The sequence below is a fragment of the Thermobia domestica genome, chromosome 11 (genome assembly GCF_964235325.1).
Source record: "Thermobia domestica chromosome 11, izTheDome1.hap1.1, whole genome shotgun sequence".
Taxonomy (NCBI): Eukaryota; Metazoa; Arthropoda; class Insecta; order Zygentoma; family Lepismatidae; genus Thermobia; species Thermobia domestica.
The window spans coordinates 76,322,318-76,443,202 of record NC_137464.1 but is presented as its reverse complement, the minus strand read 5'-3'; the positions used below and the strand labels follow the sequence as shown (position 1 = coordinate 76,443,202).

Sequence of the window (120,885 nt, the reverse complement as noted above, 5' to 3'; positions counted from 1 at the left end):
GCAGTATTCCTTCATATCCACCATACAATTAACATAATTTAACCTTAAGAAAACTAAATTTTGGTGAGATGGTTTCCGGTTCTGTCAAATATGATAAACATAGAGGACAGATAAGGCATATACTTCAACATAAAATCTCAGGGTTAAATGGTTAGTGAATGCACCTTAGTTCGGAGACTCAGCTTCGATTCCGAATGGAAGCTCATGTGATTCAGATCCCACGTAAAGTTATAGGTTCACGTCTCATATAGCCTCGGTACTAAAAAGGAACCTCAAACTTCAAACCAATCAATTAATCCAATATAAAATTTAAACTAATCTTACAAATAATCTAGATTAGACTTTGAATTCAAATTTTCGAGTATTAGGAATTACACACTGGAAGAGTCTCCACGTTCCGGTAACCTTACTGCAAACCTCTAATTAACGTATAGCAATGCTTTACATCGCATCTAAAATCTTATAAATTTTGCATTTAGAACATATGCAGGGGTAAAAGTGAGGGGGGACGCAGGCGGACGTTGTTGCCCCACTTCCAAAAACTATCTATAGTGTACCCCTACTTACTACAAATATAACAATGGACAAGGGTAGGTACGGACGACGCTGTGAAGTCAAGCGTCCCCCTTACCTTTTCAGATCCACATTTACCCCTGAATATATGTATAACATACTAATCACATGCCAGAGATATAAAAAAAGCTAGATTAACTCCGAAATCAGTGTACGGAATTATCAAATTTGGCTGCATTTTTAGGAAGGACACGAGCTTAAACCTATTGTTGTCCTCTCTTGCGTTCCCAGTAGTTGTTCATTTATAGAACGTGTTTAACTCAGCATACCGTGAGCTAGCGCCGAGAATAGAGACTCTACTAAGCGAAAACATTGAGTTCTAATTATTTTAACACAATTTCTAAATGTATTATATTGAAAATACACATTGAAATTGAAAAATCACGTTATGAAGAAATTGAAAACACTTTGCGCCGATTGCAATATTACTTCGTAGAGTTTCCCTTTGATTTTTCAATTTCGGAAGACCTCCTGCTATCCACAGTCACTGGTAAGCAGGTATTGCCACATCTTATGTCCAGCTACTCTTATCCGAATTTTCTCGAATTCTCTGCTATTTGCTACCTCAACTCTGCCTTATTAGCAGATTATTCCCGAGTTTTATACATGAAGCTGTGTATATTTATGGAATGTTAGTATTAACTTTCGTAGTTATCGTATGCTATAAAAGGAGACCAGAAATTTGATTTGACTGAGTTTAGCGTCCTCTTCAGCAGCGAGGCTATACGAGACGAGGACCTACTGATTAACGTGGAATCCAAACCACATGAGCTCCGGCCGGGAACCGAACTCTGGTCTCCCACGCCGAAAGTGCGTACGCTAACCACGGAGGAACTCAGGGAGACCAGAAAGTTCTTACCCTTGCCATGATAGAGATCTAATAGTGATATGAAAATTTGGACAATTATAAACTGTTGTCTCATTTACACATGTACTAATTTAATTTATATCTTAATAAGGGGCTGTGTTTGATAAGTATTGTTCACTTATGACATAGTAAAATGCTGGAAAAAGGAGTTCAAATGTGGCCGCATAGATCTACAAAGTGATCCCTCAACGACTTCAGACTCAAGCGTGGTAGCAAAGGTTGAGCAACCGGTGTTTGGAGAGAAACACATGGTTATTAATTTTTAGCTAGGAAGGTGAACATTAGTAAGAGGTCCGTTCACATTATGCGTATTTCATACAGTCTGCAGATAAGCAAAATAGCAGGAAAGTAGGTTACCCAATCGTTAATACCTTTTCAAAAATAGCGACGTATGCAGTGCACAAAGCATTTTGAGTCTATGTCACAAGAAGAATGCTTCTGGAAGCAGATCAGTGTTCATGAATGCATTCTGGGTGTATCTATTTCACTTCAAGCCGAAGAAATGAGTAAAACACGGAAACATAATTTGTCTCTTACCTCCAAAACACTAAAGTACATAATTGATCCGGTAAGATAATGTTTACCGTATTTTGGGATTATAAAGATGTTCTCTTGCCAGTTATTTAGAACAAAAGGTTACAATCACAAGAACATATTACAAGAATCTGTTGAATAAGTTACAGAATGCTATCAAATCAAAGAGAAAAGGTTTGCTCTCAAAAAATGTGTTGGTGCCAGCGAACTATGCACCAAACACATCAAGTAGCAGAAACACTCATTTTTGTGCACCAATGTCGTGGCTACGAACCTTGGTGCAATTCACCATATTCACCCAGTCTGGTTTAGTCTGATTACTTCCTCTTCCTAAATATAAAGGTACATGGGGTAGGCATCTTGTGGATGATGATTAGGTCATTAATGAGATGGAAAGCTGGTTTGTCTCCATTTCGCAGACTTTTTTTTATGCAGCTGGTATTAACGGACTGTTCCATGGATATGAGAAATGTAAAGCAATATCAGGTGAATATGTAGAAAAGGACATGTTAGTGGCCAGAATTTCAGAGCCCTAGCTTATCCCTATCATAGAGAGGATAAGAACTTTCTGGCTTCCCATCGTATTTTACTCAATTCTCTTTTCAAAATTCAATAAAACGAGGAAATTAACTTTACTCCATTTCTTTCAACACAAATTTCCCTTTCCTTCCACATAACTGTACATAATTCGCCATTTGAAAGGTCGACAGAAGAGCTATACTAGTTTCAGAACATTTTTTATTTGTACGTTTCTACTGTATCTTCAAAGTAGATTGCCTCTTGACCGATTTTAGTTAAGTCCCCTAATAATATGGTAATGAAATATTGTCGCACTAATGTAAAAAACCACTGGCGTGTAAAATTTTAATTTTCAGATCAAAGCAATTTCATATTCAAAATTTTTGGGGGGATCAGGTTTTACATTTAGGTAAATGTTATCAGTTAAATGTATATCAATTTATGCTGCTTATTATGTCAAAAAGTATCTTTATTTAAAGATTTTTAAAGGGATACAGAACAGACATTAATTTTATACTGAATTATAATGTGATTTTGTCAGAACTTGTCATAGTTATAGTACCATGTAATATGTGAGTATCAATTCTTACCTTCTATTCTAGGTATACTACACATATTGCATACTCTAAAAAGGCATGAATTCTTCTAGAAAATAGTTTCTATCTTAAATGTATTTTTTTTAAGAACTACAGGACTGGTATTGCCTATAAAATACTTTTACCTCTTTTGTTTGTTCTATGAGGATCTTTGAAGAATTAAAGAGATAGTATTCAAGATTTCATTGTGAAGTTGTTATAACACATTTTCACAGAACATTATGTCCAACTCTTCCTCTTCCGCAACATGTTTGGAACAGGAATATGCCACCTAAAATATTCAGAAAGTGCACTTACAATGTGTAAAAGTTAATTTGCACATTCGTGATTTTGGCATTGGTCCGACGATATATCTCCTTTTTACGGTAATCAAACGTAATTTCCTAAATAAATATGTAATATTTTCTCACTCGCCATTTGTAGAACTAAGCGGAAACTAATGGATTTATTAAAAGTTTGTTACACCTAACTCCATCTCTTGTCGTCCATATATTATAGGAAATGTTCTTAAATTGTCACTGTAATCCATAGTCTGACATTACACGGAGTGTTATAAAAAGTAAAACGGAAGAGCAGACGAATGGGGTGTTAGAACATGTGTTCCATATATCTGCAATCATTGTCAATCTACCATCTCAAACATTTTGCCATGCTGCTTTGATTTCTTTAACAAACGAGGATCAAGAATAACCGTTGCGGTGATTATCTGCTCCTGAGAATGATCCACATTCTGGATCTTCATAATGCCTATTCCAGATTCTCTTCTACCAATTCAGTACCTTGGAAATGGTGGTGTGTGACTGTATAATATAACTCTTGCTCCTTAGAAGATAAAGTAGGTGTTTGGTTATCTGATTATGGCGAATTGATCCAGTTTCGCGATATTTTCTAATAATTTTCATGCTTTTTGTATGTTTCTTAATTTACCAAGTACTTTGCTCTGTTTCTATACCTCTTCTAAAAAGAATTGTGTCCATTGAGGTCTTTCGTTAGCGGCATAACCCAGTCATCTTGCTTCAATGTTATAGCTCACGTTCAAAAGGAGAAACATTGCTGTTGTTTCTAAACCTTACAAGGGAGGGTCACGCAGTGGCTCCGCTGAGATCCGAACGAGACAATTGTGTTTCCATTTGATATGTTATAACTAGACGAATCCCACAGTTATACGTGCCACCGGGCAGAATATCGTGAGTTACAACATATTTTGTAATGTAAAAGCTACAAAAGCTGGCAGAATAGTTTGAACCGAGTCATTTGTTCGGAAACGGTTGGGTAAATGGAAAACTCGGCCAACATGTATCCTATCACTTTCAAGGACACACTTTTTCGGATAAAAAGTTTACCTCAGGTGTCCCCCACAGGGTCCGAGAGGGGGTCCAACTCAAAATTTTTAAATGACGATGGGGGTAAGTAGCTCGTCGTTTGAAAGTTATTGTAAAATGAAAGAAAATGGAACAAGTCTCGACTCTCTACGACAACCCTGTGCAAAATGGCGGCGATCAAAATATAAACAAAATCTTAATTGAAAAGTCCTTGGTCACCCCTATAAATCGGAAACAGTGAGACAAATGTGAAAATAGGAAAGGAAGTGTGGCATTATTTTTAAAGTACAACAATTTAAATTAAAACGTCTTGTCCCAGGGCCCCCACAGAGTCCCGGGTGGGGTCGAACTAAAAAGTTTCAAATGTCAAGAGGGGTTAAGTAGCACATCGTTTGAATGCTCTTGTTAAATGTAGATTATGCAAGTCTCGACTTTCTACGACAACCTTGTGCTAAATTGCGGCGGGTCTAAATGTAAACAAAAGCTTAATTGAAAATCTATGGCCACCTTGAATCGAAGATGGCCGCTTAAAACCTATGTCATTCATAACAGTACAAATCTAAATCTTTATTTTTCTGTATTACATATTTAGAAAAGAATAGGAAGACTAAAGAACAATTGAAATTCTATTCACTTCAATTATTATTTCATTCGGCAACAACACATATATGTTTTGTTCCTAATGCACATTCGTCATGGTTTTCTCGATATTATTTACGTGAATATAACGAATATGCGACGAACACACAACTCTGACCTTCTATTCATAAACAAAAATTGAATACCTTCGGGTATTTTTCTAATTTTGTCATACGTAGTTCATACATAAAGGACTTGCTGCACCAGTCAGGTTGGGGGGGGGGGCTCTATTGTAATGTATTCGTGATGGTTACATTTGTATGCTATTCGTTGGTTTGATAGCAATATTTCAAGCAATACAAAATATATTAAAACCATTCATTTACAAGATTGGCGAGCAGTACCAAACCACGTGTATGTCATTTTAGTACATCGAGCTGCGTCAAACTTTGTTGGTTTGGTCACAATATTGCGAGAAATAGCATATTTATATACAAAATCATTTTACACGCTGGCAGCTATATTGGATTACACATGATACTCTTTGATATTTAGTGGATAGCTACTATTAACCATAAACGTAAATACCACCTTTCGCTTCTCCTATAACATGCGGCATTTTGAACACAAGATACCACGTTTTTTAACATTTCACATATTTTCGACAACTACTAATCAACATTAATGTCAAATTTGGTTTTCCCAACTTCAGCAGTTTGGTATGCCTATCCTTTTGATATAGGTTTTAAGTGGCCATCTTTCATTCAAGGTAGCCGTAGGTTTTCAATTAAGCTTTTGTTTACATTTTGATTCGCCGCAATTTTGCACAGGGTTATCGTAGAAAGTCGATACGTGCTCCATCTTCTTTCATTTAACAAGAGCTTTCAAACGATGTGCTACTTAACCCCTCTTGACATTTGAAACTTTTTAGTTCGACCCCACCTGGGACAAGACTTTTCAACTTAAAGCATTGTGCTTTGAAAACAATGCCACACTTCCTTTCCTATTTTCACATTTGTCTCACCGTTTCCTATTTATAGAGGTGGCCATGGATCTTTCAAATAAGTTTTTGTTTACATTTTGACCTGCCGCCATTTTGCACAGGGTTATCGTAGAGAGTCTAGACTTGTTCCATTTTCTTTCATTTTACAATAGCTTTCAAACGATGTGCCACTTAACCCCATTGTCATTTGAAAATTTTGAGTTGGACCCCGTCTCGGACCTGCGGGGGTTCCTGGGGCAAAGTTTATAACTCCAAAAAATTTGTCCTTAAAAATGATGGGATAAGTGTTGGCCGAGTTTTCCATTTACCCAACCGTTTCCGAACAAATGACTCGGTTCAAACTATTCTTCCAGGTAATTTTTTGTAGCTTTTTACATTACCAAATATATTGTGTCACGATATTCTGCCCGGTGGTACGTATAACTTTGGGATTGATCTAGTTATAACATGTCAAATGCAAACACAATTGTCTCGTTCGGATCTCAGCGGAGCCACCCTTCCTTGTTAAACCAACATGTATATCATATAAACAAGCATAACAATGGAAATAGAACCAAAGATTTTGGTATCCTTTGCTATGTGATTAAACCAAACGAGTACTTTAGATTTATCTTATTTTAAAATGTGATAAATATTTTAGTACAGAGAAAACAGATGTGTTTCAGTGTAAATAATTTTATTAAAACATAAAATCAAATTCAGTTTAAGTAGATGGCACACAAAAGAATAAATTACATACATGCATTAAAAGATTTAAAAACACTGTTTGTTCCAATCTTGAACATCAAGTGCTCTTGATGGAGATTTGAAATTAAAAATATCTTAAATAGTATGTATTAGAATTGAGCTCAGAGAACGTATTAAATTAATATTAAAGTTGGAATTCAAATTATATTTTTAATAAAACTAATTGGACGATAACTTTCTTAAAATGAATTATTTGAATACAATATTAATCTATCATGAGGTTTCCGGTTGCAAGTACATATTAAGGTAGGTTGCAAGTACATAAATTCACAGAAGTCATTCCATTATATTCCCGTGTCCATGTGTAAGCTGTATGGACAGAGAATAAATTTCAATATTTTTCCACGCTTCCGTTAGGTCTATCAGAATGAAGTGACAAAGATATGTGCATATGTTCGAATTATTGCCTTATCTAAAGAACTGCGGTGTTGCTTACGGGACAAAGTTGATGCAAGTGGAGAACTTAAAGAACAGTTTCTGACTAGAAAAGAGATTATAGCTCGTTCATACCCGTACATGCGTGTATTTCTATGCTGTCTACATTCAACTTATCTCTTTTACGAAAATAGTTCCGGGCCTACTTTGCAATCTTCTGCATCTGGATATAGAGATGTGTACAAGATAAGAATTATGAGACTAAGTTCAATTTGGTATTCATTTTTAAGGTAAACTACAAAAGTTTGACACACTTTGAAGAAAAGTTTGTATATTGGCGTCGAAAGGAAATATGAATGGTTTTACAGTAACATAACCATTTCCTAGGTGTTAATTCTTGGATTCAGACAACTATGTGATCAGAAGAGCATATCTTGACATAACCATCTCTGTTTACAACTTTCTCTCAAGCAATAAATCTTTATACAGTCAACGCATCATCACAGAAACATGTACTGTTGAAATTTTAACTTACCACATGTGATCACAGATTGATATGGTGATTGGCAACACAATCGAGCACATGCATTTAATTGTCAGACTAAATATGAAGTAGCTACAATGTGTATAAGGAGATATTATTTTGTTTTCAATTTATAAAGTTTATTCCAATTGAATTACTTGTTTCTTTTAGACAATCCTGTCACACTCAATTTGAAGCTGGTTATAATTTTGACTAATTCTGAATCATATAATTAAGAGATAATCTACTATGGTTTGATTGTAATATCTAGGGGCCTATGTGGGTTATTACGGACGAGTTTTCTACATAATGCTTATCAAACAAAATTTCAGCATTTTTTGTAACATTTTGGAAATGCCTTGGTTATAATTTCTAAGAAATAAATAATACATTGAATATGTTTGTGAGCTGCTTTATGATTCTTTGTAACTATTATTGTGCTAAACACACATTAAAAAAAAAACTTTAAATTTGATTTCGTTATTTTGAAAGATTCAAGCTAGTATTGGTGCCAAAAATCTAGTGTTTGTTATGTATTGAATTCTCATTGTTAGCTCCAGATAACCTATAAACTTAATTAAGTGCTTAAGAATTCTCAAAAACATTCAGATCAATTGATGTACTTTTTTATGCACTACGTAAATTAGACAATGTATCGTAAAAATTTCATTTCTCCTATTGATGTCCAGTCGCATAGAATATTTCACTGTTCTTTCTAGTGAAGAAGTAAGGTTCATTTTTAGAAGGACATTTAAAATCGTTTAATTTGGATGACTTGAAGATCATCGATTTGTTGCCCACAGGTTCCAGCATATTATCCCACAAGTGTTTTGTAACTGCAAATAAAAAAGTGTATTACTATCAGTTCAAGTAACTTCAAACTGACAAGTTACTATAATTAATAAATGAACTATAGCTATATATCGGGTGTTCTAATGGCACCCATAGACTATAGAGCACTATTCTACAAGTCAAAATAACGCGAAAAATATACCTAATTATATACCTTTCGGGTCTTCGTCTGGAGACGCGAATTGCACTATGTGACAAAGTCGCAGATAAAGAATCACTGAAATCTCCCAATCCATCAAATAGTTACATAAATGCTTTCTATATGGATGTTAAAGTCAATATTCCTTGACACTAGCGCCCCCTTTCAACATAACAATAGATGCAACTGGTTTATGGATTTGTAGATGCTAATGGTCCGAAGTTAATATGAGAAGTTGCCAAATAATGAAACTTTGATTCCCTATAGTGGCTGTAGGAGGCCCTTAAGAGTTTACCATTATCTAGGATTTTCGCTTTATTTCGAAACGAAGAATAGGGTTCTGTTATCTGTGGGGACTATTTTTAGAATACCCGATATACATCAGGTAGTCTAAAAACTATTGAGCATTTGCGTACAACATGACATTCAACAGCTGGTCAGGTCTAACGCCTTATTACGACTAACAGTTGAAGCTAATAGTTAATCAAAACGTTTTGGAATCCTTATAATCGAATATAAAACATTGTGCCGTGAAGGTGTGTGATCTCTCCGCAAAAGTGCGTTCCATTTTACAAGTTCATTTCGTTAAAGACTAAAATGTTGCACATGCCAGTGAATAAATTTGTACGTGTGCGAGAAAGATGCGTTATCAAAAAGTAAGTCGAAAATGGTTCAGTCGCTTTCGTTCTGGAGATTTCGATACCTAAAATGCTCCTCGCAATGGGCGATCAATGACAGAAGTTGATGATATTCTGGCAAAAGTCGAGCAAGACTATCATGTAAGGAATCGTAAAATCGCCAGTGATATAAACATTCATCACTAAACACTGTTAACTACTTGGAGAAGACAGTCTACAAAAAGAAGCTCGACATTTGAGTGCAACATGGTCTCACTCAAAAATATTTACTTGATCAAATTTTTATCTATGAATCTACTGAAACGTAAGGAACTCGAACTATTTCTGAAGCGATTGATCACAAGTGATAAAAAGCGGGTAAATTACGATTATGTGTAAGGTCGTGGTCGAGGCGAGAAGAAGCAAGGTCCATCCTGACGTCAAGAAAGATTATACTGTGTGTTTGGTGGGATTGGTAGGGTATTTTGTGTCGCGAGCTGCTGCTGCCAGGCAGAACGATAGACTCAGACCTGTGCTGACAACAATTAAGGCAAGTTCACGTATCAATTTAAAAGAAATGACCAAACTGTTCAACTGAAAGGATGTCGTATACCACGCTGACAACACCAGATCGCTTACATATTTAACGACCTGTCCGAAATTATGAAAACTTGATTGCGAAGTTTTAACACATTCACCATATAACCCGGACCTCGCACCGTCTCTGCAGATAACATTGAATGGTGTAAAGGTAGTTTCAAAAGACACCTGTGAAAACCCCCCTTTTTTTTAACCAGAAACGAAAGAAGTTCTCATTCGACAGGATTATCATATTGCCATAAAAATGACAGAAAGTCATAGAAGTAATTATACTGTATATATATATATATAGATAGATAGATTGATAGATAGATAGATAGATAGATAGATAGATAGATAGATAGATAGATAGATAGATAGATAGATAGATAGATGATTTCATAATATTATTTTCAAATTACAATAAATGTATTCTATTTGTGATCTTCAAAGACACTATACTTTTTAGACAACCTGTATATTTATCCCTTATTTTTTAAATGGTTAATTTTAAATTTATTTTTAACGTAAATAAAACAGATCTCAAACATAAATCTAAATATCTTATTTGATGTTTATTTACTAATATTTCATACAAAGCAGCTTCTTTCATACTAATAAACTGAAATGAACTCTGTTAATCAATATCATAAGTTGAACGTTTTTGTGACAGAAATCTAAGTTTGTAAAATCCTACAAAGTTATACAAGCATACATTCCAATAATAAGAAAGTAACGTTTAAGAATGAAAATCTAGTCATTTACTATATCACTTTCATATGCTGTGATTATTTACTCATCCTTTTATTGTTACATCGCATCTTAATCAATCATGGTTATCTTCTATTTTACTTTTACCTTGTATCTATATAACTTATAGCATGTAAAAGTTGAGCACCGTGTCATTAACATACGTGGTCTTGACCCTCCCAAACAACATCTGTACCACCATCTCTTGTCGAGCTCACTCAAAATTGGAAGTCTGGTAAACCAATTTCCAAAATTATTCTCTAAAATGTTTCTGTGCTATAAAATTATTTAATAATGTGCAGATAAACTCGTATTTAATTTATTTACACTAAAATTTTCTAACTTTTAAACATTATGCTTCGTGGAATTTAGTGCACACAGCGCTATAACTTTGCACTTGGGTGACGTAATGTGCTTCACGATTTGGTTGCCATATGACTGAAATTTGATAGGCAAGGAAGTGAACTCCTCAGCGTTACCACTAGGAACTACATGATTCCTAAAAATATACAATGTATTCTGTTGACCAAGAGATGTATGGGAGGATTCCTCTTTCCTTCGTTAAAAAAAGAAGTCAAAAATTAAATGAACTAAAGAATGTTTCTCATTCAGTATTATTTAACGTTGTGTTTGTTGATTGTGGATATAAAACTGAATCTTTGTGTTTTGTAAAACTGATTTAAAATTTCGTGTATATCTATTCGTATATATGTAAATGTATGGGATTGTGTGGAGATATTTGTATGAATAGTTCCTTAATTGTTTATGCCGGCATGTTCAGATATGTGATGCATCCACTTTTATTTTATTTTAATAATTGACTTACTTTGGTTAATTAAAACTATGACTACGAAAGATAAAATGTTTTGATTATAATAAAATGATAATGATAATGTTACATAATAATTGTAAAAAAAAATAGCTTCATTCATATTATTTGCGATATCATATTTATAGTTATGGAGTACTTTTCCATAAGACAAACTTCGAAAGGGGAACTGAACACACGATATTTACTACTGACAAGTTTGAATAATTGCGGTTGGCAACACATCTTGTTCATGCGTAGTATTCAACGATCTCCTCTCTTTTTCGTCAGAATCAAGCGGAAAGTAACGGTTTCAAAGTGCAAAGTTAGTTTGCGCTATGTCTACGTACTCGTCCAAGTTCAGAGACATGTTTATCCATAGGCTCTCTGCAAGTCAGCGATGAAAAGTTTAGTGTGTTTATGTCATGTTCTTTTCTTCCTTAGACTAGGTTAGATTAAGTTAGATTAGGTTAGGGTTAGGTTAACGTTTCATTTCAAGTGCAATTTTGTAATATGTGTGTAATATGTGTGCTTAGTGTATAATTCCAGCTAATTGATAATATAGAGACCGTTTTGGTTTTCCAATTGCACAATTAATAAACGAGCACATTTGGGTGCATTTGAAGAATGCTTAAATGGTAGTAGCGCTGACAATACTGGAGAGAGGGTAAAGTCAGTACGATTGTCCATAGATGTTTTATGACCTAGTAAAATTGAACAAAATGGGTACAAAAGTGTATATCTCCATATTTTACCTAGGTATTATGAAATGTTAAAACAGAAATTTTGCCATGTTGATTAAAATTTATCTAAGTTGAAATCTAATGTTAAAATTTTGTTTAATAGACTTTAAAATTTATGAAAGTCAAGAATGAAACACAATTTATGCTAGAAACTCAGGTATCTTGTAAGCTGGAATGTAGTACAGCTTTTAGTAAATCAAATAAAACAGGTAGACTTTCAGAATCTATTATATTTTGATAAACAGAGCTTTTAACGTTTTAGATGCATAATATTATAATATAAGAAATTGGACACATAATTTTATTCTTCGTTGCTGAATTTTTATTGGGGACTTAAACCAAAAACTTGCTTTCCTAGAATTTTGCTTGCTCCAAATACCAGTTTATATTTGGATGTGGAATTCTCACCAATGCTGTCATAATCTCGCTAGTCACGTACGGATCACGTCAATGTACTCTCTTCGTTTGATGTAACGTAGGATGAACGTATAATTACAGGAAATGTAGTGTTTGTGGGAACATAGTGTTCATAAAGGTGCATTTATGATATTAAAACAAATGAAATCATCACAGTGAAAACTGAAACAAAATTAATAATATGTTGTGGAACTATATTTCCGATCACCCCACCTTTGTTCCGCAGCAGGAGTAAGTGGACAAGCAGTCGCCCTTTTAGCCGGAAGTCAACGAAACGAAAATAGCCCTTGTTTTGGATAAAGCAATGAAAAAGTTCCAAAGCAAAACCATGTATGTTAGTGAACGGAACTCTCAAGACTAAAGTTACGTCAATAAAATAAGTTCAATATTTTAGAACATCATTTCGTGTATGCCGCATCGTGCTTCAGAAACTTCTCGGCGTCATATAACGTGCACGTTTGTACTTTCTTTATGGAGATTTCTTCTATTTTAAAATATGGATCATGATAAAATCCGTAGAATAAAATGAACGTATAATTTTTAGTGAAAAAATTATAGTAAATATCAATTTAATATCTTCAATGATAATGCGTATGAGTATTTGTGAGTGTTTGTAAAAGTGTGTTCAATATAAACCATATTAGCGTACGTAAGCGCCAAGAATTTTGTATGAAGTTCTTTGCTCATTTTTAAATTTAACTTCAAAATCATACTTTTATCGCCACGTCTATGCCCTAATTGCGTACTTTTCCGTGTTATAGTATCCCAAGGCTACATGAAGACATGGCCTAGAATCGAACCGGATAATTATTAGTATTAGTTTATATACGGTTCCCCCTTCCTTCTTTTTGCTGTAGGTTATAAGTAACTTGTAACATAAACTAATTCGTAATTAACAACGGTCAAATTTTATTGTCCTCTACTGAATTCCGGATGATAATATAAATAATGCTTCTGTATTCGGGTTCGAAGAAAATGAAATCTTTAAGTTTTACGTCCCACGGTTATGCCGGTTAGGCTAAACGAGACGTTGATGATGAAAAATGAGTGAAATGGTGGAATGAAGAAAGTGGGAGAAGAGAACTCCGAGGAAACCCACGCACACGGTGTTTGTCCAGTGTATTCGGGTTCGACTCTCAGGATATATAGTGATTGAATCTATACCATCATAAATTGGTGCCTGAACGGGGATATATGGGATTCAGTACAGATTCTTATAAACTGGCACTCGAACAGGAACATATGTAAATCTAAGCAAATATGTTATATAATTGTCTATACCCGATGTGGGATGCGCAGAATTGAATTTGTACTCTTATGAATTGGCGGTTCCCTCACAGGACGTATGGGATTCAATCCAGACACCTATAACATTTTATGTGGTTTCGTATAATGTTTGGATACTTTGTAAATATAGTGCAGCAGAATGTTCTTTTTACAAATCCGTATAATCATATTTAGGTACAACCTAGTTTTCGAACTAAAGCTTAGTGCAACCAAGAACAAAAATAAACCGAATTACATCAAAATTCATTGCAGATGGGAGTTCTTCTTTTGCTTATTTTTGTTTTCATTGCATAATCATAGTCTACATTTCACTTCTCCGAAATTTATAGTTTTTTATTTATATTATATATTTATATTAGTAATATAATGTACAGAGTGAGCACAAAGTTGCGTTTCCCAAAGCAAATATTTCTTCAAGTATTAGAGAAATAAACTCTTCTGTATATAGTTGCTTTCAATTGAAATAAATCTATAAATTAAATTATTGAATTATTCAAGAACAGCAACCTAGGTGCATGATAACTCAGTGCTTACTTATTGCATGTCCTTTCTGACTGAAATGAATGCAATCGTGGGTTATAAAAGAAACATCTAGTTGCTTTAAAATTCTATCTTCACCAAGAACTTTCAAGAACGGCTGGATGACCACAGTGAAATCATCTCTTTTATCATACCTTCCGCTATTGATCTGAAAAGAAAAAAGTTAATAACAGAATGTCAAAAATCAGAAAGGTGGCTTTAAATCTAGTCCTAACCTATGAGAAAAAATGTCCATTCACTAGCCTTCTATATAAGGTTATACGAATGCCGTATATACTGTTCTTCGTAATTAGTAGTCAGTCTCTTTATTGGTGCTCACAATTGTTGAATACTAATACGTTTATTTATATATTTATATAAAAATGTATGTGTACTTATCTCTATTAGTAGTTGGCATTTATAAAACTTAATTATTTGCTTTGTTCTCACTTCAGAAAGTCCATAAGAAGTACGAATTTAAAATTTCTATACTATATCAACAGCCAAATACGAAATATATAGATCTTATGAAATTGTACAAGTCTTCGTTTCGTTTTGTATAACATCCATAATTATTTTCCACACTTTTATGTTTCGCTCAATACAACTCTGGAAAATTCATGTCATGCTTGCTCTTTACAGCTTAGTTTTTATACTTACACTAACCTTATAATAAGAACTAACGTTTCCTCAGATTGAGTTTTAACAGATAGGTGTATTCAGTGACGATTTCAGGAGATGGGTGGCGGGAAACCCCTTCCCCCGGACCTTATATTCTGTCGTGTTCAATGTAGATTTTCCAGTACTTTTGTAATACTACCCCAGTGTATTGAAATTCCCCCTTGAGGAAATCACGGGTGTATTATCATGGGAAATGTTCAAAATCAGAACGTTCACTCTGATACCTTCGTTCCACAGCAAAATATTGCTCCACAATCTCGAAAGTAACTACTTTCGATGACTCGCTTGAACTCTCTTGAGCCGTTACTAATACCATTATCGTTAATTGTCTGGGGTTGTTGTCATGAGTTTTCCTTAGTAAAAACAACCAACAATAGTAACTGTTAATCAAATGCAATTTGCGTGTATGTTTGGTCTTTCTCTGAAACTTACCTCGTGCACGGGGAACGGCAGAGTCAAAATATGCGTAGAAGACGACGTAGAACATAATATACTGAATTGTTATAAAATAAGAACTTCAGTGTTTGGTATACTTTGGCCATAATTTGATTCATTTACGATAGTTCATGATTGGGTTGTGTGAAATATTACGAAAATTAGTTGTGTTCCTAAGACAGCACGTAAACTAGAAGTAACTAATAGCATATTAGGTAAGTTCGTTCTTAAACTAAAGCGAAATGTAGTAAGTGAAACCTCTGAATAACATATATCGATGGAAAATGATAATTTGATCGTAAATGAGAAGTGTCCCTTAAAGAGAGGTTACTTAAACTAGATAATTTTCAGCTCATATGGTAATTGCATGCAGTATGCAATAAATACATTAATTATAAAATTGATTATGGAGTACTTTCTGAAGACTGTACTCAATGTTCGAATTACTGGGGTGCGAAAAATTCTCCTCTGTAAGGAAACAAAAATAACCGTGGGAAGAAATTTCTAAAACGTTGGGAAGGGAAGAAGACTATCCATGTCCATATCTGAGGGTATACGTAAAAGGGAAATTTCTCTCCCATAATAATGCATATATTTTTCCGGGACAAAACGTTTGCCCCTATTATCGAAGTGTCCACTATTGGCAGATATTATTTAAGAGAAATGCCACTGTATTGAACTTCGGTGTTTCTGTACATTATCATGTCATACTCACATGAAGGTCAACAATGTTACATTAAAAAGAAATATTTCTGTTACTATTAACCCACTAAGACAGGCAATGATAAACGTAGCTTTCATTATCTCTTATATCCAGCGTAAAATTTATCTATGAGAAGGAGAGATTTTTTAAAAGCAAGACTTGGAAGACTCTTGCAAGCAAGACCAAGAAAAACATTCGGTGTACAAGATCAAGATAAAGACTGTGTGTGCAAAGTCAAGACCAAGAGTCCCAGTGTAAAATCTAGACCAAGACTGTATTATTGTATTCTAGATCATGACGTATCTGTGAAATATCTTTCTCCTCCTGCCCTGAAATCTGGAAGAGCCCTACGTTAATCTAACAACTTCCGGATCAAGCGAATGGCAGTAGAATACACCATACAGCGAACATATAGTGTCAGCTGGAGAACACATACGTACCCACGCCTGTAGGGAATAGATTGCCTTCTGGAGAGTGTAGAGTTACGGACAGCTGTACGTAAAGCAGGTCACTATAGGTACAACAAAAATGTTGAAGAGACTCGAAGTGCTAGAGGTTCGCGCTCTACCACGGAACTATCGCGGCTCACAAGAAAAGTAAAGAAGCAAGTAGCTATAGATTATCATGTTATATGTCTAGAGATAGGTTAAAATTGTCTAAAGGAACGTTGTACTGGAAAATGTATGTCATGTTTATGTTATTTGTCACAGAACAGTGTACGAGAAACACATACTCAAAACCCGGTAAACACCAAATTGCAATCTTGGTCAAGAGCAACCTCACAATCACAGCTTGGAGTGGCGTATATTGCGTTTTGGTAACAGCTGAAAGGAGTGGAGGCGGAGGCAACTGTTTACAGATTACTGCCAAGGATACTGGATCTTGAAGTTACATAATATACGGCTGTTCTCTACGTTTTTCCTGCCCAATCACGCTTGGCGTTCCCTGTCAATCTGTCCAGATATTGCACTTTTTATGTTACAATGCTATGAATGTATTCTCTGTTTAGATACTCTTTTCATACATCCACTAGTTCCAATCAGAACTAAGCTTTCTTTTTAGTGTGCAATTTTCAAATGTGTTTCTCGATGTAAAAGCATCAGAACTATGCCTTATCAACAATCATGCAGTGACTACTCTAACCACACTGTTTTCGAGGCATGTATCTGTTATCATCACAATAATTCTACCGAGCTTCGAGATCTTTTTTAATTTACAAGCTTAATATTTCTTAATAAGAATTCCACTTACGGTGTTACATATACCAGTCGATTTTTCTCCACTCATACTACAACCACTCACTCACGAAAGGAAGGTCCGATGGTACTTTCTTTACATCTAGAATTCTAGGAAATTTAGCTTCGATGCTTTCAAACATAGAATGAAACAAAATTATTAGAAAGGACGTCTCAATTCCGTGTGTATTCTACCCATCTCATCAGCGAGTATTCTATGTTACTCAAGTTAGTTAATTAGATTTGAGTTTAGAGTTCCATTCAGTAGCAAGGCTTTATTAGACGAAGACCTTAAGCTTAACATGGAATACAAACCACATGAGTCCCGCCAGAAGTCGAACCCAAGTCTCCCACTCCAAAGGCTCATACGCTGTACACCTAGCCATCAAGGATGTCCTGTTTCACTTAAGACAAAGTTTAACTATGACTACTGTCTATGTTCATGGATTTTAAAACACATGACACTTTTTTATAGATAGAAGTTATTTTATCAACTTTTATAAACTCTCACCAATTCTTCTTCCATTTCTTGATATGCTTTAGTCACTCGCCGAACATCTTCCAAAGACACACCCAGACATTTACATACGATTGGAGTTACAATGGAACAAGTGAGGGATGATTTTGAAAAGTACACCCCAATCCCAATATCTGGAAAGAAAATATTTGCTTATTATTATTTATACGTTAATACTGTTAATATCAAATTTCCTGCATTTTGTTTGCTATTGACGTATATGTTGTTAATATCAAACAAAAGACAGGAAAGACGATTTATGCAAAGAATAAGATATTAAGTTATACAAAGTTAAAATTAGTTAATTGAAACTAGGAATATTAATGTCTGAGCCAAAATAACGGAGTTTAAATGCGTTAGGAGATCTGCAGTTAATAATCGCAAAAAAAAAAAAAACATTTGAATATCATTTCTGATCCAAGACGACAAAAGTCAATAACCTCATATATAAGAATGTATGGCAAAGACAATGGTAAAAATTCACTCTGTACTTTGGTTACTTACTGGATGTTAGACGATCGTCGATAAGGGGTTCACAAAGTGTGTCCTGAGTTCATGTTCAGTTAACACCACAAAAGCACAAAATTAGTGATACCGTATTGAGACATTTCTCTGCAAGTTCTTAGAGAAAAAAGTCGAAGAACTTTGGACATTTTTGATCAGCTGATTAGTTAAATAAACTTGTGTATGGAAACATTGACTCTGTAGGTCAATGTCAGGGTTCTGATATTCGTTTGTTCGAAGTGATTGAAACGCCATCTGTCTTGTGTAATCTACCCGTAGCTATTACGTTTCAATTAGAATGAAACGTGAGGTAAGCCGGAGTAGGAGCATATAATTATGTTCGTCAAATTGAAAATTCGTACAATGTAATTTCGGTATGGTTTTTGGCTTAAAGTGCTCCTAGACGTAAGGTAGACGGAAGTATAGTGTAAGATTTTGTAAAGTGAAGGGGATATATTACTCGGCGAGAATTTGTAAGTACTAAATTTTAATCTATTATTTTTCTCTCTTTTTGGCCAACTACTGCAAGTTTTTGGTGAGTGTTATGTCTTTGGTCACTAGATTAATCATATGTTGTTAAATATTTGGGGAATTATATTCACTTTAAGAGTAAATTTGATATGAGAAATCTTCAAAAAAGAATAATCTGTAAGTTCCATTTAGAATATTGAAAAGTAGAATGCTAATATTGAATAACTTCCGGACTGCCAGTCAAAAATGAGAAAGGGTTAAATTTAGTTTGAATAATGTTGTTTGTGTCAGCACCTTTATTTTGTTACTGTTAAATTTATATTCATGTTGAATTATTTATATTATAACTTGTTCATGTTGAAGGAGATTTATAATTTATATGGAAAACGATTACTTGCCCAAATTGTTCCGCATTAAGGGAAAGATAACTGACCCTTTCATAGGTAGTGGTTTACTTGGTTTCAAAGTTGCCGCTACAGTATTCACTATAGTCTTGAGTGCAGTCTTAACAAAAGGGAAAGAGGCTGACGTTCTAAAGCAGGTTCTTCCCTGGGAACGGATAAGTTAGCGAGACAAGGCTTCGAATCCCTCTACATCTCGAACAGGTTGTCGTATCTTTTGTTAGTTCGTAGCTTAAAGACCTGTCTTTGAACTAGCGTGGAGAAGACTGACAGCTGAACATCCCACCTTCATAGCAAAGTTCTTGAGAGGCCTGAGGTATGGCAGTTAAAGAAAATGGTGATAGCTTGCATATCTTGCTTCGTGACACACAACGGTAAGATTACTTCCGAAAATTGCAGGGTATCATACTAGGATTTAAACATGCCTTGTATATTCAGCTTTCTAAAAGTACTGGAGACTTGAGGAATTCTTTCGAACTTCATTCTAAAAGAAGGGAACATCTCAACCTACACTTCCTCACGGGAGAAAACTGGTAATATCTTAAGTAGCCAACGTAGGTGGGAAGCGACTAACTCTCGGGATAAGGAATCAACCTCTAAAAGCTGCCAAAGGCCTCCTCAGAGGCGGATGAGCGGATATAAGTCAGGGCATCTTCTTGTCCTCAGGATGGAAAGCTGTTCAAAAGGCTGAGAACCACAAAGTGGCCAACGGGATCAAGATGTGGAAAGGAAACGGGAATAATACCACATTATTTTTCCCAGGAGGGAAATAAATACAATGATGGTTCTTCCTGAGGTAAAACATTCCGGAGGTAAAATAGTTTCCAGTTCGGGTCTTTGAGTGCAGATTACTCCGGAAAGAATCATCAAAGGGGGAAATAATAATAAATTTAATTTCAGTATAGCAATCTGGAAGCATAGCAATCTGTACGAATTTGACAACACGCAGACAAACTTGAAAATTTAAAAGTGGAAATGGATGAATGTAAAGTGAATATAGTGGTTTTGAGTAAAATGTGATAGTCAGAAAAAGGCGAGAAAGTGTCAGGAAATCACACTTTATTTAGGTGCAGCAGCGTAATTTTAGATTTTACTTCGGAGGGCAAAATCCTAGATTCAGTAAATTTTCAAGTTTTCCATTGGTATATTATTATCTTATGGACTAAGATCTATACAAATGCCAAACTCAGAGGGACAACAGCCTCCTCTGAAGCCCAGAATGACGCCCCTGTTTGGTGGCATTAAGGCCAAAAATGGTGTTGCAATTGTAATGAGGAACGAGATAGCAAAAAAGCGTCACCAAAGTGTAATGCTGCAGTGACCGTTTGATGTTTGTAAAGCTAAGTGCAAAAGCAGTGGATATTGTGACAATAGGTCTACAAGTGTATATGCCAACAACCGATCATGATGACAGTGAGGTATTAGTAATAGTCTATATGACGAGATTATTGACAAGGGGGTAGAAGTAAGGTCAATGCCACAGTAATAGGGACTTCAACAGCGTAGTGGGAGAATGAGTTGTGAGTAAGGTAGTGTTACCATTTAGACGAGGCCAGATGTTTATCTACTTTTGTAGCAACATGATATGGTTATGACAAATACGTGGTTTAAAAAAACGAAAAACAATTTGTACACCTCGAAATGTCCAGGAAATAAACAACGTTATCAAATTGATTACATTTATGGAAAGCAACGTTTGAGGAATAGTGTAAGAGACGTGAAGATACTAACAGAAGCGGACATTGATTCGGAAATGAAATGAAATCTTTAACGTCCCACGGTTATGCCGGTTAGGCTAAAGGAGACGGTGATAATGAGAAATGAGTGAAATGAAGAAAGTGGGAGGAAACGGGAGAACCCCGAGAAAACCCAAGAGCACGGTGTTTGTCCACCACAAAGTCCACACGGCGCGAGCTGGTATCGAACCAGGGATCCCAAGCACCGGAAGTGAAAGCTCTAACACTGAGCCACCGCGCCCTCCAGGACATTAATTCGGATCAAAATTTCTTAGTGGTGGAAGTGCAACTCTGGTTAAAGTCAATCAAGAAAAATGGGAGGAGAAACCGAAAATGGAACTTAGAGCGACTAAGAAGTATGGATAGTGATATGAAAGAAGAGATTGAAGGAAAATTTTGTGCAATACGCGATATGAAAGATAGTGTAGAAAATTGGTGGGGAAAAGTTAAACAAATTCTACTAGACACATTCCACAATATCGGCAGGATAGAAAGAGCACCGAGAAATCCTTGAGAAACTGAAGCGATACTTAAGAAGATGGGAAAACGCCCAAAAGCGAAGATCACAGACATCAAACCGAAGCGAAGACCGAATACAGAAGGCTGAATAATGAATTGAGAAGAGAGAATGACAAGGCCACGGAACAGGTATGAGAAAAAATAATGAAACTTCAATGACACGACAGATATGATGTAATGCGTCAGAAAACACAAGAATTAGGAGGAAAAACAAACTAAAATGCAGGTTTGGAATCGAAGATCAACAAAGTCATGCAGTTAGTGACCATCAAATAATCCTTAGAATATGGGAGGAATACATAAAGAAGCTGTATGACGAGAACAACCGCCCAAAAGAAACTTCATTGATCTCAAGTATAACCTTTTCATGTTATTGGTCTTAGAAAGAAATACTACACCATTTGTTAAACACGTTTTGGGTAGAGCAATTTCAGGTGTATCGATATCATGCTGGACTTCCAACTAGAAAATCTCGGTTCAATTCCACACCAGGTAACATATTTTTGCGCATAAAATAATGGCTACACGGAAGGTGAATGATCAATGCTCTTTGTTCAAAGTTCTCCATCTAGAGATAAGATGCAAGAATCGCGAGAAAGAGAGAGTGGAAATAGGTCTTATTGAAATATTATCAGGAACGTTCATCCATATCCATATCAGGAACATTGATCCATATAAGATCATGTGAATAAGTCCCGAACATTTTGGAATCAGGTAATTTGGTCTGATTAGACGAAAATCAGTCTGGTTCGGATGGAGCGCATCGAGTGTGGTGAAAGTCTAGTACCGCCAATGAAAATTGTAATACACTTTCTACTGTGAAACATGGAGGTGGGTCCGTTACAATAGGAGCTTGTGCATCCACCAATGGAACTGGAAACCTACAATTCATTGATAGCAGAATGGACAAATAGGTATATAAGGACATATTGAAACAAAATGTGAAGCAAAGTGTTGTGAAAATGGAATTGGGGAACAAATTCATATTCCAGCTAGGTAAATGATGATAGCTTAGTAAGCACACGGCTAAAATTAACAAAGAATATCTCATTTGCAATATACCAAAGCAAATCAAAACTCCTCCTCAATCAGCGGACCTGAACCCTGAACTACAGACCTTTTGAGTGCAATTTAAAAGAAAAAGAAAAAAGAATGAAGATCCATACATACAAGGTGACTTCAAAACAGTATCTGAACTGGGTTATTCAAGCTGAATGGTGGAGATCAGCCCACAATTACGTCAAAACCTTGTAAATTCCATGTAACAACAGCGTAAAGCTGTCATAAAGGCTAAGAGCTAGTCAACTAAATACTAAATCCAGTGGACATGTTTTCCAAAAAGAAAGAAAAAAGTATTTTGTTCTATATATACTAGTGTATGAACAGGATTGTTGCATGGGAAAATGCATTTTTTTAAATATATTAAAAAAGGAATTTCTGTATATTTTTCACTGTGCTGGGTTTAAGATACTTTACCACTTGGCGCTCCGTGTCTTGTTTAGGTTCGAATAAATATCTATTTCTGAAAAAACATCAAAGTGTATGAACAAGTCTGTTATATCCTGTATGAATAAAACTAGTTGTAGGAAGAAATAACTTAATAGGAATCTGTTAGAGTGTATTTATGTAGCTTAATATTGTGGTCTCAATATGGTCCTTGTGATTGTTTTCACAGGACATTTTTGAGAAGAGAGAGAAATTGTGTGAATCACATTGTTTTGGTATTCGGGATATGAATGGTATGTGGCTCGGATCTTGGAAACTTAAGAGAACGGATAGTTTAGTATAATACTTGTAATAATCAGTTTGATGTTTTATAGCTGTTTGTAGGCCTATTAGGCATTCTTAATATGTAAGCGTCTATTTGTCATCTTGTCAATTCCAAGGGATGCATCTCACTCTCAGTTCCGGGAGCACTTCTCTCTCTCTCTCTTTCTCTCTTTCTCTCTCTCTGTGCATATATATGCAGAGAACAGAAGAGAGAGAAACTTTCAAACTAAGGGTGGTTTTCGTCTCAGAGGGTGATGATCAGCGAAAGTGCATAAAAAAATTGCGGCATGATTGTCTCTGTAATAGGCACATTTGTAAAGAAATTTACCTGTTGTAGAGACTCACATGTGCGAAATTCGGGAAAATTTCGTTTTTCCGATAACCGCCTTCTGATACATTCCCCTGATTAGATATACCTTCTTCCACGTTTTCTTTGTTTCATTTCTCTAATAAATGCCAGTAGAATTTTTACCCCGTTTTCACTTAACATATTAAACGGGTAATAACGGGTAATACGCTCTCTTTTACCACCTCTCATGTGCTCTATGCATTATTAACAAAAATAAGAAAAATAATCTTTGCGGCGGATTCGAACTGACGTTGTTTGGATTTGTAATCTAACGTCTTAACCACTACACTAAGATCGTTGTTTAGTAAGCATTTAGTTGTTGGTGTATTTGTTTTACTTTTTTTTCCTTTTTTCCTCCGTTTACCAACTGTTTCTGGCTTTCTCTTTCGGTGCCTCCTTTATTTACACCATGCACTATTCATATTCACAGCTTGTGCCCCTCTTCAATGTGTTATTCAGATTAGGCTTTTCTCCTTACCCTTCACTGCACTTTTGATTGATTTAATTATCATATTCTCCACGGTTAGAGCGCAGGAATGCCAGACTCAAAAGAAGATTTGCATTTACTTCCTTGACAGACTGTACCTTGTGCACAATACCAGACACGTAATCATTTTTGAAAGTGATTGTGCTCTTAGTAATGGCCGTTTTTCAAAACACCTATTTTGCGCGATATTTCGTACCGGGGGGTAAGGATTATCGCGCACAAGGATAGATGAGATCGAACGCTACAGTGATACTACAGAACTAACCTGGTATATTTAAAAAATATAAAACATGTTTTTTTCTAGAAACATAACACAACTGACAGCGAACATTTGTATGCTACTGTACGATGCATTACTTAATATCGGTACTATGAAGAAATAATTATAAAATATGCTACCAAAATACCAAACAACATTCAAATAGACAGGTAGTTAACATAAAACCGCATTGCCAAAATTTGATTCAATCCATATTCGAATATTGAAATAACGTATTTTTGTGAGTAATAAAAGTTATTCCAGCTTTATAATGTACAGTAAAATGGAAGGAAAAAGATGGATAGTATAATGCAAATTAGAGAAACAAAATTTTCTTTCATTTTTATATTCTTCAAGGCTGAGTTTAAAAATTGAAGCCTTTTTCTGATTCTTACACTGTCTTGTCCAAATTTTACATTCAACCTTGTGCATAGGTGGATTGGGATAAGATGACGGGGGGCACTCAGGTCAATCGCATTAAATGAAAAAGGAGGAGAATCATTAATTTAGCGCATTTTATCACTTTAAACAGCAGTCCAAAGTTTTCAATAGTTTATACTCATCGATTCGAGGAAAGGAGCTATTGGTCAGTTTTTAATTAATACATAACTAATAGATAACTTCTATGAGACGTGGATAAATTATAGTACCCGACAAATGTTTTAATGATATAGCAAAAAAAACAGTAGCGTTATTTCACGTTTTGTTTTTTGGGGCCTGGAAGATTCTTCATAGATATGGGTAGTTTCATGTTTTTCTTTTTAGTATATTAATATACAGTTGATATTTATATACTGATCCCTGGTCACCCTAAAATGACATCGCTGTTGAGAAAACACAATTTATATTTAAGTTAGGTATAACTGAACTTTTTTATTCAATTAGCACCCCATTTCACTAGTGAAGCTACATGAGACGTAGATGCACAATTTAAAATGGGATCCGAACCACCATAATGTGTTAATATCTTAATACTCTTTCAGCGGAAAATAATCCTGAAACCCTGTGCAAGCGCTTACAGCTAGACGTGTTGTATTTCCTCGGAAAGCAAATATTCCCGGATCTTCTTTGATCCTGAGAAAAAGACATTACCTAATTTTCGTTTTTTTTAAAAAAAATCCATTTTCCGGACCATTTTTTAACCTGAAAAAGAAGAAATTTACCCATTTTCCTTTTAAAAAACTCTTAGACAAATTGTTTAGTCCGAAAAAGATAACATATCCCCATTTTCCTTTAGAAAACTCCCAGATACACTTTTGCCCGAGAAAGATTTTACCCTATTTTCCTTTGTAAAATTTCCAGAACAATCTTCTATTTCGAGAAAAAGGCATGTCCTCATCTTGCTTTTTAAAACTCCCAGACGAATTCTTTAGTCCGAAAAAGAGGACATTTCATAATTTTCCTTTAAATTAAAAACTCCCAGGCATTTTTAGTCCGAAAAAGATTAATTTCCTATTTTACTCTATATATATATTTAAAAAAACTTCCAGAACAATTTTTAAGCTCGGAAAAGAAGATATGCTCGGGTAGAAGCAAAGTCCAAATAAAATTAATACATTTAGATAGTCTTTTTACAACGAATTATTACTTGTGGTTGCACTTGATAACAAAATGTTCTTTTGAAGATGTAAATTGTTATCCTCTACTTAAGAAGAATCTTTTCTACAACATTGTCAAGTATGTTATCAGAGCATATTTAATCATGCAAGAATATGGAACTAAACTAACATGGTATATTTTCACATTTGAGCATTTTAGCTTGTCCAAAGTCCTTGTTAGCTACATTAACGGATTAACATTTATAAGTGATATTCTTTACGGGTGGAGATTGACCCCAACCTAACATCGTGTACAATCGTGAATTAACTCTGTTAAAGACACGCAAAACTTACATTTATGAATGAATCTACATTTGGAGTTGTGGAGAATTCAATCAATTTATTAACACTTATCAAAAGTCTCATGGAAGGACAGTAGCTCAGTGGTAGAGCGCTTACTTCTGGAACATGAAGTTCCTGGTTCGATCCTCGACCAAGTAAGTTTGTGGTGGACAACATCGTGTCAGTGGGTTTTCTCGGGTAATCTCGTTTCCTCGCACATCCTCATTCCACCCGTTTTTCCATCATTATTCACTTGTTTTAATCACTTGTCTCCCTTAGCTTAGCAGGCTTAAACGTGGGACGTTAAATTGAAAGATTATTTTTTTCATTTCATTTCTACATTCATGGTGTTTACAGATTCTTAAATCTTCAGATGAAATTTAAACAAGCAATCTTGGCCTAGATACGTGAATAGTAAATACTTATATATAGATTTCTATTATGAACTAATCCTAGAACATTAAAAAAATCTGATACAGGAGACCCAAATCTGATTTCAGGTGGAAGCTCATGTGGTTCGAATCTCACTCAACTCAAAAACTAACTAGCACCTCAACACATATTTCCATATATGGACAGGAGTAAAAGTAAATGGGAACGCGGAGGGACGTCGTCCCACACTTCCAACAAATATCTTTGGTATCCCTCCGCTTACTAAAAACATTACAATGGGCAGAGATAGACACGGGAGACGGCGTGACGTCATACGTCCTCCTACGTTATCAGATCCACTTCTACCCCAGTATATGGGATATGGATTGCTATCGTTTAAGTCGCCGTTACTGATAAAGGTGTTAACGGATTGACTCCCTTATATCTATCCGTTATATCCATTATTACAAAAGCACGTACTAATATTTCAATGTTGTAAGGTCCACTAGCGTAATTGTAGTAAATTAAAATAGATTAAGCAAATTCAAAATTGGAATCAATATTTAAAGAAAGTAAAGATAGTAGGTACTTTGTTATATTATTATTATTATTGTTACATTATTTGAAATAAAGAGGTCCTATGTTGATACAAGAAATTCATATAATTTCAATGAAGTCCTCATTAAAAAAAAAGAAAAAGAAAATCAAAAGATAAGGCATTATTAGACATATAGGCAACATAAAGCAAAATAGTTGCTGAAATTGGATTAAATATTCCCAAATAAGCTTCAACGCATTCATTTTTTTATTATTATTACTAACATTAAGACTAGGAATTCTATCTAACATCTAATCCTTGTTTTTAAGAAATAATATTTTTTAGAAGGCGATTTCTTAGTTCATTTTATACAATCTACACTTACGATCAGTTTGACAAACAACTGCCATAGACGTGGATAAATTGCAATCCGTTATAAAACATCACTGGCGCAAATCCCGGGGGAATGAAGGGGACATATCCCTGAAATCTTGGAACTGGGGGGACTGTCCTCCCCAATAATCCGATTTGAAATGTACTTTTTGAGAAAAAATGTGATGATTTGTTTCCGATTACCACAAAGGAAAGTGAGATGAAATTGATGTCACTTCAGAATAAGCCTCAAATCTGCCCGCCTTCCAATGTTGAAGATAACTCTGGTTCCTGATCCTCCACAAGATTGTTTTTCAACTTCGCAAATATTTTGAGCATTGCTTAACGAAAAAAAAAAATAGAGAGAGAGAGAGATCTTACGTGTCCCCCTCCCCCCCCCCCCCAATGTTGAAGACAGATTTGCGCCGCTGTAAAGCATAGACCTATTCTGTCTGTCCATCCTAGTGTTGAAAAAGAGAAAGTTCAATTCGTTCTCCTGCGACTGTAGACTTGCTTTTACTAGTAGCAGACAGTACTTAATATAAAATAAACACCACGTAAAGTTCTCTACTTACCAAATATAGGCATCAAATTAACGAATGATCTTGGAACATTTTCTTGTAGGTAATCTAAAGCCTTCTGAATGTTCAGTTGATGATTCCGAGGCGAATGAAGTCTAGGATCATCGCAATAAACATGGCACAAATCATTTGGTCCTATCAAAATTGTAATTAACTGCAAAAGTAAGTAAATAATTTTATGCATTAATTGTTTATTATATTAACCATATTTATGCATTGTTCTAAATGCAAGGAATATACAGGGTGGAAGGTAACAACACCGAAAAACTTTGCGAAGTGATTCCTTATATGAAATAAAAGAAAAAAGTTCTAATAGATTTGGGTCGAAAAACGTCTCCTTTCAGAGTTACGAACGTCCGAAAATTCGAAAAATCACGTTTCAAAATGCCCTGGCTTGAAACTATAGGTTCCATCCCAAGCGGCTTAAGGAATTACACAGAACTAGTATGAGTTCTGTCTAAATATCTGTTTCAGAATTCACCGGTACCAGCGAAAACGAACGCACCATTAGCACTTAAAGAGTATCCCTATAACTCAACTTCCTTTCTACAGTTCGTTTCGCCGTTGACGGTGGATGGTAAAACATGGATATTTAGATAGAGCTCATACTAGTTCCTGTGTAATTCCTTAAACTGTTTGGGATGGGACCTATAATTTCTAAGGCAGGGCGTTTTGAAACGTGATTTTTCGAATTTTCGGCAGTTTATAACTCTGAAAGGAGACGTTTTTCGACCCATGTTTATTAGAACATTTTTTCTTTCTTTTTTTTTCTTTTTCTTTTCTTTTTTCTTTTTTTTTTTTTTGTAAGGAATCGCTTCCCGAAGTTTTTCGGTGTTGTTTCCTTCCACCCTACACAAATGGTTATTTATGAGTGATTACCGGTATAAATATTATAAATATATGAATGTTATGTATGTTGCAGAATAACTCTAGAACTCCTGGAGCACTGGAAAAGAATATTGCGTGGAGTGAGATCCTAGGGGAAATAGGAGGGAAGACTTATAAAATTGATCTAAAATGACCGATCTTAGTGTCGAATACTAGTTTACAGAGTTGCTTAGGTAAATCGCGACACTTCCAATGCAGTTTAAGTTCAAGTTTAGCCCCCATCAGTACCTTCATCGGAAGTTGGGAGAGTGACACGTAAAATATATGATCGAAAACGACCGATATTAGTGTAGAATCAATCATTTTCGGGGTCACTAAGTTAATTGGTAACAGTCCCAATACTGTTTGATGGTTTGAGAAAGCGAACTTACGGTAAAATAATGTGGGCTTTAAGACCCCCGATCTCTGGTGTCCGTGATTTCGAAATGTTCTTGGTGTCTACAGGCCATCGAACAAAATCTAAAGCCTATCTCTCATTGGCAACTTTCTGTCCGGCAACTATATTGTTGCCCTAGCTAAATACATTTGAGTTCTATGGGAGTTCACTCACTGAGACGACGGCGACAGAAAAGTTGACAAGGTTTCGAAAAGCAGGGCTACAACTCGGCAACGGAAGAGTTGCGCAACAACTAAAAATGCATTGAGTCTTATGGAAGTCTGCTCACTGCGGCGGCGGCGAGAGAAAAGTTGCCGAGGTACCTCCAAGCAGGGAGATAAAAGATTAATGTTGTCTACAATTTTTTCGCACAATAGTTCGTTCCGAGTGAAGCGCGTAAAAAGAAGTGTTTGCAATGGAAGCTAATATGTCTTTAATTAGCGATGAAGACAATGAAAAATTATTTGTGTAAATCACTATATAGCGTGTAAAAGTTTCCCTTAAACAATCTCTCACTTTATAGAGCAGTGGTTCTCAACATAATTCCTATCCCGACCCCCATTTTATCACATTCTCTTGCCAGCGATCACCTTATAATTTCTGGTTTGTATTAAGCTTGTGTGAGATTTTTAATATACCTATTGTGGACATCTCACGATATCCATCTGTTTCTATAATACAGTAGTAGAATCCATTTCTTGTCTATAGTGGATATAGTAACTTCCCTAAAAGCGAATGGATTAAAACCAAATTTGGTCAGTTCATTCATATTACAAATATCGAATCCGATCCATCATACTGTTTCAAAATGGAGGTCGTTTGAAAATTTTAAAACTTCATAAAATTTTGGGTCATATGATAAAAATGTGATTTCTAATTTTGGTTAAAAAATCTTGGACAATTGTTAATAAAAGTTATTGAGTATTTTAAATAACTTCATAATGCGTGTCATGAAGATTGAACCTGTCATTGTCGTACTAATGAAATTAGACTATGGTCGGCTATCTTATTACCTTTCAATTTTAATTGTATTTCAATATGCAGGTTTTGTTGCATTTGTATTTTTCTGGTATTTCAATACGCGCTTTTCATTTGTTTCATATGTATCTCTTTCATTTAAATTGATTTTTAAACAACTCTGCATCTGTTTAAATTTTTTAGTAGACCTATTTTTTGTTGTTCTTAACAATATGTATAAAAATTAAAATATGTCTACCAGAACAAAATTCAAAATAATCTTTTAAAATATTTTCCGATATTAGATTGTTATTATATTTATCTCTTCCGCTTATCTTCGCGACCCCATGAAACACTCTTACGACCCCTAGGGGTCGTGACCCTCTGGTTGGGAAACGCTGATATAGAGGATGCACTGTGTAGTTCTGTTTTCTTTCTTAAAGTTCAGCATTAGCATACCTCCAATAGCACATTCTTGGAAGTCCATCGCATTGTGTCCAATCCTGACAATTGTGATATCAAATGCCCGACAGCTTTTCTGTTGCCGTCGCGAGTGAGCGAGGGTGTCGTAACAAAAATGTTTTGTCTCCGTGAAGTTGCTAACTATAGGTGACAGCGACGAAATAGTTGCGCCACTGTTTTGTCGCCAGTGAGCGGTAGGCCTAAATCGTTGTTATAAGTATCTATAGTTTATTATCTATGCAATTTATGCTGTATAATACACGTATACTGCACTTAGTTCTTATTGGTTATTTACAAGAATTAGATTTTTATTGTAACAAAAGCTAAGTTGAACTTCTTTTCATTGTTATGGTTGTATCATCGCTCGGACAACCACCACTTCGCAGGATTGCATGTAAGTTTAATATAAAATATACATCACATCTAGGGCACATATCATACATTACGTTCAATGTAGAAAATTATAATAATTAGTGAATTTCTAATAATAATGAGAGCATTAATACATTAATACATAAACTAAAGTATATTAGAAACAAGAAAGAGGACTGTCTGAACCCTCCAAATACCAAACGTATCTTAGTTTCAAATGGAGTAAATAAATACAATACAATACTTATACACAGTGTGCGAATTAGATAATCTATATTGGGGGGAGGATAAAATTAGGTCAACAGGACGTAAAGTCTGAAGGTGCAAATTTCAAAATGAGACAATAATACCTTACCCCCCATATATACGAGGGTCATCCGGAAAGTGGTACCCGTTTGCGCCGCATGAAGCGCTGACGACTCGGGGAGCCGCTGGGCAAGGTCAGACCGCGTCAGTGGCTTGTCTGCCTGCTCTGTGCGAGGTTGCGTGACGCTAACAGTGCCTGTGTTGTGTCTGTGCTCGTTTATAATGATTAAACGAATTGAGAACCCCGCCAGTTGTGAAGTGAGGGCCGTGATTAAATTTCTTAATGCACGAAACGTTCGACCTTGTGAAATTCATCGCCAATTAAAGGAGGTGTATGGAGACAATGTGATGGACGAGTCATCTGTTCGGCGCTGGTGTCGCAACTTCAACCTGGGGAGGGGGAATACACACGACGAGGAGCGTTCAGGGAGACCATCTATCATTACAGACGAACTGCTGAGGTCAGTAGACGAATGCGTGAGGAACGATCGGCGCGTCACAATTGATGAACTCTGTGAACATTTTCCTAATGTGTCTCGAACAATTGTGCATGACATTGTCAAAGATCATCTGCATTATTCAAAAATCTGTGCAAGGTGGGTCCCTCGCATGCTCACAGATGAGCACAAAACCAAGCGTATGGCTGCAGCACTGACGTTTCTGGGACGTTATTCCGATGAAGGAGACTCTTTCCTGAATCGCATCATTACAGGGGACGAAACATGGGTTTGTTATGCATCACCTGAGAGTAAACGACAGTCCATGGAGTGGCATCACGCTCATTCATCAACCAAACCAAAAAAACTCAAGACAGTTCCGTCCACCAGGAAACTCATGGCAACCATATTCTGGGATCGATGAGGTGTACTGCTCATTGATTTTATGGCCCGTTGAGACACAATTAATGCTAATGCGTATTGTAAAACATTAAAGACATTACGGCGGGCAATACAAAATCGATGGCGAGGTTTGTTGTCTACAGGCGTCATTTTCCTTCATGACAATGCCAGGCCCCATGCAGCTGCGAAAACACAACAACTTCTGCAGTAATTCAAGTGGGAAACCTTCGATCATCCACCGTATAGCTCGAACTTGGCCCCTTCGAATTCATCTATTTACGAAGCTTAAAGACTTTCTGGCGGGAAAAAGATTTGACAGCGATGAAGAACTTAAACGAGGCGCGACTACATATCTCAATACGCTGGCGGCGGAGGACTATGACGCCGGAATACAAAAACTCGTCACACGGTATGACAAATGCCTCAACTTGCTTGGTGATTATGTGGAGGAGTAGTGTAAAGTATGCTCTTTCCAATAAAAATGTGTATATTTGTTAATATGTACTTCTGTGTCTTTATTGGACAAACGGGTACCACTTTCCGGATGGCCCTCGTATATATATTACAGGGGTGCAAATAACCACTCACCCGGGACGAGTGGTTCATAGGTGCGGGCGAGTATTTAATATCATTCAGAAGGTAAGTAAATTATTTCTATTGTGGAATGTGAGCTAGTAGCTTTTTTCTTCGGCTAGTAAAATTTTGTTGCTTATTTGCATCCCTGATATACATATATAATACGTATGACATCTGTAAAAAAATAAGAGATTTATTAATTTAATAAATCTACCGACAATAACTATGTACTTATATATTGTCTGACGTACACTCATCCCACCTAACCTTTCTAAACGTGTTTAAATGTTGTAGTCATTCTTGTCCACGTAGCTCTCTAAGGTTTATTTACTTAATAATTCGGCCCGAGCGATAGCCATGATCACAAGCATATGTTAATTTTTCCACTCATATTGAAATCTACCACTTCGCGTTATTACATTCAGCTTGCAAAAGGAAACCTGGTATAGTCTTATGAAAACAACTAAAATCAGTTAAACCGGACACACTTTAAAAAAAAAGAAAAAAAAGGAAAAGCTAGATATTAGCCTATCATACGAGAAATAGATTGTTACTGGTCTGATTTCTGACATCAAGGTCAAATCGGAGGCCAAATATTTAAAATCTCTCAATTCCAATTTCGAGCTTATGCTTGTACTCCCCGCTAAAGCTGCGCTCTTCAAGCTTTTTTTTTTTTTTTTTTCAAATACCGATTCCGTGACGGAACTCAGGAAGTTAACACTTACAATTACTTTACTGTTATCAAGGGCGCCGATCCTGGGGGATCGAGGGAGCCCCCCCCCAAAGCTAATTTGGGTACCCTCATTGTATTTATAAATTTACAATATTTGGCATAATTTGAATGCAATTTGCCTTAAAATCCTCATATATGCTTTCTGCATTTGAATGCCCCCCCATTTACAAAGAAATCGGCGCCCGCGACTGTTAGGTTACAGATGAGTTGCTTTACTATCTGCTACGTTATTCAAATAAAGTAAAATATTACATTGAAGTTTTTCAGACAACATTAATGTGGACAGCATACTGTACAGCGAAAAAAAAGATGGAAAAATGAAGGGTTAACTTAAAAAAAACCGCTGCAATTGAAGTGCTTATACAGACACGGACAACAACACGGAGAACTAGTCGTATTAACATATGCTGAAACAATCTTCAATTATGCGCTTATTCACCTAAAAGTCGCCTTCACTAACATGTCTGCTCACTAGGAGCGCATCCTCAGCGTGTACGTTAACATATAGTTACGAGAGAATACCTACATCTCAGATTTTGAACACAGTTTCAAAAGTTCATTTCCGTAAACTGTAAAAGGCAGTGATTACTATGCTAATTCCCACAAATTAAATGCAATTTTTGAGTTGCATACACACAAACTACTAGAGAATGAAGACCATGTGCTAACAAAGAGTACACTGGAAAATGAAATAACATGTTATAACAAAAATTAAAATAAGATGATAATCGATACAAATGTAGAGGATGAATATGACATTCCCGACCTTCGCCAAGTATGGTGGAAGAAGCTATTTGTTTACTTCTTCTTGGCCAACCGCTAAGAACATTTATAAATCCATATGTGACTTTGTTATACACAATTAGTACATTCAAATTCACGAACGATGACAAAGAGTAGGAAGGTACAATTGCAAGTAACAACCGTAGTCATAATAATATAGTTCAAGTAAACAACGTTGAAAATAGTGGTTAATTAGGTAGTAAGTAGAAATGACCAAAACTGAATAGTTTACATCGCTCATTTCGAAATACAGCTAGAAGATTAAACTTACAAGAAATGACAAAAATTAGTGAAATTTGAAGTTATAATAAGCATAGCTGGGGGGGGGGATGAGCATCCCCCGGTGGAGATACTTCAGCTGACTTTTTTGGGAGGAACAAAATGTGATTGAGAGGGAAAATCCCCCTCATCCCCCCGGTAATTCGCACCTTGCTTGTACAATATCAGATTAAAGAGTAATACTTTTCAATTTACGTATTTAACCGATTATAAAATATCAAAAAGGTTATTCAATAATTTCTTATTGTTTTCCTGAGTAATATCTATCTAGTAGCTTTAGTTTACATGAATTACGAGCATGGATATCTACTTTTTGACATTTCCTTTGTCATATAATCGGCTAAGAACTCCCATTCACAATATTTTTTACCCAGCACGGCATGTATCGTCCATTTGCGACGGTATCTTTGTTTGTTGCTGCGATCACTTTTATTGTACAGGGTGTCCAATATACAATGCAACCCGGAGTTTGGGATAGTAGAACTTTTGAAACTGAAGGGATACACAAATAATGGTTATATCAAAATGAAGCTTTGTTCATGCATATATTTTTAACCAGGAAGCAACGATTGAAGTACACTAGGAACCACACAGTGTTGCCAGATGTAACTGGAGGTGTAAATCATTTTTTTTCCAAAATATGTAAATTGACTCATAACATACATATGAATGTTATGTCGTTAATTTTCAGTTTGTTTAGTTGGAGTAGCTTGGAGAGTATGGAGCAGAAAAAAGAATTTTTTATTTCCACCCATAACTAATCGGATGAGGCCTCTGTAAGGGGGAACTAGGGAAATCGTAGTTTCCATAATTTAACACTCTGAATTGGCAACATTGCTGATGTTTCAGTGCATCAAAAGGTGCGTTGAGGATCCGTCTACATTACGCAATTCCTGAAAACAACGAAAAGAAACTTCGAAATTATCATGATAAAACTTTTACTTACGTGCACCGGGCAACACTGCTATTTATTTCTATGGGGCTACTTAAAGCAAGAGGTATACAAGAAGAATTCTGGAACTATACAAGACCTGCAAACGAACATTCTCTGTGCCATTGACAACATTAACACTTATACTCTTCGTGAAGTTGCTGCCAACATGGTGAAACGTGTAAACCAGTGTTCGAATCAAAACAGCGGGCACTCCCAGCATCGCTGTAGAGCTGATAACTCGTTTCGTGATAGTAGCGGTGTTGCCGGGTGCATGTAAATAAAAGTTTTATCATTATAATTTCAAACTATCTTTTTCAATGTTTTCAGGAATTAAATAGTACTGAAACATCAGCAATGTTGCCAATTCAACGTGTGAATTTATGAAAACTACGATTTCTCTAGGTCTCATTACAGAGGCCTCATGTGAATAGTTATGGGTGGAAATGAAAAATTCTTTTTTCGGCTCCATAGTTTCCGAGCTACTACAACTAAACAAACTGAAAATTAACGACAAATCACTCATATGTATGAGTTATGAGTCAATTTACATGTTTTGCAAAAAAAAAAAAAATATATTTACACCTCCAGTTACATCTGACAACACTGTGTGGTTCCTAGTGTACTTCAATTGTTGCTTCCTAGTTTAAAAATATATGCATGAACAAAGCTTCACTTTGGTATAACCATTATTTGTATATCGCTTCAGTTTCAAAAGTTCTACTATACCAAACTTCGGGTTGCATTATATATTGGACAACCTGTATTTGAAACTGACAACCTGTATGGACAACCTGTATGATTTTCTTTATACGACCTGTTTTCATGACTTAAGACCTCGACTGTTCTATATTCTAAAAGCATTTTAGGCTATTTTCTTGATGATGCTCTTACTCCATAGGTACGCAGAAGGAACCAGTACCAGAACAAAGAAAATCGCGTCCAATGTATCAAAACAACGAAACAGAAAATACGAGCATCACCTTGTTGGCGGTAAGTTAAACAGAAGTTATGAACCGTTGAATCCGATCAAAGAGAAACAAAATTGGCAGTAATTTCACTACTGCCAACTTGAAAAATTGTAGCGGTGGATTCATATGAATATCTTGATACATATAGGGGCACATATCATGAGTCGAAATTTATAACTGACACTCATGTACAGTATTTTGGATAATTTGACGTTCCACCATACAATGCGTCCCTCTATACCATAATTCGGGACGCTGAAAATATTCTTAAAATTAGGGATGTCCTTGTCTTAGTCGGGACAGGTGGCAAACCTACCGTAAGTTTAACTCCTTAGTTTTTATATACATTAAAGGAACGTTCTATATCAATTGCCTTACCTTCCAATCCTTTTCCATGTCAATATTTGGAGTTTTTCTCATTCGACGAACCAAATTTTGTGCTGAGAAAAGTAAGTCGTCATCCTGGAACATGGGTGTTGCAAAATTAAGGTTTTCTTGTGCCGTACTGAAAACAGATGTCTTAATAGAATATCCCACCAAGTTAGGATTAAATACTTTCAGAATATTAGGAAGAGTCAAATATTCTCTCCACGTCTTTGCGCCTCCTGCAAAATATTGTACAATTTTATATTATTAATGTTTGCTTAGTATCCTATTAAATTCAAGAACATTTCCAGTTGTCTATGACGCCAATTCCCAAAATGTTGAGCAATCTGCAATGCATTTCAGAGTCAATGCATAAATATATAATTTAGTGTCAGTACTAGTGATGATAGGTTTTTGATTTTTTAGTGGCATTTACGACCGTATATAACACCTAGGTTATGAAGGATGGACTGAGGCTTGAATCCGACACAGTTGGCTAATACACAAGCTGTTTTACTGTGTTAAAAACAAGTTTAGTCTTATCTGACTGAAACGTATAGATATATCCTGACACCGTAGGATTTGTGCTAGAACCGCGATAAACCCTTCGTTGACAAGGATTAGAGAATGGGTCATACGAGCTTTTGCAGAATTCTGTTCGTGCAGACAGTGGAAATATGGATGGAAAATGCTGAAACATTCAAACAGATTGACAGGGAATGCGAAAGCGTGGTTGAACTGAAAAAATGTAGGCAATACCCGTACTTCATATAGTCCCCGGATGCAATGTCCCTAATTACAGTAGTCTCTAATCAATCCCACAGATATATCAAAATGGTAATTTTCAAGATACTATTGTTTAGTAACTAATAATAAGGCACTTGCCTTTCCCCCTACTTTTTCCCACTGTTACTAACACGGAACACATTCTTCTCCCAGCTGTGATTATGAGATTGCCTGTTGTAGCAGGGGCGTCGGTAGGATGTGCCGAGCGTCCGGCCTCTGCTACGGGTAACTCTTCGAAGAAGGGTTTCGAATAATTTTCTATGAAATGACTGAAGAACCCAATTGTCCTCTGCTAGTACTAGTTTATTGAAGTCTAAACAGAATACAGTTCTCACAAATACTAAGAATAAGGTAAGATAGATAAAATGTTCAACAGTTACAAATCTTAGTAAAATACCAAAGCGGGCTGCGAACACATCTTGAACACAGAGTATGTATGTGGCAATGGAGAAGACGATACTTGCTCAGTTGAGAAAGAATTAGAAATAGAAAGTGAACAATACAACCTGAGTGATACTGGCAACTCCTATTGATAATGATGACTGGCAGTGGAGGCGGCGGCCCCAATACGCAGAATACTTAGCGGATAGTTGCAAACACTAGTGACTGACCCAATATAAGGGCATAGTGCGTTTATATAGGGGGACAGTATTGCCAAGATGTGACGTAGGCCGCTTTGAGTGCACATCCATGACTTGACACAAGTTTTTTGTAATTGTTCTAGTTCCTTCTCTGCTTTGCAATTACTGAAGTTACCATGAACTTTGGAGCTGTCATGAGATTTGGGTTGGATGTTAACGTGGTTCCCTTTGATGGAAAATTACATGCTCCCTTTACGATAGCTTATAGTCACATTGTATGATAGTTTAAGTGGATAAGCAATCCAGCGCATGACAGACATGATTGGCAAGTGTATGAGTAATGCCAAAATGATGAAGTGTATTAAAAGAAAGAACAAAGGAGGATGAGGGCCCGTAAGGGGACCAAACAAGAGAAAAAAGGGGGTAAGACCCTTGTGTCTACAACATACCCTTAACATAGATCACCGTTTAGTGTTTTTTTCTTGTTGTCGAATATCTGTTTCCCGCACACTCTTCTGTGACCAATAATATAAATGGCTTATACTCTGTGCAGTATTGCATTCCCTTTGACAATCTTGTCTTTTTTAGTATCTATCTCTCTGTCGACATCCTATAACATGGTATCTAATAACTAAAACTGGCTGCTTTATTTCATTCATAATGGTCTGCGATGATTCCGTGGTAAAGTAGAAATCTCTCACGCTTGGGGTCTCTTGTTCATCTCAACAACATTTTTTCTTATGTCTAACGTCCTGCTGCATGTACACATTATGCGCCGCAGTATTCATACTCCCTAGATATCAGCTCATTCCCTACAGGCGTGGGTGCGTACATGTGTTATCAAGGTGAATGCACGTTGTGCATGTTGTATTTTACTGTCACAGGCTTGGTCCTTAAGTTACTAGATTAACGTAAGGCCCTTCCAGATTACGGAATACTTTTTCCCTTTGTATAATTCTCACAGTATAAGCCGTTTTTCATCACACTAGCTCGCCTCCAAGAAACCTAGATTACAGAACTACACCACCGAACCTGACTACTGTTAATAGGAATCAGTGTTTGTCACTTGCGATTGCGTTATCTTCGGAATACAATACTCAAATGTTGAGAACTGTTGCATTTGCTTGGAAGCAGCCAAATGAGAAGAATGTCTGTAATCTTTGCTTTGAAGTTATTTTCTAGTTACTAACTGAATCATATTTTTAGCGTTTGTGTCTTTGGAGACGGGTTCGATTTCTGGTAGCAACTCATGAGATTTGAATCCCACGTTAAGATATACGCCGTTCATCTAGACGAAGTACTAAGTGTAGAAACAGAAAGTTGCATCATTGAAATTAGATGTGTCTGCCAGCAAAGTAGCCTCGTTGTGCGAAGGCTAATGGTGCCGCAAGTAAATCTATCCAGATTCTTACGTAGTGAAGTCCCAAAGAGCATCCATCCAGGAGAGAGATCAGAGGAGGAACTGAAGCGTAATAGAGTTTCAACATTCTGTGCCAAATGCGATAGTTATCTGGCTGAATCAAGCTAAATGATACCTAGCTCCGAAAGACCCATTTACTACAGCAAAGAGAAATATTGTAATAGCAATGAGTCTGGTAAGGCGCATGGTACTACCATGAGCAAAATAAATGACGCGTCTCTTTATTTTGAAGTTTTTTTGAAAATATCTCCGTTTTCTTTATATGTTCGAAATTTCGGAAGGTTTCCCCAGCAGGACAGGTTAATAACAAACCCGTTTTTAATATTTGTGTTAGATATTAGCTTAAAATAAAGAAATTAGAAGCAAAAAACATTAAATCGACAGAAATCTCGAGAATTACCAACTCTGCTAAAGTGGGAAATTTTCAAGAACGCGAGGGAATTCTGCAGTTCAACACGAAGCAGCGACATCTATGTCATTGAGAGAAGCGTGGATTAGATCTACAAACGAAAATTTTAACGAAATATTTCTAGTATGTCTTATTATATGCATTATCAGCGAACTCCAAATATATGAATCTATGCTAAGTATTAACGTATAGATAGTGCAAATAGTGGAAATTACCTATGGAAAAAGACGAATTGTTAGCCCAATCGTAATGAAAAATCGTCTTTACTGTAGAACAGGTTCACCTTACGTAAGAGAGCAAATAGCTCAGTTAGGTAAAGCAACGAGTTTGTATACCGAAGGTAGACGGTTCGAATCCCGTGGAAGTACTGTTGTCCTTCTTATCACTAAGGTTATTTTATTTCTTTTTTATTTGGGAAAGAATCAAATTGTAACATATGTGTAAAACTCATGACGATACCAAAAAAAAAAAAAAGAGAGAGAGAAAATATCGTCGCATTTGCATTAGTGTCTCTATTTTTGTTTGCAAACAGATTCGTAATTATTTCCCCTGTGCTAACTGATGCATAACGAATGTTTTCCAGTAAATGTTAATTCTAATTTGGAGAATTTTATAGTTTCACAATGTTTCTCACTAGATAGTCTTCTATCTACGTGTTTGGATATTTTGATAACAGATTTCCCTATTAAATGTTTAATTTTCTCTATAAATATTTGTCTTAAATTGAAATTGTTTTGAATTTACTACATAAGGTAAGTAGACCGAAGGAGGGGAGCTCAAGTAATAGATATTCTACGTAAAAGCAACCTATTGTAGAATGATGATGCTTCTTACCTTCAGCACATAATCTTAACGTTAGAGAGTCAGAGAGAGAAAAATCCTGTTTTTTCCTCCTCTATGACCACCCATCTTAAACCTCTACATATCATTGTTCGTCTCACATAATTTCGGCTCTCCAAAGACATTCATATTTATTATTATTATTATTATTATTATTATTATTATTATTATTATTATTATTATTATTATTATTATTATTATTATTATTATTATTATTATTATTATTATTATTAATGAATATGCCACCCTTACATAATGTTGTAACTTTACACATCTTAGTTTAAAGTGCTTTCTTTAGTAATAATTTGAGCAACCACGTCACAAAATTTAAAATGTATGAGGGGGCACGACGTTTTATTTCCCCTCCTCTCTTTTCAGCACCCTCCAACAGAAGGTATATAATTTCTGAGAAGCAGGGCAGACAAAATGAATAAGAAATATATTTAGAGCATCCTTTCCTCCTTCGTGAATGTAATATCACGTAGCATTTTTTATTCTACTGATGATGACCCTAGGCCGTTATGGTTAGGTAACAAAAGAAATACCTAATATATTTATAGCGCATCTTATCTGTAATATTACCTTTTCTTTATTTGTTCGAGGCTTCCTTACACAACCAAGGGTGATAAAAAGAATAGGAAAAGTGTCTAAAGATTACAAAAGACTTTATATTTTGTCAGAAACAAGGCAGTATATACACAACATTGCTTTCGTTAACAAGTGTTTCACCCTTGAGTCGCTTATAAAATTATGCAGAATAACTTTTGCCGATCATTGTTCTAGAGGGACTTCTCCAGGATGGTTTGGTGTCGAGCTAATAACGATAAGTATATTTATTTACATCACTGTTAAAGAAATAGCAAACTTTCTGAAAGGAACTTACTTAGGAAACAGATCTTCCTTCTACTTAGCCAGAGCCCACTCTGAAAAATTGCATCTGGCATTCTGAGTGAAAGTTCTATGGGACTATTAGAAAAATATATTCCCGTTTTCACGCTGATGGTAGAATTTCTTAAACAGTTATTGAATTACGTTCGAAGGGTAGGCGTAAATAGCGCCCCCACAACAATGTGGCGTGGGGACCGCACAAGCTGCAAGGCCAAAAAATATACAGAAAGTACGCAGGGGCGGAGCAGGCCAAATTTTCACACGGGCAAAGTGACTTTTTGGCGCCCTTCCCCTAGTAGTAGCCTATATTTTACATTTTATCATAGTGTTTTTAATAGTTTAAACCAGGAGCGTCATTTCAGATTTTGCTTTGGGGGGGGGGGCAAGACCTCTTGATATAAGTAAAATTTCGCGTTTTTCACTGATTTACTACTATTCTAATGATAAAATCTATATACATCTCAAACTCACGGGGGGCAAATGCCCCTCCCTGCCCTCCCTAAATGACGCCCCTGTTTTAAACCCATTTTCAAAAAGAAATCCATTACCTAGGAAAAGTTCACTAAGAATATGGCCCGCTATAAACAATACCAACTCCACCCCCCCTGGTCTAGTGGCTAGCACGCCTGCCTTCTGTGGTACCGGGTCCAATTCCCGGTGGATTACTGTTGAACGATAAAAGTGGTTCGGATTCCACTATAATTAGTATCCACATCTCCCTTGCCCATTAAGGCATAACCGTGGAACGCTAAACTCAAGCAAACAAACAAACAATACTTAATTCCCGGCACTCTTTATTCTACATGCCATCTCTCAATTTTTCGATACAGCCCCCTTAGTACTATGAAACTCTCTTCTTCCATAGTGAAATGGAAAAAGATCATATAATTGCCACTACTTTACAAGAATATAAACCAAAAACGTCCGTAGAAAGCACATTATAAAATTTACTTTTTGAGGCTCGTTTTGGTGCCCCTCTTTCTCTGGCGCCCCGGGCAGTCGCCCGGCCCTTAGTCCGCCCTTGAAAGTACGGACGCATAACTAAGGACTGCGGAGGAGAGGTTAACCTTCATGTTATGCCACTGGTTTGACGTGTTTGAACTGTTCAGTAAGTGATCAGTTGGTGAAATAATTTCGACGGTTACTGATGTTTAAAGTTTAGCTAAGACAAAGCTACCTAATCAAATACATTTGATATCGCGATGTCACAATTTGATTTTTCCTCACATAAAAAAGATAAAAACAATAGTAATAAAAAACCCTTACTCGTACTGGGCTCCTAACCAACTAACAACCTAATTCTTACAGACTAGTTGCTCTGACCAACTGAGTTTCGATTTCTTACGCGAAAGAAGTCTGTTATATTAAGAGGCATGCTTTTCATTATCAAAACTGTTCGAAGTAATACGAACATGGCTTAAGAACAGGGACGGCACTGAATTACCACTCGATTGACCTTGAGGACAAATCACCAAAGCGTAGCTATAAACGTAAGTTCAGCATGCATTTCTCTGGAGTTGTGTTCAGTATTCCTATCTGCCAGTCATGCTTGTTCGTAGGAGTAATATGTTACAAACCTAACCTTTCGATAGAGCATAATGACAGAGAATCAAAATTAATGAATTCTTGCCCTTGTGAACTTGGGATACCACCATGTGCAATAAAACTGTCGCGTCTTCTGAAGTGATATTTTATCGAAAATAACTCGTTTTCCTTTATATATCCGAAGTTTTTGAGGGTTTCAAAATGAGGAAACGTTACTGACAAACAAGAACGCATTTAGGGGTGGGTCCAGGTGGTCCGGACTCCCCTCTGAAATCCCAACTTCTCTGTAAATTTAGCCTAAATTTAAGGATTATCTTTTAAATTTTATTATAATTTATCCTAATATTGAAGTCGGACTTCTCCCGAAATAAATTACTGCATACGTGCCTGCTGATAATTTTCAATATATTTCTTAAATAAGTAAAATAACTAAATTAGGAGCAAAAAGCTTCAACACGGGCTAACTTTTGTCCACTGCCAATATTGTTAGAAGGGATATTAATAGCAAAAACTGCTAGGCAATGCTGAACCTTGGAACTTCACTCCGAACAGCAAGCTTATTATTGAGAACTACATATGAAACATTTTATCAAAACTTATCTAGCTTTTACCTGGCATGAAATTATTATATACACCAAAATTCACTCTCCTAAAATGTGTATCTAAACATTGCTCTACGTATCTACGAAGCAATGAAAATTATTTATCGAAATATGTGAGCAGGGAATTCTAACAGCCAGCCATTTTATTTAAATCGTAGTAAACCCTGTAACCGGGCGTTAACGTAAAGACAAAGCTTGGTCCATTGGTAAAGTGTTGGAAAAATATAAACTCAATGTTCGTAGGTTCGAATCTATCCACTCACCATAACATTTTGTTCTTATGTGTAACGATGAAATAAGAAAGAAAAAATGTGTAACCGTTAAGACAAAACTTCAACCAAGTCTGAAGAGAACAATACTAAAATAGTAATACAATGACGTCAACCAAAAATTATTTCATGTAGCGTTTGGACGAAATTACAGCTGTTAACAATTGCAGAAGTCTAGGCTGTAATGCAGTCTAGACTTCTGAATGCATTTACTTCCTGAAAACTTCCGTCTCGTCATTGGTATGCCGTTAATCATTGTAAAACCTTTCAATTGGAAGTGAAATGACACAAACTAAAACAGTTTTAAATCAATAAATGTCTATGTGTAAAAGTAGGTGTCTTTTATCTGTAGTTCTGAGTTCCTTTTACTTTGAAGTGACAAATGAGAGAAGAAAGTATGGTGTTCGAAAAAAAATCAAATTTGAGATTTCAACGAATTTACACGTATTATAGCCCCTAACACCGAAAAAGTTATTTTTCGATACATGTCCATCAGTTCGTCCGTCCGTTCGCTACACTTTTCTGTGCACTCGCCTAGAAGCCATACCTGAAGCCATACCTCGCCTAGAAGCCATACTTGAACATACCGTAAATTAGTTGAAAAATTTACGGTATGTTCAACTTATCTGCACCAAATTTTAGTTTAAGATTTTCATAGTATTTCCTATAGTTTTTTTCCTATAGTATAGTATTTCCTATTTCCAAAACAAGGGTAGTTTCCTGTACGATGAAAATAAAAAAAAGATATTTTCTCATAACTGGCTCTAACGATCTTGTTTTCTTTCTTTTTTATAAATCAATATTTAATTAGCAACCCTATTTTGTGGTATAAGGCATTTATCTGGGAAAAATCTACAAGGGGTAGTTTATACTAAGGGGGTGAGTTTTTTCTCAGTGATTTTCTCAAAATGGACTCAAATGTTTTCGTTCATATTTCATAAATAAAGATTTCATTAATAACTTATCAATATGGCATAACTCGTTTGTCCTAAAAAAATGCGAGGGGTAGTTTATTCTTGGTGGAGTGTTGTCTGGGCGATTTTCTCAAAAACGACTCAAAAGAGTTTTTTCATATTTCAAAAATAAATATTTCGTTAATAACCGAACAATATGGCAAAACTCGTTTGTCCTGAAAAAATATACAAGGGGTAGTTTACTCTTGGGGGTGTTTTTCCTCCACGGTTTTCTCAAAAATGAGTCAAGCAATTTTGTTCGTACTCAGAAATAAATATTTCATTAAAAACCTAGTAATATGGAATAACTCGCTTACCCTGAAAGAATCCTCAAGAGATAGTTTATTCGGGGAGTTATTTTTCCCTCACGATTTTCTCAAAAATTACTCGGACAATTTTATTGATAATTCATAAATAAGTATTTCATTAATAATCCTATATTTTAGTATAAGTCATTTCTATGAAAAACAATTACAACGGATAGTTTATTTTTGGGGTCAAGGTTTTTTCCCCGACAATTTTCTCGAACGACAGGCGATTTTGTTCAAATTTCGCAAATAAATATTTCATTAATAACCAAAAGTATATCTTAACTCATTGTTCGAAACAATTCACAAGAGGTAGGTTACTCCTGACGTGTTCTTTTTGAACGACTTTCCCAAAGTGACTCATTTGATTTTTTTTCATATTTCATAAACAATGATTGCATTAATTGGTCTATTATATGTCTAATGAAAATGTGCTCAAAGTGTGAGTTAGTTTTGTAATATGGATTTTCTTCAATCGAAGTTTTTTATTCGATAATCTGACATTCGATGTATTTGAATAATACGATAATTTTATTCGTATTATCCAAATACACACTTCAGTAACAACTGCGGCCTAACACAGTTAAGAAATTGAATTGAAAAAGTTTAGTGCGGTGTCCCTGTAATTGAATATTTTTTGAGAAACTCCCTAGCTTTTTGTGGTAAACTCAGGCTTTTCTTTTTCGAGCGACAAAAGAGAGAAGAAAAAATAGTGATTGTGAAAATAATATCAAATTCAGATTTCAACGGATTTACATGTTTGATGGCGTCTACATACCGAAAATGTGACTTTTCGACACCCGTCCTTCCGGTCCGTCCGTTCGGCACACTTTTATATGCACTCGCCTAGAGGCCATACCGTTCAACTTATCTACACCAAATTTTAAACTTAGGGTTTACTTAGTATTCTTACAGGAGCTTTTCCATTTTTTCCTACCACCTAAAATAAGTGTGGTTTACAAACAGCCGAAAATCGAAAAACGCTATTTTCTCAAAAATGGTTTTAACAATTTTGTTTATTTTTCATTAATCAATATTTAATTAACAACCCTATATTGCAGTATCAGATATTTCTCTTAGAAAAATTTACGAGGGGTAGTTTATTCTTGGAGGTGACTTTTTCTCGACGATTTTCTCAGAAAAGACCCTGGCGAATTTTGTACACACTTCATAAATAAATATTTGACCTTACAACATGGTATAAGTCAATTGACCTGAAAAATATATGAGTAGTAGTTTATTCTTGGACTTGAATTTATTCCCAGTGAGTTTCTCAAACACGACCAGTTGGCAACCCTGTATCTCGACAACGAAGCTGAATTCGAAAACTGCAAGAGGACCATTTGTCTCCTTTTGATGTCACGAATCACCTCCCGAAGTTTGTGGACATCTTTCAGGTTCACCCTTAATGAAGCTTCTTTTCGAAAAGTTAACTATTAACTTTAGGCATTGTTTATCTTTTTTTAAATCACAAATGTCGTTATTAATTTTAAGGCAGAGAACTACTTCTGAGAGAATAGATCTTGAAAAATAATTTTAAAACTTAGACTTTTGTTTTCGAGACATTCCAGACAAGACGAGACATTTTACAAGCTATCTCGTGTCCAAAACATTTGCCTCGTATTATCTTGGATGTCACAAAGCGCGTCTTGTCTCTTTCTCGAGACATGTCTTATCTCGTGCGCATTCGTTAACACTTGGGAAGGATTATCTTTCTACTCAAAGCATTGTTTTTATAATGGTTGCATATTTATGATAATTGCTGTCCACATAAATTACAGTCCTTTCAGTTGAATTAATTTTTATTATTATTATTATTATTATTATTGAAATTGCAATATCTAGTTTAACGTTGGACGATTATGCACCTACGCTAAGGGAGAATGATGATGAATGAAATGGTGAAATGAAGAAAGTGGGAGGAAAATGGAAAATCTCAAGAAAACACATACCCATGCACACGGTATTTGTCCACCTCAAATTTCACTTGGCACGAAGTGGAATCGAGCCACGGACCACCTGCACCAAAGGTCCCTGCAATGCTTTATTATTATTATTATTATTATTATTATTATTATTATTATTATTATTATTATTATTATTATTAATAATAATAATAATAATAATAATAATAATAATAATAATAATAATAATAATAATAATAATAATAATAATAATTGAAGCGAGCTTAACGAGTTTCAACCGTACGACTCAACCAACGTTTGGGTGCCTGTTCGTTCGTCTGCTCCTCTCATAAAAGACATTTTGTTTTAATGAAACTAGTAAGTGCCTTCTTTTAGCTCTGCGAAGTAACTATTGCTTGGAATATGAATCTGCAAAACATAAGAGGTAAAATTAACCAAATGGTGCAAGTTTCCACTTATATATACAAAACAATTTTGCAATATCAACTACGTGAATCTTGTCCCATAAAGAAGCCGAAACCCCTACACCGAAGAGCCCTCCGAGATTTGATCATTGTCCACACGGACTGAAATTGTCATTTGAAGCCAAGACTTTAATATGAAGCCAATAATTTCTTTAAAATAGACGGAAAATTCGGAAGTTATAAGCATTTTCATATTTTTGCCTTTTCCCATAAGGGAGCCGTAGCCCCCTATACTGAAGACCCCCCGGAGATTTGATCATTGTCCACTCGGACTGAGTTTGTCATTTGGAACCAACACTTTAATACGAAGCAAAATATTTCTTTAAAATAGACGAAAAATTCGAAAGTTATAAACATGTTAATAATTTTGCCTTTTCTCATAAGGGGGCCGTATTAGCCTACACTGAAGAGCCCCACGAGATTTGATCATTGACCACTTGGACTGAAATTCTCATTTGAAACCAAAACTTTAATATGAATCCAAAAATTAAACTTTTACATCAATTTAAACTGGCTGGGTTCCAGTTCCCCCCACTATTGTTTAGTTTAGTTAACTGGTAATTTGTGACAGCTTCACATCATCAAAAGAATGTTTCACTTCCCCTCCCCTCCCCCAGGAGTTCGTGCTGGATCCACCACTGGAATCAATAGACACTCTTCCTATTCTTTTTGTCACCCTTGATTGTGTAGGGGCTCCCTTGTACAAATAAAGAAGCGGTAATATTACAATCAAGGGGCGCTATATATTAGGTATTTTTTTAGTTACCTACCCCTAACCGCACAGGGCCATCTTTCGTAGAATAAAAAATATTACGTGATATTCCAATCATGAAAGGGGAGAGGATGCTGTAAATATATTTCTTATTCATTTTGTCTGTCCTGCTTATCAAAAATTACTTTCTGTTGGAAGGCTACTGAAATGAGAGGGGCAAAATAAAAAGTCGTACCCCCTCCTACATGGTTGCTCAAATAAGTACTAAAGAAAGCATTTTAAACTAAGATATCCTACATTATGTAAGGATGGCATATTCAGGATTATTATTATTATTATTATTATTATTATTATTATTATTATTATTATTATTATTATTATTATTATTATTATTATTATTATTATTATTATTTGAATGTTTTTGGAGCACCGAAATTTTGTGAGACGAACAATGATATGTAGAGGTTTAAGATGGGTGGTCATAGAGGAGGAAAAACCAGGATTTTTCTCTGTCTGACTCTCTAACGTAAAGATTATGTGCTGAAGGTAAGAAGTATCATCATTCTACAATAGGTTGCTTTTACGTAGAATATCAATTACTTGAGTTCTCCTCCTTCGGTCTACTTACCTTATGTAGTAAATTCAAAACAATTTCAATTCAATACAAATACATTGTAAAACTTTTCCGTAATTAAACATCTAGGGAAAATTAAACATTTAATAGGGAAATCTGTTATCAAAATATCCAAACACGTAGATAGAAGACTATCTAGTGAGAAATATTGTGAAACTTTATAAAATTCTCCAAATTAGAATTAACATTTACTGGGAAACATTCGTTATGCGCCAGCGAGCATATAGTGAGCAGTGAGCACAGGGGAAATAATTACGAAACTGTTTGCAAACAAAATTAGGGACGCTAATGCAAGTGCGACAACAGCAGTTTTTCTTTTTTTGGTATCGTCATGAGTTTTACACATACGTTACAATTTGATTCTTTCCCAAATAAAAAAATAAAAAAAAAATAACAGTAGTGTAGTGATAAAAATAATAACGGCACTTCCACGGGATCGAACCCGCTAACTTCAGCATACAGACTCGTTGCTTTAACTAACTGAGCTATTTGTTTTTTTACGTGAACTCAGCCTGTTCCGGTAAAGACGATATTTCATTACGATTGTCCTACCAATTCGTCCTTTTCCATAGATAATTTCCACTATTTGCTCTATCCTTATGTTAATACTTAGGATATATTCATATATTTGGAGTTTGCAGATAATGCATATAATAAGACATACTAGAAATATTCGTTAAAAGTTTAGTTTGTAGATTTAATCCACATTTCTCTCAATGACATAGATGTCGCTGCTTCGTGTTGAAATGCAGAATTCCCTCGTGTTCTTGAAAATTTCCCACATTAGCAGAGTTGGTAATTCTCGAGATTTCTGTCGATTTAATGTTTATTGCTTCTAATTTCTTTATTTTAAGCTAATATCTAACACAAATATTAAAAACGGGTTTGTTATTAACCTGTCCTGCTGGGGAAACATTCCGAAATTTCGAACATATAAAGAAAACGGAGATATTTTCAAAAAACTTCAAAATAAAGAGGCGCGTCATTTATTTTGCTCATGGTAGTACCTCTGTCGCAGCATGAAATAGGCAAGGTCGGGACGGGATTCGAGTTTCTTCTGGTTTCTAAATGCTCGGAGATTGGGTTGGATTCTGCCGGGTTTTGATTAAACTGTGAGGATTAGGTTTCCTGAAAGTATTGGTACGCTTCTGGACATTGCTGTAGCAAGTGATCTTGCCTTAAACATGCCCGTGCCAACATTGAATATACAGTATATTTATACTGTCTAGAGGAGTTCCTTCCACCGATAGGTGTAACTTGTAAATGATCTTCAACCTATCATGCGATGAGGGTATCCCATTACCTTTCTTTTGACAATGTTAGTAACTGTCTTAGAAATGGCAGAAGATTTGTAGTGGGCAATGGTAGTGAGTCCACAGCAACCGGTGACTAACTACAGTAGTAGGATGACTTTAGTCTTCTACTCATCAGGCATATCCTGATTATCTTGTCTATCTTCCGATAGTGCGGTGGAGTCACAAAATATAAGGTGCGGTGGAGTCACGTAAATCTTATTAAAAGCGAAATGTACAGGGTTTATGCGGAAAGTAATGAGATTAAGTCCAGGAAATAAAATTTATTGATTCGATTGCAGCAACTTGTTAAAATTCTTCGAAGTACTCTCCTTGGCTATCGACACACAACTGCCAGTGCGATTTCCACGCAGCGTACGCCTCAGGAAATCAGGGTCTGACAACCTCCTCAGAACACCCATCATTGCTGCTTGGATAGCCAAAACATCATCAAAACGGTGACCTTTCAAGCTTAACCTTTGAATTTGGGAAATAGAAAAGAGTCCATAGAGCTCATGTCGGGACTGTACGGTGGATGCGGAAAACTAGTAACGCCGATTCTAGCCAGTAATGACGTAACAAAAAATGGAGTGTGACTCGGCACGTTATTGTGATGGAGCTTCCGGCATTTTGTAATCTCTGGTCGGATCCGATTGATTCCGTCTCGCAGGCATTTGAGGACTTCCACGTAGTAAACCGCGTTGATAGTCTTCCCTTGAAGTAGAATTTCTTTGTGTACCACCCCTTTCTTGTCAAAGAAGACAATGAACATTGTCTTAATCATGAACTTGGTCGTCTTTGCCACTGTCGGGAGCGGGGACTCTTTGGTGTGACGCTTCGAACTTTGGGGCTTACTGTCAGGGTCGATTGAAACACCCATATTCCGTTACCTGTTATTACGTTGTATAAAGTGCCCGGTTCACTCTCCACTTGCTCCAATGACGGGAAATGTCAAGTTACGTTTCCTTTTCTACATCATCCAGCATTTCTACCACCAATTTTGTACAAATGTTGCGCATGTTCAAATTTTCACTACCAATTTCGTGCACCACTGTTTTGGGTAAATTCAGTTTATCGGCTATCATTCTCACACTTAAACGACGGTCTTGGTCCAAGAGTTCCTTCACTTTGACGAAATTTTCGTCCACACAACTCGTCGAAAGGCGTCCAGTGTTTGTCGTTCCCCACATTTTCCTGTCCGTTCTTGAATTCTCCATGTCAACAGACAACTTGGGCTGTTGGCTCAGCTTGATCTTGGTAGACCTCCTTGATCATGGTGAACATCTCTGAAGCGGTTTTTCCAAACTTAAAACAAAATTTAATGGGGTATCGTTGTTCAAGCGAACGCTGCATTTTGAGCCACCAAAAATCTCAACGTCATGTTTAAACATGGTTTGCACGATAAGCGAATCATTCCATACTAGACCTTCGAAGCGACTGATCCGAGTAGCTTTGGTTAGCTAACACTTCCCATCACCAAACCCCGCTCGTGGTGGACGCGCTGTTGACGACTGGAGCGCCCTGCGGTGGCCAGTTTGATTACTTTCCAGACAAATTCTGTAATTACCTGATTATATGTACTTTGCAAATTTCAATTATTAATTATGGTAAAAATGCAGTGGCGAAGCATGCTGTGTAAAACAGGGTAGACAGACAAACACACACACACATACACACACACACACACATATATATATATATATATATATATATATATATATATATATATATATATATATATATATATATATATATATATATATAACATCGGCGATCAACTGAAACCCATTCACTGGCCGTAATTCATGAAATAAATTTTATTCTGAGCGGAAACTTGTATGCTATCTAGAGGCGTCTATGGTTAGCGTGCAGTAAACATATTGTTCAAAAAAAGTTACCATGAGCGTTGAGACACTTGTCCCACTGTGTCACTAACTTACAAGTACCGTCCATGTAAAATGTGGACTGTTATCAATCCAATCACGCACAGCGTCCTGAACCTCAGCGTCAGACTGAAATCTCTGACCTTCTTTAGAGGCCCAAAGATGTGAAAGTCACAAGGTGATAGTGAAGGATAGTCATGTCTAAATTCCTTAGAAATGAGCTCTAAAGTAATTAAAAAAACGATAGAAGTAAAACACCTTATAACACCTAACCTAATACCAAATACCTTACCTAATACTTTACAGTCTTGTAAATGAGCTCCATACCCTGTTCTTCATTTCGGCGAAAATATTAATAGCTCTTTCTATGGATTCAGGTATCCTACAAAGCCTCCACACCAAGTTCTTTATTGTAAGTGTCCGTAATTCAAAAAGAGTGTCCGTAATTCAAGAAGTGTCCGTAATTTGTCATGCTGTTCGTTAAGTAAGTTTTCACTCTTGTCAGGGCAGTCATTGAATGTTTTCAAAAAACTGAAGTTAATGGAATGCTCAATGCCATATTTAACAGCTTTGTTGTTTTCTTTGAAGTTCATTACTGAGAATATATTTCAAGTATTCGGGAAGAGAAATGTGTTCGTTACTATCGGAACATAAGTTGATAAGTTCATTCTTAAGCTGATATGAGCGAAAAGTATTACGAAAGGTGGATATCAAGTCATTCAGTTTGTCGTATGGAAGAATTTGTTGATATATACTAAATTTCCTATAATTTATTAGTTCTACAATGACCAGATTTTTGTATTTTTCAAATCTTTCATCTGCACAATTATTGAGCAAAGAATCTAATATAAATAAAATGGAGTATGTTTGTGTGTTTGTCTGTCTTTGTGCCTATGTTCGGCCTGAGGATCAGACGAGTGGACCGAGTTACCAAAATTTGGTAACGGGTACCTTGGTCTAGGCCCCAGATCAAGACGGAGCGTTTTTTTTAATTGGAACCAGGGGGGTATCAGGGGAAGGGAGTTTACCAGGACATGTAAAAGTACTTGTCACTCTCGCGAAAAACATGGAAGTGATAAAATTGGCAATACATCTCAACATTTTGTTAGGGAGGTCTTTTTTTCTTTTATTATTCTGATGTTGGAGACACATAGGGACAAAATATATATACTAATGTTCTTCGAGGGTACATTATAACAATTTAACATTTTATAGAGGGAGCTGAAAAGGTGGTTTAAAATAAAAACAAATAAGAAGAAATAGCGGTCTGTATCTGTCACTTACAAATCCAGCTTAAAATAAACGAGATAGGCAGCCCGGTAAACGTAGACAGAACAGCAACTGTCTTTTCGCAGGTACTACTATACAGCGCGAGTCTTTGGACTTGAACTTCTCACGTGGCTGTGTTCTGCTACGCTTCTATAGGTTGATGCAAGTTAAATGGATGCCGCAAAGGAATAATGTTCAAGGTTTCGCGAGACGCTTTGCTTTTTCTTTCATATGGAAGCATTTAAAATAAAACTCAGAATAAATGATGGGAAATTGTAATTTCAGAATCTTCAAATTACATAATGTTAAGTTAGTAATTTAGGCTTAATGGCTTAATACGTATAAAATTCTAAAGGGTAGACGCTGTCTACCCTGTCTCCCCTCAAGCCTCGTCACTGGTAAAATGTGGACTGTCCTATGCAGAATTATTTGCCTGATATAGTAAATTATGTTCCAAACAAATTATACGACATGAATATAAACTATATACCCATTACATTCGAGTATAAACTACATATTTGTAACTAAGGCTACATTAAATTATTCTCTGCCAGTTAAACCTCTCGGTCTTAGCAATACTGTATCTTTCACTAGTGCTAGTTTGCTCTTCCTCTTCTACCACCACTTTTTATTTAATCAAAATTAAATATTTTCCTGCTCCCATTAATATCTATCTGAAGATCGTGAAATGAATACCTATTGCAAAGGAAACTCCTCTCGCTTCGTAGAGCATTCCCAGCCAATATTCCTCCATGGCTCCATTCCCTGCTATTAGACTATCTCCAAGAGCTGCTATAACTTTTATATCACTGGGCCTCAGCTCATGGACAGTCTTGGGCTCTTCTAGCGATTTCTCCACTTTGCATGGGAAAGGTGCAGACAATGGGATTTGTCGCTGAAGCCGTCTGTAACTTCTTGCCGGAGGATAATACAAAGGGCTGTCCGGCTGCAACCAAACAGAAAGTGAGTTGTTAGAAAAAGTAATAAAGTTCATACAATAAATTAATTAATGTTTCAGAGTAATTTTTATTCCACTGCGGCAAAACTAAAACTAATTTTCCCATTCATATGTGGATTCCCTCGTATTCCCTCGATGTGTGTGTATTCCGTCATATAGTTAAACAGCTTGACATAATTTCATGAATAAGATATTGATGTATGTCTCATAATCTTATGAGTAAATTATACAATATTTAGCATTATGTAATCCAATGCTAAACGTCATATTGCTAAAAGATAAAGGAGATGGGCAAAGATTGGCCTTTTTCCGCCTCTGCAGTCATAAGAAGTAAAAGCGTTCAGAAAAGCCAATATATTGTATGAATATGAAGACCAAGCATTAAATGTTACATCTATGTAAGATACATATGAAAAAATATTGTAGCAAGTCACACCTGACCGGTAGCCACCCCAAAAATGTAGGGATGGCCCGGTCGATGTTAGAGGGGCCCGATCCAACCATATTATAGTTTGTTTGCAAGCCTACCTTGAAAATCTTAGGGGGCCTGCAAAAATTTAAAGGGGACGGCTCCCTAGATCCCCTTGGATACGTGCCTGAGTCATACTAAGAACCCCGAGAACAAAGCATAGTTGTTAATATTCTGGCAGTTTAGACGTTTTTTCGAATCTGCAACAACAAATTTAGTATTGGTACTTCATAAAAAATTATACTTCTTGTTTTCGTGCACACTAGACTTAGAGAGCTTATCAACAAACACTTGTGCAGTCTGGTTCATGAAGCACCTCGTACTAAAATTATTTGATAGTTTCCAGACAGAATTATTTGATATTTTAGTTGCTCATCTGTTCTATCCATAACGCAGTGTCAAATAGGCACAAGGATATTTGATAAGTAACTCGGTTTAATATTAAGAAAAACAACTTTTGGACATATTTTCCTCAAACGTCAATCACGTCCTTCAGCTTTGCGATTTCTTCGTGGAAATGAGTTTCTTCGAGGTTGTTAAAATACTCCTCATTTGCTTCCTTTATGATCCCTTCATTTGGCTCACATTTTCACCATGCAAGATTTGAAAGATTTGAATTTCAGGAATATGTGGTAGTCCGCGGGAGCTAAATCTGGTAAATAAGCAGGATGCAGAAGTACTTTAAAATCACAGTTCGGCCAATTTTTCCTCAGTGACACTGCTTTTTCTCTGCTCTAGAATGAGTAAAGGTGGCACTTATCTTGATTTTTCATATGCAATTAATAATTCAAAATGAAGTGAACTATCTCAGTTGAGATGATTGTGGCTTCTGCGAACTCGCACAGTCACTCGTCTGTAGGCTAAAACCAAATCATGGATTTTATTGATGATTTATATTGTCACGTCTGATTTCAGAGTTCCAGGAAGTGGTGCATCGTCAATACTTGTTCTGCCATGCTTAAATTCATTTACCCAAAGTCGAACAGTGTCATGGGAAGGACATGAGTTACACAATGTTGGTAAAAATCCTCTCATCAATTCCCTTCACTGCTCCCTCTTCCAGAAAAATTTAAGCGTGTCAAAAATTCCAATTTTATTCATTTTTCACTGTTACTTGGAAACACTTCCCCTCAAGGGTTGGAGCCTAATCAATATTCTTAAGCTACAATGCAACGATTTCTTAACTCAGGGAATTTCATCAAAACAAAATTAAGAAACCGATTAGACACAAAATCACGGTAACATTGTTAATAAAATTCCAGTGTCAGTCTTTCATTGTCACAAGTTAGGTCTACTTCCTAAAGTAGATTAAATGTTACCTGTACGGCAGTGAAAAAAATTTAAGAGAGATTAACACGTAACTAGGATAGATTAATCTTTAACTAGGTGTATTATAGTTTTATGCAGCATTTATACGAGTACTTATGTTTTTCATAGTAGACATATCTTCTGTTTTTTCAAGTTGGATTTTCCTGATTTCAAGGCTGGTACGTATGACAACACTGTTTATGAAACAGTGAGCATCTTAACAATGGCACCAACCTAACACAAACTAAAATGTACAGAATAGACTGAAATAGTGTGACGTCACATCCTTCTCGTTACCATGGTGATTGCAGTTTTATTTTCTAAACAGCATGGCCTAAGAACCTAAGCACAAAGCGAAAACAGTGACGTATTAACTTTTGAATTGCAAACTTTAGATTTAAAGGAATACTTCTATATCTAAAAAAGATTTCCACTGAATGAAACTACGAAAAGATAGGAAAAGCAAGCAATTTGGTAAATAATATGTTAAAATATGACAAGCATTGAAAGTGAAATGTTTCCTTTCTTACCGTAATTTTGTGTATTTATCTATACATTTGGAGGTTACATTGTGTCAAAATACTTAACTTTTTTATTATCGGATATTAAACTTAAATAATTCCGGAAAATCTTTATTTAGTACCATCAGTATCACACATTACATTGCATATGTGTAGGGCTACAGAATTAGTGTTTAAAACTTAACCGATCAGAAATCGGTCCAGACTGAAAATTTTCAGCACACATATTGCTACAAGCCTAGTGTCCTTTATTTTATTTTATTTATTTTTTTAATTGCTTGCTTCTTTATTTTGTAGCCACTGTAACTATGCACTCATATTTTAAAGCGTGAGTGTAAGAAATCTGAATGTGTCAATATAATTAATATTAGTTTCAAAGTAGACAGTGATTTTTCCTTGTAGACAAATCGTATATTTGTTCTAGTTTCATTGTGCCGACAGCTCGTCAGTCTCTAACTTGGAGTTTCTACATTGCGTACCGGTATGATTGCTTTTGTTCATTATGGATTACGTAGTAATGACGCTGGTATTTCTTATGCAATTTCTATCTTATCATTTTACGTAGAAATGTGATCCCTGTAGAAGATTCCTTAGATGTTACTTCATGAATTACTGAATTTCACTTGTAAATTTTATAAATAGTGGCCCCATATTCTTAATATGTACATTTTCTTATTAACTTTACTGTGTCTTCGAAATATTTTATAATTGTCTAATTAACAGTCTGTGATTTTATTAACAGCAGACTTAACAGTATTCCTATCGATTCATGTATTTGTTTAGAAAAAAAAACATGGTCATCACCATAGAAACGAGGTGGAAATGACGACATCACTATTTCAGTCTATTATTTGACATTTTAGTAACTCTTCTGTTCTACCCATAAATAACATCTAGTGCTATCCTGTAATGCCAACGTAATACATAACCTGACCTTCCTCATTCAGAAGAGGGGAAACCGTGCAAGCCCCCAAGCCATGACGAGCCCACTTACATTGCAAGTCTTGCAGATTCTAACGTTATACCATTAAAGTCACATGAAAGTCAATACGGCGAACGCTAAACGCTATGTTCAAACGCAAAATATCAAAACTCAATGATATATTTTGTATAGGATATAAAACGGAAGGACTCAAGGAGGTATTTCGGAAGATGTACCATTTATCAAGCTTTATTATTACAAGAATAGAAATTAACGAGAAAATCAGTTTCGTATTATAATAAATATAAGTACCGTGAATTCTATAGTAACTCAAACGATTTTAAGAAAACGTCATCTGAAACCTGTAATTTAACGTTAATTATTGAAAAGGAATTGATAGAATGAGAAAAGACGGGATAATCCCTAAAACCACAGAAAAAATCCACCACAAACTTACTTGGGCTGGGATCAAACCAAAGACCTCTAGCACAAGAAGTGAGCGCTCTACTACTGTGCCACCCTGCCGGAAAAAGTAATAGTATTGTATTATCAGAATGTGTCCCGCTCTTGATACCGAAATGCGTGTAAAAGATACGGGCTACCGCACTAAACTTTCTCCATGCAGTCCGCTCAACAAAGCTTATTTCTTGTAAAAATTTTCGTGAAAAATTTTCTTGTAAAATATAAACAAAATTATAAAACGCTACCGGAAAGCTGCTCCCGAAGAAAACTAACCTCCAAGAGTAAATAACCACTTGTGGATTTTTTTCATAACATATAGTTTATGCCATACATTGGAGTTATTAATGAAATATTTATTTATAAAATATCAGCGAAATGACATGAGTCGTATTTGAGAAAATTGTAAAATAATAATAATAATAATAATAATAATAATAATAATAATAATAATAATAATAATAATAATAATAATAATAATAATAATAATAATTTCTCCAAGATTAAACTATCCCTCGTGAATATTTTTAGGGAAATGATTTCTCCAACATTATAGGATTATTAATGAAATACTACCAAACCCGTACGTTCTGCCCAAACGTAGGACGCTATTGTTGTCTGAATAATTGAATTTTTATATATTAATCTCTCCTTCCCCTCCCCTAGGTTCTACCGACTAAGTGAAAATATTTTTAAAAAATCAGGTTCGAACGTAATCTATGTTGAAAATTTGATCGAGATCGGTCAGTTGGTTCAAGAGTTATTAAGTTTTATTCATTTTTTATATTTCCCCTCCTCCCCGTCAAAGTAATATGATAAAAAAACACAACTCAGGTCCGAATCTCATCTATTTTGATAATTTGATTAAGATCGATTCGCTGGTTTAAGCGTGATGAAGTGTGTCCCTCCTCCCCCTCCCCTACATTGTGAGGTCAAAGTAAACTGATGAAAACATCCCAGGTCCGAACCTTATCTATGGTGAAAGTTTGATCGAGATCAGTCGGGTGGTTCACGAGTTATTGTTTCATTCATTTTCATATTTACCCTCCTCTCCTCCCCTCCCCTAAGTTCTACCATCTAAACGAAATAATAAGAAACTTCCCAGATTCGAACTTCATCTATATTGAAAATTTGATTGAGACCGATCGATTGGGTGCTTCAAGAATTATTAAATCACGAACATGGTCACTTTTATTTTTATATTTATTGATTTTTGTATATCTCCCCCTCCTCCCCAACCCCTACGTTATTTCGTCACAGTGAGATGGTAAAATCCATTCCAGGCACGAACGTCATCTATGTTCAAAATTTGATCGAGATCGTTCTGGTGGTTCACTAGTTATTAACTTTTATTTATTTAAAAAAAAAAATAATTCCTCCTACTCACTCCTAAGTTCTCCGTGAAAGTGAATAGCTAAAAACACTTCCAGGTCAGAACCGCATCTACGTCAAAAATTTGATCGAGATCGGTCGGGTGGTTCAAGAGATTAAGAGTCACAAACATAGTCACTTTCAATTTGGATCTGGAGTTTTTTTGTTCACAGACACCGCCAGGGCCGGATTTAGGGGGATGCACCGATGCACGTACACCCCCTTTTCGTTGTAAATATACAATATCTAAAATGAACTAGCAGTGAAAATAGCAACACTTTTCGAAATTTTCTGGCGTTCTTTTTTCCGTTTAGGACCTAATAGAAAGCAGAGTTTTGCAAAAGCAATAGTTTAAGTCGATTTTCTAAGGGTTGAAGAAAATGAATTCAAAACAATATAACATTTGTCAAGTAGAGAAGGAAACAGAAGCCAGGAGGAGAGAAAAACCTTTTGTGACCCTCTTTAAAATACTCCCCTTCCGTTCTATGGACCAGCGGTGTCAGGGATAAAAAATATTCTCACACGCCATTTTGAAGAGTTTCAGTGTGGTTGGTTATTGTAGTAGGATTGGTGCACCCCCTTAGAAAATCCTGTATCCGACCCTGGACACCGCTATTAATTAATGAAATATTCATTTCTGAAATATGAAAAAATCGCCTGAATCATTTTTAACCGAAAAAACTTACCACCAGGAGTAAACTGCCCCTCGTAGATTTTTAAAAGACAAATAAGTCATATTGTGAAATTCTTAATGAAATGTAAACAAAATCGCCTACATAATTTTTTTTAAAGAAAATTGTCCGAAAAAACTCACGCCCAAGAATAAACTACAACGTGGATCTTTCAGCACAAATGAGTCATGTCATATTGTCAGGATATTCATGAAATATTTATTTATGAAATATAATCAAAGTCACCTTAATCGTTTCTAGAGAAAATCATCCGAAAAGAACTCAGACCTAAGAACAAACTACTCCTCTTAATTTTTTTTTTTTTTTTTTTTGAGTGTACATACATCCGGACAAATGAACGGACAGTGACATATATGGGCTATGAAATATGTAAATCCGTTGAAATCTGAAATTTGATTTTATTTTCACGATCACCATACTTTCTTCACTCTATCGTCGTCCGAAAAGACTAATATGAAAAAGTTCCGCCTCAATTTCTCCCAGCTTCTTAAATGTCCTTGCAACATGAAGACATTCATATAAATCATCAGAAAGAAGATGAAAGACAGACATTTCACATGCAAAGCAGGCATGGTCTCACCTATCATCTTTCTGAAATTCAAGCTTCCATCAGAAATGTGTCTTGAAAAGCAATGAGACAAAAAAATCCTTGGAAGTGAACTAAGTCACGACATTTTATGAATTCATCACAATTAATAATTTAAACAGAAGACAGTTTGCTGTATAGAATACATAAGACACACACAAAAAAGCATTGCTACTTTTCTCGTTTCCGTCTTTCTGTAAGTTCCAAGTTCACTATCTGAAATATAAGTGAGGATTCTAACTATATGTCTATTGCTTGCTCGCTTGCACCTTTACTCGGTCTCGGTTCACGGCACTCAATGCCTTTCGCACTTACTTGATGTTGCCAAGTGTGAAGTTGAGGTTCTTTTAGCTCAAACTTTCTGACTTGTTGTATTTGAACATCGTTTTTACGAAAAATAAAATAAAATAAAATTGAGTCTCGATGCACATTGGAAAGCTACAGCTCAAACTGTGCAAATCCGATATTCAATTGAAAACTCTTGGTCTATAACTTCCAGTTGTAAAATGAAATAAAATGTTTCAGTTTAACATTCCACAAATATTTCAGTTTATGCCCTTTTAGGCCAAGGGAGACGATGATTAAAGCAAGTGAATGATGATGGAAGAATTGATGGAATCAGAAAGAGGGAGGAAACGGGAGAACCCCGAGAAAACCCAAGGACATGATGCTGTTCAACACAAACAAACTTGCCCGGTGGATCGCACGAAGAACCGCACGCACCACAGGTAAACAGTCAACCACTGAGCCACAGTGCCCCACAATGTCCAGTTGTAATAGAGAGTAAGTCAGGGAAAAAACTTATTCTTGTAATGCTCAAGCCATTAAAAATATCTGTCTATTACTTTTTTCGCTCTATGAAAATTAATATTGATACCAGAAGTTGTTTATTTCTACCACACAGAGATTGTAGTGGAGAAAGTATCTGTAAGTGGAGAAAGACGTTGAATCGATTGCATAAAACTACTTCTCCCTATATATTAATGATTTTGTTAATTATGACTATCGAAGTTAAAAGCGGAAATGATTGATTTCTACAACTTCCGGTTTGAATTGAATGTAAAGGGAACATATGGAAACTATTCTTGAGACGCACAATTAATTTCAAGAAATCACGTCTCGATATCTCTTACCATTTTTGTTCTTATGTAGATCAGTATTAATACCGTAGCTGGTAATGGGTTTATATCACTTCTGGTTTTAGTAGGGGAACAAAGGTGGAGACCAAATGTTTTTTTGAGACTCTGAGTAGATTCCAAAACAGCACCTCTTGCTATCTAAAGTCGTTCTTTTTTTTTCTATGGCGATGGAAACCGGAACTGGTTTATTTGCGGTTTGAATAAAGGGTTAATGGGGAAGATGGAACTCATTCTTGGAACACTAAAGCGATTTTTAAAAAATGCGTCCCGATTAAGATTAGGAATTAAATTTACGGGCTTTAGGCAGCAATTGCATTAAGTCTTCACATATGAGGGATGACGTCTCTTGGCGATCACACTGTCCGGGGCACTGGAGAGGAAGTGGTGTGAAAGAAGAAAACCCACGTAAACCTCACTCAGGATGACTGGCCTGTTGAAAGCTATTACACTTTTTCGATCGAGTATTCCACCGGGAATCGAACCCGGACCACTCGCACCAAAGGCAAAAACGTTAGGGACTACGCTACGTGGGCTTCGTTTTACAAATAACATAGTCTAAAAGTCCAGAAAGAAGAGTGTCATGTTGTGCATAACACTGCGTGTAAAGCTTTTGTTAAATTATAAGAAAGGAAGAATCTTATAATATTCATGCGCTTAGACCTGAATATTTGCCATGAATTTATTTGCACCTGCAACAACAAGATGGACAGGAAAGGTCTTCATGCCTTGAGCTGCAACAAAAGTGGAGGAAGATTTGCACGTCATAGCGAATTAAACAACATAATCAAAAGAACTCTTGCAAGCATCGACTTTCCGAGTATATTAGAACCTCCAGGAATGTTCAGGAACGATGGTAAACGGCCAGACGGAATAACATTAATTCCGTGGAAAAAGGGTCTAAGATTAGTCTGGGATGTCACATGTGTGGATACATTTGCTCCATCTTATCTACAATCCACAAGTATAAAAGCAGGGAGTGCAGCCGTAGCGGCTTGTTCACGCAAACACTCAAAATACTCTAAACTTAAAGAAGGCCATCATTTTATAGTCTTTGCTACCGAAATAACAGGTGTCTTCAGCAAAGAAGCAAAGGATTTTTTGAAAGAACTAGGAGCAAGTCTGACAGGAAAAACAGGAGACCCTAGAAGCTATCAATTTTTACTGCAACGTATAAGCATAGCTAGTGTCGCCACGAGACGAGACGAGACGAGACGAGACGAGACTTCAGGCTGTATCGCCTCGTCTCGTGCAAAGTGTCTCGTCTCGTGTCTCGTCTCGAGAGGTTCTGTCTCGTCTCGAGATGTTCTGTCCCGTCTCGTCTCGTCTCGTTTTGTCTCGTCTCGTAAAAAATATAGCAGCATACCATAGGAACGAAAGTAAAATGTAGCACGCTGCACCATGCTAATCAAGATACAACTAAGTTACAAGTATTACCCAGAACACACAAGACAAGAAATGTCACAGTAGCTACACCGTGAAGCCTTCACCTCTGGTGTATGTGGTACTCGGTTCGATCTCGGTTAGTGCCATGTGAGCTTTGTAGTGGTCAAACATTGAATGTGTGTGGGGACCGCGGTGGCTCAGTTGTAGAGTGCTCACCTCTGGTGCTTGGGGTCTCGGGTTCGATCCCAGCCCCTGCCAAGTGAACTTTGTAGTGGACAAACACCGTGTGCGTGGGTTTTCTCGGGGTTCTCCCGTTTCCTCCTACTTTCTTCATTCCACCATTTCATTCATTACTCATCATCACTGTCTCCTTTAGCCTAACCGGCATAACCGTGGGACGTAAAACTCAAAGATTTCATTTCATTTCATTTCATTTTTCGAATGTGTGTGTTTTCTCGAAGTTGTCTAGCATCCTACCAGTTTCTTCATTCCACTCATTTTCCCATCATCATCCATTCGGCCAAAGTTGCCTAAAGGTCTTAAAAATAAATTCAAATAAGCTCACAAGGCAAGGACAAATAGTTTACAAGATAATATATCTCTGCTGTTAGTTGGCTGAGGCTTCTCGACCCTGACCTTTTTTTTTTTTTTTTTTTACATTCTGAAACATTGAAATTTGTTTCACCAGTTTCAATACAACAATATACAGTAAATTGCTCATAGGTACGTCGAAGATGAAGACACTAGTGTCAAATGTTTACACGACAAGCAAAGTTCGATGTAAAAGTGTCACCATCCCCGACACTACCTTATACTATCAGCCCACTTATTTTATAGTGTCGGTACATATATATATATATATATATATATATATATATATATATATATATATATATATATATATATAGATAGATAGATAGATAGATAGATATAGATAGATAGATAGATAGATAGATAGATAGATAGATAGATAGATAGATAGATAGATAGATAGATAGATAGATAGATAGATAGATAGAGAGAGAGAGAGAGAGATGGAAAGATATATAGATAAATGGAGAGATAGATATGTGTGTACACTATGATTTCATATATTCCAGCCTTTAGGTTTCACAGTGTTAACCCATACCAATCCAAAAAATACTTTCCATTTTAGCATGTTTAGATTTTTTGCAATTATTATTTTTTTTAAAGCTCGGAACCACATAACTTTATTGAGTAATGGAAAGTATTTGATTGAAATTTTATATGTTACTGCACAGTAAGCTCTACTTAAAGTGCCATAGTAATGGGAGCTGAACGACACATCGGACGAAAGAATGCTTGGGGCCAGTCTTCACCCCCATGGTTCAAATCTGTTCCCATAACCGCGGGGTGTGTGCTACTATGTGGTGGTTGCCCCGTTTGTGTAACAAACTCATGACAGTACACCCAGATTAGCTAATGGTCTAAAAAAAAGTTGATTTTTGGGTGGCCATTTTGAATTGAAGTTTCTTATATTGTCGTGATCTATTCGCAATCATACAACATACATCTTCATACCAAGCCGAGCGGTCTGCGGTGATAGACCATCGGCTTGAAGACCCCGGGTTGAGTCCCGGAAGGGTCATATGTATGGATTTTGACAGCATTTGTTTCTGCGTATTGTGTCAGGGGGGAAATAGTACCTGATAAAAGGATTTCAGTCTGAAAAAAATGGAGAGAATATCCTCCCCAGGATACTTTCATGGGTGTAAGGAATTAGTAAAAATATAGGATATACATTTTATAGCAGGTTTTAAAATATGGTTTGGGTATCCTATTTCTTTTCTGTTAATTATGTTCTTCAATGTTCGAATTTTGATCATTCTCATGATATTTTCTGCTTGCAACGGAGTTCCATGAATATGTTCTTCAATGTTCTTTACACTCTGCAAGAAACCATTTCTGAAGATAATTCAGGTCCTAATGAATATTATTCACTAGGAAAGGGAAGTATTCCCCTCCTCTCAACATGGAAGCAGAGGGCAATTTCGCACTCTGGTCAGATCAAACATTTCCGTAAGGTCCCCTGTAAAACCTCTTTATCTAAAGTGTTATTATTAGTATCATAAATTTGCTGAAAGCAAACAATTTGAAGGGTTCGTCGATAATAGTTTTGCTTTCTTTGTCCTTCGCCCGCCTTCCAAACGAAGAGGTGAATTTTACAACATGACTGCTGTATAATAAGCGAGCGATTGGTAAAATGGTAAAAGTGTGTTTTTATGTGTATGTGTGTGCGTGTGTGTGTGTGTGTGAGAGAGAGAGAGAGAGAAGACAAAATTTTAGTTGGAAGATGACATACTTCAATTGCCGTTTTCGGTTCATATAGCAAAAAGAATACCGCCACCAGAGAATAAAGACAAGTGTAATCTGTTCTGTTCTCTTCCCCCATCTCAGCTAGAACTTTCAACTAAAGCCTGCAATGAGTGTAGACCTTACCCAGTTTTCAAATTGAATAGATGGTGGTGGTGGTTCGGTTTCTTGACCTTGTAAAAATCTTCCCTGTCTTTGATTTTGTTTGTCATCATTCCAGCCAGAAATGAAAAAAATGAGAATTCCTCAGTTTACAGCAAGGGGAATTGGGGACAAGACATTCCCCCACGTGATATTCCTGGAAGCTCACGTATCACGATTGTTTCATTCCATAGACAGAGGACACTTTTCTATGAAGGCTTTTCAACATGTTTTCTCACAAAGGGGATTTTCCTTTTGCAATCTATATGACCACTGGCAATTTCAATCTTTGCCATTCCCGCCAGCGTTTTGATTTTCGAGACACGAGACGAGACGAGACATTTGACGAGACGTCCCGTCCCGTCTCGTGTCTCGTCTAAAAGGGTTCTGTCCCCTCTCATGTCTCGTCTCGTGGCAACACTAAGCATAGCCATACAAAAAGGCAATGCTGTCAGTATTTTGAGTTCCTTCCCGTCTTCTCATAAGCTTGAAGAAATTTTTTACCTTAGATAGAACACTTTAACCTGGCATAAGGAGAACCTGAAGACAACCTGAAGAAAGTAGAATCTGTAGCATCAGTCTAAAGAAAAGTGTATTAGTTTGTCTGGTAGTTATATAGATAGATTGTGATTTGTTTGTTGAAAATAATATTGTAGTTCTAATTTCACTTTTAATGAGTTTTATATCTGAAAGTAGTTTCTCCACTTATAATTTGTTATATAATATTAATTGACATAGAATCTATTTCTTTTTGTCAATATCACTCATTGTAATTTTAGAAGTTATTGTAAATTTTCATTGTTCTATTTATGAAATTATATTAAACATATTAAATATTGTTATAACCCACGGCTTCATTTAAATTTGCAACATTCAAAGTTAATTAGCGTTAGAAAATTTGACAATAATAAGATTATATTATAAAACCTTTGTTTGAACAATTAGATTTAATAAATGAAATAATCATTTTAAAAAAATGAAGAATGTTATTTCTCTTTTAAAATTCAATAGTTAAACATGTTTACTAAGCATATACATGTATTATTATTATTTATTATTCATGATATGCATTTAAATTTTACAAAAAGCTAACATGATTATTGCTGACAAATAGGCAGCTAGCTGTTGATTGATAGTTCTATAAAGAAAACTAACCTTTGGCTAGCTGAGACATCCGCCCCCAGACCCTCGGCCTACGGCATCGCATTCCTTATCTATCGGCCTTTGCATCCAGAGTGAATTTCGTGAACTTGCTCTTCATATTTCCTGAATCTGCCCATCCGGCGGCTTCGCCCCCACACACTGTCTTTGCTCGGCCTACGCCTCACACCTTTTGAAACCACAATTCTATCGCTTCTTTTAATATTTCAACTATCTAAAAGATAAGATTTTGTATCCCAAGAAAACGTCCATTTAAATAGCATGGGAATTTCTTCATCCCCCTTTAGACCCCTAAAAAATTAAAAGTATTCACTTTTGGCAATTTTCCTGTCGGTTAGTCCTGGAAGGCTACAATCATGCCAAATTTCATCATTCTAATCCTGCCGGAAGTCCCTAAACATTTTGGGGTGTAGAAGACGTTCTATATAATAACATGGGAAAGATTTTTCAGTTCCCCATAAAACCACTCTACGGTTGGAATTTTTATTTCTGATGGTTTACTTAGGTAACGCTAGCAAAAAAACGTATAAGCACATCGAATTTCAAGTTTTCATTCCAATTCTAAGTACCTAAAACACGAGATTATAGATTAAAAAAAGGCCCATTTAAATAACATGGATAAATTCTTCATCCCCTCTTTAGACCCCCTAAAAATTAAAAAATATTCACTTTTGGCAATTTTCCTGTCGGTTTGTCCCAAAAAGCTACAATCATGTCAAATTTAGTCATTGTAGCCCTACAGGAAGTGCTTAATAATTTGGGGGTGTAAAAGGTGTTCCATATTAATAACATGAGAAAGATTTTTCAGTTCCCTATAAAACCACTCTACAGTTGGATTTTTCATTTTTACTGATTTACTTAGGTAGTGCTAACAAAAATGTACAAGCATAACGAATTGCAAGTTTTTCTTCCAAGTACCTAAAACATGAGATTATAGATTTAAAAAAAAAAAAAAGCCTTTTAAATAACATAGCGAAATTCTTCACCCTCTCTTTAGACTCCCTAAAAATTAAAAATATTCACTTTTGGCAATTTTCCTGTAGGTTAGTTCTGGAAAGCTACAATCATGCCAAATTTAATAATTGTAGCCCTACAGGAAGTGTTCAATAATTTGTGTCAGCTCATGTAGTTTTATTAGGAAGGATTTGGATGTGGTAATGCAATGGGTTGACATCGACAGAGAGGAAAAACCCGGAGTTCGTTATCAGAAAGGTCATTTGCTTTGCATTCGCTTGCATTGGACATCTAAAAGAAGAAGAATTACTTAAATAAGGAACTGAAAGTCACAAAAAAAAAGCAGTCTATAAAACTTTTCTTGTAGTTCAACTTAATTGTTTCGTCGCAAGTGATCGTAAATACATCTTTTGACGAAACCAACATAAGTCTAATTGTAGCAAACAACGATTTCACTGGGCCAGGCACGTAACCAGGATTTCGTAAAAGGAAGGGGGGGGGGGGTCCGTGACATGAAATACTGAGGTTATCACATCAGGGGCTCGATCATTCTAAACTATTTTACTTGCAATATATATTGGTTAGATAGGACAATAAAATGAGGATATGTGAGTAAGTATTTTAATAACAAACTATAAAACTTAAGGAATATATTGAAAAAGATATAGTCTTCCGAAGTTCTTCTTGTCTTCTTTCTTCTTCTTTTCCTTATCTTCGTTTAATGCCGTCAAGGATAGCAACATGATATCTTTTGGCAGTAAAGACATCCAGTAAAATTGATTAGTGTTGCCGCGAAATTGAAAATTTCTTTAACAAATATAACTGGAATCTATGTTGCCAAGCTCATATTATTGGTTATTGTGGGCATTTCTTAAGTTCTACAGGAGAGTCTATCTGATCGAACCGGTTTATCGACCGTCATTTGTAGTCCATAGAATTAGCATGGAGCTAGATGGATTTCGTAATTCTCCGTTACAGTAATATCTATTTAACTTGATCCGCTCCGTTTCCTCCACACAACGCTCCTCATAAGAAAGAGTAACCAAATGCTTGTTGCAGCTTTTTATTTTTAATGCTGATTTTTCTTTTTGTAGTTTCTTTTCGTTTCATCCTTCCTTATTTTTATCATTTCTGGTTTCGAAGGCAGGGGCGTAAATAAGGGCCCCGCAGACCCCGCATTGCGGGGGGCCTCAAGCCATCAGGGGCCCCCAAATCGTGAAGTGGGACGTAGAGAAAGGACCCCGTTCCACGCTGTCTACGGGAGGGCCCCCAAGCCTTTAGTTACGCCACTGTTCGAAGGGTTTAGAAGGGATCCCCCGGACCCACCCCTTAGCTACGTGCCTGACTGGGCTCTGTTGAGATACTTGACAGTAACTTGAAAATAAATGGAACCACTGTAGATACTACATGAACACTTTATTCGTGTGGTACTAATAGAAACTATTTATTACTGTTTGGAGTAGTGCACGGACGTAAATAACCGTTACCCATAATGATGTTAACACATTGACTTCATAAAGGAATGGAGATAGTCGTTCTAGCTATCCTATCTCCAAAAATTCATTTCCGTTAAAGGTCAATCCTTAGGAGTAACGGACGTACAACATTACAATAAGTCCTACTTCCTTGATGATAATAATAATAATAATAATAATAATAATAATAATAATAATAATAATAATAATAATAATAATAATAATAATAATAATGCAGTTCATAAAATAGAAATGTGTATCTAAAATTAATGATCTTTTGCAGTAAGTGCTTACCTTAATATCTGGAAGCGCATAACTTACAATCGACACAACAGTCAATACTAGAAGAGTTCTCATTGCCCTTTGTTTGGTCTCTCAGAACGTATTTCTTTCTGTTGCTTCACTACAAAAAAAAAAAAAAAAGTTAATAGTAGCTATTACAAATAATACTGTATATTCTATATCTTTTTAATATATTGTTCAGAAGATATTTGCGAATCGACTATTAAATATAGCAGTTCAAATGAAAACAATTTATAATCAGAAAATAATACATCAAACAATTTGATGTGATGGGGCCATGGGGCCTCAAAAGTAGAGCGTTATCCTCTAGTGCATACGGTTCTTGGTTCGATCTCTGCTCGCGCCAAGTAAACTTTGTCGTGGACGAACACCTTGTGCGTGGATTTTCTCGGGGCTCTCCCGTTTCCTCCCACTTTCTGCATTCAAGCATTTCATTCATTTCTCCTCATCACCATCTCTTGTAGCCAAGCCGGCATAACCGTGGAACGTAAAACTTAATGATTTCATTTCATTTTTCAAGATTTTATGTGAAACATGATGCACTTTGCTGAATAATCCTCTTAGTTTAATTTTGTCACTAATGACACGATGTATCTGGATAAAACCAGCTACTAACAACTTAAAGTTTTCTGGTTTATAAAATGAAATGAAATCTTTGAGTTTTACGTCCCACGATTATGCCAGTTAGGCTAAAGGAGACGGTGATGATGAGAGATAAGTGAAATGGTGGAATGAAGAAAGTGGGAGGAAACGGGAAAACCACGAGAAAACCCACGAGCACGGTGTTTGTCCACCACAAAGTTCACTTGGCGGGGACTGGGATCGTACCCGGGACCCCAAGCACCAGAGGTGAACGCTCTACCACTGAGCCACCGCGGCCCCATCACTTTATCAATTTATAGTTTTTATACTATCATAGTTTTTATACTACGGATCATGTTATATTAAAAGAGTGTTTGATATCTAAAACTTGTGTTTGATATCTACCGTGGAATTTTTCAACTTGTGAGATGAGAATTGTTATTCCTCATCAAGTGGGCAACAGTAGAACCATCTTACTCCGTCCTATTCGAAAATAAATTTATTAAAAAAAATTACACTTCCAAATTGTTCCATGTTTAAGTGTTGAAAGTCTTATATAACGGTCATATATAGGTGTCCTCCCGTCTATTGAAGATATAACCGCTAAATACAGAGTTATTAATAAAGTAATAAGTAATGAAATTAAAAAAAAAAATCGTTGAAGTTGTTTTCAAGAAATTTTCATTATTTTTTTTAAATTTTCACCCTTCACCAAACTACCCTTATTTTGATGGTAAGATAAAAAAAAATTGACAAGCTCATCGGAAGAATCTTTAAAAGCATTTAATTTTAAATTTGGTCAGGATTCGTTGATTGGTATGACATTTAGGTGAGTGCACAAACATCGGGACGTAACCACTGACGGACGAAAGAATGCACGTACAGACATCCAAATATATATATATATATATAGTATGTAGGGGCCATGAAACGTGTATATCCGCTGAAATCTCGAATTCGATTTTTTCTTTCTTCACGGTTACCAAATTGTCCTCTTTCCTATTATCAATCGAAAACAAAAAGAAATGAGATTCGTTTCACAATGTGCAACTACGGTAGACTTTCAAAGTAAGGAAATTCATTACTCAACCTTGAAGTTGTACATCTCTAATTACTGTTTGCAATAGACTAATAAGATCAAAATTAAATGAAATAAAATCTTTCATTTTAACCTCCCACGATTATGCCCTTCATGCAAAGGGAGACGGATGATTAAGGCACGTGAATGATAATAGAATAATTAGTAGGATGAAAATGAGGAAGGAAACAGAAGTTCCCTGAGAAAAGCTATGGACGCGATGTTATCAATTACAGTAGGTAATTGACCGTGGGTCGAAACAGGGACCCCACACAATAGAAGCAAACACTCTACCACTGAGCCACCGTAGCCCTTATTAATAAGATCAAAGATAGAGCCTGTTTCTCGGACGCTGAATCCATATTAAGAGCCATTACTATTTTTGTTATATGGCAATAAATGTTGAAACCGGAAATCGTTAATTTGAATCTCTTCTGGATTGAATAGATGGATGCTGAATCAATTGCAAAAGAAATGAAAATCAATATCTCTGACTGTTTTAGCTTTAGGAAAATCAAAATTTCAACCACTTCTGGTTTTGGTAGAGTGTTGTGGGTTCTATGATCTCTTAAGATACTAAATCGATTGTAGAAAACTGATTGCCGCTATATATTGCCATTTTCATTCTATGGCCATAAGTGTTGAAACCGGAAATGGCTAATTTGAACCACTTCCAGATTGAACACATGGGCAAAGTAGAAGATTAAATCTGCTTTTGGGAAGCTAAATCAATTGTAGAAAACTATATCTTGATATCTCGCAATGATTTTGCTCTATAGAAATAAATATTGATACCGGAAGTGGTAAATTGCAACCACATACAGTTTTGGTAGTCTTGCGGGTTCTGATTGTATATTTTCTTGATACGCTGAATCGATTTCAGAAAATCGCTACTGGCTATATATTACCATTTTTGTTTTATTGTGGTAAATGTTAAAACCGGAAGTGGATAATTTGGGACCCTTCCGGTTTATATAGAGACTTAAAAGAGAAGATGTAAACTATTTATGAGAATCCGAATCGATTGCAAAAATGCATTTTGGTATCTCTTTACCATTTTGCTCTACGAAAATTAATATCGAAACCGGAAGTAGTAATAAATTTCAACAACTTCTTGTTTTGGTAGTTTTGCCGGTTCTGATGATATGTTCTGTTCACATCCTGAATCGATTTCAGAAAAATGCTTGTGGCCATATGTTACCATTGTTGTTCTATGGAGATGCATTGAAACCGGAAATGGCTAATTTGCACCAATGAAGGAAATAGAAACTATTCTTTGGACAATGAATCCATTGTAGAAAACCACATTTCGATATCTCTTGCTATTTTTCATCTGTGGAAATCGACAATAAAACCAGAAATGCTTTTATTATTATTATTATTATTATTATTATTATTATTATTATTATTATTATTATTATTATTATTATTATTATTATTATTATTATTATTATTATTATTATTTTAGTACTTCTGGTTTGGTATAGTGTTCGAGATAGTTGTGATACCTTGCTTTGAGAACCTGAATGGTTTGTAAAAACCGCTTCTCACAATGTGTTACCGTTTTCATTCTATGTGATAAACGTTGAAACCGAAATCGTTAATTTAAGCCACTTCTGGTGTGAATAGAGAGTTAACGGAGGTTATGGATTCTATTCTGAGACAATGACTGGTTTGCAGAACACCGTATCTCGATATCTCCTATCGTTTGTGTTTTGATATCTGTCGACAAAGGGACGGATGTCTGGACGGACAAAATCGTTCTATAAAAGACTTCCGACACTTTTGCATAACATAGGTTGGAAGTCTAAAATTGCCGTGAAAGATTGATAAAATCATTGTGAAAATTAAAGTATTCCTCAATATAGATTTTTATTGTTAAGTTAGGGGCCGCGGTGACTCAGTGGCAGAGCGTTCACCTCTGGTGTATGGGTTCCTCGATTCGATCCCAGTTCGTGCCAAGTGAGCTTTGTGGTGAAAAAAACCTGTGTGCGTGGATTTTCTCGGATTCTCCCATTTCTTTCCACTTTCTTAATTTCATTCAATTCTCAACATCAATTCTCCTTTAGCCTGGCCAGCATAACCGTGGGACGTAAAACTTAAAGATTTCATTTTTTTATTGTTAAATTATAAATCCCGAAGTAGTCCAAAATCAATTATCGTCTGGTTTTCTTTTTTTCTTTAAAAAAAATATCCGGTTGTTTCTCAATTCCAAATAACCCAAATTATCGAAGCTCAGTTTGAAACAAATCAAATTAAATCCTATATAAAGTAAAAATATTTGCTATAAAAAGAAAAAGAACCTGTAAGGAAAAATACAGAAATATTGTTACAAACCGTAAATAACCCTAAGTGGATAGAACTGGAGTCTTCTACTCACAAATGAGAACTGATTCCGTCCCAGCAGCTCCTATTCGCTCTGAAGATTACACAACGGACATATACACACGCACAGAGACAAGAAAGAGCAAGAAATAAAACTGTAAAAGGAATATAATAATTTCCAGTTTTCTGCAAGGTCTTATCCTTGAACCACACAGGAACGATCTTCTTGAATTATATATGCTATTTTAATTCAAAGTTGACTTTTTTTTTTTTTTTGTTTTAAAGTTCACCTCATGATCGTCCATCAACCGTAGAAGCCAAAATGACACTGAATGTTGAAACACTAACGCAAGTGTCAAGGTAGTTCTGCAGAAGAACTATAATAAGAATATTATTATTTCCAGCAACGAGATTGCAAACAAAAATATGAAGATTGAAATATCTTTTTTTCTTTCTTTTTTTTTTTTTACATTATAAAAAATTTTCGTAATGGTAGTGTTTGTAGGTTTATATTAGATTATTGTTTTCCAGATTATATTAGGATGCAGAAAAAGAAATGAATGTTATTTCTAATTATTGTGTGAAAACATTGATCCTGAAAACCTCAGACAACGTACATAGCCAAAAAAAAAATACTTAAATTACTCTGTGCTGATATGATTAAGCTACAATTTGCATTACTTGTTGACGTCAATTCTTAAAGATGTATAATATGATCTCTCTCATCAAACAATGGAAGGTTTACGTAAATGTGTTATCTATTGGTGAGCATGTGATAAACAGGGGAATTTTTAGGTAATTTTCACTTCGAGGCAAAGCGTAAATTTAATGCCTCCTGTAGAAAATAAATCTATATATTAAAATACTAGTTTTATATGTTAGTTTCCAAAGAAAAGTGTATATGTTTGTCTCCAATTCTTTCGACAATAAGATCTCGTAAACCACAAGAGCTAGAAACGTGCCGTTTTCGGTGCTCGATTCCAAATTTTGTGTATATTGTCCAGTTCTAATTGAATATTTTAAAAAAATGTGGCCGTTATTTCTTTATTTCTTTATTACATTTTTTAGGGTACACTGAAAGTGTTGAAACTTTTTAAAAAGTATACCATTATATATGAGTTATAATTCCAACTATAACTATATATATATATATATATATATATATATATATATATATATATATATATATATATATATATATATATATATATATATATATGCGTTTGTTTCGTGCAGAAATGATAATGAAAAACGAAGGATAACCATTTCCCCAGGCTAAGATGAATCTTTATTGTTTGGAGTGTTTTGCGCAATGAACACCATATATCACGGACATTATGATTAATTGTCTGTGTATGATGTATTTGCTTATTACATACTGTATGCAAGAAGAAAGAAAACACTGATCATACATGAATTAGAAACTCCAACCGGAAGTAGGCTTAATCTTGCAAACGATGCGTGATATTGAAGAAATAATCGGAAAAAATCTCCCTTTTATGGTATCCCTTGCCGATTTTTATAAAGAATCTTTCACTTGTATTTGTAAAGGGACACGTACAAATGTTATGAGGAATGACGAGAAGATACATACTTATATGTGAATGATTCACTGTGTAGAGAGCGCAGGTTCAGCTAGTCTATATATTAAAATACTGGTTTACATGTTTGTCTGAAATCCTTTCGACAATGAGATCTCGAAAACCATAAGTGCTAGAAATGTGCCGTTTTCACTGGTCGATTCCAAATTTGCGCAGATTCTGCAGCTTTAATTGAATATTTAAAAACACTGCCATTATTTTTTTATTACATTTTTAGGGGTACAGTGGAAGTGTTGAAATTGTAAAAAACTAAATCATCGTATCCTGTGAGTTATATATTCCAATAGAACATAGTTGCGTACAGGGTTGTATATTTCTCAGGCGTTTGTTTAATGGTCAAATGATAATGAAAAACAAAGAATAATCATTTCTCCAGGCTAAGATGAATCTTTATGTCTGGGGTGTCTTGCCCAATGAACATCATATATCACTGACATTGTAATTAATGGTGTATGTAGTGTATTTGCTTATTACATACTGCATGCGAGAAGAAACAAAACACTGATCATACATGAATTAGAAACTCCAACCGGAAGTAGGCTCAAATCTTGCAAACGTGCGAGATATTGAAAAAAAATAATTCAAAAAATCTTCCATTTATGGTACCCCTTGCAGCTATTTATCAAGACGTCTTTCACTTGTGTTTGTAAAGGGATATGTACAGATATTGTGAGGAATGACAAGGTGATTCATGCTTATATGTGAATGATGAACTATGTAGAGAGCGCAGGTGCAGATAGTAAATAAATAAAAGTTGTATGAGTTTTGTTTTCTGCTGACTAAATTTTAAGTTTACGCTTTATTTTTATTTATTTATTTAATTTATTTTCTTTTGCTAGATAGAAAAATAACGAAACAGCCACAGCTCTCATGTTTATTATCAAGAAAGTATATATATATATATATAATATTAGAAGCTTATCTGACATGTTCTCAAATTGTTAGGGGTGAACAGGCAAGTATCCAGGAATTTATTTCGTGGGATGCCAAAGTTTCTCTGGGGGGGGGGGTTCAAATTAAATACGAAGATACATTTTATTAAAAATTGTGAAATCACCCTAAAATTACACTAAATATACAGTAAAGTCTTTATTTCCGTCAGAGGGGTCAGGATCCCGAAGACACCTCCTACTTACGCTCCTGTCACTGAGCAAAAATAATAAAAAAAGAAAAATATCAAGATGAATTGAAGCAATAACCATTTTTCAATTATCATTTCAAGTTTTCTTTATTTTTTTTGTTTTGTTTTACTAACGGCTTGATACCCTCTACATCCTGGCGTTTTCAGGACGCCTATGGTCAGCTTATAGTAAGAACGCCACTGGTGATTAGTAGGAACCACGTTAATCACAATTATATTATTGGCCATCGAAGTTAATTTGGACTTCGTTAAAAAAATACGTTCAAACTTCAACTCTGATGAGCATTAATTTAGGACCCAAAAGTATGAACACAGTACCATTTAATATACTTCCTAATCTAACTAAGCTTTACCACAAATGCCAATCTTGGTGAAAAACGTCATCAATGGCGTTGTAGTGAAAGGACCTCGCACTTTTCTTATGGAAAGTGGCTTTCGGCTAATGTTGTTGAAACTTCGCTGGTTGATAGTTCTTAACATGTGGATCAAAAGTCTCAATGGGCACAAAGACCGAAATCCACTCCTTCCCCCCAAAAAAACCGCCTCCAAGTAGCTGATGGGGGGGGGATTGAACTGATTTCAGCATGTAAAACAATTTGTTGTTTTAATCAACTCAACAAGGACCCCAAACAACCACATGTTAGACTATCAAACTACCCCACTTGACACCGCCCTTTGCCCCCCACATATCCCCCCGCGAATTACCTTACGGATGTTCCATATTACTGTAGTTTATAGTTGCGCGTATGTGTTGAAATACCTACAGTTTTGGTCTCACTGACGATAGAATGGATTTCACGTATCGCTGATTACGAATCTGAAGTGAGAGTTCTAGAATTCAAGATGGAGGATCAATATGGCGGATCAAAAACACGAAACTCCTGAATGTAGCCAGAAATACCTGTTTACTAGGGTATTTTGGGTCGTTGGTTACGAATCTGAGGTCAAAATTCTTGAATTCAAGATTGCAGATCCAATATGGTGGATAAAAACGTCAAAGCCACAAATCGTAGTAGACTAGAGTGTTTTTAGATCGCTGTTTAAGTACGCAACATTCCTTGATACTTTAGCCACCATGTAGAATTATTCTGCACCCTTGCCCTTTACCAAAACTCACCACAGATATCTTAATGCTGAACGGTGTTAAAATAATTCATCAATTATCTGTTCATTATTTTCATCATTTCGGTTTGCAGCATCTAATGTGGTACTTAGCAATGAGTCATCGGGATATCTAATATTCTGTAAATGTCGTGCATGGCCTAAATACCACAAGACACTTGCAACGTGCGCACATGTACCTAATGTACGAGCACCGCTTTGACATGTACAGTAGTAACATTTAATAATATTTTGACCATAATCCTGGTCATTGTGTTAGTAGACAGAGGATACCGCGATGCAATTCCTTTACTGGAATGTTTAGGAATTGATTATAGAATGCCCGCACTTCTACCACCACGTCAAAGACAACTATCAACAGAAGATGCGAATACTTCTCGACTAGTTACTAAAAGTCGATGGATAGTCGAGGCAAGAAACGGGCATCTAAGATCTGTTTTTAAGTTTCTAGCACAAACGTTTAATCTGCAACATGCAAAGAAACTGAATAGTTTCTATCGCATAGCTGGAGCTATTTTGAACAGATACCATCCCATTATTTTCATGCAAGATGCAACCATTGAATTAGCTAGAGGAATGAGAAATAGGTCAATCATGCCGAACGTTGTTAAAGCAAGAGTGGAGGTAGATAATCTTATTAGAAGGAACGGTCAATGGGTACCGCTGAATGATCAAGGCCTAATTGATTTCCCTGTACTTAACTTAAACTACTTACGAGATTTGACTGTAGGCACATATCAAGTAGATCTCTCATCCTCTTACGTCCAAGATAAACTAATACGAGATAAGGATGAGCAATTCCAGCTTGACGAAAACGTAACTGAACCGGGATTCCTGCGCATACGTCTCTACTCAAGGTTCCGTAATGGAACTAAGCATCAAGTTTTCATAGCATATGTAGCCAATGATGAAGATGACCAGGATTATGATCAAAATGTTATTCTAGGTTACTACTGTACATGTCAAAGCGGTGCTCGTACATTAGGTACATGTACGCACGTTGCAAGTGTCTTGTGGTATTTAGGCCATGCACGACATTTACAGAATATTAGATATCCCGATGACTCATTGCTAAGTACCACATTAGATGCTGCACACCGAAATGATGAAAATAATGAACAGATAATTGATGAATTATTTTAACACCGTTCAGCATTAAGATATCTGTGGTGGGTTTTGGTAAACGGCAAGGATGCAGAATAATTCTACATGGTGGCTAAAGTATCAAGGAATGTTGCGTACTTAAACAGCGATCTAAAAACACTCTAGTCTACTACGATTTGTGGCTTTGACGTTTTTATCCACCGTATTGGATCTGCAATCTTGAATTCAAGAATTTTGACCTCAGATTCGTAACCAACGACCCAAAATACCCTAGTAAACAGATATTTGTGGCTACATTCAGGAGTTTCGTGTTTTTGATCCGCCATATTGATCCTCCATCTTGAATTCTAAAACTCTCACTTCAGATTCGTAATCAGCGATACGTGAAACCCATTATATCGTCGGTGAGACCAAAACTGTAGGTATTTCAACACATATGCGCAACTATAAACTACAGTAATATGGAACATCCGTAAGGTAATTCGCGGGGGGGGGGGGGAAATGTGGGGGGCAAAGGGCGATGTCAAGTGGGGTAGTTTGATAGTCTAACATGTGGTTGTTTGGGGTCCTTGTTGAGTTGATTAAAACAACAAATTGTTTTACATGCTGAAATCAGTTCAATCCCCCCCCAGCTACTTGGAGGCGGGTTTTTTTTGGGGGGGAAGGAGTGGATTTCGGTCTTTGTGCCCATTGAGACTTTTGATCCACATGTTAAGAACTATCAACCAGCGAAGTTTCAACAACATTAGCCGAAAACCACTTTCCATAAGAAAAGTGCGAGGTCCTTTCTTGATTTCGGTGAGAACAATACCAATTTTGGTGGCCAAGAATTCCGGAACCAGAGGTATGCACACAATATTTTGTACTATAATTCATATTATTTCATACTGTTTACATGTGAGACTCTACCACACAAAGTGTGGCCAATATTGAATGAATTTAATTGATCGTGTTTAGTGAACTTTCTTGATTTAACTGAATTTAAACCAAAATTTGATGGTCATTAACTCGAAAACCAAACACCTGTGCACCATAACACGTCATACGCTTGCTAATCTTCTTAAGATAGGGCCGTACTGCAACCCAGGGGCCCTGGGAGATAATTTCTACGGGGCCCATGCACAATTGCACATGTATGTACTATCCCCTCCCCCAACATGTACGTATTGCGTACTGGAAGTACGCACAACTCAAATCAAATTGTACTTATTTCGCACAAGCCACGACCAAGGATCTACAAAGGACTTATTTTACACTGAACCACACAGTCCTTAAGAAAACTCATACGTAGGTTGGCCATTTTAAAGTAACGTATGAATAAATGATTTTTTATTTATTTACTTTAAGCATTTTTGGTGGAACGGAAAGAAAACTGACTTAAATATGCATCTATACAAGGCCCCTTAACACGTGTTTTAAAATACCATGAGACGGGGTTATTTTGCACCAGATTTAAGGAATTTTAAAGAAAATCGCATGTAACTTACAAGCGTAATGCTTTAGAACACTGTAGTTTAAACTTATAATAGCTAGACATATAAGGAAAACATTCATGCAAGTGCATTAGTAAACATTCAGTATGACCATAGTTATTCAAATATAAACTTTGGTGCAAAGCTACCCCATAGGTGAGGATACTTTGCACAACATACCAAAGAAAAAAAAGTATGTTCAACATACGAACATAAAATTTCTGTGCAATACATTTTACTTCCTAAACAAGACTGTATGCAGTCTACAAATATTAATATTAGAATTAAGGTACTGGAATCATTACTTAGTACGAATTATCAATATTAGTAAAGAAGATTATGTACTTTCTGGTACCGACACAGGAACCGCATTCTGATAATTTAGCATATGCCCCACAAAAATGCCAACTCAGGAATAGAAAAAATCTTCGTGAACTAATTTGCCTAGGTCTTTATGTCCAATAATATCGTCCCAAACGTAATCAGTGAAATATTTACGGGATTTGGGACTTTCAGGCTGAAGCCCACCCTAATTGCATGATATATTTTCTAAAAGATCTAATGTTAGTCATTCCTATGTGTATAAGCTTCAAGTCCCCCCCCCCAAAAAAAAAGTCTAGTGATTTCTATAAAAAAACTAAGCTTTTTTGAGTGAAGCCCCTCTCAAATTATTTTTCTAGATCCGCCACTGTTCGTAATTTACTTTCCAACAAGAAATCCATTCCGGCATCTACCTAAATTGGAAATTTACCTAAAATTGGAAGGCAGGAGATACGATAATAATAATTTCCTATCTAAGGGGTTACTTTGGACCGATGCAAAGTAATCCCGATTAGGGACTGAAACCGCCTTCTCCCAGTTTTATTTCTTTTATGACTTTAAAACGCTTCACTTCAATTTCAACTATTGCTTCAAAGTCCCATTATACACAGTAGTATTCTACGAAATTGATTTAGCCCTAACTTTGATGGAAATTCCTGTAGGTAATATCTTTCAAATTTTGTCGGTCTTTACAGTGACTGCTTTCCATATCTCTAGAACAACAAACCCTCCGGGTAATTAGAACTTTTGCTAACCGCCAAAATTACAGCCAAAATACATTTACATGTTCTATCTTACGGTGACAGTTGAAACTTTCTCTTTACAATTCATGGTTTTACCGGCAGAGGACTGTGCAACTCTTTTCACATTTTGTGCAGTTACCCCTGATGTACAAAGTGGTCCCGTTTTAAGGTATATCATTTAAAAAGCTACTTTACCTGCAACATAGTGATTGCTTCTGTGAGTTTCATCTAAATATATAAATATTTTCCTCTTTTCCAGAAAAAGAAAAGCTTGAGTTGAGTTTTCATTTTTTGCTCCAGGACGCCGTGACCAAGAGGGGCCCAAAAATTTTAAAAATTACTGAAAACATTTTCACCATAAAAGTTTAAAAAAACATGACATGAGTCTTTCCTATATAATTCATGGACTCTTTTGAACATGTTGAGAGAGGGCTCATGATAAAAGTTTTCGATGGGCTCCTTCAGGCACGTAGCCAGGGGGGGGCGGACCCCCTCTTCGAGACCAGAAATGAAAAAAATTAAGGAAGGATGAAACAAAAAGAAACGAGGAAAAGAAGAATCAGCGTTAAAAATAAAAGAAAATTGAGCAAGCATTTGGTTACTCTTTCTTATGAGGAGATTTGTATTACTTGCAATACATGGTGGCGAATAAGCGAGATATCCTTAAAAAGTCAGGGAATTTCAAATTTCTAGAAAAAATTACTGTATTTTCAGAATTTCTGCTACTAGTCAGGGGAATTTCAAGCTTTTGAAAGCATAGTACCATTCTGTAACAGCGTAGACATTTTTTATCATAATTTTTCGTCATCGCTTCTCTGCAGTATCAAACATGTTATTTCAAAAACAGTTTTCTACTGCTCCTTTAACCTGTCATTTGGAGCAGACAGTGGTTGACGGAATAATGAAACAAAAAGTTATGGGGAAAGTTATGTTGATATTGTAAAATAGTTTGCAAGACATTATTGAATATGTACCTTTTATTATAGTTGAGGCCATAATGAAATGAAAATTGTTATATTTGAATGAACAGAGGAAGGAACATAAATATTGTAAAATCTTTTTCAATACTTTTTTTATTCCATTACTTGAGATTTCTTCATAGTTTGTTATTAAAATACTTACTAACATATGCTCATTTTATTGTCCTAACAAACCAATATGTTGCCAGTAAAGTAGTTTCGATTGGTGAAGCTCCTGGGCTTTTAGTATTTCATGTAACCCCCCCCCCACACACACACACATACATTACGAAATCCTGGCTAAATGAACCAATATATGTTCCAGTAAAATAGTTTAGAATAATCGAACCCCTGGTGTGATGACTACAGTACTTCATGTCACGGACCCCCCTCCTTTACGAAATCCTGGGTACGTGCCTGGCTTCTTGTATTTTCTTGCTACAGGGCCCCTAATGGTCATAATCCGGTCCTGTATATCTTCCATATCGAAAACAACGGTGCTGTACGACGCTATGGCATCATTTGAGATTTCAATTTACCTAAACAGTTCAATATTACCAAAATTATAAAGCAGAGTGGGAAATCAGGAACATCTCAAAGGTTGAATTACGAAAAATGTGAAAGGCTGCTTTCGCAACATCGTGGGCTAGCAATGTTGGTGTGGAATTAGCTGACTGTATTGCCGGTACTCGAAGTGTTATCGTCCTCCGTTCCGTTACTCCCATATGCGAAGAATGTGTGACGTATACTTTTTTGTACATATACTGCTACTTACGATACGAGGCGGAGGGCCCACTAAAAAATTTACCTTCCAGGGCCCACCGGGAAATTTCCCGGTTTCCCGCCTGGCCAGTACGGCCCTGTCTTAAAGTCTATCTTCATGGCAAAGAACTAAAGATCATGCGACTAGTAAAACGTCGCCAGGCTTGGATACACTTCTAAATGAGCTTTTTATAGTAATTTGAGGATTCTGAGGAAACTATGTTGAAACATGTTCATCTAAGGAGTCACGAGAAAAATAGTCTCAAGGTTAGGATCTTTGCACTACTTTTAATGGCAATGATAGAAGTAAATATGCTTTGATTCATTTCTAATTTCTCTTCTTATATTAATTTGGGAGTGCTGCATCCAATAAAACTATTATTAAATATAGCTGAACAGTTTTCAATACATAGGTAATGTTATTAAACAACATACGATATGTGAATGGTAACTAGAAAGGAATGGGAGATATAGTGGAAGATCTTTACTATTATTGTGATGATAATGATGAGAAGCATACTCTGTGAGTGCAGAATGAAGAAATACAAAAGTACTCATATGAGTATTTTAATGTACGAAGTAGTAATGCGGATATTACGAAAAGATGTATTTGAGTTCTCGGAAATTTGTATGTTCATGAGAATGGGAGACTTCGCTGATTACAATGATAAACCAATGAGGGGCACTGGGAATGGTAAGAGTAAAAATAATAATAGATTAGCATTGGTTTGACAAGAAATTATACTATGATTGACTTGGAAGAAGGCAGTTGCATAGCCAATTGAGCAGACCCAGCTCAAGCCTCCCTCCTCATTAGTACAGTGACGTCGAAAATGGATTCTGCTTACAGTCAGTACATTTATCTGAGATGCATGAATTGAAAGGTTCCAGAAACCCGGAAATAACGGCGCCTGGGAGCAGATGCACTGATCACGCATCATTTAATAAATGTACGCCATTTGGCTTGCCATAGCTCTTCAGAGTTAGTTTAATACTTACACTTGTTGGCTATCTTATATATACTTTAATACCGTGTAACTAGAAAATTTATTATCTATCTCCCTGCAGTTCGCCTCACTTCTGTATAGTCTACTAAAATAAAATATTAAACCGTGTCGCAAGATCACATGAAGTACTTTGGCCGAACACATGCCTTACATTTCAACTAGTGATGCATGATCATTGCATGGTTTCAAATGCCATATTTCTAGCATTGCCAGGTCACACTAGCTTCCCAATAATTATAGTAGGCCTAAATGTTTATTTTTCCATATGTTGCTCAAGGAAAGGTTTAAACCTTAAACCTCCTTGAACAAGATACTATGAAAAAATAAACCTCTAGACCTACTATTTTAAGATTTAGGCCTATAGGGTGTCAAAAATACTAACGAAGTTTGGCAGGCGATTCCTGACACCAAGATAAGAAGTATAGACCAACTTGGATGCACAAATGCTTCTTTTCGGCGCTATAACTAGCCAAAAATTTGTCTGAAAATGGAAAAACAGACAGAACTCAAGAACAAAATGTCGGATAGAAGTCGGAGAAAAGGAATGTCCATTATTTTTAGATGTAGATAACATTAATGCACTATTCGATGTGGTGCAGTTATATAGACAGGATGTAACATAAATGCATGGCCAAAAGTGACGAGGTGATTACGGACATCCAAATAAGTAAAAATGTTCCTATAAACATGGGTCCGATGCCGCTTCGTTTCTGAGATACACTGTGTTCAAATGTTGAGTCCCTCCAATAGCTCACTATTTGGAAAGTGAATGGAAATGTTTAATATTACAGGAATAATACAATCAAGTGGAATTATGCCTGTGCAAGTACATTTACACTAAAATAGAGAATGAAATTAATCTACATTTGATGTTATTAAATTGTAAGTGTTGACAACCTTGGTTCGTAGTATTATGTTTTCAAATAGCACTAGACGTCCACACGTTAGCATATGATTACTGATATCAAAACTTTCCTAAACATGGGACACTGTCTTCTCAATTTCATGTGTGGTATAAACGAACGCTGTAACCTCCATCGAATATCTTTCTCAATCACTTATCATTGGAAACATGCAATAGTTGTGATCTATAAACCGTTCTTGAGCCGTTAATTGACTTCACACTTGGACGACGTGTCTTTCGAAAGTAAAGCAGAATCTTCTCCATGTAGGAACGCTTTGTTGTCAGAACTCATATGGTAAGGTGTGGACGTCTAGTGCTATTTGAAAACATAATATTTTGTATCCGGTTGGCAACACTGTCAATCCAATAACCTTAAATGTTGATTAGTTTCATTCTCTATATTAGTGTAAATGTATTCGCACAGGCATAATTCCACTTGAATGTATTATTCCTGTAATACTGAACATTTCCATTAACTTCCCCATAGTGAGCTATTGCAGGGACTCAACATTTGAACACCCTGTATCTCAGAAACGAAGCGACATCGGACCCATGTTTACAGGAACATTTTTACTTATTTGAATGTCTGCAATCACCTCGTCACTTTTGGCCATGCATTTACGTTACACCTTGTATATATAAAAATGACGCGGATACTGAAAGGATTTAAGATTGAGTGCTTAAACCACCCCTGATAAAATTCTGTGAATATCGCCCTCAGTGCGCCATTGTCAATTTTAGTATGCCACAGAGGCCCATGGTCAGTCTAATATACATTCAATAAATATTTGTAGAAGTTCCTCCCCATTCTCTTTCCCTGACAAATAGCAATTCGGATATAGCAGTATCTTCTTAGTATAGAAAACATTGAGCTGCGGTGGATCAATGGTAGTGTTCACTTCTGGTGCCTGGGGTCCTGGTTCGATCCCAGTTCTCGGCAAGTGAACTTTGTGGTTGACAAACACCGTGTTTTCTGTGGGTTTCCTACCATTTCCTTCATTCCACCGTTATCTCTATCATCCATCTCATTATCATTGTCTCCGTTAGCCTCAATGCACGTTGGAAATTAAACTAATAATAATAATAATCATTGTGTGAATTACCGGGGTATGAGGGGGATTTCCCCCTCAATCACATTATGTTCTCCCCAAAAGAAGTCAGCTGAAGTATCCCCACCGGGGATGCTCGCTTCCCTCCCCCCAACTATTTTTAGTATAACGTCAAATTTCACTGATTTTTGTCATTCCTTGTAAGTTTAATCTTCTATCTATATTTCGAAATGAGCGATGTAAACTAATCAGTTTTCGTCATTTCTAATATCCCCACTATTTTCACCGTTGTTTAGTTGAACTATATTATTATGACTACGGTTGTTACTCTTCAGTTCGTACTCTTCAGTTCATCATCGTTCGTGAATTTGAATGTACTAATTGCTGATAACAAAGTGACATATGGATTTATAAATGCTCTTACGAGGGAACCTATCCAAGTGTAATTCTGACTTCGAGTCGAGACTATGGCCGTAGGATACCTTGCCCCAAAAGAACATAACACGAAAAGGGATACATATTCGATCGCAACCGTTGAGGAGATACAAGCGTAAAAAGTTAGAAATTGAGCTCCATGCTATACATTACAAAGTCAGATTCCGGGTTAGATTTTTCGGAAACGGTCAGGTAAGGAAACTCAGCGAATACATATCAAATTAGTGTGGGGAGCACGTCACCTTTTGAATGAAAAATTAGTGTCCCCGGGGCACTCGTAGGGTCCCAGGCGGGGTCCAACTCAAAATTTGCAAATGGAAACGGGGGTCAAGTAGCAAATTGTATGAAAGTTATTGTAAATAAAAGAAGATAGAACAAATCTCAACTCTCTACGATAACCCTGTGCAAACGGGCACTGGTCAAAATGTCAATACAACCTACATCAGAAAATCTATGGCCACGCTTCTAAATCCGTTAAGTTGCGACAAGAACAAAACAGAAAAACACGTTTAAAAGTGCAAGGTATTGAAGTAAAGCAAATTGCTGCAGTCTCTCTCTCTCAAAAGCACCCTCCGATACATTTTATTTCTGCACCATTATTCCAGTTTTCTCCAACCCCACTCCTCTCCAAGTTGCCTCACAGTTTCAAGGTTACTCCTTTTCGTCTTTACCATCATGTTTCTTGTTCAGCAAATCCCCCGATAGAAATTTCACTGTGCAATCTGTGAATTTGGGGTCCCGATGGGCGAAGCATATACCGTTGCCTTTTGACCTCACCCTCCACGACGATTGCGATTGACAATGTATTCTTTCTCTTCTAGGACACGAAATCCGATGGTCATGGTTATTCTATGGTCCATTGGTCATTCGAAGTCACACTTATACTTGGATAGGTTCCCTCGTTAGTGAAGTTACTGCTTTTCAGTTTCTCTTTCATCTATTTAATATTAACATAATGCAATGTGTTGAGATATGGTGTGAGACGCGGGTTAAAGAAGAAAAGTGTCTCGAGAAGAGAAAGGTATTGGATGTAATTGGATTATAAAGGAAAAGATACATATTGTGTGAATACATACAGATTTTAGGAAATAATCAAGTCTTTGAAGCATAATTGTACTGTAGAATAGTTGAAATAAAATGAATTCTTTCAGTTTAACGTCCCACAATTATGCTAAGGTGCGACTCTGTGAGAGACTCTGCAGCAATTTGCTTTACTTCAATACCCTGCACTTTCAAACGTGTTTTTCTGTTTTGTTCTTGTCGCAACTTAACGGATTTAGAAGCGTGGCCACAGATTTTCTGATGTAGGTTATATTGACATTTTGACCAGTTGCCCGTTTGCACAGGTTTTTCGTAGAGAGTTGAGATTTGTTCTATCTTCTTTTATTTAACAATAGCTTTCATACAATATGCTACTTGACCCCCGGTTCCATTTGCAAATTTTGAGTTGGACCCCGCCTGGGACCCTACGAGTGCCCCGGGGACACAAATTTTTCATTCAAAAGGTGATGTGCTCCCCACACTAATTTGATATGTATTCGCTGAGTTTCCTTACCCGACCGTTTCCGAAAAATCTGACCGGGAATCTGACTTTGTAATGTATAGTATGGAGCTCAATTTCTAACTTTTCACGCTTACATCTCCTCAACGGTTGCGATCGAATATGTATCCCTTTTCGTGTTATGTTCTTTTGGGGCAAGGTATCCAACGGCCATAGTCTCGACTCGAAGTCAGAGTTACACTTAGATAGGTTCCCTCGTTAGCGGTTGGCCAAGAAGTAAACAAATAGATTCCTCCACCATACTTGGGGATGGTCGGACGTGTCATATTCATCCTCTACATTTGTATCGATTATCATCTTATTTTAATTTTTGTTATATTTCATTTTCCAGTGTATTCTTTGTTAGTGCATGGTCCTCATTCCCTAGTAGTTTGTGTGTATGCAACTTGAAATTTGCATTTAATTTGTGGTAGTTAGCATAGTAATCACTGCCTTTTACACTTTACGGAAATGAACTTTGAAACTGTACTTAAAACCTGAGAGATACATTCTCTCGTGGCTATATGTTAACGTACATGCTGGGGATGCGTCCCTAGTTAGCAGACATGTTAGTGAACGTCAGTAAGCGCATAATTTAAGCTTTGTTTCAGCGTTTGCTAATACGACTAGTTCTCCGTGTCATTTCTGTCTGTGGAAGCACTTCAACTGGTGCGGGCTTTTTAAAGTTGACCCTTCATTTTTCCATCTTCCTTTTAGCTGTACAGTTTGCTGTCCACGCCAATAATGTTGTTTGGAAAACTTAAATATAATGTTTATATTTCATTTGATAACGTAGCACATAATGAATCAACTCAGCTGTAACCTAACAGTAAAGTAATTGTAAGTGTTGACTTCCTGAGCTCCGTCATGAAACCGATATTTGTAAAAACAATCGTGGTGAGCGCAGCATTAGCGAGGAGTAGAAGCGCAAGCTCGAAATTTGATTTTTTTTTTTTAATATTTGGCCTTCTATTTGACTATCATGTCAAAAATTGGGACCAGCAACAACAGGCCCGTAGGCAGCCCCAAAATTTAGGGAGGGCCGACCAAATCATATCATATTTCATCACCATATTATAGTTCATTTGCAAGCCTACCGTAAAACTTTTAGGTGGACAGCCAAAGGTTAGGGGGGCCCGGCCCCCCTAGCCCCCCGTGGATACGGGCCTTAAGTCCGCTTTAACCAGGGGCGGATCCAGGCACAAGAGTGAGTACAACATTTAGGCACATTGTTAGGTGTGGTGTGTGCATGTCAGATAATATATACGTACATAATTATTGTCGGTAGATTTGTTGAATTAATAAATCTCTTATTTATTACAGATGTCATATTTATGTGTGGGGGCAGGGGCGTCATTTAGGGGGGCAGGGAGGGGCATTTGCCCCCCCCCTGAGTTTGAGATGTATATAGATTTTATCAATAGAATAGTAGTAAATCAGTGAAAAACGCGAAATTTTACTTATATCAAGGGATCTTGCCCCCCAAGCAAAATCTGAAATGACGCTCCTGGTGGGGGGTAAGGCATTATTGTCTCATTTTGAATTATTGGACCTTCAGACTTTACGCCCTGTAGGCCTAATTTTATTCCCCCAATATAGATTATCTAATTCGCACACTACTACTACTACTACTACTACTACTACTACTACTACTACTAATAATAATAATAATAATAATAATAATAATAATAATAATAATAATAATAATAATAATAATAATCTTTATTTTAGTGCCGCGAACAGCTTTTGGCAAAAATACAGCACTTGGTATCAGAGTATGCAATGGAATGATGATACTACTAAAAATAAATAATAAGAAATAAAACAATAAAAAGAAGGGTACTAATATAAAACACAATGTAGATAAAAGTCAGCTAAGCAGAATAATTCCTTGTCAACGCAGTAAAAGTTATCAAGTTTTCCATCCATCTAAAACAACAAGAAGCTAAGAACAGCAGTCATAAAATTACATTTGGCTTAATGTTTCTAAACGTCATTGATTAAAAACTATTAGTCAGATCACATAAAACTTTCACATTGCTTAATACAATAAGTCTAAAATGAGCTTAAAGAATGTGTCAATCTTTTTAAAATTTCACATTTCCAATTCAGAGGAACTAAAATCATGGTATTTCTTATGCTATGATTTGGCACCTTAAAACCTATGTTTTGTAAACAATATTCACTGATATAAATGTTATCTAGTATTTTTTGCATGCATGCTCTGTCAAAATTTTTTCGTCTATTCATAAGGCTTTCTATACCCCAATAATCAATCCAATATTCATAACTATGTGAGTAATAGCTCATTTTCATTTTAAAACATAGCAGTCGAATAAAACATTTTTGCACAGATTCAATCTTGTTTGTCAAAGTTTTAGAAATGCTGTTCCAAATTACCGAACCAAATTCTAATTTTGGTCTTACAAGTAATTTATATAGAAATACATACGTTTTATCTCTTTCAAATACAGGCCACTGTTTAAAAATAAAACCTATTATCCTTCTGGCACCTTGTACAATACAATTTATATGATTAGAAAACTTTAACTGTCAAATGTAATACCTAGGTCTTTAATAATGCTTATTTTCTCAATTTGTACACCGTTGACCTCATATTTACTGACATAATATTGAGTTTTATTGGTGTATGTCATAAATTTTGTTTTCTTATCATTAATTTTTAGAAAATTATGTCTACACCACGTGTTTACTGCATTTAAGTCTTGTTGCAGTAAATAATTATCGAACTCATTGTTGACTAGTCTGAACAACTTCATATCGTCAGCATATAGGAGAATTTTAGAGTATTTTATTTTTTCTGTCAGGTCATTTAAAAATAAAGAAAATAAGAGAGGGCCCAAGGGCGACCCTTGTGGTATTCCGTTTTTTACATAGCCTACACTAGAATGTACAGGTCCGATTTTAACTTCGTAAGTTCTGTTTGACAGATAGCTTTCAAACCAACGAGTGTACAAAGGTGATAAACCAATATTTGATAACTTGCTAATGAGATACTTATGACTGACAGAGTCAAAAGCTTTTGATATATCTATGTATATTACATCGACTTGCAATTTATTTTTCAGTGCGTTATAGGTAAAGTCTGCAAAATGAATTAGATTCGTTACAATTGACTTGCCCTTATAAAAACCATAAAAACAACAATAATAATAATAATAATAATAATAATAATAATAATAATAATAATAATAATAATAATAAAATATACTGGATGGTCAGAGTTAGGGCTGTGCGATATCCGGTTTTGAATATCGAACTTCGATATCGACCAAATATCGAAAGTCGATCGATATATCGAATATCGAAATATCGAAGGTTTGATAATATATCGGTCGATAATATCGAAGTATCGAAATATCGAAAAATATCGAAGTATCGAAATATCGAAGTGTCGAAATATCGAAAAATATCGAAGTATCGAAATATCGACGTATCGAAAATATCGAAGTATCAAAATATCGAAGTATCGAAATATCGAAGTATCGAAAAATATCGAAGTATCGAAAAATATCGAAGTATCGAAAAATATCGAAGAAAAAAATGCTATGGATATTAGAAAGTAGGGCATGACAGTGCTTGCTTCTAAGCTTACCAGCCACTTTCAGGGCCAGTTCTAATAAAATGTCTCGATATCTCTTAACCGTCAGATAAGGCAAACCGTCAGATGTGAGGTGAAAAATTTTCTTCTATATTTTTCCGGAAAATTTTCCGATTCATAAAAACATACTCCACGTATTCCTATATCGTTGTTTAGCCGTGATGTGAGGTGGAAAATTTTCTTCTATATTTTTCCAGAAAATGTTCCGTTCTTAACAAATATCAGTGATCAAGTAACAGTTCCTCAGTATTCATAAAATTGATTGAAATCATGTATAAAAATGTTAAAAAGTGAAAGATCGTTTAAAGAATCTGAAAATTTTCATGGCTCACACAATTTTCAGTACTATGTAGGAACAAGTGAAATAATGTTTCATAAATCGAAATATTTTGTGTCTTGTATGCAAAAATTGAAGAATTTTTTATGAGTCGGAAAATTTTCGTCATTTTGAAGCAAAAAGTAAAACAACTTTTTGTGAATCGGAAAGTTTTATTGCTCTGTAGAAACAAATGTAAGGAATTTTCATGAATCGGAAAAGTTTTCATCACGATGTAGAAACAAGTGAAAACACTTTTCATAATCCGGACAGTTTTGGTTATTATGTATGGTGATGTTAGGTGGGAAATTTTCCATTATATTTAACTGCACATTGAGATATACGATTCCTGTAGAGGAAAATTAGACAGCAACAAATTATAATTTTCCAATTAGATTTCGGGAACCAGAAATTTTCTAATATTTCAAGTTGGGAAGTAAAAATTTACGTAGTGTTTCTCTCTCTCTCTCTCTCTCTCTCTCTCTCTCTCTCTCTCTCTCTCTTTCTCTCTCTATTATATCTACTTATTTATAAATGTTGCAGAATGTAAATCTATAAAAGTAGTAAAGCTATGAGAAAACAGTCTTATGCGTATTAAACTGACGAAATCTAATATTGTAAGATCAAAGGTGGATTCTGAGGGAAGAACGCATTCAAGTTTTTGAAAAATTCTTGAAATGAAAAATCATTAGATTTTCACTTCATGAAACTTTTTAAGACAATATTTATTACCAATAAATTTTATGGCCAAACAACGATATATGAATAAGTGGAGTATGTTTTTATGAATCGGAAAACATTCATGACTTTTAATAAATTGAAATTTTAAATAATAGAATGGGATATTTGTACTCTACGAAGTCACGTTCTCTGCACTTGGCATACACACATACACACACACACACACACACAGAGGGAGAGAGAGAGAGAGAGGAGTTGAATTGAGTTGATTTTGAGTTAACGTCCCTTTCAACAGCGGGACCAACTGATTAACGTGAACCGAACTACATGAGCTCCTGCTGGGAATCGAAGCCAGGTCTTCCATGCCAAAGGCGCGTATGCTAACCGCTTAGCAACGAAGGAGCTCGCAGATGAAAAGAGAGAGAGAAACACTGTGTAAAATTTTACTTCCCAACTTGAAATATTGGAAACTTTTCCGGTTCCCGAAATCTAATTGGAAAATTATAATTTGTTGCTGACTAACTTTCCTCTACAGAAATTCAATTTCGTAGCTGAATGTACAGTTAAATATAGTGGAAAATTTTCCACTTAACATCACTATACATAATATCCAAAATTGTCCGGCTTATGAAAAGTTTTTCCACTTGTTTCTACATCGTCATGAAAATTTTCCGATCTATGAAAATTCCTTTCACTTGTTTCTGCAGAGCAATAAAACTTTCCGATTCACAAAAAGTTGTTTTACTCTTTGCTTCAAAATGACGAAAATTTTGCGACTCAAAAAAAGTTCTTCAATTTTTCCATATAAGACAGAAAATATTTCGATTCATAAAAAATTGTTTCACTTGTTCCTACATAGTACTGAAAATTATCTGAGCCATGAAAATTTTCAGATTCTTTAAACGAACTTCCACTTTTTTACATTCCTGTACATGAATTCAACCAATTTTTTGATTACTGATGAATTGTTACTTGATTGCTGATATTTTTAGAACGGAAAATTTTCCGGAAAAATATAGCGGAAAATTTTCCACCTCACTTTACTAATGGTATACTGACATGCAAGTCTATTTGTCTATATTACATCACTAATTTCTTTAAGCAGAACTGATTGAATTATTTGGTATATAGTAAATTGTAGCTATCATTTTTATAAATATTAAAATATTTGTTTTTTGAAGTTGTGAACACGTCATAACATATTTTGAATATGACAAATATGATAATTGTATGATGCTTTACAAAATAAAAATTGGTAAGGTTTTATTACCTACTCTTAAAAAAGAATTGAAATATTGTCAGGTTTACAAAAACATGTTAGATTTCAGAAGAGTACTGTGTAATTTTTAAAGATAGCACTGTAACATTTAAGTAAGACTTCGCTTATCCAGTCCGGTGGTATAACATTATTGTTTTTTTCTTTTTTAATGAGATTTGTGTAAGGAAGAGAAAGTTTATCTTAATTCCTATTTAGTGCAAGTTTTGAACATTTACTTAAATTCTTATTACTATCACGATGGTGAGAATTATTTTTATGAAAATCTCATTTTCTCTTGTATATTCACTTCAATAAGTTTCCTGTTCACCAGTTATACTCAATTGTAAGAAACAAAGATTCGTAGTATGTATACTATAAAAGTTCGTGTACAAATTTAGTTGTAGTTCACGCAGTGGTGCCCCCCCCTTATGTCCATGACGCACCCCCCAATTGTCTATCCGTAGGTGTTCTTCCATGAAAAAATCTACTTTTTGATTAATTTTTACACCCCTTCAAACATATTCATATAGATTTTTATCCCCCCCAATATTTCAATGACGCAGTTTGCGTCATATCCCCCCTCTGTGGGCACCCCTGGTTCACGTAATTTTTGCGTTTCCAGTTAGTAGTATGTAAGAGGAGTAGTATGTAGAAATTGTATAAATATATCTGGAATATTGTATAAATATATCCATTCTATCCAATTATACCAGAGTTTATAAACACAGCAGGTAGGGCCTATTCATTATTCAGCTCTTTTCCTGTTACACAATGTCGTGTTTGAACGGCTCAGCGCCACAGATGACTGACTAACATCAAGGAAGTTTCGAGAAAACTAAGGATAAGCCTTGCAGATTATATGCGCCCTTATGGATCGCCACATTTTCTCGATTCTGGCATCATGTTGACTATATTGTTTGGGCTTTGATCATGTTTGGCACACAGAATATGTTACAGCCATTTCAGTATAGAACTCATAATATGCCTTGATATCAGTTATTGATCTGCGGCGCTCAGCCATCTATTTACGGGCAAACTGCACGCAACATTTTTTATATTTATTTTTTGTAATTAAAACATGTTTTCTAGTAATTATGGGGACCACCTCCATTATCAAAATATCGAATGGTATCGAAGTATCGAAATATCGAAATATAGAAAAATATCGAAATATTTAAGTATTGAAAAATATCGAAATATCGAAGAATATCGAAATATCGAAAAATATCAAAAAATATCGAAGTATTGAAATATCGAAAAATATCGAAGTATCGAAATATCGAAAAATATCGAAGTATCGAAATATCGAAAAATATCGAAGTATCGAAATATCGAAAATATCGAAGTATCGATATATCGATTTCGATATTTACAAAATATCGAAATTTCGATATTCACAAAATATCGATCGATCGATCGATATATCGAAGTATCGCACATCCCTAGTCAGAGTATTGTGTCAACAATAGAAAGAAACAATAGACGTTCATTTAAATTAAAATTTTGAACATATTTTATTTGTTGTAATAATTTAAAAATCTGTTTCCATAAGTTCATCAGATTAAATTTAAATTGTTAATACATAAAAGTGAAGATGGACATGAGGTAAGTTGATAATAATTTATTTCTTAATATTTTGTTCAATTCATTTCCAAAATTTATGATAAAATGTTCAGAATAGATTCTTGTAGGAAAAAAATACGTTTGCAGGAATTTTAATAGGTAATATTTTTCATAATATGTAGTAGCCTCAGAACGACGAGCTTTGAATTTAGTCTTCTTGTAAAACAAAATGCCTATAAGTGAATGAAAATTTAAATGTGTATTGACGTAGACTATTTGATAATTTGTGTGTATGTTATAAATTTACATTCATATTGGTGATGAGTGTTTCCAATTTCACAACTCTAATGCTTTAAAAATATTTAGTAAAATATTCATATATATACCGTATCGCTGTGATCGCGTTGCATAAGTGCGACAAGTCGCCGGTACAAAACAGAATCCAGCTGGATTTCTATATGAATCCAGCACAGTTTTTTCTTTAAATAATAGGAAACTGTTGGTATGTTAGTGAAATATAAAGCAAACACACTATTCAATATTGAGCCTTAATCTCAATATATCAGTTTGCAATTCCAGTGCAATTAGCTCTTTTGTTTTTGTTTATTGATATTTCTTCTACATTTGTTAAAAAATTCTTTAAAAAAAACTTCTTTCCACTTACAATAATAAGGAACTTGTTTGTGACAAAGACAAGACTAGTTTTCATATCAAAACTGTGATAACTAGCTAAATTTAATGGGTGTTCGCTACTGTTTGACAACAATCAAGCAATTCATGCTGGGATTTGTTTGACCATTTGCTTTAGCACTGTCCATGTGACCTTAAATGGATGCTACCTAAACATGATTTATAAATGTAATATTCAAATAGGCAGTTTAGTAAATTTAATTATCGTCATCGTGAAGTAGGTTTCCAACCGGAAATATTTATTTTAAATAATATTAGATATACCGGTATTAGGCTATAAAGAAAGTTATTGCGGTTTTTTACTTGCATATTCAGTTATGTATTTTCAGCTAAAGTGTCGTTATAATATTGTGCCTATATATATAAGTTTAAAGCGCGTTTTTCGTTCTATCTACTCGTTGTATTGGTTTTGTTTTGAAATACTTTTTTTTTTTTTTTTACTTTTTTCTGGACTTCAAAGATAGCATGGACAAGAGGCGAATTCGCACGATTTTCTTGTTCCAGTTCAAGTTAGGCCGAAAAGCTGTCCAGACAGCTCGTGATATCAACGATGCGTTTGGCCGAGGACATCACAAACATATAAACCTAACATTTTATAAAAGTAACCAAGAAAGTTTTGTCGCTTTTTCACCCACCATCTTCGAATATCGATATGTCACCTAAGACGTAACTGGAAGATCAAAAATAGTTCCCATCAGCATCGACGACCTTCTGCCAACGTTCTGGAATCCCATGGATTCCATCGCGGTAGAACTTGGTGGGCCATGAAGCGAACAAGTTACCAAGTGTATTTTGCACCTCAACTAGGGATTCGAACTGACGCCTTCTAAGATGATTGTCCAAGGAATTGAACAGGGGATAATGGGACGGTGCAATGTCCAGGGAGTATGGCGGATGCAATAGTGTTCTCCATCCAAGGTGTAGAATGGTGTCCCGGGTCATACTAGTCACGTGGGGCTTAGCATTGTTCTGTAACAGAAGGACCCCTTTGCGATTGAGAAATGCTGGCTCCAAAGTTTTGTGTTTTTCTTGAACACGACTCAATTGCTGACAGTACACAGTTGCATTGATGCCCTCACCAGCTTCCAATGCAGGATTCCGCGAGCAGCCCATCAGACACACAGGAGGACCTTTTTCTGGTGCAGTATTAATTAAATCTGTTTTAGAACCGGCTGATGGGAGGCTAACCAATGATGACGGCGCCGTGGAGCTTCGTACAGGACCCACTTCTCACACAATGTCAACACCCTGTCTAGAAATGGCTCCTTCTTCAGACGAAACAGTAAGGAAATATAGGTTTCTGCTCGAGTTGCTTTCTGGCTCGGACTCAAATCATGTGGGATCCATCGACCCAACTTGTAGTGCTTCCCAAGTTGATGGAGGTTCTGTCGAATGGTTTCTCCGCTCACCTGAATTGTTGTCCCAGTTCCTCACATGTCTGGCTACTATTCGCGTCAATTGCTCCAGAAGATCTTCATTTTGTATATATATTGGTCTTCCGGTACACGATGCGTCTTCGAGCATTTCGTTACTGTCTTTAAACTTATTAAACCACCGTTGCACTGCCCGCATAGTCACGACATCCTCACTAAAGGCCTGGCATACCCTCCGCTCCGCTGCAGCGGCGTGTGACCCCAGTTTGAACTTGTATAGTATACAGGTCCTTATGACGCTCTGTGGAGGTCCCATGTTCACTCTATCCTTACCCAAGTTCACGGTGTACTGAACTGCCACAACCAGGAAGTATGTTGGATATACCCACACCAACAACGGACCTTCGCCGTATCTCCATTCGCATTCAACTCACGGTGTGAGTGTCAATTGTACACAGACCTCCACAGAAATCGACAGAAATTTCTTGGTTACCTTATAATATATAGATAGATTTTGCCGCTCCTCAAAACTGCGGCCCCGTGCAAATGCGCGTTTGCATATGTGGTAGAGCCGGCACTGACCAGTGAGTCTGTTATTTATCAAACATAGCTGTACTCACCCACTTTCCCCTCCGCGTCTATTCTTAGCATATGTACTGTACTGTGCTGCAAAAGACAAGAAACATCTATTGATTCAGATTTCACAGTATTGTATCCAGTGGCGAAGGGTGATAGTTTCAAGAGGGTAGGCCCAATGTTCTACTACTACTACTACTACTACTAATAATAATAATAATAATGATAATGGTAATAATAATCATAATAGTAAAATGAAACAGATTAGACAAATATTTTACTACAGAAATACATGAAGACGAATTCACATAAATTTAATGCAATTGTAGTCCATCGATAGCACTTATTCGATCCGAATCTCAATTTTCATTATGAAATTGACGTATGTGACTCATAGATGATCTTAATTCGTCATAATGCAATTTAATTGTTTAAATTGGTGTGATCGGGTGGGGAAGATGGACTATCACATTATCTGCGCTTCACAAGAAACATATGTTGTTTAGTCTACATGAAACAAACTCTGCTTGTAAAATTTTGTCTTTAATTACATTGTTCAAAACACATGACAAGCATTCAATCAAGATATTTTGTGTCACTTAATTCCCCTTTAAAAACAGAACCAGACTTAAATATTTTTTATACGCTGCTCTTTATTTCAACAACTACAAATATATAAATATTTTTCTACTAATTCATGCAGAACTCTCTTGCCTTCTGTTTGTTCTATTTTCAACACAGGCGTTGGTCTTCGTTCCTTAATAACACATTAATTTTCAAAAGACCACTGACGTAGAAGATTCTTTAATAGGAATTATATTACGTATATTCATATTCTCCACTTACTGACATTTTCTCTCATTCACTTTTGCAAATGTAAGAAAAAATATCACTCACAATATCTCAAAAACATACACTCTTTGTAATGAACTCAACGAGTCTGATATTGTACAGGTCTCCGCCAACGCAACGGAATAAAGGGGCATTAGTTTGCGATAATAGGCGTAGCGCCTTTAGAATTGCTTGTTCCAGCTTTTGCGTTGCGTTCAAGTCCGCAAAATTAAGTAAAGTTGGAACGGAATGGAGCCCACGTTATCTCGCTTTTTGTTTGATATATCAAATCGAAATCGAAGGTCTCGACAGAACGAAAGTCGATAAGCGCTGAGGCCGGTCTCCTTCGCAGGTTATTATCAACACGTTCTCTCGCGGGATTTTCTGAGTAGCTTGGCGGTAGTTCTACTGCCGCCTGAGACACTGCTCAGTGAGCCTCCCAGCAGTGGTGCCAACCACGATTTCTTTATCGAACATTTTTTTTCAACTTAGAAAATACAATGCGTTTTGTACCAGGAAAATGAATTAATTATAAATTATAATTTCTGAAAGTAAATGGGTAGGCCGGGCCTCAGGGCCTCTTACCACCCTTCGCCACTGATTGTATCATATGTATGTATCAACCTTCCCTTCAAATTCGGTTAAACGGGACTTTAGTGTAGTTTCTTAATACTAGGAGCTTTCTGCTTTAAAGCTCTGACATTATATTTTTTATATTAAATTACTAAAACTTCTTAAAATAGGCTTTTAAAATCTACTTCAAATCTCGATCCCATTATCACACCATAGATAGCTGATATTCGGGTTGTAATAAACTTTTTGATTATTGCTATTTACAAGGGTGTCGATTTTTCTGTAATTTTGGGAGGGCCCATTCAGATGCAGAAGTCATCAGAATTTTAAAGACAAATTGCATTCAAATTATACCAAATATTGCATATTCATAAGTACAATACAGGGGACCCACATTAATTTTGTAGGGTCCCGGGCCCCCTGGGCCCTCCCCAGGATCGGCGCCCTTGTCTATTTATCGCTTGGAGTTGTATATGTGTGGAAGGTTTACGTAGCATCCAACTCCGTAAAGAATAACAAACGATCCAAAACAAACGATCGAAATGAAACCAATCTCTTTCCAACTGTCGCACTGGCAGATCTAGCCCAGCGAGACCGATTTTTTGACTAAAATAATTTACGCTATTATTTAATTATTTTTGATATTTTATAGTAAACTTATGATACACCTATCATAGTCTGGGTTCTGGCTGCCCCCCTCAGTTTTTACCTTCTAGATCCGCCACTGAACAATCGGCGAAACTATTTCTTCATTGTTGATTTATCAATAAATACAACACGTTTGTCTTTTCCGCTTCCTTGCTTGACTTCGCAATGACGAAAATAGAGGGCCAAGGGGCGGGCGTTCCCCGACTGTCCTCCAGACATGTATTGCAAGGTAGATCGAGTAATAGCTATAAAGCTTAGTTTCAGTATATAAAGAATACTCCATTAGCAAGACACCGGTGGATAACTGACAGAGCTTAAGCGATGAAATGGCGGACTACCGGCAGCTGCTACTAGTAGATCTTCAACGAAATTACACTTATACTAAAGTGATTCGAAGTTGTGTGGTAAACAATTGATAAATACAAAGCGAATATGGCCGACTTAAGCTTTCGGAAAAATTCGGCAAACCAGGTTGTCGCTGTCATAGTACCGCCTTTTGGTGGAAGAAGGCTTATCACGCAGTATCCGGTTTCGATCTGAATACGAAATCCAGCCCCTCACAGCAGCCAAAATACCAAAACTGATCTGAATATGGTTACACATTCGAGTGGTCCTGCCGCCATTGTAGATCAAGGGCTGAAAGCACATGGCGGCATTTGCTGATGGAGTTGCTTCCCCCCCCCCAAAAAAAAATATGTCTCTGACCTTCTACTTGCGCCTCTCAAGAAATTAAACTTGGCATCGTTACTGTGACTTTTATGTATTCCTCTCGCGACACTAGGAGTTCCAACCCCAAGATTGAGAAATTTCGTGTTAAAACATTTTGGTATGGGAGAATTGTTTTAATGACGTTTATGTTGCTCTGAAAAAGTATCTTTAGATAGGAAATGTCTTTCTTGCACCAAATTCTACGTATATCACAGAATCATTATAACATTTAACTTTTGTAGATATTAACAAATGTGAACCTACCTTTCTTAATATACTGATTTTTTTTTCAATTCTTTTACTGGCGAAGAGACATTATTGTGGATGTACTCTTGGTGCGAAATTACCTTTATCTGTTCTTTTGTTATTAATATTCGACCCAATGTAGTACGGATATCAATATAATTTCTTTGATATTTAGAAATAATCATTCTTTGAAAGGTATCCGAAATTTAGTCAGATTGATTATGAAAAGCAGGTTCCCTTTCATCAGCCTGCTCATGAGTTTTGTGTGTAATATGTGTTAATTGAGAACTTAACGTCCAGTTTGAGCACCGAGGCTATATGGCTCGGGAACTTAGTTTAATGGGGATTCAAACCCCGTGACCTTTTACCTGAAAGCAAACCCGCGATTTCTGTACACAGTTTGAGATTGGGAACTTATTTCTTACCTACAGAACACAAAAGTAAATTATTTGAAAATGGAGCATGAAAGCTCAGGTTAGAGAAGATGAATGTAAACACGTTTAAAAGAAAACGTGTTTCCTTGTTGTCCGAGGGGGCACGATAGTTTTTAATGTGTTATTTTAATATGATTTTTAAAAAAGTGACTACAAACAAAAACATACATTTCTGATACAAATTAGACAAGTTTTATTGGACGTACCTCAGTATAACTCCACTGAGCTTCATTTGTTACACAGAGAGTGTTCATCTGATATGCAGTCTCTCTCTCCACGTCTTGTAGGTCCTTCAGTTCTTGTAGATCATATATCATTTGACTGGAATCATTTCGGTGCAAATGTGTGATGTACTCACAAAGAAAGAAGTCCAGAGGAGAGAGGTAATGTGGGTATTGACTTCCATAGGTTACACGTGTAATGGTCTCTTGCCGACTCTATATGTTCATTTAATACTCGGATTTAGCACTACCGTCGATAAAAATGTTTCCTTCCATGCCTTGATAGTATATAACTACTACGTGACGAAGATTCTCGTGAAACACACTGCGAAAGCTCCATTGTATTTGCACAACCATCTTTGTTTCTTAATACTACTACTACCATACACATTATGTTTTTTCCTCAATCAAATACATTTTTCTTAAGCTACACTAGCACCACCAACACCAAATTCACAAATATACTGTATTATACTATGGTTTTGGAAGGCTTAGCTAACAAAAAGGTTCGTTTGTTGAAATGTGTAATGACTATTGAAAAGCATCAGTTAGAATTCGAACTTCCTGTATTATTGTGAGCTTTCAGAATAGTAATTAAATTGCTTTAAATCGCATGCTAGTTATTATTTATTTGTTTTAATTTCAGATTATATTTCACCGAAACATTCAAGCAATGTAATTCCTTCAACTGGCGAAAGAATCTGTCTTGACCTGAGTGGGTCACGTGCACTGCTTAGGCAGGTTTGGTAAGCTCCTTATCAAGTAGAATAAAAAAAAGTATATTTCTTCTATTGACCTCTTTGATTAAAGAACCTTTATTTTCAGATTTATATAACAATGATGATAAGATCAGAGAAAACATTTGAAAGTCATCATGTCCACATTACTGTATTCTAAACATGATTACAAAATTTTAATGAATATAATTATCTACAGTGAAAGTTACTTATAATTTAATGTGTCTTTGTAGCATTGAATATACGTGAGACAAGTATCGATAGTTTAATGAAATTCAAATCAGTGTGGAGCTCCGTGGCTATAGAATTAGTGTACGCTCTTTCGGTGCGGGAGATTTGATCATAGATTCACTATCCCTGAAACTGCGGGGTATCCAAATTTTACCAAATATCACACGAAGACCTAAACGTGTATTGGCGAAATTCGTGCCGAGGATTATCACATAGAACCAGAAGGACTCTTGTCACTATTAGCAATCACCACCCAAGAAAACGTTCGCCAATTATCCGACAATTCTGACCAGTATCACCATACAGCATGAATCATGGGTTTAGAGATGCGAAAAATCGAGCTAATGCCATCCTATTGGAAGTCGCTTGGATCTCCAAGATCCAAAAAGGTCAGATAAGCCCGTTCTCGGTGAAGATGCTATTTTTTTTTTTTTTAAATATTCGGGAACGTACATCACAAATTTATTCCACGTGGCCATATTGTCAATAAGGAGGTCTACGCAGCTGTGTTGCAACTGTTACGCGATTCCGGCCAGACAAGTGGACATCTAAATAGTGGCATTAACCTCATGACAATGTTCTGTGTCACTTAAGTTTTGTGTTCTACTTCTTGCCCAAATACATCATCCCCGTCGAACACCATTACCCCTAATGGCCGGATCTAGCTCTGTGTGACGTTTTCCTTCTTCCTACACTGAAATTCACAATTAAAAGCAAATCGTTTGCAACATTCAGAACATCCTGAATAATACAAGGGAACTCCAGCACATTCCACAGTTTTATCAGATCATTGTCTGAAGAAACTTGCAATGAATATGCAGTTAGGCATCTTGGTTTCAAAACTAGATATATTCATACGATCGTTATAGCATTTAGTGATTATTAGATTCAAAGTATTGTCCCTTCGTACATCAAAGCCAACGTCCCTTGATAGAACCGTTGCCCTATTTATATATATTATTGTGTACCACAATCTGTAATCAAACAAAATATATAGGTGAATTGGAAAATGTGTATAAAATATGCAATGTATGAAGTGGAGGCAGTTTGAATATTCTTTAGGATTCATAATCCAATGAAAAATTTAGAGTGCCTTGACTTTTACATGCAAATGACCGGCAATTACTTCTAGAACTAGGAAGACAACAAAGAATTTCGACATGACTGAAAAATGATATACCTAGGTAAATACTACCGGATTCTCTTCCGGGTATTGGAAGTTCTATTTTGACGTCGAAACTCTGAGTCAGAACATTCATTATTAGTTTTTTTCTACTCCGTCATTCTGTCCGTCAGAGGTTCTGTTTATAACCGTTACCAAAAGTGAGTAATAATGCATTGTCTTCTCTAATTTTAAAGTCATACCAGTCCATACCATGCTCTGTGATTATTCAATTATTCAAAATCAGATCATTAAATTCTTATTTTAAATTATTTCTGTGTTATCGAATTTTATCTTTGAATTTCTATTCCCATGTTTTTAATCAATTCTGAGCTACGTTTTCTACTCCCCCAAGACGTGCATTAATTTAAATTTCTTCTCGGAGGAACTGGGTGGATGTCAAGGCCATTTAGTTATTTTATATATGAGAATGGTCTGGGGTTCGCAACCCAGACAAAAGGTCTCCGTTTGACATGCCTTCGGGAGTTCCTAACTGCCTTTTACGTCACAAAACAGGTCACGTTTAAGGTAGATTGTGAACCTATTTTAGGTTTTTGAATGGTGGAGGCGCCGGGTATTTATAATCCAAATCTAGAAAAGAAGACCATAATAAATTAAGATTATAAATATACGTAGAAACAGTGGATGGAAGTCTTAAATCAGACCCGTAGCAAGGGAGAAGCTATAGCGGAAACTGTCCGCCCTGAATTATGTTTTGCCTCCTTTGAAATATATCTTGTAAAGAACTTTTGAAATGACTTAAGATATGAAATTCTTGCAATTTTATTTAACAACTTAAATTCTACTTAGAGCATTCTACTTATTTCTGCCACAAATGGTATGCTTCTTGCTAGATTAGCAAATATATTGCAGGAACTATCGTGGTCTTGGAGTTTCATACAGTAATATTTGTCAGCACAGTATATCCTTCGTAAAAGGAGCTACAGCTCTCTTTGTTACAGATTTCATAAATAAATAAATAAATAATTTTGTGATGTTCATTGATATCTTTGTCATTGTTCCTCCAGTATTCACTTCTGCCATCTCTACGAAATCTGACTGACTACAAGACTGTCTTAAATATCTGGATCATTTGATTGTCACCTTCATTTCTGTGCGCCAAGAAAAATAGTTCCAAATCTTGAACACCGAAATTACTTTTAGATACGAAAAACATAAATTACTGTCCCTCTAACTTGCTATACACAATTATTTCGCAGTACGCAAGCCACTCTTGGGAAAATGGCTTCACTGGAAGAAGAAAGATCTATCTAGGAATTTCAGGAGGACTGTAGGTGCAGTGTCTCGTGAGTAACTTCCCCTAGACATTGTTTCGTCTGAGTCTAATCTGGAAATTTTAGTAACGTTTTCATTGTATTATTTTATTGTTTCCTTCTCTCGGTATCTTACGTTCCAATCACTTTATCAAACTCCTTTTGGAAAACTAAAACAAAACGGCAAATCACAAGCAAAAGATTTGTTCAACTCCACGTTTAAGATATGTTCACAAGTGACAACCTCCTATAATCGAATTTTCTGCTCAGATTTCGTTTCGATTTAGATAATCAATCTGCTACTATACACTATAAAACAATGCTGTTATTATAGAGTCTAAAACAGTTTCTAGGTGCTGCGAAAGTAGTATTGTAACTTTTACTACAGTTCTATTATGATCTTTTACGTGACGCATACACATATCTACCCATAGTACATAATATAAAGTAGTTAGGGAATAGAAATGTACATCGATAGATTAGTGCGCCCACAGGATTTTGTTTCCAATGGGAGGCAAGAGATTGGCACAAGCGAAGTCACGAAATAAACACCTTGATGCATATATTTCATGTAAAATAGTTATTATTGACGCTTATTATATAGCTATTAAACACTGAACTGAAAAAGTAAGCAAATTTATTATATTTTGACATGTATTACGAAGAACCGAACCCCTTTCTAAAATTACTCCCTGCTGCAGGCACCCAAGCCGACACGAACAATAAGCCTAGTTTTTCTAAGTTTTTTATTCCATATTGCGTACTAACCCAATTACAACATTGGGTGTTTAACTTAACGAAACTTTTTCAAACAAGGGTTTTTAGTCTCCTTTTAAAATTATTTAATTTAGTCTCCTTATGAAACTAATATATGTTTACAAATAGTTAATGTACTTGAGTCATTTCGAATTTACTTCCAACTACCATAGTTGAATGCAAAAGACAGTATCTAAGAATGGATAAGACTTTGATATGTTATGATTTGAGACTATGGGAGATTACTGCGTTATGTCTTGCTGTCAGAGATTTCGCATAATATTAACTACTAAATGAAAATGATTGCTTTTGTTTTCGTTAGATTTTTAGCCAGAAATTATGAATATAGAAAATAATTTTTCCAAATTTTAATAAATTTTTAAAACTTTAATTTATGAAGAAGTTCTCAAATATTAGTAACTAGTGTGTTTTCTTATCAAGAGGTATTTTTTGACTCAACGTTACATAGTCATCGACAAAACCACGTTGATATAGTTTACTTATTAATGGGCCATGTAGTCTTAAGTATAAAAAGGAAAGAATAACTCCCAGCTGGTAATTCAATCCTTCCAAAATGTGATGGTACGATTGATTGATAGACAATATAATTGAAATATCTAATATTTTAAGATGTGCAGGTTCTTTAAAGCGCTCTGTCTTTACAGACAGATTCCCATTCGTCAGATATACCAATCAAAAGTCTTTGTTTGGAATATCCTTAAAGAATCAAGAAGGATGGATGAAGAAGTTTCATGTCTTTTAAGGAGTAATGAATCTAAACTTACCTTGGTTACATTCTTGACGTCATGGGATTTTTTTTTTTTATAGAAAAACTAATATTCTTTGTGCCATGAGTGCAAAACCTGCGGAGATGATTTGTAATTCAGAGGGGAACTGAGTACCTACTAAGGTTGGATGATTAAAATATTAACAGCCTAATCTTCAAGAAATGCTTCGGATGGATGATCAAAGATTAATGCAGAACCTATGTTTAGGAAGAATTTAGCGCAAGATACATTGAAAATATAGTTTGATAAAGCAGACACCTTAGACATCATCATGAATGATATAATAGACATATCTGTTAAACACATGCAATAATTCCTCGCTCTTAAAATACAGTGATCTTACGTACTTCTAATATTTTTAAAGAAATCTTGGTTCACTTTAAGACGAGGTTCGTACCTTTTGTGATTCGTTAATCAGAAGACCGCAATGGAATTTAATTTTGCAGAAGAAATATTCAATATTAAACTATTATTCGAGAAAGCAGTTGTACTTCTGATTTCACAGAAACTTATCAAGTTCTAAGTACCAAAGACATTCAAATTGTGTAAATAGATAGTATCTATTACACATCAATACACCTAAAACAAAGTTTTGCAAAACTAAGCTTCCAATAAATATGTGTAAAGTAAAAAAAAAATCTTGTAAACGACAAGAATGAAGATAATATGAAATTGAAAGAATATACGATTGATACAACGTTCCTCAACCCAATAGTTTTCTTCGTTTTCTATGGTCATATTTTGTTGATGATGATAAAATATATACTCAGCCAATTATAAATTTCATGGACAGCAAACTTCGAGATGAGATGGAATACTTGGAAAAGTTTATAATACACTCACGCAACGTCATATTTTGAACAAAATATTTTATGAATAGATGACTGTGGACACCATACATGAAGACTGAAAAATTATTGAGGTTTAAATTGAGAAAAACCAAAGAAATGCAAGTTTTAACTAGCAATTGGTGTTCTTACAAAGAAGAGTCTATACTACATTTCTTACTCAATGCTTAGTAAATGACTGTAGAGGCATCGGACAACTCCGAAAATTATTTCAAAGGAAGAAGCTATAAAGTTCTAGGCCTTACGAATGATTCCTCAACGCTCTTTAACCACTTCAAGACCTTTATAATACATCTGAGATTATTAAACTCAGTATTACCGTGCAATAAGCAGCAAATATTTCTTTTACTACATCTTCAAAGGGCTGAAACATCCAATACCTGCAGTGAATGGTTGGAGTTACTGATTGTCGATTTCTCACCTAGCTTCTACGTTGGAACTGCTGTCCATGCCTGCTTCTACTCCAATGAACGTTAGTAAGTATAATGTTAGATCTAAACATTAATTTGCTGTAGTATCTTTCTCTTTCCTTTCAGAACAACAAAGAAGCGTTTCAAGAGTTGAACATAATACAACCTCTCTCCAAAAAATTTGGTGAATGATGTAATATTGTTCGCGTTCGCGATCGTAAGAGTACGCCACAACCGCATCCCGCACAGGACAGGTCAAGACATGTCTGAAAACGTTTGGAGGGACGGCATTGCGACTGTGCTTATCGTATGTAAACAGCACGTTCTAGAGTGAAGGTGTGGTGCGTGCGATAGAAACCATAAATCTATACAAAATTGGAATGTGCTCTTTTGTTTCAAACTTAAACAATCAGCGAAAGAAACTCATAAAATACTGGCAACAGTTTACGAAGAACGTGCTGCCACCTTGAAGTATGTTTATCAGAGATTTAAACGTTTCAAGAAGCGTGGGGCACTGTGGAAGACTCCCCCGAACTAGCTGACCTGTAACTACACGCACCCCAGACAATGTACATGAAGTGAAGGAACTTTTCGCCCACGATCGTCGTGTGACCATGTGAATGATAGCGAAGGAAGTGGGCATTGGTTGTGAGACGGCCCAAGTCATAGTGACCCAGGATTTTTGTAAACAGAAGCTTTTCTGTGTACTCGTGCTCCACACTTTTACACCGGAACAAACGCAACTTCGGCTTGACATCTGTGAAGACCTCTTCAACATTGTAGATCGAAACCCAAATTTTCCGAGAAACACCGCCAATGGCTACGAGACCTGGTGCCTAAGATACAACGAAGGCAAACGTCAAAGTACGGAATGGCGGGGTTCAGAGTTGCCGAAAAGCAAGAAGATGCCAAGCGAGAGATCCTGCATCAAGACAATGTTCGTGGTGTTTTTGACTCTGAGAGTCGCATCCATAAAGAATTCCTCCATGAAAGCACCACATTAAATGCCACTACGTACGTGGAAATATTGAAATGTCTGCTGTAACGGAACAAGCGGGTACGCCCCCAGTACGTAAACCAAGGCGACAATGCCCGGCCACATGCTGCGTTTCTTGTGCAGCAGTTCCTGGCCAACAAGGGGGTTTGACACTCAATCACCCACCCTACTCCCCATACTTATCTCTCATAGACCTTTTCTTGTTCCCAAAATTGATATTAGCCTTGAAGGGCTACTAGAGTGTTAGGATATTTCGGACATCCAACGTAATGTTACAACTCAGCTGAAGGCCATTTCTAAAGAAGAGTACGTTAGGAGTTTACAGAACTTGTACAGCCGTTCTAAGAAGTTCATTACCATTAACGAGGATTACTTCAGTAACTGCTGTTTAGGGAAGATAACAATCCATTCGAAATATAGACATATCACTGATTTTTTGGACGGAGGCTGTATAACCAACCATTTGACCTGTAGCTCAAGAAACACACTGAGAAAGTTCAAATTTATCACAGTTCTGAACTCTCACCAAATTCATTCGAAATGATTTTCCCGAAGTAAAAACTTAGTTAAGTCAATTTGTCTTACCAGAAAAGTATGAATTGATTCTATTTGGTTGCAACTGTTAGATAACCAAAACGAAGAATTCAGGAGAAATGAATTAAAAGCTATTACTCTCTACATCTTCCATTCACCAGTAAAAGTTTCCTTAAAATCTGTCTACAATAGCACAGGATAACACTATAACGTCTCTTGTCTACTGATTCCTGTGTGATCATCGCTAACTTTGCCAATACTTAGATTAGATCGGTGGGGAAGCAAATAATGTTCGCAATGTTGCTTTTACCTAGAATTTACCCCTCCCCTGCGGGCGACCATTGTCCTGGTGCAGTTTCCTACGATGAATGTCATCGTCATACAATGCTGGTATTTCTCTGTGTAAATGAGGATAGGACATATTGTTGGTAATAAACAGCATTGATTTTGACTTTTGTTTCGATTTCACTCTATAACAATGAAACTAACATTCCAAAAACCTTTCGAGAAGCTTTATTTGCATTGACGCACTAAGTTACATCAGTCTTTCTAACGAACGCTTCTGTAGGTGATGACCTTTTTCACAATCCTTTAGGTAAATCCACCTGCATTGTCACAATAAATTTCCTGCGGTACCAATAGGTGGCTCTCGTGGAGCTTTCGGCCCTTGTTCTTTCGCTCCGTAATGTTAACGCATGCACGCTGGTCTTGCGGACAGTTTGCTGCCTCAATAAGTGATGGATCATACGACTCACTGTGATTCGACCATATATAATTGAACATAATACGCTCAGGTAATGTAATGGATTCTGCATAGGCAGCTACATTCCGGATGTTCTCTAGCACAGATCTTGTGAATTCCACTCATGTCCTCTTTGGATGCAATTTCATAGGTGATGTGGGTTGTAGGGGGAAATGCTGCGCATAATGTTTAATTAAATTACTTATAGTGATCCGTCCCATTACAAAGCCATTGTTTCGACGTTTAATTTATTGAATTCTATTTCCCATTATTGTCACTAACAAACTAAAAAGACCATGTAAGAAACAATTAGAATAAAATAAATTATGAAAAACGCTAACCGTTGATTTTTTTTAAAAAAAATCTAGATATTGAGAATATTGAATTCCAATTTAAATATTAATAATAAATATGTCAACTCCCACTCACAACGTAAAACAATTGAAACATATCACTGAGTAAAATGAATAAAACTTTAAAATCCGTCATACTTTTCAGGTGTTTGAAATTTTTGGTACCAAAGAAGTAACTACGTATAAATCATCTTAATCTTGACAATTACTTTGAAATTCTACACAAAGAAGATTAAGACCACTACTTTTCCCTCTCAAGAAGGTAAGTTTTCTCTCTGTCTTCGTTTAATTATAGATGTTTCTTCTACTTCCGCTAAATGTCAAATTTTGGCTTCGCTTACAACGAGTACACTTTTTACGTATGTTTTTAAAATTATATTTTGAACGATCTCAGTGCTACATAAACATATTTCTATTAACGGTTTGGTAATTTGCCATGCTCCCTTCTAATCAAAGGGCTATCTCACATGTCTTTCGTAAAATGTGTCTCGGGTTTGATTTCTGGAATGCATAGAATTCTGGTGTTGGCCCACCATCGTGAGACAATTGGGACCATTCATTAAGAGGCAATGAACTTCAGTCTATATAGAATGACACAAGTCGAAGGACTGACCGCACACCGATCAACTATAGTCCGTCTAGTCGACCAAAACATTTCGTTTGTTGAAACGCTAGAAAGAAAAAAAGTAGTGGTTATAATCCACTTAGCTATATTATTAATTAGTTGTATTGCAGTTTAAGCGTCTCTGTCAGCATTGAGGCTATATGAGACGTGGACCTACAACTTAACGTAAGATTTGAACCTAATGAGTTCCCACCGGGAATCGAATCCAGGTCTCCTACGCCGAAGACGCGTATGATAACCATACAACCATGAGGGAGCTCAGTCACATTATTAGCATTACTGATTATACATAGTGGGCCTATAGGAGTTTGCAAAGAATTTAGCTTCTTATCAAGAAAGACAGGAAACATTGAAAAAAGGGGGGATATCTAAAATATGAAGTGTTATATACTGTATTTGATTGCTACGGTCGGAATGTCAGCTGTTATACCGGTATCTGAAAGGAAATTTCTCATTGTAATCAAGCCAGTGAATGAACCGAGTTCACGCTTACTACGTCACAAACTCAGTGCATGTTTAGGAAACAGACTGGAATGCTCAATCACTCACTAGGAAGTGTGTTGTTGAACAGGGTCACATGAAAGTGCATCATAAAGAAAACAATTATGAGTGCTTATCTTTTAAGAGTTGAAACTGAAACATTCTATCCATCTAGTCGCGAAAAACATGAATAGCGAATTTTCGTGCCTGTTACTCAGCATTGAAAAATGAGCTCTGCGGTAACTGATTAATGAGACGTTCTGATGAGTTGCTCAACAACATTGTGGAAGTGGACTCTCGGGAAAATATTAATGCCGTTGCAGAGGAATTCGTCATACATCCTACCGCTGTGGTTCGGAGCCTTCCTACAATCGGTAAGGTGAAAAAGATAGACTCATGGGTACCACATGAGTTGACACTGGGTGACAATGATCCTCATCTGGAGGTGTGCAGTTCTCTGAATGCACTGAATAACCGGAAAGATTTTCCTGCATCGGACGATCAATTGGATGAAAAATGGATAAGCTACGAACAATCATACAGGTCAGGACTGGTTGGATCAACGTCCAAACTGACTTCTTCACCCTCAGCTTTTGTTCCTGGAATGGCTGTCTATGGTAAGAGTGATCCATCATGTTTTTATCCGTCACTGCGGAATGTTACAGCGAACTGCATGAAATTAATCGAAAACTTGTCCACAAGCATCCAGTAATGGCTAACAGATATATTTTCTTGTTTCACGAAAATGAACTTCTAGATATCGCTCGAAGAAGGTGCAAACTTTCCGTGAGTTGCGATATGAGACCCTTCATCACCTACAATATTCTATTGATGTTTCTCCTATGGCTACCTATTGATGTTTCTCCTATGCTAGCCTCCTATGTTTCTCCTATGCCTGTTCCGGCATCTTGATCACTTCTTAGCAGGGAACATCTCTGATCACCGGGCAGTGCAACGTGCAGTTGAGAGTTAAGCATTGCAGACTCCAGACTTGTTTCATCATGAATGTGTTGCTCCAGCTGAAAACAGGTCTAAAAGAGTATCATTTCTTCGCTTTTGGAAAGTTCCACGTCAGTCAGATGTTTCTATCGCACCAAGCCAGCACAAATATATGTATATGTATGTAAGTATGTATATGTATGTAAGTATGTATATGACTCTCGTGACATCTGTCAAAAATGAAATATTTATATGGTAAAATTTTATTTGTATCATCTTCAAAACAGTACAATGAGGATTCCGTACTTAAAAATTAAATCTTCGAGTTTTACGTCCCACGATTATGCCGGCTGGCTAAAGGAGACGGTGAGGATGAGAAATGAATGAAATGGTGCAAAAAAGAAAGTGGAAGGAAACGAGAGAACCCCGAGGAAACCCACGTACACGATGTTTGTTTACCACAAAGCTCACTTGCCGGGAGCAGGACTTGAACCCGAGACCCCATGCACCAGAGATGAACGCTCTACTACTGAGCCACCTTGGCCCTGTTTCCATCTTTGACTGGTTAAATATAGTTTATAACTTAAACATTCAAAAGAATTAATCTTGTTTGATTTTTTTTTTTTTTTTTTGTTGTTGTTGTTGTTGATCGTAAGATAAGTTCTCATGTCTTAGCGGATTTAACTATGGGAAAACAAAAGAAATATCAGAAATTTTCTAGTATTAGTCAGTAATTAATTTTGCTTTATATTTTTAGTTCTAGTTTTCTTCCACATAATTTTAAGACAGTGTCTGGGTGGTATAGTGCTCTCTTCTGACTGGAAGCACTTCAATTTTGGGCCATGTGTGTGCACGTTGATAACATTAGACAATGCCCGTGGATTCTCATAATCTTTTTCCAAACTTATTCACTTGCAGCTATTAACAAAAAAAAAAAAAGAATGTTATTCCATTTTCTTTCTGAAATACAGTTCGTCTCATGGAAAATATCTTGGGTAATATATTAAATAAATCATCCTAATCTTCAGTATTCAATCGAATGATTGGCGTGAAGCAGTCCACAATGCACGGTCATTTACAAGTCACTTCAGTGTTTGCTTGCTCTTGCTAATCATGCGTATCTTCCATTATTTAGTGTGTATAATGTAACCTAGGTTTTCATCTAGCACTCTTTCCCTCTATAAGTTAGTTTAGCAACTTTTTAATTAGCCCATCATGGCGTAAGATGTGTTCACACCAGATATCTCTACTTTTCACAACACTTTTAACAGGAATGTTCTTTTCTCTCCCATTCTTCTCAATACTTCTTGGTTTGTTACTTTGTCCACCCTATGAATTTTCGAAACACGTTGTTAGCACCAGATTTCAAAGGCTATTATTCGTTCTTTATTTGTTTGGCCAAGCGCTCAGATCTCGCTACCATAGGTAGATAGGTACCCTGAACAAAGGTAAGTAGCAAGCGCGTTCAAATCCTCATATCAATATTACAGGAAATAAGTATATTTCATTTGCTGTTGAAGGTGGCTTTAGCTTGGTTAATTCTACTAACAATCTCTTCTTGAATCTTCCATCCAGTGTTATCTTACAAACCAAAGTATATGAAAGCTACATTCTCTAACTTCTCTCCACCAATAAAATATCTTAATTTTATTTTGTTCTTATTTGCTACATTACCTTTGTCTTAGAGGGATCACGCTTTAAGTACGTATTAACATTATATTAAGCGCGGCTTCCAACTCTTGCTCATCTTCAACTAACTCTTCCTCTTTTGAATCCAAATTGATCGTCTGTAAGAATGGATTCTACCTTTCCTTCGTTTCTCCGTAGAACGATTGTCATTAGTATTTTCGGCGCATCAATTACTAAGATCAGAGTTCTGTGTGGCTGACTTGTTTTTGTATAATGGTACAGTAACACAATTCTTAAAGTCATCTAGAAGTTGTTTTACGTCACATATCCTTTGCACCAGGCGAAACAGCTCATTATGTATTTGAGAACCTTAGGATTTGATAAATTCTACGGAACCTTATCAACATTAGGAGTAATGTTTTTGATCTACTGTTTCTATAGAATAAACCATGTAATACAGGGTACATTCTGTGGACCACTTCAGTCTGAAATAAGTTTCCTCTGCATAACACATTCAGTGCTGAATTTAGATATATCACAGAGAAGATGAAAATTATTCTGAGCTGTCGCACTTCCCGTTTATCTTTCTTTGCTTTTATCCTTTAATTTAATATACTTCTGCATATAAGTCCATGTGTTAACTAATATTACTGAATACTTCCTAGCGTACTTTTGTGTACTGTAGTAAAAGGCTAGAAGTCATGGATTTAATTTTGTGAAATGTTACAATTAATTTCATTATCATAATCATAATTTCTCAAATTCTTCTTTGCTCCAAAGGTTATAAATGTCAATGTAAATCTCAAATAATTTCACAATACTGAACTACTGGAGCCTCTGACTTTTCACATAGGTCCTGTCGCTCCTCGATTTACAGTCTCTCTTGAAACGTTTGAATTCAACATCTCAATTACGTCATTCACTTTGGTGAACTCATCAGTTTTAAACAAACTAAATTTTTCAGAAACTTATATATTCTTCAAACACTCAAAAAAAAATGTTAAAGCAAAAAAAAAAAAAAAAAATATTAGGGAGTTCGAAAGAGGTCGATGAGTGACAAAGAGAATAATCACATACTCGAATTTGTATTTATTTATTCTACATATTTATTCCAAAGTTCAACATGCTTAGCGCACCGTTACTTAATAATAATAAGAATTGATTGATCTGGCCTACTTAAAACTACTCCTTGCACTTACAAATTTTGAGTTCTTTGAAAATATCAATATTTCAGTTCAGTATCAAATAGATAATAATCATAGGGAGAAAGTTCTAGTGAATATAGTGGATTTTAGATTCATTGAAACTACAAATCCTTTAAAACGTCCACTGATTTACTATCCTAGTATGAAAAAGATTTGTTCACTAAACAAATAAACTTATCTATTCTATAATGATATTTTAAACATTTGGTGCGCTAAATGTTTCTTTTCAATTTTCAGATCATTCAGGGCAGGAAGCATTGGTTTCATGGGACGTAGCTTCGATTAAATGGGGTGGTTGGATCAATGGGTGGGTGGGGTTAGTCTACCATCAATCTTCAGAGACTTCAAAGGGTCAAAGGTGAAGATTGATGGTGGCTGGATTGACAGACAGGGGAACAGGCAGTGGAAGGAGGCGTTTGGGCCGCTGAGCAGACGGTCGGATGTAGTTACGTCTTTTTTTTTTAAATCTGCACTTTACATATTGATCTTTTTTTTCTTGGGTGGCGTCGGATTGGGTGCGTGGGATGTCTTACAGAGTCAATGCCACTTATGTCTAGAAGCATCCCAATTAAGAGGCAGACCGGTAGCCGACTCTGACACACACACAGCTACACATAGACATATAAACGTACGACACCATTTCCATGCACGCATACACATGTACATACGCATAAATATATTAAAATACACGCACCCCATCTATATTGCTAACACGCCACACACATTCACACACAGATATATATATATATATATATATATATATATATATATATATATATATATATATATATATATATATATATATATATATATATATATATATATATATATATATATATATAATATTATATGAACGACACTGTGATACCAACATCCATTGTGTCACCCGTAGACAACTGTTCACTGATAAAAATAAAAATTATCAGAAGATACTTGTTAACTGAATCCTAAGAACATCCAAATAAAGTATCCCGATTTTTACGATGAGTGTACCTTACATCTTATTGCCAACAATTATCGAAAATAAATATCATTTCAATTTTATCTACAAATGATTATTAAGAAAAATCTACCTAATAATACCATTGTCTTCGCATTTCTTTTTCCACTCGATTTGTAACATTCCTAAAACTGTACAACGACATCAATCAACTTATATAACAGAGAGAGAAGTGGCGTAAATTATTCTTCACTTCCAACCACCAAATCCCAGAAACTATTGTTTAAATCGTACTCTATTTTGACTCTAAATTGAACTTCGGAAACACAGTATCAACTGCAGTTTCACTCTTCAGGAAACTTTCTGTGTTATTCTTCTGCTTTTAATGTGCATTTGTTTCCCCCTTTTTTGAAATCATATGCTTCATTATACCTTTATCGTATAAAGTTTTCTTCATTCTCTCTCTCTTTCTTTCTCTCTCTCTCTCTCTCTACAACATTTACTGCTGAAGAATTCGCTGTTTGGCTGTTGTCTTCCTTTGTTTCACTTCCTTCAAAAATTTTCCAGTTCTTTTTATCCTCAAGATTCCATCATACTTTCCCTTTTTATAATAATCATTGATTTCTACAACTTTTTATCAGATTTCTATTCCGATCTTCGTTCATACCCAATATTCTATTCTTTTCTAGCTATTCGTTTCCTTTACTTCGACATTCACCATCATTCAATAGTCGTATTGGAAATAAAATATTACCAATATATTCAAATGCATAGATATATCTTTGATATATTTCAATATTGAAGAGCTTATTTTTATATTCTTACCGCTGCTATAATTTTTTGAATTTTAATTTATCCCCAGTACGATGCCATAACGATTCATACCGGCCCAGGTCGATCAATGGCTCAATCATCTCATATATCATGATTTTGATTTCAAATGTTTCTATACCTCTACTTGTGTACTACGCATATTGCTACACCTTTCGTGAACAAACGTAGCTACATTTCAAGGTTCTTTTAATGACATACTATATGAAATATGGATCCATAGCTTAACAAAGAATCGAAACCACATGATCTCCCACCGATAATAGAACTTGAGACTCTCGCACCAAACACACGAAATTATTATTCATACAGAGACACTTTTTCTACAGTTCTTATTTATTTATTTATTTATTTATTTTTAGTTTAACGTCCCAAGTTTTGCTCCGAGGCTAAGGGAGATGTTGATGAGATAGATAATAATGGTGGAATGACGAAAGTGATAGAAAACGGGAACAATCCGAGAAATCCATGCGCATGGTGTTTCTCCACCACAAAGGTTACTTGTCGGGATTTGGAATTGAACGAGGGACCCTATGTGCCAGAGGTGGGCGCTCTAGCACTAAACGACAGTGTTTTTTTTTTTTGAAACACACACACACACATTTACAAAAATACATTACACTGACATTTCCAACTACGCGCACTCTAGCTCTTCAGTTCGGCAAGTAAGAGGGGACACTCAAACTAACCAGAATTGCAACACAACACGCACGCGTTTTATAGTTACGGAACGCACATCACTAGCGAAATGGCGTCACCTGTGTGGAGTTGGAATTGTTTATCTTTGGTGCTACTTTGTATATTTTCCTGCTTATAGCATTCAATGATTATTGTGATGTATGAGTACGAGGAGTGAAGAGAGTAACTGTTTTTTGTTTGTTTTGTTTTGTTGGAGAAAACTCCAGCTGAGAGTTTTGTTATTATTAGGTAAGGATAATTCTTTGAATAAATCACAAGTTGGCAACTCTTTCCCCGATTCAAAAACGACATTTCAACTGAAGATTTGCCACGAATTGAGCTCTTTCTGTGCCTGTATGAGCGCCAGGGGCACATGTGGCTGACTCCGTCTATTCCAGAACATGAAATTCACTGGTCTTTTTGATAAGCACATCCACTTTAGCAACATGCTAATCTGTGATACGGTTTGGTGCTCCACATCACTTATCATCCCTGAACATCAGTTCTTCGAGAAAATGCTCGTTCCCCTCATGAATTCTTTACAGCGACATATAGCTTTCTTTCTTCTTTTATTCTGTCTTCTCCCCACTTATACGGGGTTGACATTTTTGTGATCTTGCTCGGAACCAAATATAATCCAATATTAACTCTTTCCTTCCAAGTAGGTAATCACACAGTTTGTCCATCTTTTCTTGGTCTTCCTGTTCCTATTTTGCCTTCTACTTCCATTCTCCCCACACTCTTGCCAACTTATCATTTCTCTTATAACATGACCGTATCACTTCAATCTTCTCTGGTACTTTTTGCGACATATCACTCAATTTAATGCTGCCCCTTATTCTTTCGCATCTGATCCAACCTGGTAACACCGTACGTCCATACCTCGGAATTGTTCTTTTCCTGTTAATGTCCATTTGTGAAGCCGTCTCTAAATGAATTTTTCCCAAATCTTCATTGTATGAGACATTAGGTTAATCCCTCTATAATTATTGCAATCTTATATATAACCCTTCTCCTTAAACAATAGTATTATTTTACTATCTGTCCATTCTTTCGGTATTCTTTTTTCGGCAAAGAACTCTTGAATCAAATTCAATCAAAGATCTATTCCTTCTTCGCCGAAGCATTTCAATACTTCCACATGTATTTCATCTGGGCCAGTTGTTTTGCCTATTTTTCATTTTGAACGCCGTTAATGTTACTTCTTTCTTTATGTTGTCTATAACTCCTTGCTTTGATACACCGTTCTTTAAGATTACTCTCAAGTTATCTTCATTTTACAGCTTTCTATAGTAGTTTTCCAATCATATTTTACCCTCTTCCTGTAGTTTTTTTTGTTTGTTTTTCGCATATTATTTGTATAATATTGAGATAAATCTTTTATTGTTTGTCCTATGCTCTGATTATTCATAGGTGTTTTCTCTCATTCTTCATTGTTGATTTTGCATTTTTTTAAAAATCTCTTTCGAGTGCTGACTTCTGCATGAGAGAAAATCTATTTACCTCTCCCTTGTTCCAATTTTATATGTAACTAACTGCTTTGTATTCCTTTGGAGGAACGAGTTACATACAGCATTATCAGATGACACTGCAAAATTTAATATTCTTTCCAATTCCCTATTATTTTCTCCGACATTCCAACTTTTGTGGACCCTTGAAGGTATAACTCCTCCTCTAGTATCAATATGAACATTCAGATAATCACCCAGAATTCTCTTTCTTCCTTTGGTATACTGGTTAATTTTCGCTCCAAATCATTCCAGACAGCGTATTTTTCTTCATCTTTGCATCCAACTTGTGGGGAATACACGCTCACAATATTAAACATACAATTTGATATTTATTGTTCTATCACTCCTCCTATTTACGCCAATTACACATCGACTTAATTCACTACTCAGAACAATTCTTACCCCATATTTACCTTTTTGATTTGCTCCATTATACGGAAGTTTATATGCACTTCCTAGGTTCTTCGCTTTATTTCCTCTCCATTTTGTTTTCTGAACACGGTGTTTCTATTCTTCTTCTTGCCATTAGATCTACAACTTCATTTCCTTTCCAGTCATTGACCCCACATTTGAGGTTCTGAATCATATTTGGACTATTTTCTTTAATAGAAATCGCCCATTACTCGGTATCTTTTGCTCATTTCTCACAACAGGCAGACGAGGCCATTGTGCATTATTTCCGGGGAACACCCTAACATTTCTAAGGCAATATTAAATCCCAAGGCAATATTTTAGTTTTGAAATGGTTTGTTCTTCAGAAAAATGACCTTACTGACGCTAATCCATACTATTTATCTCGACTTTGACCAGCACTAAGTTGTGCTGGCTTAACATCCACTGGTTCATTTGAGTACTCTCCATAAATCTTTTCCATTCAACGGTGGTTTTTACGATCTTATAGACCTTACGCTGTCTAAAAGCACACAACACCCTACTGCTTCTCTTTCGACGCCTCTATTACGTGTTGCTTTAAACATGAAATGACCAATCGGCTGCTGCTCTGTTATCATCGTTTCTTTTTTCTTGCTGGACACGTAACGCCATTTAGCGAGTGAAACGCAGGAGAATAGTTTTCGTAACACAACACCCATGTGTCTGGTTTGTCCTCATATTTGTGAATACCATAGTTTTTGTGCAGTATATTCTACCTCATTATTTATTGACTGCTCCTTATGCATTTTCTTGAAGAAATCATGTAATCAATTAATATATTTCCATTTTTGAAAGGGGAAAAGCATCCTAAACTTGTGATTTACATAAAGAATTATCTTAAGTGCTTACTAAGGGATAACTGTACTCTCGGCTGTACATTTTCCCAACAAAAACAATTTCAGACATCCTGTTTATTCTTTGTAGTCATGCATCACAATAATCA

The 120,885-nt window shown here is 35.9% G+C and overlaps 1 protein-coding gene across 1 annotated transcript; it reads right to left on the bottom strand.

The window, feature by feature from the left end:
- Positions 1–8,314: 8,314 nt before the first annotated feature.
- Positions 8,315–70,043, bottom strand: LOC145665176 (phospholipase B1, membrane-associated-like). Its single transcript, XM_081732461.1, has 7 exons — positions 69,947–70,043; positions 54,476–54,725; positions 37,012–37,238; positions 28,155–28,314; positions 17,916–18,055; positions 14,366–14,519; positions 8,315–8,475 (listed from the first exon to the last, which is right to left on the bottom strand). Exons 1-7 carry the CDS (start codon positions 70,007–70,009, stop codon positions 8,315–8,317), a joined length of 1,155 nt encoding a protein of 384 aa, XP_081588587.1. The 5' UTR covers positions 70,010–70,043.
- Positions 70,044–120,885: the final 50,842 nt, after the last annotated feature.

Bases quoted from the DNA above. Each gene is read 5' to 3' on its own strand.
- LOC145665176 (XM_081732461.1), bottom strand. From the start codon at position 70,009: ATGAGAACTCTTCTAGTATTGACTGTTGTGTCGATTGTAAGTTATGCG. The intron at 37,239-54,475 runs GTATTCATTTCA...AATATTTTGCAG, and splicing joins AGGAGTTTCCTTTGCAATAG to GAGGCGCAAAGACGTGGAGA. The intron at 14,520-17,915 runs GTGAGAGTTTAT...TTTTCTTTTCAG, and splicing joins AAGAAATGGAAGAAGAATTG to ATCAATAGCGGAAGGTATGA.